The 144,179-nt window shown below is 41.3% G+C and overlaps 1 protein-coding gene across 2 annotated transcripts; it reads left to right on the top strand.

Moving 5' to 3' along the window:
• The first annotated feature begins 34,838 nt into the window (after positions 1 to 34,838).
• On the top strand, positions 34,839 to 86,956 carry epha4l (eph receptor A4, like). Of its 2 annotated transcripts, none has more exons than XM_040130519.1 (17): positions 34,839 to 35,071; positions 36,827 to 36,894; positions 39,428 to 40,091; positions 58,749 to 58,904; positions 65,494 to 65,829; positions 71,784 to 71,908; positions 72,051 to 72,210; positions 73,726 to 73,837; positions 76,362 to 76,420; positions 76,911 to 77,024; positions 77,636 to 77,821; positions 81,249 to 81,310; positions 82,030 to 82,239; positions 82,335 to 82,484; positions 82,890 to 83,086; positions 85,328 to 85,486; positions 86,776 to 86,956. In XM_040130519.1, exons 1-17 carry the CDS (start codon positions 34,978 to 34,980, stop codon positions 86,888 to 86,890), a joined length of 2,967 nt encoding a protein of 988 aa, XP_039986453.1. In that variant the 5' UTR covers positions 34,839 to 34,977; the 3' UTR covers positions 86,891 to 86,956. The 2 variants fall into 2 exon arrangements, with proteins under 2 accessions (XP_039986453.1, XP_039986454.1); XM_040130520.1 differs by having other exon boundaries at positions 76,365 to 76,420.
• The last annotated feature ends 57,223 nt before the right edge of the window (positions 86,957 to 144,179 follow it).

Below are 144,179 nucleotides of genomic sequence, written 5' to 3' on the forward strand. Positions count from 1 at the left end.
GCTCTCCTTGAAGAGAAGAGGGCATGGAGGGAACAGTAGTGCCACCTGAACTGTTTCAGAGGAGGCATCCAGAAGCTTAATGTTATCATGCTTTAATGAGGACATTTGCGCCCATGGTCAACATTATTTTGTTTAGACCTTAAGAAGAAAGATCGCTGCAGGCGCTTTTATGATTTTAATCTTTCTAATTGGCCCTATAGTTCATGAGCTAATGCAATGAAGATGGATGGGGTGCCTTAATCAACTACAGGAATTGTGGGTAAACCAGTGGGCAGTGTGGGTGCCTGGCATGGTAGGACTCTCACCCCCTGCCACACTATTTCATCTGCAACCCACTGATCACTTAACCAAATGAACAGGCTGCTCACATGTCATCACGGTGATATTTCACACGTTTTTACCAGCATTATAAATATTACAGCCAATACCCCCACTCTTCCTCATTGTGCTTTGCTAATTATTTATTTAGAAACATTAAGCTTAAGCAGTGTTTTACAGTATTTTTTTTTTTAGACCAGTTCATACCCAGTCTTGCCAAGAATGACGTGAATCACCCACTGCTGGATGTAAAAGAGAGCCTATAAAAAGTTAGATTTACCCATACATCAAGGGGAATTAGGAAAAAAAATCTGGATTCGGTGCTATCTCGGTATCAAGCTGTTTCTATTGATTAGTAATTCATCATTCACTCCAGGGCAATAGGCTAACGCAAGCGGAAGAAAAGTTGTCTCAGGCCTCAGATGATGACTCGCACATAATCAATGGCTGATAATACAGAGGCCGCCCTAAATATCGACGACCAGAGCAATGCTCCCCTCTGCCTCCTTATTCATTCACAGAAGGGTCAATTAAGTAGCCGCCTCGGTCTCATTTGGTTGCTGTCCAGTTGGTTAAAGCAAGCTGAAGTCCCATGGGAGACAGAGGTGAAAGGGTGACAGACCTTGGGATTTAGGGCCTAAAGGCACAGTGGCACACAGTTGGTCTTTCTAACCAAGGAGGGATAAGATGTAGAAAAAGTTTACTTATCAGCTAGCTCATCAGCCAACAGCCGCAGGATCACAGGTGCAGTTTGCCGTGAGATGGGCTTACAGCAAAATCACAAAATCACCAGCAACTTCAGGATAGGTTACAGTCTCCTGCTCTTTTTCATTCTCTTTTTTTTCAGTCTTTGCAGAAGGTTTGAGTGTCAATATGAGTGTGTGTGAACCCTCTTTAAACTGCAGAATGTTTAGTGGCTTGTGGTTAGGAAACATTTTCCATTATTGTGCACTTGGTGCGCTGACAAAAGTCTTTCATCGCAAGCATTCCAGACATTTCTCTGTGTCGCTTGTGAAAAACAACTGGAACGTGGACTAGAAAAACACCAACACACAGTGTCAACTCGTTCTTTTTCTCCCTCCCACACACACCCAATGGGCCGGTAGGCAATGCTTGGTGGTAAGTCCAGAAATTAGGTCCGGTGAGAGATGGTGGTCAGACATCTCCTTCCACACCGCAACACTGAGACAAATGCAGCTTATAAAGCTGAGGGAAAATGAATTTTCCTAACGACAGCTACCCCCGTCCAATAGCGTCACGGCCACCTCTCACCTCTTCACCTCCGCTGACCCAGTCCTGTAGGTATCCCCTTTCTGCACCAGGTGACCCTTGATCCTTGAGTGCTGTCAGGTGATACCTTAATGGAATGGTGTTTCCAAACCACCGATATGAATACCAGTGTCAAAACATGAATGACTGCTCACAGACACAGATTTGACCTGGTAACCCCAGCAGTTACAGAAAGTGGACTGTCATTCCAGCTGCTCCTGCTTAGTCCCTATTTTAAGAAGACATACACCGATGAGCAGCAAAATTAAAACCAGCTACTAATTTTAAGGTTTTGGCTAATAAAACCCTAAAACCTGATTTTGTTTGTGTATATATATACACCATTTAGCCGCCACATTAAAACCGGTAACTGGTTTTAATGTTGTGGCTGCATTTATTTAATTATATGTTCTGAAAATAATGGAAATGAGTGCAATTTTTAAAATTTTGAATTCTAAATTTAAATTCTAAATTTATTAGATGTTCTGACTATTGCTTGTGACAAATGTAACTCATCTTAAAAGATAATTCCAATTTGAAAGTGAGCCAAAAGTTTTGGTTTCAATCCCTCATAGCACAGAAAACAATGTGGTTTGTTGTGGCTCATGTGCTAGCAAACCATTTTATACATCATACAGAGACAACTCAACATTAGCATCATTAGCAATCATTCTTCTTGCTACTCTGGAGAAACATATCAGGCTCTTTTGTTGTTATGTTCACTACCTAGTTGCTAACTATGTCTGTCCGTGGTGAGGGGATGGACAGGTGGCATACAGTGGCCTGCAACTGTGCATTATAGGAGTAAAGATAAAATTTGTCATTTGTTATAAAGATGTACTTTTATATTACAGACAAATTTCATGGTACGTAACTATTAAAATTTTAGAAAATGTTTGTCTTTTTGTGCTCTTTTCTATTCTATCTGTAAAACTTCAGTTTGTATTATATTTTTTTAATTCCCAATATTACCTACAAGCTCTTGTATACTCTTTGATTTTTGCCCTACCCCCCATACACAATTTTACTCAATGAGGATCATGAATATTTGTAAAACATCAAACTAAAAATTAAGCAAATTAAACTGAATCTCATCTAATCTAATCTAATACAATTTTATCTAATTAAAAGGTGTCATAATTTACATTAACTGTATGTTTCCAGTGATTTGGTATGTGTTGAATTAGTGGATTATGTGGAATGGAATATGGAATTCAGCTTTCTGATGTGATGCATTTCAATTCCATTTCAGTGATTTACACCAACATGAGCTGTGATGTCACTTTTCTCATCCGACATGTCAAGCTCTAATTAACTCTCGGTGATAAGAAGTGCAAAGTGCAGACAGCATAGCTGCGATCAATCTTTCCTCTGTGGTCAGAAGTGTAAATGTTTAGATATACAGCAGTGTTACTTCCCATGTTAACACACATCCATTAGACAGAGCCAGCAGGTCTATCAAGACTAACTCTGACCCGTTGGGCCTTTATCAGTGAGAGACTCTGCACCTGGAAAAATGGTTGTTTGTGTCTGTGTAGGTGCATGTGGGAGTGGGTCAATGCACAAATATGAATGTGTGTGTGTGTTTACATGTGTATTAGTGTTTTTGAGAGAAATTATGTTGGTTTATGTGTCTCTGAGCATGAGTTTTTGAGTCTTCTTATGTCATAGGTCAGATTGGGAGAGACTGGAAGGTTGATGGGATCATGACATAACAAGCACAACAAGCCCCCCAACACACACACACACACACACACACACACACACACACACACACACACACACACACACACACACACACACACACACACACACACACACACACACACACACACACACACACACACACACACGCACTCTTTTCCCTCCCATAAGGAATGCTATTTTTCAACCCAAGCCTGACTTTCCTGTTTGAATTAGAGGTGCAAACATCAGCCGGCCTTGATAAATGGTGTTTATCCAGGGCCAAAGGATCAAGGCAACTGTAATGTAGTGTAAATTGATGAAGAAAAAAAGAGAGAGAGAACAAAGGGAGTGGAAAAAAAACGAAGAATTCAACACTATAGTCACTGTGTGTGTTTTGTGTGTGGGGGAGAGGCTGAATGTGAAGCAGAAATAAAGGGACAGATAGATTCTAAGTTGAGGTTAAAAAAGAGCAAAGCAGGGGGGCATCAAGAATGTCTGGAGGCCAGTCTTATCTCTCTGAAAGAAAGGAATGTGCACACACAAACAGAGCAGCTAAATAAGATGTGCAGTGAAGGAGAAGCAAGAACAAATCAATGGATAGTTTAAAACCCAGCTTGTAGGGGATATAAAGATACCTTTCGCGTAGGACACAAGCGTGTGTGCATGTGGCTCTTTGTGTACATGTGCATGAGGGGATTCCAAAGAATTGTGCTATGTACTTTTAGCTGCAGGGGACTTGGGTGGGAACATACCCCCATGCACAACCTCAATCAACACCCCCTTCCTCCTTACACACCTGCACCCCAGCAGGCCCGTCAACCCAACTGCCTGGAACCTCTTTTAGTGGGGTGAAAAGAGAAAAGAGACTGTGGATGTGTTGGGGGGTATTTAATGACCGAGTGGCAGGGTGTCTCTAAGCCATCCGTGGGTGTACCTGAAAGAACACCACCCCCGTGAATGAGGCTTGAACTGTGGCGGCTCTGTCATTAGCTTAGGCGTGGTGTGCTAAGGGGTGGGGAGAATTAGTTTATGTGTTGTTTTTGTGTGGCACAATTGCTGTACCAACCTTCATTCAACATTCTGTGAGTTTAAGACTGCCTTATTATATTCCACCGCCTGCTTATCGGTAGGCTAAATGTATATGATGTGAGATAACTGTCACATATCATAATATTAAAACTAGGATGTGAAAGGTTGAAAGTAAGTGTTAACTTTGGTTTTACAACTGCAAAATGGATTCAAACACTTGGAAATACAATTTGAATATCTGAAAGAATTGCTAACTCTCTTGCAATGTTTGCAGTGTAATGTCTGTGCCTTCAAAGTTTAATATTGCCCTTTTAAGACAGAATATGTAACATTGCTGGCTTTATGTGTTCAAGTAATGGCCTCTCTGGAAATCATACATGTCTTTTATGACAGGACATGCGACATAAAAGAGTTGGAAAGTTAAAATAGGAGGGAAGAGAAGTGTTTCCTTTTCTATCACCGACAACATCATAGTTGAAGCTTAAATTAATGACCATCATAAGCATGAGGGAATACTGGCTCCCACTTTTCCAGTGAGTCCACTAATAAATTTAAACCTCATCAATTTAATCATTTCTTAGACAGTGAATTCTACTATTTGATAATGTCAAAATGTTGAGGTGGGACTCTTATTTAGTTCCTACTGGTTTACATGCTGTATGTGAAGCATGAATTTTCAGATCATTTTAGGGGGAAATAAATGGTGGGGCAACCGGCAAATTACACAATTTTACAGTTTGACATAAAGTGCTATTTTACATTTTCTACACTGTTTAATACAGGTGATAATTCGACTGAGGACGTACTTGATCTCCTCAATTTGCTGGTTATGCTGCTTTACTGAACAAGCCCAGTTTCACCATGTGGTCTTGATGACTCCTGCTGCTTTCATGTTTGGTTATCCTCTCAGAAAGAGAGATCCTAAAAGCTTTGACCAAGTACCATCCCCTATGAAAAACACATGTTGGGAAGCAAAAAGGTACCTTATTTGACAAGCTAGCAGTTAGCCATTTTTCTTGGAGAACCATTCCACGTTAAATCTGTGATTATTTTTACCAGCAGTTTGTTTCATAACGATATCTAATGGCTGGTGGACACAGAGGCGTTTAATCTCAAATTTTTCTTCAAAAGACAGACTTTGAAATTTGTGCTGTAGAGGATAATCCACTTCATTCATGGTGACCACAGTTGCTCTCTTCTTTAAAAGAAAAACTGTCTTCAGCCAGCAGTGAGCAAATGATAACAAAAGTGCTTGGCAAATAGCCATTCAAATAGCAGTGGGGCAACAGCAGCGTTACAGTAATGGCTTTGGGCATATGTATTGCTGTTTTGCCAAACTCTGGGAACTTGACATTGTGAGTTTGGGGCTATACCCACATAGTGGCCTCTCAAGCCAGGCACAATTTAAACACTTTTAAAAACTATTCTATCCAGCCACTGAACTTAAATTGTAGAATCATGATAAATAACAGCAGCATCTGAGGATTTTTAATATAATGCATTAATCCAGAATTATATTAATTTAAGTTGCTCCGTATTACAAAAACCACACTCTGCCACCAGAGAACTGGCTCATTGGTTGTGTTTTATGGTTTACTAATCTGATGTCATTTTCTTTGTGTGTAGGAGATGATGATAATTTGATGCATTTATTACTGTACTCTTAGAAGGTGAAAATATGGTCTTTTAATATTTCTCTGTATGTATTTATCCTTGTGCTGCAGCAGCTTTTACATGAATCTGATGGCATTCACTAGAGACTTGTGCCGTGTTGACAATATTAGAGAAATTTCACTCGGCCCTAGTAAGATTGCTGTCATGCTCTTACTTTAATGTGACTCATCAGTTATTCAGACATGAGACCAACATGTTGAATTGCCATCACATTTTTGTTATGAGGTGTATGTTTGCAGGGGGTTTATAGAGGGTAAAACTATTCACAAAAGATAACTTACCAAGTAGTACTATGTTGAAATACAATGTAAATTTTAAGGATTACATTACTTACCACTGTTTATTTTGTTGGCGGATGATGGTACAAATAACACTAAAAATCTGAATTCCCTCTGGATAAGAAGTACATGGCATCCATGCCAAAATAACAAGTCAATCCCAATGATATAAGTCTTAAATGGTGTGCCATCCAGGTATGTACCTTTGCCAATAATTATGATTCAAAGGGATGTGGGAAACGGAAGAGAATTGTACACTGTAAGAGAGAACATCTACAAGGGAACAGAGGAGAAAAATTAACAGGTAACAAGGAAATTAAAGTAATAGCGCCATTCCTCACTTATCATTGACAGAGTAACATTATTTGGAAGTACTGTAAAACACCTAATAGAGTCACATCTGTGACTGTATTCATACAATATTTCTTCATTCGTGTATTTCTGACAGTTGGATTATTTTTAAATTTCAACATTTTCCACATTTTTTTCAAGATCATTAATGTTTTCGTTTCCAACATCTAAGAGGCCAGATTTCAAAGTCAAATGATTTCTTGAACATTTCATTCTTTTTTTTCATCAAAAAGCTGTGGTTTTCCGAGACAAATGAAAAGTCATATTTTATCATAAATTTTAATTAGGTCAGCAGAAGTCACGAGTCCCTGACATTTAGGAAGGCGACTGAACAGAACATCTTTTATTGAGTTGAGGAATTACACATGAACATGGAACACAGTGTACTTTGGAAGAAATTAGTTGATAAATAGGAAAAGAACCACTTTCCTGCCTCTTTCTTTGTTTCCTTTTCCCTTCTCTCATTCCCTCAGACACTCACACACACACCCTGGGTGACCCCGGCATTTTGTCATCATCCATTAGAAATTAGAAGCTGTTTCCTGAGTGTGTATCCAGAGGCTTGCTTAATAAAGGCTGTGGAGGAAATGATAATAAATAATAATCAGACCAAACCAATTAAGACTGATTACCCTCTGCATGATGTTGGCTGCTACACACTGCTCAGCACACACACACATGCTGCATTTACAGGTTTGTGCTGTTATGTGAACAGCCCCACTTGCTATATACACACACATGCTGCTGGGTTTCTTCCTAAATAAAGCCAAACCCATGTGCTATTTTCTTACTTGCAGTAATTGGGAATCCCCCAAACATTCGAGTCCTCACAGGGGCTGAGTCTAATTTCAAGAGACCACGTCTTTGCCTCTCAGGAAGGCTCTAAACCCCTTTAAGCCTCAGTCTTAGCAGAAGACAAAAGCTATGTGGCTTGGGGAGGATTAGTAATACGGGTGGAGAGGGTTGACATCCCAAAACGTGATTAAGTGTTTGGTAAGTGACTGAGGAGGACTCGTGAGACTTACAGTAACGCACTGATGATGCCAGGTCCTTTCTGATGTTAAATAAGGCTGGGAGATGCAGCTCAGTGGGGGAAGTAGGGTGACAGCAGGGAGGGAGACGCAGAAGATGTCAATAAGGAACGCTTGTCTTCTGACAAGGAAGATGCGGCTGCTTTTGTTTCTCTATTGTCCTGAGGGTGGACCAGAAGGAGCTGTGATCACATACACATGTCCTTCCAAATTTTGCACACACACTTTCTCCAGCCTGTGAGATGAATACATCCATTATTGATCAGAAAATGAGACAGTTCTCTCTGACCAAAGCAACCCGTTATGTTGGCCTAGAACATTTACAAAGACCCTTTACAGAGCTGGAAAAATTAATTTGTCTGTCTGTGAGATACTACATATCCCATTACTCTAACCAAAGAAACCACAAGGAACTCTTATTTTCTTTATGTATAAACAAACTCGCACTGTCTTTTTTTATATACCAAAATACACACATTATCGTAACAAAACTGAAGATTCATAGGCTACTGCTAACACCTCTCTCTCCCTCTTCCTGCCTCTGTTAGTGGGTTTCAATGGCGTGTAATTGTCATCTGTCAGTAGGCCGTGGGCCCATCCCCAATGACTGGTTTGTGACTGACACCCACAGCCACTGTTCTAAGAAGTGCCATATGGCTACTGTTAACACTGACATATAGGACTGTAACACAGCCTCATGGGAAGAGAGTGACAGGACTAGTGGATACAGTGTAACGTGTGTGTGAAAGTGAGTGAGAGTAAACACACAGTAACAGATTGATTTTAGTGATATCACTATCTGCATTACTTGATTAGGGGAGTCACTCTGATTTGTCAAGATGAAACTCTTGTAAATAAGAATGAAGAAGCCAGAGTTGTTTTATGTATTCTGGTGATACTTTAATAATCTGTGTTAGTGGAGTGTGGTTGAATGTAATAATGCTCTGATAACTCAGCAGGAACCAGTAGAAATAATGTGTTGTTGATGAAGAAATAATCAGTAGTGTGATAGATGAAAAAAGCTGGAAAATTCTCTGATATCAGCAAACAAAAACAAAAAAAACCCACCACGGATCTCGGACTCAAACAAGAAGCTAGTCGGTAAAGCTTACGGTGGGCCCTAAAGACAAAGCACAAACAAGAGTGAGAAGCACAAACATGACGGGAAATGCGCTCCAGGGGGAGTGATGGACTTTATTTGGATAAACAGCAATGTACAGATATTTTCATCTGCTAATCAGACTTTATGTACATAACCAAACCTAACCCTCAATTAAGTTTTGATATTTTTTTTAAGCCAAGAAAGTAACCATTCAGAGTCCTATCTCAGTGATTCCTTTGTTAATTTGTTGCTCTGTTGTCTGTTGTCCAAAATTGGAGCTAAGCCATTAATAATGTTAATAATGTTATTATGTCAGCAAAAAATAAAAGATTTGTTCCTTAAAAATCACCTTATTTAAAAATTAGTTTATTAAAAAACAAAAACAAAACAAAAGACGCTACCATTGCTAATGTTAGCTTAACTTTAAATAAAATACTGTAAAGACATCCAAATAAATTGCCTATAATAAAATACATATTCTTTACTTGATTAGGATGATTTTCTCATATTTGTAAAACCTGTTAGCACTGAACTTTAAGTCTGCTTCTGGTGCAGACTGCTGTTACTCTTTCATCATTAAAACTAGTCACTATAGTGTCAGCCATTCCCTGTTTTACATTTTACAAGTGCTACTCCTGCCATCACCGATCATGTACTGGAAGTGTGTATGTATGTGTGAGAGAGTGTTCTGGCCTGAGTCATTTACCATTGGCTTAGTGTGATAAATATGACCTGTCTCTACTACTCTGGGTTATGTGCCATTGAGGGATGGCGGCTGTGTTTTGTTACTGAGGAATGAGGCTAGAAAACAGGCCTAGTAAATGACTTTAACCCTGGGAGAGAGTTGCCTCATTAATAGAGGCACAACACCGTTGCGCTGCTGTCAGAGCTCTAACCTGTGACACAAACGTGACAAGGACATGAGATGTTGCGCTACAGCTTTGACCTTGTGTCGTTTCGGAGGGGGTGCATGGTCGGCGGCTCAGCTGCTTGGTTGGCTGATTTTCTTATTTTTGTACTTTTTAGATTTATGTAGCATACATGTCCATGAGTTTCAGGATGTCCATGACTGTGAGTGCAAGTACACATGCTGACACACACATGCACACAGACACTCATACGTTTTGTCAGTGTTTAGTTTGTCTTCTTAGATTTTATTTCAGCCCTATTCTTAGCCAACAATCCTTCACAAAGCTGCTTTCACGTCACATCAGAGAATTGTTTCTATAAGCATTTGCCGAAGCATAAACCTTGTTTGGTGCCATGAAAACCCTTTTAGAGAATGGTTCCTTATACACTGATGTTCAAATGGTTCACAACATCCCTTTATTGTTGCCTAAAACCTAAAATCTGCACCTGGTTCATTTTAGCACTGGCTAAAAAGGTCAGAGAAAAGGGGGAAACTTTGGTCTGTTGGTTGGTTGGCTCACTTGTTCCAGACTAAAATATCTCAACAACTATTGGATGAACTGCCATAAATTTGTTGCAGATACTCATGTCACCTGCTTGATTAATTGCAATAACTTTGGTGATCACTTGACTATTCATCCAGTTCCATAATTAGGCCAAATGTTTAAATTCCTGACGTTAATGACATTCCCATCGGCCACAGCTGTACATTGTGTTTAGTGCAAATTGGCTAATGTTAGCATGCTAACATACAATTTTAAGATGGTGACCGAGATAAACATTATTCCTGCTTAACATCAGCGTGTTTCAGCTTCATATCTGTGACCATGTTAGCATGATAAAGTTAGCATTTGATAAAAGCACCACTCTCCCGAGTGCAGCGCTATAGAGCCACTGGTATGGTTGTAGAGTCTTAGTCTTGTTAAAACAAATTATACATTTCTTTGTTAAAGAACTCTTCATTAAAGAAGTGCTATGGAACCTTCCTTTTTGTGTGTTAAAACCTCTGTCATCCCAGCTGTCTTCCTTTTCCTCACATTGCTGTCTCTCCGTCCCCTTTTTCCAATCAGTTTGTCAGTCCATCAATTTCTCAGTAGGCTAAGGCAGTGCAGCATTGTTGTTGATTTCATACATGTCATACGACACAATTACGTTCATGACTCCATGAATGGATTTTACAAAGAGTCGTGGGATATATTTGGGAGGCAGTTTAGAGAAACAAAGAGGCTGTCATCTCTGTTTGGCCATCAGCTCCAAAGCTCTTATTAGCACATGAGAGAGTTGACAGTCCTGCTACAAATGAAGAGATGATTTCTTTATAATGAACACATAAGACAATAGTTGAAAAATTGGTCTTTCTGTTTTCTTTTCTTTCTGTGTTTCTTTCATTTTTCTTCCTTTCTTTCCTTCGTTCTTTCACCTGATAAAATGTCAGTTTGTATACACCTAACGCATACTCTCTCTGGCAAACAAAGGCATCTAGCCAGAAGAAAATACACACTCCGACTGCTGGTTTTGGGTCTAGTTGGTCTTATAAGACGTTGCTACTGTTGAGGCTCACCTTTTGCTTTCGTACTGCTGCTCTTCCTTCACTCCAATCATCTTAGCAATCATCAGTGCTGCTGCTAAATTAACATTTAAATCAGCCTCGCCTCCACTCCAGCTTCCACCCGTATGGTCTGATTTTAGTCCTTCGAGGGGGAAGATTGTTATTGTTACTCTCCAAGTTTCCTCAGTGCAAATTTAAGGGTATGCTGCAGGGGGTGACAGAGCCAGAGCATGGTGCCAAACATGTAACTGTACTGATAATGTGGGGTTGTGAAACCAGCTGCTTGTGGATGCTGTTTAACAGCTTGACTATACTGAGTGTGCAGACTGCTTATATTTGATAGTCATTACTTTCAGTAGATTAGGAGTAAGGGGTTAGCACAGATCAGTGATATCAAAGAAAAATACAAGATACAGCATTAATGTGTATCTACAGTTATTGGCCATCACCAAATTTGGGGAACAAGCGATCTACTGATGCAGGAAGTATTCAGATCCTTCACATAAGTAAAAGTAAACCACACAAGGAAAAGTCCTGCATTAAAAATGTTACTTACGTAAAAGTATGTGATAATAATCAGCAAAATATACTTCAAGTATCAAAAGTAAAAGTACTCAAGAAAAATTACTTCACGATGCTTGATTTGTCAAACTAATAGTCTAACCTTGGAAATTATCACAATTAAATAAAAAAAAATTTAAAACTATTGCTATATACTTTTTTATACCATTACGTAGTCTCATCTATAAAAAAATCTCATATTTTATAATCTCTTCAGGTGAATGCAAAAATCTTGATGTGAGATAATCAGTAGCTATGGCTGTCAGATACTGTAATGTAGTGGAGTAAAAAGTAAAATATTTCCCGCTTAAATGTAGTGGAATAGAAGTAGAAAGTAGCATGAAAAGAAACCATTTAAAGTAAAAAAAAACTCAATTTTTTACTAAAGTACAATACTTAAGTAAATGTACTTAGTTACTTAGTTTACTTAGTTACAACTGCTACTACACTATTTTTATTTAGGGATAAAGGGTGGTATTGGAAACATGAGGGAATGTTTCAAAGAAAGTTTGTATCATGTAGAAATTATGTCCTGCTGTTATTTCTTTACATGAATGTAAAAATATCAAATGTCAGTTGCATGCAATGTAAAGTCAGTCAAGAAAGTCTTTGTACACAGGAGGCGTAGAGTGAGCAGCGTTAGCAGAGCTCCCATGGCTGCTCCATGTACGTCTATGCTGGAGGCGTTCAGGCATAGTAATGAGGTGTAGTTCACCTGTGCTTTAAAAGCGCCCAGAGCCCAACACGCAAGCGTAAAAATATGCTTTGGGTAATTTTTCTGGGTGTGAAAAACGCAAGTAGAACGCGACCCGTTATGCAGCCCTTGTAGGCAGCTGGATTGATTAAAACAGGAGCATATCTGTTCCATTAGAGGTGCGTGAGACCGAAAAACTGACTGTGTAGACACACTGTTAGTTTTAGCTGTTTTGACAACTTTACAAAACATCAGGCTATAATTGTGCTACTCATGATGCTTGGAAGGAAAAAAGCATAGATCTGCTTTTTTGTTCAAAATCAGGGTTATGTACTCCAAAACCAAGTCAAATGAATTTGCAGTAATGAGCTAATAAAACAGCTCTGCCAAAATCACTCATAGCTATTAATGAATGTATTATAAACAGCAGGAGTTCCCTTCACCAAAATGTTTTGAAGGAATGCCTAACTTGTTTCCAACCTTACTTCAACATTTACAGTATCATTGGGAGGCATAAATATAACATTCAAAATATTTGGATCAGTTTTAGTTTTGCATCCACTCACATCATGTTCTGATGTCATGATGTAAGAACTACTGGGGGAGTTTTGGCCGAGATCGGTTTTATTTTCTTCTGTCTGCCTGGAGGCGTCACTACAGATCAGTCTGCTATTAGAGCTAAGAACTGCATTTCTAATCAACTCTCCAATAAACATGCACAGTCAACAGAAGTGATTGCTGTACATTAACATAAGATGTAATCAGAGTCAAAGCAGCACTGAGTTAATGCAACGAAGACAGAGGCAGAGACTCACTGTGCTGCTGCCTGACTAGCGGCCACCACAGCGGCGGCCCTGCTAGTCAGGGGGTTGCAGACAGGCAGCCTGGAGTGTTTGGACTTTCACTGCCCACCATGCCAACCAAAACGGAGTCACGGTGCTGCAGGGAGTTTCACACTGGACCGTTAGTTTTTGTTGGACACTGTTGCTGACGCCAGTGCACAGGAACTTCTGGTGTGAGCAACAGTGCAGAACTTGAAACTACATTTTCAAAGATAAAGAAACAACCTCTGCCAACAGGAAGAGGGCAGCTCACTTACGTAACTTAATGCTATTACTCTCCCTCATTCATTCACTATTTCCCAAATGATAAGCACTCAACAAATTACAGGGAGTTGAAAGTTAATTGTTGTCCTTTTTTGTCACCCCTGTTTGGTTTATAGGGTATGAGGACCACATCTGAACTGGAACATATACGATAGGAATTCAATGGAAAACATGCTTTCTGATTTTGCTTATTGATTTGTGAAAGCAAAAGACCTACGGGATATAGTGTTTATTTTCATTTTCAAAGAATGCGAATAGGTACTGCAGGCAGTGGAACTTCTCTCTTACTGCTTAAGTGGTCATTAAAGTGGTTATAGATTTAATGTATTATATAGACTATTCATAGAGGCATCTACATAATTAGCAACAAATGATCCTTTAATGGCTCTGAGCCTGAAGTTATGTGTTAAAAGTTCTTTTTCTTCTGTTCTCTCGCTTCTTCAGTGAGCACTGCATAGTCAAATCTCTAGTGTCACTGATGTATATACCAACATCTCCACCACTTCTTCAGTTACCACTATACATCATGCAACAAAGCTGTAGCAAACTGATATGTAAAAGGACAGCATGTTCTAGAGAGAAACCACAACATGAATATAACTGAATTTAGTTGTTTGTTAATACTGATCCCACATTGAAGGCTATGCTCATATACTTTCATATTTACCAATATTTAACATGTAGAAATATGTGTATCATTAACACGGTAACATCAAATTTCTTATGTAATGAACATGGTGCATTTAAAAAAAATGATATCTTTTGCAGAGTTAGAGTTAAATTGTCATTATATTTAACTTAAAACTGCTATAATCAGTGTTTTTATATTAATAATGGACCACATGACTTTGTGTATGTGAAAGGAATCACTCATAGTGATGAACCCATGGAATTATCACCTCACTTTGCAGTTCCCCTGGGCTTTAGTGAGCTTTATAGCATCTTTCAGCTCTTTGTTTTGGTTTTCTGGCCCACTGCTTTAATGTTTTGGTTCCCTCTCACTGCTCTCATTGGCGTTGCTCTCCATATCAGAAGGGAAGGTTTCAGGAAAAAAAAAACCCTAGAAAAACACACTATACACTACATGCTCAGCACCACGGTGCAGACAGAAAAAGTTATTAACTACCTGGTTAAAATAGTGGAACATTTAGCAAGGGTTGATGGAGACCAAAACAGAGCTCAAAGGAGAATGATACTGGATTTACATTCACCAGGTAAATAGAAACATGAAATGAATGGTAATGTAACTACATATTAATTAACTTGCTAGCATGTTCACTGTACTAAGTTAAAAGTTCAGTGTAATGATATTTAGTAGACAAATTAACATAGACTATTATCCAAAAATAGGAAAAAAACCTCCAACAAAGTACTAGTTAGTATTAGTACTATTTTGTGTCCATGTATACAATCACTGTGAGTGAAAATATAATATTACATACATAATGTTACATATAATGTAGCGTAATAAATTACCTCTACAAAGTAATAAACAAATTGTAGAGTAGCTTTTACACACTAAAATCTGTTTCCTCTGGGACCAATATAGCGTGTGTATTTGAAAACCATTCTTTTCTATTAAAAAAGCATGTCATGTTTGATAACCAGAAATGTTGTGAGGTACTATTTTATTCACAATTACTATCAAAAAGAGTGATGATCACTTTGACAAACACACCCAAGAATGACTATGAGTCTCAAAAACCAAGTTGTATTAAATGGAGAGAGAGAAAGATAAAATAAATAAATAAAACAAACACAGAGGGAGGAAGACTTTGTGAGTGCGCTATGTGTGTGTGCTGTGCTGTACTGGCCGAAGGGGGGGTTAGATGAAATGCTTGCCTCTTTGGTGACCCTTCTCTCATCCGTCATGGTAGGTAAACAGCCCTCTGGCACCCGCTGACACTCCACCAGGACCCTGATTGGCCCAATGTGCCAAGTTATGGGTGGGCTTCTGTGGATAGGGAGATCAGGGACACACACACACACACATACAGACACACACATACACTCAAACACAGGGCTAACCGGTGTTAATATCTTTTATCTGTTCTCTTACTATTCTGGTTTCTGTCTCTTTAACAAATGGAGATTCAGGTAGCACAATAAAACAAACCCTTAATTCTCTCTACTACACACACACACACACACACACACACACACACACACACACACACACACACACACACACACACACACACACACACACACACACACACACACACACACACACACACACACACACACGCACACACACATATACATACACACAAGAAGATATCAACAAACACATTTCCTTCTCATTGTGGGGTCGGTGTGGGGTGATAGGTGCCTGACAGTTTGTTGTCACATTCATGACAACAGCGATGGGGTCTTCCACCACCTGGTTTAGATTAGCACCCGATGCCAGATGTATCTTTTATGCCGCACACACACCAAGTCAGAGATAGCCAAAGAGAGTTAATGTTACAGAATGAGGGGTGGCAGTAGAGAGTTTGAGCGCAGCAGCCAGAGAGCGGTCTGGGGCGTGACATGCATGATTGAATAAGTGAAGCATCTGCTCTGATCTCCGGGCTCCTGCAATAACAAAGCCTGATTTGAAAGTCTGCTGCCTAAGGCCCTGGTTCATGCCTCATATGTGGCTTGAGGAGCCCTTTACCTTGTCCATGCTTCCAGTGCTCGCCTGAAAACTTAAACACATCAGTGATAATTGTAGGGAAACTGAACTTGGCACTTAGAGAGGGAAAAATCCTTTGAAGGGTTTATTTATTTAAAACATTTATGTAACATGACGATGTAGAACAAATGCAAAACCTTTTTCAAGACCGTTGACAAAACAATCGCATGTCAAGGTCCATTAAGTAGATGTTCTGGGGCTTTCAATCATATCACATGATCTTCGACAGATGCTCAGTTGTCATGGAAATGGAAATGTTATAATTACTTTGTTTTCTGAGCATGTAAGGACCTCTTCTCCAAAGCTTCTTGTTCACGTTGTGTAAAAAAAAAAAAAAAAAAAACTATCTGCTGATGAAAATATGACTGAAAGCTCCAGAACAGCATCTAAAAGATCCTTGAGGATAGACTGTTTTGTCAACTGCTGCTTCCAAGGTTAAAAATAAACTTTAACATTGCTTTTCAAATACCATTTTTACAGCAGCAGTATTGAAATACAGTGCTAAAGAAAAACTTTTTGGTGCTCAGAACTATGTTTTAGTGTTTGCAATACTATTATGAAGGACAAAGGGGTAGAATAAAAGCCCTCGAACCACAGTTGATGTAAAAGCTGCTTGGGAAAAATGTGGAAGAGGTCACTTGCATCTAAATCTACATATATAAACCTCAAGAACTCCAGGAAGCTGATTTAATAGGTTTCTTTAAAGTTTTTTTGCCCAGGGACAGTAACCTCTGAGTCTCCACTCTTTGCCTGGCAACAGATCCTGGCCAAGAAATAGTCTGGCACATAACCCCTCTGTAAAATGGGTAATTGTCTTTTTTACAGTTTTGGTTTTTCTATGGATTAAATAAATCTGCAGATTTATTAAATAAATGATAACTAACATGTTAATTAATGAGCTTTAGAGGAGGTGGTAGGCAGACTTTGGCACCTTTGGACAGCGCCAGGCTGGCTGTTTCTATTATGCTGAGCTAAGCTAACCAGCTGCAGGTTCCAGCCACAAACACTGATTTTCATATTTACTATGCAGACATCGGAGTGGTATTGACTTTCTCAACTAACTTGCTCTCATCAAGAATGTAAATTGTTGAAGCATGGAGTGCACTGGTAGCCAAATGGTTAAAGTGTATGTCACACAATCACAATCTCCCTGATTTGATTGCTGCTGAGGACCTTTGTTGCATCTCATAACCTCTTGTCTCCTCTTTGTTTCCTGTCTGCCTCTTGTCTACGGATTGTTCAATGAAGATGGAAGTGCACTCAAAAAATCTTACTACTAAACAAAGTAGAGCTATTCCTTTAAAGGTTTATACAATATATGTGATAAATATATAGCATTCTTGTTTTGTCATTGTCAGTTTTTCAGTGGAACATATTTCTGCATATTTAAAGCAGTGTGTCACACACAGACCAAACAAAGGGAAATCATGTTTTGTCAACGTTTGCATGTGTTCTTGACTGAGGTCAAATAGTCAAATGAACAAAGTAAGAAACAAAGATACTATCAGCCTCTGCGAGTGCGTGTGTGTGTGTTTACGTGTGTGTGTGTCTTCAACCCTCATCTTGCCGTCTCTCAGCCAGCCGGCATATGTGTGTCGACACCAGAGTGAGGACCCCATATTCAAATGATTGGCTCTCACCTGACAAACACATGAATAAACAGAAAGGCAATGAGAGAAGGAAGTGCAATGGTGGTGAGAGGAAACACAACAAATTCAACACACTGTGGAACAAAGGTTCTTTTGGGACTTAGGTTACTCTATGTATTTCCTCATTTCAAAGTAACGACAAATGGCAACAATGTCATGCTGCTGAATATTTTCATAGTGGAAGCTTAAAAATAAACAACCAATACCTCATATGTAACAGTAACTTGGCTTCACATAATTCAGAATTAAAAAATCAATTCATACTCTAATCTCCATAGAAAAGATAGTGTAATCTCATGTATTTTATTTGGAAATTAACAAGCTATATATTATGCTTTCAAAGCAACTTTTCCAACAGTTAAAATGAGATAAAACTTTAATGACCCCTCTGGGGAAACTGGGTCATTGAAGCAACAAAGACAAGGTTATATTTTCACCCAGAAGAGAACAAATACATGTACATGTTTCCATTGTTCCTATAATACTTTGGTTGGGCATAACACTCTTTTAGTGAGATTCTAAGTATATTATGAATTGTGTTTTTACAGGAGTGCTGACTCTGTTTTTACCCCTGTCCGTGGTGCATCTTCTCAGGAGAGGGTGGTACCAGGCTCACATCAGGCCAACTTTACCCCAGAAACAGTCTCACATCAACTGGGTACTCAGTGAACAAAATGCCTCCCCACCTCTGCTCTCACACCAGCTCCAAGACTTGACTCGTTATCAAGCATTTAGTCGTCACTGATCTTCAGGAGCTTCTGTGTAAACCCACCCCCACCTCCATCCACTCTCCAATAAACACTGAAGGCAACTGCCAGTCTTACCCAGGATCAGGTCAGCTTTACTTTTAGTAGTGTTGCATTGCAGCAAAAGTTGAGCCTGGTGCCAAGCAACTCTATGTTGTTTTGCCAGAGACCCCTGCATTGGCAGCTTCACTATGCTGATGGAGTTAAAACAGACTATAATAATGTTCAGATCAAATCGGCAAAGTGATGTTTCCATTAATGATTCAACAAAGTTGAGAAGTAAGAGCTGCTCTCAGGTCAGTTTAATAACCTGATTTCCCTCAATAAACATCTTTCAATTAGTCAAGTGTAGTTGTTTGGCTCGTAACCTTGGGAGATGCTAATTAGAGCCCATGTGTAGCACAGGATAAGAATGAAGCAGGTAACACTGCCTCTCTCAAGTGAGAATCACTGTCAAAGAGAGTGAAAAGTAGCACGATGGACAGACAGGCTCGCTCTCACCTAGACACCACCACACAAACACACTACACTGCCGTCGTTATCAGCAAATGAAGAGGGTATGGGGAGGTCTGGGAAAAGGAGAAGAGGGTGATAAAGCACTGAGATCTTGTTGACAAGTAGTTGTCCATTGGGCCAGACTCTGTCTGACAGACCTGCCAGAGAAATCATGTTGACGTTTCTTGTTCTTTGAGGAGACAGCTGGGTTCCTGTGTCATGGTCGTTGTTGTAGGAAGTAAATGAGCATCTTTTACAATGCCGCGGATATGTTACAGGAAGCTCTTGACATGTTGTGATGTATCACATTGTTTTCTTTTGGACTGATTCAGCAACACTGCACTCAGAGTGGGGGAAATAACATGTCATGTAATTTCCCAATTGTCAAAACTGGAAAAACTTGGGATAAATGTCAAAGGAAAACACAGCCATATGGAGCTCAGACTCTGATCTCTGATGCAAGCTCCAAACATCTGCTGTGAAGCCTTTGGTGCTGTAATAATTCAAATCAGTGACGAGACAACTTTTACATTAGAATTAACATATGTGCTAAAACCTCAAGTGCCTGTGTCTTAACATGCTTTTTAATGGGATTATTTCAGGGGCCTTCAGAGTTGCCACTTCACAAAAACATTGCTCTATGATTTAGGTATTTATGCACACAGTTTCACATTTTTAAAAACGCACTGACTTGCTTTTCCGTTGTGTCTCAGCACAGAGCGACCTTGAGTGTATCGTTGGTTGGTTTCTACAATGGCGATGACGGTTGGAGGTGCACTGTGGGTTGCGGCACTGAAACTCAATAGAGGCTCCATATTAGTGGGCACTGAGTGAAGCAGTCAACAGCAGTGTTTCATGGAAGCAGTGGAGCCTTAACACCTACTGTAACGGCCCGTCCCGCTTCCTGCTCTGGATTACATCTAGGCTTACAGTGTACAAGACACACACAGAAACACACACACACACACACACAAATGCTGAGACTTTTTCTCAGTTTTTTTCACCTTTCCCACCCACTCGTATTCACATAGGGGTTATTCAAACTGCTGTATTGCACCTACTCATGCTCACATATGTGCACACACACGCATGCAATGACATCCAAGCTATTTCCTAACCCACTTAATACGTACTTGTTATAATCTGTTTGTAAGTGTTATGCTAATGGACAAACAGCAAAACACCTAATGCACAGAGCATTAGTGATACGAAACCCACCATTCAGAACAGCTATGATAGGCTTTCACACACACACACACACACACACACACACACACACACACACACACACACACACACACACACACACACACACACACACACACACACACACACACACACACACACACACACATGGACACACACACACACACACATACACATGCACACACATGCACACACATGCGCTCACATCACATGTACCCTTGTGTTACATATTAGGATACTGGTAATGGAAAGCCCCCTCCTACGAGTGCTGGCCTCATTTTAGTAATTACAGTGTGGAAGGTGTAATGGAAGCCTACCCACTTGAGCAGCTCAAAATGACACAGACACACACACACACACACCTATACACACATTCAAGCTCCTGTCAATATACATTCACATTTGAGCACATTCTGCATTTCCCACTGTTAATCCTCACTGTTGGTAAAAGTCTTCCTCTAGCTGCTCTGTCTGTCAAACATGTACACACACACACACACACACACACACACACACACACACACACACACACACACACACGCAGACACACACACGCCCACACACACACACACACACACACACACACACACACACACACACACACACACACACACACACACACACACACACACACACACACACACCATCTGTCAAATGGCCAGTCCTATCTGTTATCAGCATGTCTTGGCCTGTCATACCTGCCTGTCGTCTGCAGCCTGTGTCCCAGAATGCTGACAGATAAGCCTGAGCGTATGTGTGTGTGTGTGTGTGTGTGTGTGTGTGTGTACGCCAGTCAAGCATCTGTAGATACTTTTTGGATCTCACACTCATTCACTTTTAAGGGGTTCCCACGATCTACTGGGTTAATCTCAGCCCCACTAACTCTGATTCGGATAACTAGTCAGTCAGTAGACCAGTTAGAATAGTCTGTGAGAGGCTCTGACACATGCACAAACACACACAGACGTCCATAGGACTATCATATGATGCTGTAAACATTGTTACTGATAGATGGATGTGAACGTGACACATTTTTAAACACAAGCACAATGACACATTGGAAGATGTCACACTGTAGAAATAGTCGTAGTAGTGAGACAAAATGCTCACTATAACATGACATCAGTGCAGTGTTTGATGGGATAACAGAGCATGAAATAAGGTCCGACAATTGAGACAGCTACTTGTTATAGGGCACGAGAAAGACTGATTTTTTGCAGCGTGCTGTTTGATGCTGGGTATCTGTCACTAAAATACAGAAATTAGTGAGTTATAAACAAGGTACAAGTGTGCAAGGTCATAAGTTATACACTGTTACTGAGGTCAATAATATGTCCCTCACGCATTGTCCTAGGAACTCATGAGCCCAAGGAACTCAACTCAGGAACTGAAAGTGTTTGCTTTGCTTTGTTGGGGACAATTTTTGCATGAGATGAGACAACAACACAGAGTCACTATGTTCTTTTTGCAAATGTGTGATATTCAAGTTAATGTGAAAAAGAAAAGGTGCAGAGGTGGAAAGGGAGATTGAAGATACTGTCTCCAAAGTAGAGATTTCTGGTTATTTTTCTGTTTTAGTGAGTAACTGCATCAGCAAAAAAATTTAGATTTCAATTTTATCTCTCATGTTCACTCTCTCATGAGCTGATTCCTTATCTTTATCTTGCTCTTTTTTATCTGTTGGGATGTCTGGCCACATTGTTTAAACTTCAATAACATTACAAGAAATTTCTGTTCCAAGTCCTTATATTTTTAGTTCTGAGAGTCAGTGCTTGCCTGAAGTCTGAATGAGTGCTTTTGGGGGCAGGTACTATGGTCAAGGAACCAAAACTAGACATAGTTCCTGGTGTGAAAATTGGGAAAAGTTACGGAGTCCTTCAACAGGTTCTTTGGTTCCTAAGAAAGTTCCTGCCAAGAAAAAGGCCACGAACAGTGGGTAAATGGTGACCTTTCCAATCTGAAGTCTGAAGTCATCGACTACATTAGCCTGTTTCCAATACAGGAATTTTTGAAGGAGCCCAGGCACAACTGTAGGAAATCATGAATGTTTAGTTTCACTGCTATAGTTCCTGGTACCAAACTAGGCCCTGGTCCCAATGGCTCAGGAACTGTTGGGTTAGGGTTTGCAATGCAGAATGTTGCTGACTGGTCAGTCACAAGCCTTGCATTTGCTAGAACTTATGTAAAGAATTCATTCAAACATCATTTACTTTGCACATCAGAGTTACACCACAGTAAATACTAAGAACAACCCAGTGACTGTCTGTGTTGTTTTCTTTTACATGGATTTCCCAATACAATGACTAGAGTGAATTACTTAATGTGCAGCCAAGGTTGTATTTTCAGTAGATTTCATGTTGTATCAATCGATGGATATCAGATCTGTGTAAACCAAGCTAAAAATCATTCTTTTCTCTCTCTAGAGCTAACAGTAATACATACAAGCACACACACATACACACACTCACAAGGAGAGCAAACAGGAGGGGACTGGAAGACATAGTGCTTGGAGGTGGGTGGCACTCCTCAGCGACTCTCAGTAATAAAAGTCGAGCACGATTTGAAAAGGCCCTATTGTGGCTTCATTCTGTTTTTCCACGAGGGTAGCATTCCATCCAAATTGGACAAAAGAATTTTAATGGGGCAGCTAATGGACTGTGATTAGATAGGAGGAGAGGGAGAGAGAGAGAGAGAAAGTGAGAGAGAAATAGGTGGGCCTTGTTGGGAATGGGCAGGATGGGGGTCTAAAAGTTGCCATGGGGGGTTTTAGTTTCATCCATCCAGAGAGAGGGGGCCATGGGCCAGGAGATTACGCCATTTACCTGCAACCTTTGGGGGGGAAATGGAGGGGAGGACAGGGGGTTTATTGCGTAGGTTAGGTTGCGAGGGGGACACAGGGGACTCCACTCCAAAGGTATAGCGGTGGAATGGATAGAAGCCCACTTACTTTTAGCTGTAAGTGGATTCAGTGTGGTTGAAGTAGCTTAATGCAGGGCTTACTCACTGCAGGGTTGTGCAGTGGCCTTTACATAGGCGAAAATGCTAAAAATAGAACTGGGGGATATCCCTTTTTTTCAAAATATGGGTGTAGATTTTAGAATGATGCACAGATAGTCAGGACTTAACAGAAAATAATTTTAATATATATAATATATAATAACATCTTTATTGTAGAATGCTGCTACTTCCACCTTCGCACAACCATGTGCTTTCTCAAATTAGAGTGTCTGTTATTGCTGTTAATGTGTTAAGTTAAAACTATACTGTGCAGTGCAAGTTGGATTTTTGCTTTTGTAAAAAAACTTCCAATATTTTTATAACAGTGCCCAATGTTGATTAACTGTCATCTGTAAGTTTAGGTGACATGGGCTTTAGTCACAAAACTAAGGCTCAAGCCAGACTCAAGTCATGAATCTGATGATTTTAGACTTGTCAAAATCAGAAAAGACTTAAGCCTGACTTGTAACTTGCAAAACAATAACTGTGTCCTACCTCTGCAACTACCTATTCATGTAATAAACCAACAACGTAACGCAGATTTGCATATATTGGTCTGATTTCAAATTTGCCCAGTATTATAGCATTAGCAAAAACACTTTCATGCAACCTATTACCTTAATATAGTTATTAAATTATTATTTTTTATCTTAGCCCAATGTTAATTTTACTTTAATGCTACAATGACAAATCTTGAGCACAATCCCTCTGTCTTAATCAATGTGAGATTTCAGGATTTTATTTGTTGAAAACACAAAAACAGTCCATTTTCATGTTTATGTAGAACTAAGTGACTATCTGACAAATTAAACGTCGTTATGAAAATGTGTTTGGGTCACTCGGTGATATCACCAGTCAAATTATTTGTTAATGCAGTACACTGTGGCTGTGGTCACATGAGAATGGTTGCTGGGTCATAGATGAGGTGAAGGGAGGCCAGTGGTATCTCTTTATCATCCATCCGTCTGAGCTTAGACAAACAGGACTCTGTCAATGATTGGCTGGCTACTATATATATATATATATCTATATATCTATATATATATATAAATGAAATTATGGGCTGATTGGTGTATATCATACCGGTGTTTTTTGTCGCATATGATATTTACCTGATGAAGTTTTGAGGACTTTAATGTTGTAAATAAAGTGAGTACAAATGCTTGTCAGTGTGGGGGATTTTGTTTTGGTGCTTTCACATATCAGTAGCTTTAACATTTTTCTTTGTTGGAGATCATCTTGAAATAAAACAGCCATTTCTACCTGATAGTGTGAGAAGCACCTTTTCAAAAATGGATTCTTTTTTCAACAACAAAACCCAGTTCTATTCTAAATGTCCGGCTCTGTCTTCCATGATCTCCCTCATCACGTCTCTCTCTTTCTGCCCCTACGAATTTCACTAGACTGAAATGTATTCTGTCTTCACACATGTGCACACACAAACACACACTCTACTCTTACCTTCATCCCTATGCAAATAAAACTGGCACACAAACACACACATACATACAGTCATTCTTTTCCAAATTGGATAGAGACACTGCTATGCGATATTTACATAAGTAATAACAGACAGCTGCTCTGGGGCCAACAGCTCCTATCTCACAGTACAGGATGGGTAATTGCTATTTTGGCACTGAGGTGCTACCTGTGTGTTTAAGTGTGACTGTATGTATGTGTACAAGGTGGGATAATCTGAATAAGACTCAGAATAAGAGTGGTTAATTTATAAGGGATCAGTGTGTAAAATTCTGTAAGTGTACATGTTTGGTTCCTGATAGAATAAACCTTTTCTTCTTCCCTTTTTTTGCAGCACATGTCTGGATGACTGTTTGTGTTAGTTTAGGTCCGGTGGGAGACAGCAGGTTGCGTCTGTAGGCCACAGCTTCTCAGCTTGATATTTAGTGTTGGGCTGGCACAGTTTGTTATCAGCACATATTGTCCCATGCTGCAAGTGGGCTATTGTGTGTTTTAGATGGTTGGTGTGACTGAATCTCAGTGTCTTTCTCCCCATTTGTGTGTGTGTGTTTGAATATGCTTATTTCAGATAAATATGTGGGCAGCTGTCAGTTGCTCTGGATGACTTGGTTTTCTGGTCAATATGTTTATTTTGAATGCGTTTGTTTTTGTGTTTGCATGTGTTTTTGACAATGGACTGTGTGTGTGCTTGTCTATTTTTCTACTATTAGTGTGCCCATGTGAAGACTGTGAGTTAGTTTAAGATTACATTTAGGCATGGGTTGAGATGAAAAGTCATGTTACTTCAGCTAAAAGAAGGTCTTCACATGTATCATTCGTCAAACTGTGTTGTGTGTATGTGTCTCTCTCTCTGTGTGTGTGTGTGTGTGTGTGTGTGTGTGTGTGTGTGTGTGTGTGTGTGTGAATGTGTATAATCCTCACTGCGCTCAACAGCTTGATAGCTCTCTCCTTCTCTGTGCAAATGAATAAGCTCTTGTTGCTGTCAATGTGCAGCAGCGGGACGCCATAGCAACCAGTCCACATTTAGTTGATTACCATGCTCAGCCCTACCTCACCTACCTCCTCCAATCAACACCTACAGTGCAATACAGCCCGCCCTCAGGAAGAGGAGGCGGAGGTGGGGGTGAGAAAGAGAGGAAGACAATAGCTGGTCTGAACAAAATATTTTACTTCAGCATCTCTTTAACTCTGGACAAGATTAGATCCTGCTCCTGCATTGCGGTTTTTTTTTTTCAGATATCTCACCTGATTGTCAGACTGTAGGGAGAATAGGGAAAGTAAATGATGTTGAGCTGTATATGCTTTGGAGCCTCTCTGAGCCTGCAGTGTACACAAATCACATTGGAGTCAACCAACAGGGAAAGTTAAATTGGCTTACCTTGGTAAATTACCAAAGAGAGGTTGTTATATTGACTCACACTGTGTTTTTGCAGATGATGAAGATGAGTTACAGGATGCATACATAGCTGATAATAAATACATTCTAATCGTATGACCCTGTTGTAAAGAGGAGTTATTAAAGGCGGGCTGTAGGGAGGTACCTTACAGTGAAAAACATAGCGTATTAATACTCTATGTCGAATATGAGCCCAGATGTAGCTTTTTTAATGAACTATGTATCGTTGATTGTGAAACGCTCTAGTTATGACAAAATGCCGTTATATGCCTCAAACAAAGTGTCTGTTCATCTAACAGCATAAGAGACCACCTTCTGTTGGCAGAATCGGTGGGTTCTTCATCTAACCATTTTTGTGACTTTCCAAAACTAACAATCATACCCGCTTTACACAGCAGCTGACCAGGTGTGCAGTGGAGTAAAAGTAGGTATGGTTTAAACTTCTCTTTAACGTTCTCTTTTTTTATTGTCACACAGTGTACTCCATCCGTTTTTGCGTTTACAACTGAGTGTGACACGATGAATTACTTTGAAGAGCGACCGTACAAATGATCTCCATTTGTACTATTCATCAAACCTTGAATCTGTGGCAGCAGGCTTTTTTTTGGTCACCTTCGAGTGTGACCGTTCAAACAAAGAATAAACATTTTTGCCTTTAGACTTTGTTGGACGACCTGTTGTGCGAACTAGTTCATCTGATGCATGCTGAGAACTATGTCAAATCAAGTTTATAGGTATACCAATGTCCTGTATAACATACATTGTAAGTTCTCTAAGATGACAAAGAAAAACTCAAAAAACCCTTATATTACATCTAAGATTGTGGAATAAAAATTACACCATCACTGTTAAAAACAGACTGAGTTTGTCAAGATACAAGAGATGCACCAATCCAACCTCTTCTCTCCTGATAGTGATTCTGACAGCTCAACTCAGGGTATCTACTGATGCCACATCCTAAATCTGTATACTCACCGCATGAAACTCATTGGGCTTATTTTGAAGTAAGGTAACATAAGACCAGCATTGCTGAAAAACCGAGTAAGCGGCCCAACATGACTGAATGAATATAACGGATAGAGGAAACACAGATTTTTATGAATACATTGATCACACTGTCTGAAACCCAATCAGCTAAATAAAGTCAATATTAGCACCAATACCGATCACATTGTTGCATTCCTTACAGGGACTGAGCTATCAAATACGACAGCCTTTCACTGTGGAAAACTATCCAGGTAGCATTCCACTCTGTGACACTCTCTACAGCAGCACAGCTTGGAAGATTCCCCAGCAAGTGATGTGTGATACTTTTTGGCTCATGCTTGATTTTGTTGCATTAAAATACAGACATAGTGTGAAATACATCTTATGTGTGCTGGCTCTGTTTTGAATATTCTTTACTGAATAACCAGGACAGGCGCCGACCAACAAAGCCAATCAAAGATTATCTATGTGTGTGTTCTCTGTGCACACATTTGCGTTTGTAAGATTCTCCATCACACAGATGGATATGGATATATGGATATATTACGGATTTATTACATTACAGATTTACAGTTACAGTTAACACATCAGATGCAAATACTAAACTCATCTTTATGTCCTTTTTTTGGGGTCATTTTACAGTTTGTTTAAAACAAAGTGGTACACTAAAACCAAATACAGCTGCTAGGCACAAATCAGAAAGGAATGAGCGAGATAAATCATTTGCAATTATGACTTTGTTGAAGGTGAAGATATAAACTCAGAAAATTCTCAAACCAAACAGCACAACCAGGCAAAGAGAGGCTTTTTTCATATAACTGAAAAAAACTGAATCATTCGGTCGAACCATATCAGTCCTATAATGTTGCATTTACTGTAACTATCCTATCACCATTAGTGAATGAGGAGAAACTTTCTACTCCGCACGTGTCCATCATTTGTATTTATTTATTTATTGTTTCCATCATTGGTATCAATATATGTAATGAATATGCAGATTAATTAATTCAGTCAATTAAAGACAGCACAATGGGGTCTTAGTTTTCTAAACCACTTTTTAACATCATTATGACCACTGGAATGAATTAAAGGCTGCTAACTGACCATGATTTGAGTTGTTTACAGTAATGATATTAAGACACCATAGTTCTTCACACAACCTTTCATTCGTACCAGTTTGTCTAAGATTAGCAGCTGACGGGCCAAATGCGCAGTGTGTGCCTATGCACTCCCACTACCTTCTGTGCCTTCTCCTGGTTCTCAAGAAATTAGGAGATGAGATCAATTGGAACACGATCTCCATCACCAAATCCCAAGTTTCAGTTTGTGTGTTACTGTGACGTCTACATCTGCACTCTGAGTCATAAACTCAGATGTAGGCATGTTTAAGTGCATAAATAATCCGTGTGCACATTCACAAATGTGTATTTGTATACATGCACACAAACAGTTACTAATATGCCAGGGCTTAGGGTAATGTCCCTCATGGAGGCATGCGTGCCCTCCATATCTTCCACATACATACACTCACTGTCATTGCTCCACCTCCCTGTCCCCTCCCTTTCTCTAAGGTGCTCCGAAGTTCCTTACACGGTGCCATAAAATAACTTAGAGACACCTTAAATCGTCTCCCCTGGACTGCTTATTCCCTTTGGCGGCTGCCAAATGTCTTCTGTGTGTAATCCTTTACATAAAAATTCTAAAGCTGCCTAGAGTTGGACCTGATTTGTAGCTTGTGTGGATGCTTTAAGCGTTGGGTGACTGTGCCGCCAAAGACATCTAAATGCATCTAACGGTAGCAGCTTAATCTGGCAGCCAGATGAGAATTGCTGGATCGTTACCCAGCCCACTAACAACCAAAAATGATGCTTCTACAACAAAACAGTGGGATAAATGGGTTTTCATGGGTTACAGTTACAAAAAGTAATTTGTGACTTCGATACAACTTTCTACCTTTACGCCTCATAAAACCAGACACAGCAACTTGTAAATTGCACACCTTAGTCACAGCCTAAGAAATAAAGGTTTCTTAAAATGTGCATTTCTGTTGCACTTTCTATTTATTTCTATCAGACTTGCCAGAGAGAGGCATGTAACCTCGATATGTCTTAATCAGAGAAGTTATACTACAGTGTGGCATTAGAGAAACACTCTGTGTGAGCACATACCTCCTGCTGTCAACTCTCAAACCAGTGGCATTTCCAAAAACAACAACTCAGGTCTGGAAAAAAAAGAGTGGCAAACAACAGGGTAGACACAATAACGGTCCGCTTTGAAAACCCTCAGGTAATTCTGAAATGACACAAAGGGTCTCTTGCCGCTCTGTTGCTTTTCCACAACCACAGAGAAAGCTTGCGCCTGCTGGGCTCGACTGCCGGACCTGCCGTGATGCTTATCGACCGACTCACTGCCACCGGGGGGTTAAGAGCTGGGTGGCAGGGGCACGAATAGGTCAGATAACAGCCAGCGACATGGCGTAGGGCATGGGCATGGATGCTGCATGGCGGACGGCCTGTGGAGGGTTGCAGAATTAACATGGCAATGCAGAAGAATTCTTTTCTTTGTGAGAGGTGATGATCTTTTTACATTTTATTCAGTTGTATGCCACTAGACCTGTCTTCATGTAAAACCTTTGCATCTGCGAATGGGTACATTGTTCAGAGTGGTTATCCAGTCATAGTGTCAAGCTTTGAATTTCTCCACATGCCACATGTGGTGTGCATAGGGCTCTAATAAGAATGATTCTTTATATAAGAGCTCGGAATTTGAAAAAACAAAAACAAAAAAAACCCTAAGTGCAAACATGTAAGGAATGGATTAAACAGTTTGTTTATCTGCTCAAACATAAGCTACAAATGTTAGCATGTCCAGCTAACTAGTTTAGCTAGCTACCTAAAGGAAAAACCTAGAATTGCTGCAAAAGAAAAATTGAGACTTATTTTTTATCTCTTTAGTACAAACAGAGAATATAAGGAGAGCAGTATACCTGATTGCCACCAACAGTTGAACTGACGGTGTTGTCTTAATCATAAATACTAAGCAGGTTTGTATATCGCTCTACATGACGGCCGCCGCTGAATGATTTACATTTGAATGGAAATGTAAACAGAAAAGGAAAGTGACTGGTCAAGCAGCGGCTTGGAAGATAAACACAGACGCGAGTCAAACCTTATGTTTCGTAAAAATTTCCGAAGGCTGTCCTGAGGAGAGAAAGAATAAACAGTGGGCAGGAGGAGACAATAAAGGACGTAGAAAGACATGCAATTAATAGACTTCTGGAGATAATCTAATAATCCTGATGACAGATTTACAAGTTTGAAATCATCAGTGATTCACATTATCATACAGTATATGGACTTAAAACGAGCTGGAAAAATTAATAGGAGATGCATGTGACTGAAAAATGGCCTCAGGAGATTTGGATGATTACTGGCAAGTCCCGCCGCGTTGGAATAACATGAAGCAAGTGTGTAAATATAACTCGTGTGCACGTGTGTATCCGTGTGTTTTTGTGAGCAATATTTCCGGTCCAGTGGATTTTATCTCGTATCTGACATTCTGGTTCAGAGCTGCTCTCCTGCTGCTCCTTTGATCTCCTTCCCATTCTGCTCTGGTCTCCTCTGACTCCCACTCACTCTGACCTCCGGGGACTGTCTTCCTGACTGCGGGCCTGATGAACACTGTGTGAAGCTGGGGATCCGAAGGCGGTGGGCAGAGCCCGTAGCCTGGAGGGTCACAGGCCAGCAGGAGGGATTTTAAGGGCTTTAGTCGAAACAATGGCCTAAACTGTACTCACAGAGGTGAGAAAAGATGACAAAGGGAGAGAGGGGTTGGAGGTTTTTGCTTTGTTGACAATAAATGTGTGGTCCACTTCCTGAAGAGATGTGAATGATTGAGCAAGGTTGCTGTGTATTGGATTTGTCTGAAGGGTTTTTGACGGCTGGTAGCCAATCATTTGTGTTGATTTTCAATCGATAACTTTAATCTTCCTGGCGCTATTGCTGGCTATAGTAAAAACACACGTCAAAAGTCTCTTCCCTGATCGGTTCACATAGCCTATTTTAAATTTCTCAGTAAAGGTCGGAAACATTTGTTTACATTTATCAGAATGTCCAATGGCCTGACACCGCTTCAACCGATAATGGATTAAAATGATGAAGTTTGGCATAAAGTTACTCAGTGTCATCTAGTTCAATCACAGAAGCTTGATGTATCATTCAGGCACGATTATGCATGCTGTTAAGTTATGTGCATGTTCAATGTAGGTGCAAAGCAACTGGAAATAAGCACTGATGAAGACAGTAACATCTGCACACCCCAAACCACAAAATTATCTCTGTTGATCCCAGTTGGATCTTTGTTAGCTCAAAATGTTTAAAAATGGATTCCACACCCATTTATAGTATATACAAATAAGCTGGTAGGCTATGCGATGGCAGGTGTGGTTAACCTGCCGAGGGTTATTAATATCTCAAAATAATAACAATTCCACAAGTGAAATTACATTAATCAAAAAAATGTATATGTACAGAGACAGTAATGCATCATATACTGTATATCAAAAAATCTTAAATGGCTACATAATTATATATGTCAGGAAACAATATATTGTATATTATGAAAAGCATGGGAAACATATTCAAACAGAAAAAGTCCACTCATATACATATATTTTCTCTTAATATATATTTACATAATGTGTAAAGTCAGAAAATCTGAGTTTATTTCATATTACTGGATTAGTCCTCTTGGTGGTATCCTCTGAAGTATAAAGATGTAAAAACATTTTCCCTTTGGAGAAGAAGAGTATGTCACCTCCTCTTCTTGGTGTGCAGGAGAACTGATGGTGGAGTTCTGATTGTAGATTGTAGAGCAGAGTTCTTCCTCGTTGCAGGGAAACATAAGGAGTGCATTTTGATTTTATTAGTTCAATCTGTCACTAACAACGTTTTCTTAATTGAGATGGAAAAGGCTTTGAAAAAAGGCATTTTCATCTATAATTTCAAAGACCGACACCCTGACTTCACTGATATCCAGTATATAACAGAGCCGATATCGGTATATAACACAAGTTTGTGGGAGTTTGTTTGAGTGAGCTTGTGTGTGCCTGTGTGTCTGCTCAAGCAAAGGATTTGGAGTCGGTGTGCATGATTGGCACACAATGCAGATGTGTGGGCAGCAGATGCCATCTGGAGAAAGGGGAGTGGGCTGGTAGAGGGAGGGGATGGGGGGGGGGGTGCTCTGCCACTTCCCCCCCCAAAAAAAGGCTGCTGGTTTGACAGGAGGATAAAGAAAATGATGGGAGCGTAATCAATCAAAAACAATGTGACACAAATCAAGAAGAGAAGAGACACAACCCGCCCACTCTAACCCCAACCACCATCACGGTCCGTCATTGTTGGTCCACGAAACTTTGTCTCCATTGGTTGAAAAAGATCAAAAGCGTCCCTCCAGGTCCCTCTCGGGCCTTTTAAGGTTGCCAGGCTTGTCGTCAGGGGAAAGTGCCTTTCATCTGGGGATGGAGTTTTGGACAATCGATTTTTGGGGCTAAATTGGCCAATTTTGGCAGAGTACCAGATGCTTTGTTTGCTTCAACATGCCAGTTATGATGCTTTGCAGGAGAGACTAAAGCCCTGCAGTGGCACAGTATTGTGTCTCAGGAGACCTTCACAAACCCACACACACCTCTTCATCCCTTCCAAATCAGCCTCATTCTCTGATTTCCTTGAGCAATCTAAAATCAGGGCTCCACTGCAGCCCTCTCAGACCAGTTATACATAAAAACACCACACTGTCTCTTTCTTTGAGCCGCATCTACGGAAAACAAAGCCACATTATGTCTGTTGAAGCATTTGAAACAAAGGCAGGTCTATTTGCAATGAGATCACCCCTATGAGAAAACTCTTAGATATTTCCTTGTATGGGCAGAAATAAATATCTTGTAGCCAAGTCTTGGAAGCCTGAGGTTGGTGTGACAGTTACAAGAAGGCATGGGAACTGGGGCGCTTGGGTTCTGCCAGACGGGGATGCTAGAGGGTACAGACTATATTTCAACACAAGGATACATTCATGTATGTACGATGCTGTAACGACATGAGAGAAAGTGGCATTCGGACACCTGCTGAGAGTGAAGAAAACCTCTTATAACCGCCTCACCATCACAAACAGGTTTTAAGCCAAATGAAGTTGCCTAAAATCAAAATGCATGCAGCTTCGTTTAAAGATAGCAGGTTTCGCATAACATCATTGAAACACTTTTCTGATCCGTGTGATGGAATTCTGTTTTGACTTTCCAACCCCGGTAAGGATCAGCAGTCCTACAGTGGATAAGGATCCAATGACTTGGCCAAGGGCACTTTGGCATGGTGCATGTTTTCCAGCTGAATCACTGTCTCTGTAATCTGTAAAAGGCCACATTCCACTCTAAAGGAGACACAGAATTATAAAGATGCTGGTTGTGGATGTGGAAACCTATCTGTTGTCAATGGCTGCAGTGTATGGAGGTGCAGAACACCCTGACCTGCCCATACAGTGACAATCTCCTCTGCAGATCACTGAAAGGTTGCCCTGCGGGCCACTGCGATGAGCACATCTCATGGGAGCAATTGAAGACCTGTGTAGGAGGACAAAAATGAGTGAGAGCACCCTGGGCAAAAGCCCGACCCTGGACACAGCTGGCTTTTCTCAACATAAGCAATGCAGCCTTTGTTTGAAGAAAAACTGCAATAGTAACATCAATTCCTGTGCATCATTCACCTTTGGAGCTCCAAAGCACCAGATCTGCTCTACTCTGCACTTATGGATGTATCCGTGTGCAGATTCCATCATAAATACCCATAAAGCCTTGATAATATTAGAAAAATAGCAAGTGAGTAATCCAATAGAGACTCAGCGCTGATCACAAAACAGCATTGTCAATTTCACAAAGTGCAATACCATGTTAGGGAGGTCATGCTCATGCTTGTTCTTCAATCCAATTTTGGAGGCAGAACAGGCATCAATATCTCCGCTAGGTGGCGACCTTGGTCTGATGCGGCTCACCTTGGACAGCGCTGCGCTTGACTGGAGCCAGACTACATGCAGGATCGGCACAGTGTGACGGCTGAGGAACACAGAGGACAGAAACTGACGCATTGCATTTCGTGCATATGAATATAGGTTTGAGAAGTAATTTCTATGTTTCATGCAAATTTAAGTAAGCAGTGATTGAAACAGACATCATTACCCAAACAGAGAGTTCACACACACACACACACACACACACACACACACACACACACACACACACACACACAATTTCCCATTCGTTTTCACTATTGACTAACAGCACATTTCCACCCTCAGTTTATTCTTGTAATGTCAGTCGGTGACTCTGACTCAGTGAGTTTTACATCTCCTTTGTACCAAATGTCCTGGAGAAATGCCACCGCACACAATCATCATCTCCTAATGTTCACTGGTAAATACAAAAGTGAGTTGTTAGGGGTGTGCAGGGGGTAGTTAATGATTATTCCCCCCCCTTTTTTTCTCTCCCCCTTTTCACTGTGTTTCCTATATGGATTGACGGAGTCCGCGTCAGAGCGCACAGACTAGACCCGCCTCCCGGCTGTGGTGCGCTCGGTGCGTCTCTCTTCGCCTGTCCGCTTCAACCCCATATTCCACTGGGAAAGAGAGAGAGAGGGAGAGAGAGGGAGTGAGTGTGAGAGAGAGAGAGAGAGAGAGTGAGAGAGAACCTGGGATAAGAGCAACGAAAGAAAAAGAGGAGAGAAAAACGGAACAACGACACAAATGGCACTCATGGCAGGGATTTTGTTCACGGCCACCTTTGTTTTTGGGATATCTACATTTGTTTCGCCGGCACGGATATACCCCCCAAATGAAGGTAAGGGTTACTGGGAGAAAATAACTGCCGCGGACTTCTGACTTCATCCCCGCTCCGTGTGTGCGTGTCTGCGCAGCGGAGCCTCACTTCGTGGCCCCTAGTTGCAAGTGCGTGGAGCCGCGATGAGTTTAATGATGGAAAACACAGGCGGTCACCTTTGCGCAGCGACTTTTGCGGGTTTTATGTGAACGAAGCTGGAAGGAGAAGTGGCTGTCCAAAATCCGCGTCGGCTTTTTTGCTCTCGGCTCGGGCTTGGATCATATGCCAGCTGCCGAAAGGCTGGGAGCAGGAATACTTGTAGCCCCGATGCGTGTTGCTCTGTCTGTTAAAAGAGAAGGTCAAGGCGATCTCTGCCCAGCAAGCGGCTTAATGTTGCGTAGCATCCACCGAAACGGACCTGTAGAACAGAATCGGGGAGAATTTACGAGTCAGTGGCAGACTCGCAAATTCGGCACCCGTCCGACTGACCAAGCAGCTCTTTATTTAGCAGTTTCAGAATTGCTCACATTGATCGCTCCTGCTGTCACATTGTGTTAAGGTGGAAAAGGGTTACGGGGAATAAAGGAAATCGGTTATAAAAGTTCGGTTGCGCTGCGTGGTGCATCAGATTCACTCCGAGTTAAAGAATAGTTTCCAGCGCTTCTTACATGATCTCTAGGCTTCGTTTACAAAAAGCGAGCAAACATTGAACTGCAAGATGTTTAAACTGAGCATGGTGTGTCCTACTCAAGACAAGATCTCGGAAGCTTTCGGGACTAGAGTTGCCTGCTCGGGGTCCCAGGGCGCAGTGTAACTAGTTTCAAAGCGCTGGGCCCAGTAGAGATTACAGTCTGCTTGTTAATGTAAACGCACATAAATGAAAGACTTTATTTTATTCGAAAGGGCCTCATCTGGTGCACGAAGTCTGTGCTCCGCAGAAGTGCGTCTTCTGTTTCCGTCCTGTTAGGCAGAGTAAGCCGTTTGACACAACAAGTCCACAATGGTGCATCGCGGGCTCAGTTTGTTTAACTGTGAAACAAAGGGTTCAAAATTAAAATGGATCAATCTGTAATGTACCTTATAAACCTAATGTATACAGTGGAATTACATAGCGGCCTTTTTTAAAATTGATTTGTGATGATCAGTTGATTAAGCATTTTACCCAAAGCGAATTGAAAACAACCTTAAAAATAAATATAGGTATACGCTTTGTCGTTTAATTCAGTTGAAAAAAATGTTTTGATCGATGCTTCGCAGGTTAAATGTTTTACCTTTATTGTGTAAAGCAGCTTGTCCGTCCGTCAGGGGCATTTTAAATGCGTTTTGTTCTCCAACGGCCAAGTTTATGCGCACGGCTCCCTAATTGATTCCGATCACATCAAACATGCTTAAAGCTGCTGCTGAGCAAACTGAAAAATCACTCGTTTAAATGCATTTGGCATTTGTAGAAAATCTTTTTCTTAACGAAAATCCACCGAAAGCCCAGCAGGGAATTACGCATAAAAAACATTTACAAGTTTATCATTTATGATACTAATTGGCCGACAGTTTTCTATTCAGTCCTTGTACTGACAATCACAACGAGGATATTTTTATAATTGAAAAATTCTTTAACGATTATTTCTCTTCGTTAAGCCTTAAAAAAAACAAAAAAAAAACAGCAACCCATTTTTCTTCGTCAGTGTGTGAGACCGAACTGGATTATACGTGCCACTGCTGATTGTTGTATGGACGGACTGAGACTGCATGCTCACATCTCCCATTCTTGTTTTCCAGTCACGTTACTGGACTCCAGAGCTGTACAGGGGGAGCTGGGATGGGTCGCCAACCCGACAGAAGGAGGGGTAAGTACTGCAAAGAAGTGTCCCCTTGTTAGGACGCACGATCCCCTATTGAGCAGAAATGGAGAGATAATATCCATTATTGGCAGGAGCTCTAGACTGGATCGCCAAAAGATACACAGTCTTCTTTGATACGATTTTGTCCTGGTGAGCCCTTTATAGGAATATCTTTGTCTATGATTTATTGTGCAGCTGCCTGAACTATAGGGACATTAGGCCCAGGGCGAGATCAAGGCATAATTTCCAGTATCTTACACTAATATATGGATGAATCAGAATTTGCCATTTTGTTGTGTAAAGAGGCCCTCTGGAACACCCTCCAGGGCCCCATGGGGTCCCCGGAATTCACTTTGAGAAACCATTGGATCTATAGGCACCCCCCTCACCCCCTTCTCCCCTTTCTCCTCGCTCCCCTTCTCTCTAACCACCCTGTAATGGTCAGATGCAGGGGCTGATACTGCAGCAGGCGTCAGGTTTCCTGAATAGATGGTGGATTGAATCGGCCTTTGTGGAGAAACTTTATATCCCTTTCCTCCATTGAGTCGAAGAGAGGGAGAGAGAGAGAGTGGGGAGAGAGAGGAACTTGGCAGTTGAGAGAGGGTCCTCTGGAATGGATGAATAAGGGGGAAAGTGCAGTGGGGTTCAGCTCTTGCCGCAGGATGACTGGATCGGGCTATAAAGCAATGGGGAACAGGGTCGACCAAATGCGTGATCTCTCAGTCTAATTGGGATAACTACACTGGCCCTGAGTAGGGAAAATAGGAGCCGCAGTTGGGCCCACAGTGGCCCCAATGCGCCAACAGCATTGGTCTGTTAGGGAAAGGTGAGGCACATTCCAAGTCTTAACCAAGTCTAAGTTTGATCACATAGCAAATGCCCAAAATGTATTTGAATGCCATACCTTCAGAAGTCAGTGATGACCTAAATTAATAATTGTTCATAATAAACAACAGTTGGTCAGCAATGAGTCACTCCTCCATTTGTTCAACTTACAGAAATGTGATGAACACAAGCAGGCCTTTTAATGTTTTATGATGAGCAATACAAATTAGCAACAATAATGTCAACTAATTAATATGAACCCAGGGGAACAGAATTTCACCTTGTGTAAATGTTCCAGGCTCTGCCGGCAAGCTTTTCTCAATAATCTTGGCTGCTGCTGCACCCAGGTCCTCTCCTCAGGTTCTCCCCGTGGCCATTTTGTCACAAACAAGTGATTGACAGGGTCCTGGCAGCCCCGTCAAGCCTGCATTCACCCTCTCATTACAACCAATTGGCCTTATTCTTCCTCTTCCCTGCTATCAGGGAAAGGTGCGGCCTTATCTCAGGACTGCTTGATTTCCACAACAAAGGGGGGGGGGCTAAAGGAAGAGAGCAGAGTGGAATGGAACAGCAGGGAATGATAGACATTTGCTCAAATCATACAGCCCCAGCTATGTTTAGCATTATGCCACCCTCCTCCAGGGAAATAGGGCTTTAAACCAGATTGTTTATGATAAGGCATCAAATCAAATCTGGCAGCATAACCCATATCTTCCACTGCCCCATTATGACTTTTTTGTACAGCCTGTCTACTCTTGTTTACAGCCAAGCTAGTCAAAGACTCTATTTAGAACACACAGTGAAAAACTTAAGGGAACACACTGCTTTGAGCCTCTTAAGAAAGGCTTGTATTTGCTCAACAGTTCTTAGTCGAGAGGGTAACTTTATCATAAGTAAAACAAACATTCCCTCTCGGCAAAAAGAAGCCAGGTCGCGCTGGATAACGAAATCCATGCGCCACATGTCAGCGTCTCCCTCTTTCTCCTGAGTTCATTCTAACAACAGCGGTGAACATTTGTGCTGTCTCCCAGTCCCCATCGTGTATGCAGATGCAAAGCAGACACACATTAGATCATTAGAACTGATTCACAGACCTTTACTTTTTGCATTCACATAATCCCGTTTTCATTCTTTCCTTTTCTTCTTCTCCTGATACCCTGAGCCATCCAGGTCTCTCAGTGTATGTGTGTGTGAGTGTGTGTGTGTATGTATGTGTGTGTGTGAGAAGAGGATTTTGTATACCACTCCCCAAGTAATTGAACTGTAGGCATTACTGAGACATAGAACTAATTACATATTTCCTTTCCAGCAGTTGAGACGAAGCCATGAATATTAATATCTTTATGATTCTATATTAGGACCTAACAAGTCTACTAGGTGCCATTCATAAAATATGCATTAAGTTTAGCCATCAATTAATTGCACTCCTGAGACTCAGATATTGACTAATTTTTCTTGCATGCTCTTAGCTTTATATCTCATTCATGGCAGAGACTGGCTCTAAGTCATGTGTGATACTTGCTTAGTCCCTTTTAATTGGGAGAGCATTTAGTTATGATATTTTTTTGATGTTCTTAACCTTTAACAATACTGCTATAACACGTTTATAGCATTTCCCTACTGTTTTGATAATCTAATTTAGCTATGGTTAACTATGGTTTAAGAGGTTTAAGAATATCCTTGTAACATTTTTAATGTTGTGACCTTTCCCCAGTGGGAGGAAGTGAGTATTATGGATGAAAAGAACATTCCCATTCGGACGTACCAGGTGTGTAATGTCATGGAACCCAACCAGAACAACTGGCTCCGCACTGACTGGATCCCCCGCGGTGGTGCCCAGCGTGTCTACATTGAGATCAAGTTCACCCTCCGAGACTGCAACAGCCTTCCTGGGGTCATGGGAACCTGCAAGGAAACCTTCAACCTTTACTACTATGAGTCCAACAATGACAAAGAGCGGTACATCCGTGAAAACCAGTTTGGCAAGATTGACACCATCGCCGCAGATGAGAGCTTCACTCAGGTGGACATCGGCGATCGCATCATGAAGCTGAACACAGAGGTGCGAGATGTGGGTGCCCTGACCCGGAAGGGTTTCTATTTGGCCTTCCAGGATGTTGGAGCATGCATTGCACTTGTGTCTGTCAGGGTCTTCTACAAGAAATGTCCTTTAGCAGTGCGTAACTTGGCCCAGTTTCCCGATACCATCACTGGAGCTGATACCTCCTCACTTGTGGAAGTTCGTGGCTCATGCGTGGATAATTCAGAAGAGAAGGAGGTTCCCAAGATGTACTGCGGGGCTGACGGAGAGTGGTTGGTGCCCATTGGGAACTGCCTGTGCAACCCTGGATATGATGAGCGCAATGCAGAATGTCAAGGTAAAGAAGTGACATTTATCTATTGTTTTTTGGGCTGACTGGCTGTTTTTGCCTTTATTGCTATTTATAGAGCACTCTCTCTTTTCTGATGCTGCCTTTCTGTACTGTATCCTACATTTTTTTTCATTCCTCCTTCCTGTTGCTCTGTCTCTTTGTCTTTATGCTTGTTTAATTCTTTGTCCTTCAATCTCCTCCCTCCCTTGATTCACCTACCTTGTACTCTGTTGCATATTTTTTTCTCCTTGCTCTCCCTTTTCTACAGTCTTCTTCCCAGTGTCTGGTGGTTGATATAAGCAATGATGTTTGTAAATGGAGTAATTAGTGGGCCCACTGGGAGGTGTTGAGCTATGGCGTGCATCCCAGGAGAATTGGTGACAGTGTGGTTGTGGTGGGGGGGCGCAGAGCTCTAACTTGTTCGCACTGCCGCTTTGTCTTTCAACCCCACCTGCTCTGTCTCTTATTCCCAATGGAGTCTGACACTGGGAAAAAGAGATAGGCAGCTTTAGAGGAAGGAAAGGAGAGAAAAAGACTTTATCATTCCAAGCAGGTATGAGAGGAGTGAAAATACACAGCTGTGAGATGGAGTTGAAATAGTGCTATTTGGTAGGGGGGAATAGCCCTTCGTGGACGATTATTCTAGTTTCAGCTCACTGTGATCTTATACTAGGCTGTTTGATGAGGTTTTAAGGTCATTGCAGAGTGCCTCTTTCCAGATTTTTAAATCAGGAGCATGATAGAGGCTTCAGCATGTTGGTGAATTCAAAACATAGCCTAGCAATACCCACAAAGAAACCTGCCAATAGATCTCTCCAAATTTCTGCTTTTAGAGGTTTCAAGCTTAGGCTCTTACGATGAGTGACATTTTTGATCGACTATCCCCTAATTTAACTTGCTTGTTTCATTGCGCACAGTAGATTGCAGTTGATAATATGCAGCACTGTATTATGGATAACATCCAGTGGTATTCAGCAGCTGCTTAGTGGATCACATGCAGCATTTTGCAAAGCCAAGGACTAGTTGTCAACTGGCCAGATGAGCAGATGCTAATTCTGCCACGATGGTTTATTGGTATACACCACCCTTCACACACAAAAAGCAGTGGGCCACAGCAGTAAGGGGTCAGAGGCTGGGCACGGGTGATTAACAGGGGGATGGACCACTACACCTCTCCTAATTTACAACGGAGCCTTTATCTTGGAGGACTAATTGCATGACAAACAGGTCTGGTGATTTAAGGGTACTACTGGCTACTTGGGGGTGGGGTAGGCAAAGGGGTACAAGTGGTCACAGATGGGTTTGTGTGTGTACTTGTGTGTGTATTTGTTCCAAAACGTATCATTTGAGCTTTAAGAACTCTCTTGGAATATTGCCCATCTTCCCCGTTGCTGGGCTCAGGTGGCTGCGGCCAGGTTTATGTCCCCAGGGTTGGCCTCAAAGAAGCACAGAGAATTGGAGGGTTGAGTGAAGGAGACCAGGAGGTTGTTAGTCACAGACTTTAGGTAAATCTCCCCTGGACTGGGTTTCTATCATGCAGTTTACTATAATAACCTCTCATTTCAACCCCAATCTTGTACTGTGTATCATAACTTTAATTTGTCTGAAACCATTAAAGTACACTCCAATTCCTCTTTAATTCCAGTTAAGATAAATAGCTGTTACCCTCCAAAGAAGGTGGTAAAGGACTTGGATTTTATGTGACTAATGCAGCCTCGTGGTATCTGCCAGCTGCCAGAATACTGGCAGTATTGCTTTTCAATCCAATATATCCATTTAGTTCACATATCACTGCATCTGCTTTGCCTTGTTTAAGTTTACAGTGCCAATGCATCCACTCCATTCACTTTAAGCTCCAATTACACTGTTTAAAAAGTTAAACATTTCACTTCCAGTTGGACGCTGGGAAACATGCATTGGTTCTGACGCCGCATGGCAGCCCAAGGCATTGGTGTGAGTCAGCTCCAGTGGCTCAATGGTTAAAAGGTGCTGGCCACTGTCACTTTTCAAGTGCACTGATGAGCTGGTTAATATTCCTCCATGTGACAGGCTCTATTGGAGAGGGGCTCCACTCCTATGTGACTGTGTAGACCAAGGGACTTAAACAGGAGCTAGATTTGGGGGGAGGGAGGTTGAATATCACGGGAGAGTCGTGGGCTTAGTTGTGTGTATTAATATATTTTTTCTGATATATTAAAAAGTTTTAATACATGTATGAGAGCGTGACAGCCTATGCTCACTCTAAATGGCCATTAAACACCAAAGTAACTGGTTTTAATGTTGTGGCTGATCGATGTAAGCCCAATCGTGTGTATGTGAGAGTGTGTGTTTGCATACTTGTGTGTCTGTGCTTGTCTTGTGTGCGTGCGGGGTTACAAGGGCACCTTGTGCCCCTGGTTCCCAGCCCAGGATGAATGGGCTCTCCTCCATCATTGTTTAGGGCAGCAGCGGAGCCGACTGAGCCTGGTGATGTTTGGGGGGAAAAATTGGGAGAGTGGGGGTTGATGGGGCACGTAGGAGTTGCATTCTCCACCCCTGGCAGAGGTCACGGGTCATCCCCTGCTGCATCCATCTTACTGCTGCGTCTGACAAGGTCGTGGATCCAGGACTGATTAAGATGTCAGGGTTTTGACAGTTGTGGTGGGGGTGTGTGTATGTGCGTCTGTGCGTGAGGTGGGCCAAGGGTGGCTAGGGTGTACACTCTGGGCCAAGACGAGAGGGGCAACTAGGGCACTGAGGGCCAAGGGGCCCCCTGGTTTAAGTAGAGGGGACTCTACTTAAACCAGGGACCCGAATGCAAACTGTCTGTTTGCATTCGGGATCCCTTTACCCATTAACCACCTCCCCCACAAGTGTGGTGAGGAAGGGTGGGGGTCAGGGTGTCCCCTCGCTTCTCTTCTGGTGAGGGGGTCCCTACTGTTGGAGGGGAGTTGATGAGGCTTCGGGAGGGAGAGATTACTGGGAACTACGGATGTCGTTATTGGGAATTGCTAATTACCCTAACTGTTTTTTTTTTGCCGAGTGAGAGAAACTTTTGAATAGTGGTGTGATCTGGCAGCAGTTTTGCATCTGCAGAGCAATGATCTGTGTTTTCAGGAAAATAAGCAGATTTAATTTGAAGTTGTGTTTCTGTGCGTCAGTGTTTTGCCCTCAAGCTGTATTTGTTGGTGTGTGTTTGTTGAGGATATGACTGGGCTGAGGTGTGAAGGAGACAGACGCTTTTGACACTGCAGAATGTTAGTACATGGGTGAGCTGTGAACCCTCATCACTAATCCACACACACACACACACACACACACACACACACACACACACACACACACACACACACACACACACACACACACACACACACACACACACACACACACACACACACACACACACACACATTAATGGCAGCTAACATTGCCTCAAAAAAAAAGAATTACGTTAACACTAAAGATAACATTTGGAATGCTCTAACATTTACATTTTTATTCACTTTTGAAATTTAAATGAATATCCTATTGACTTTTGCACATTTTATCTTTCCCTTTATTTCTGCCTCTATGTATGTTATACCAAATTTATCAGAAACAATTCACTTTTAACTTCCTTCAACTTAATCTTCATTTCCACTACTTAGTGTATTCCCTCAAAACCTGTTTATATGTGTGTGGGTAACGTCTTAGGACCCGATTGTGATATCAGTGTGTGATCACTGCATTTTCTTACCTGAGACCCCCTTTCTATTCCCAGCAGTTTTTGCTGAGCTTTAAACTCTTATTGGTATTAGATTAAGAGGTTTTAGGGATGAAGTTTCTCTCCTGTGCTCCACTCATTGTGTGTGTATGTGTATGTGTGTGTATCTAGGTCTCCCATTCTCTCTCCCTCTGTTGACAATGTTAAATATGCGCTGGGGAGCATCATTCTAAATTCACCACATAATTCTATTTAGCCCGCCGGTCCCTGATGGCTTAAAATACACAAACTCAGTCCCTCACTCCCCCCAATGTTTTCCTCCTTCCTCTCGCCTGCATACACACAAATTAAGCATTTGCATCTTTAAATCAATAAAAATCTGGACGCATGCAGAGAAGGATATCTTAGGCGACTTGAACCAATATGTGCATGTACACTCACACATGTACAGCCACGCATGCTCATGCATACAAACAAACTGACACAAAAGTCCAGGCACGCACATGAGAAAAAGGACATGTTAAGTAACGGACTCAAGTACACAGACAGGGTCATAAATATGTAGAGCAGATGTAAACACACACAAGGTTTAATATGCATTAGCACACAAAGACACACACTCAGAGCTGGGCAGAGCACCGCAGAATAAAGGTGAATGTACTCATCACTCTCCCTGCCACCAGAGAGGCTCATTTTGTGCTGCTGAATAGAGACGAGGAAGCTATTACCAATGGAGAGTAGGAAAGAACAACAGATACAGAAAGAAAGGACAAAATGTCTCATGAGCAATCCTCCGCTACTGTCCCCTTCCTGCTGAAATAATTACTTAAAGCATTTTTTATATTCTGTTCTTGTCATGCTCTTTGATGAAAAAAAAAAAAGTCCTCTCAACACTTCCCCTGACTGGATGGAGGCGGGAGGAGGGGGAGAACTGCTGGTGGTAATTCAGCTGTCATTAGCTGAGGTGCTGAAATGCTTTTCCTGCTTGGGCTGCTGTCCTGCCTCAGTGTTTGTTCCCTTTGCAGTTCTCAACACTCATCACCTCTCTGTCTTTTTCGTTGTGGTGCCCTATTTAGGGCAGGAAGCCACCGGTGATCGAGCATGACCCGGGCTGATGGCCGTAGTGCTCCCGCAGCGCCAGCTACACCACAGTGTGTATGAATACGCTGCCATGAATATCCATCTTTAAGTAATTTATCGCCTATTTGGTTTTAAAAAAGCTAATTTTTTCTTATGAAAATAAACTTCCTTTTTACCGGAGCGATGTGCTTTATTTTACCTGCTTCAAGAAACTGACACTGGTTTTAAAGGAAGTGCTAGAAGCATGTCAAACTACATTTGAAATAAGTAGAATTATTGCAGCCTCAAATCTCCTGTGGAAAATAAGGAGAAATAGCATGTTAAGCTGCAAAGATTTTATAATTGGCCCACAAAAATGCTAGCGTATTCTGTGTACAGCAAATAGGACACTGTATGCTTCATAGCATGGGGTTCCAGCAAATATGCTCTCCTTTGTATTATATTTTGTTTAGTGTGTTTAATAGTGAGGAAAAAAGTCATTGGGTTGAGATTATTTCAATAGTTTCACGTGGTTAAACAGCAACAGGTGTCATTTAAATGCCTGAAACTGGCTGATTTACAGTGTGAATTTTCTCAAACTGAATCGGCAGATTAAAATTTGGCTTTTATTTTTCAAAATGAGAATAAGAATCATGCTGTGCCCCAGCCCCATTTCAAATAGCAGCTTTTGATTTTGATGGTGGTTTATTCACATTGGAAAAAATGACAAAATGAAGCAGGCATACCAAAAGATGCCAGTATGCATATTAAATTTGTGAAATTTCAGAGATTGCTGTTGATGGACACTATTGTTCTACAGTGCAATACACAATGGAAATACTGTTGCTCCCCTATGAAAACCAAATATAATATAAAAGGGTGACATATTCAGCTTTCAATTTATTAAAAAAAACACTTTGTTTTTCAGTTCATCTTAAAAATTCAAATTCACAAAAACTTGCAATGATACACCACTTGCTAAATAGCATACTTTACAGATTAGTACAAAGTGTAGATTTATTGCCTACTATTAGTAGGTAATTTTGGACTAAGGATAGTTTACATGGTGGGTTGAGATGGCTGTTCTTACAGTGTAGCTCACATGGTTGTCAGCTGGCATCAGCAACATATATGCTCTGGAAGTGTCAAACGGCGGTTTAAAAGGACGATAGTATTTCTCCTCATCCTCTCCTCTCTTCTTCTCCCCTTTCCTCTCCTCTCCCTCATCTTTCTGAAAAACATTCTCTCTTTGAAGCCTGCGATGGGAAGAGGGAGCGATTAAAGCAGTCAGCAAGCAAATTAGCATGTCAAAAGGCCCTGAATCAATACCCCAGCTCTCTACCAACACAACCCTACAGTCCTTTCACCCCCTCTTCCCTCTCCCTCTATCCATCCCTGCCGTTCCCCCATTTCTCCGGCTGTTTCCCTCCTTCTCCCTCCATTTTCTCCTGAACTCCTGCACACTCTCCCTCTTGCTCTCTTGCCCCTCTCTTTCTCTTTCAATCACTTTAAATTTTTCTTCCCCTCTTCCTTCAAAACCCCCGTTTTCTCCTTCAGCTGACATACGGAGAGAAGAGGCAGGCTTTGTAAAGAGAGATGGACGGATGTATAGGCAGAGAAAGACGGAGAGGGAGAGAGAAGTGGACAGTGATCAAGTGGGCATGGGTGGACTGTTTCAGAGAGAGAGGTTATGAAGGAGAAGGAGGGTCTCTGCCACCTTCTTTGTCCTGAAAGAGAGGGAGAAGAGACCTCTATCGCCAAGAAGAGTGGAGGAGAGGGAGATGAGGAGGCAGGGAGGGAGGTAGAGAGAGAAAAAGAGACAAAAACACAGGGGGGAAGTGAAGTGGAAAGAGATTTAGTTCCAGTCTGGCAACCGTGCTTTTTCTACACTTCATCCATCGGTTCACCATTGCACGGAAATCCCTTTGATCTGGGTCAATGTGTTACTGATCGCGAGGACGGGGTGTGTGTATAAGTGTGTGCGTGTGTGTGGACAGACAGAGAGTTTGTGTGCGTCTGAACCATTATCTGTCCTATATTTATTCTGTGCATCTGTTGCGGCAGACATATCGCATGTTGTATCATAAACTTCTATTAACGTTCCAATCGCGTTGTGCAATCTGAGCCTGGAGACAAAGCATCCCAGCAGCTTTCCAGATGGACGGCCAACTCTCGCTCACGATCTGACAATGGGAGGCTGATTGCAAACACCTTGAAAATGTTTTATCTCTACCTCTCTCTTTCTCCTGCTGATTTCTATCTTAAGCTCCATCCATCCTGTCTGGCCGATAGTAGGTGGTCTTTTCTTCTCTTTTGTCGTCTTCCGTTTTCTCAGGGGGTGCAGAGTTCAGTGGCCAAATCAAAGGCTGCTCCGTTGCAATCAGTTAGGGGTTATGACAAAAAGCCTTGCAATAAAGGGCTGCTCTGTAATCTGATTGGCCCTGAGACTGGATGCAGTGTCCATTTTAATGAGCTGAGATCCCCCTTTTCTAATCACGGTGGTGGAGGAAATGGCACACTGGTTCATTCTCCCTGGAAAACGCACGCACACACACACACACACACACAAATTCTGTGTGTGTGAAGAGAATGAGGAATACATGCAGGATGTTGCAAGGAAACACAGTTTTGTGGATATCTATCACTGCAATTGAGCTACAAATGGGGAGGAGGTATTTAGGGCACCCAGGGTTCTAGAAGGAAAGTATAGGTGAGTTTGGGGCATTTCCAAGGCGTTCCAACTTGCCAGGCTAATTCAGTGCCACAAAGGATAAAAAACTGCATTACAAAATAGTTGGTTTGGAGAGGAAGGAGAGAAGTCAAGTATGACTTCCAAGGTGCATTTACGTAAGAACCATTTGATCACAGAGCTTAAACTTTTGCTACGTGTGCTGCTGATGGAGAGCTGGACCTTAAGTTTATTATTTGTAGAAACCTGAAAATATATTCAGCAGCTTAAACTTCTTCACTTTTAGTTACTGGGTCAATTTTGAATGAATTTTGCAACTCCAGCGCAGTTTTTGTTCTTATTCAGAACAGGGAAATGTTCCAAATTTGCTGCTCCTCTGAATGGCTTCTTTTCTGTAGCAACAATGGCTGAGGCTCATGGGTATTGTAGTATTTAGACCTATCCACAATGCTGAAATTTAAGCCATACCATAAACCTATTGTGTTGTTCAATTATCAAGGGGGTCTCTATGATATTATTATATTATGTCTATCTGTTTACAGTACTGTGTTACTCCAGGGAGTCATTGCTCCCAGCTGAGAAGTTGTCTGGCACATAAACATCCGTAAAACGCCCTGTAGCTCTTCCCCATTTCCAGTCTTTATGCTAATCTAAGATAATTGCCTGATACTTGTAGCTTCATATCAAGCATACAGATATGAGAGTGATATTGATCCTCTCAGCAAGAAAGCCTCTTTCTCAAAATATCAAAATCTTCCTTGAAATGAAAACTCTGAAATAGGTTTGTACATTGGAAATCATTCAGCAGCTCTCCTTGTATCTATTCTTGGATTCAGCCCAGAACTTTGAGATCAGGTTGCTGACCTCTTGCTGCGACTACATGTGTATGTGCGCCGACATGTAAACTACACATGTATCAAACACACCGTGGGGTTGCCTGCGAGGTATAACCTCTCTGCAGGAGAGCTGAAATATAATTTGGGGATGTGGAGGTCTCGAGCACCGGGGAATCTGAAGCATCAGATCTCCAGCCAAAGGCAGAGGTGTGTCCTTGCTAGGGCACGTCTTTGGGATTAGAAACCTTGATCCTCCCTGATCCGCAGTGAGCTGTCAAATACTGCTGGGAGAGGAGGAAGGAAAAAAAAAAAATATCATGGTCCCTTGAAGGCTCACAGCACGGAACGGAGGAATGCGAGGGGAAGAAGAAAGAGAAGATAGAAAACAGAGAAAGACAGATAGGCTAGAGATAGAGAGAAAAAGAAGTGATTGAAATAAAATGGAGGCCTGGATGTGTGTCCATGAAAGAGGGACTGTGTTTAGAGTAAAGGAGAGAGAAAGATGAATTGACTCCTGTCTAGTGGCCCTGATAAACGGCTGGAGATGTGAAAGGTGAAGTAGGGGGTTGTGGGTACAGACGGTGATCGCTCTTTGAGCAAGCCTTGTGTGGTTGTGTCACGATCTCTGGCAGCTGCGGTTGATATTACTGTCAATATCACTACCTGTGTGTATCGTAGAGCAGGTTCACCTCACGTTGAACTGGTTCATTAGAACTACTTTCTCCTGAAGAGAAAGGAAACGTCCCCTTTGAAAAACTGTTGATACCACATTCTGTAGATTATCCAGACAAATTGGTGATCAACAGAATATACCTTTCAAGCAATTTAAATGGCAAAAGAACCATGTGTTGGTGCGATATAGATCCTTTGTGTTTGGTGTGTAAAGATACAATATTGGCAGTGTTAAGCCAGAGAATAAAGGCAGTTCTGCAGGGAATCTGTGCTGCTCAAATCGCTGACAAAGCTGCCAAGTGTAGAGCATCAACTTAAGTGGCGAAAGAAACCATAAAGATAAGGAGAGATAACAGAAAAGGCAGGAAGAGAGCAGTACACATACTTGAAGCTGGGGAGTCCAAGAAATACAAATCATAACGCAGAAACTTGATTCTGGCCCACTTCCAGTGGTGCCCACACACTCACTTGAAAGCTTGCTGTGCATTTGAATCTCTCTCTCTTGTTTGCCTCTTCCCATCATCACCGTGCCTGTGTGTCTGTCCTCACATCAAAGCTAAAGGCTAAAACGTTACACATTAGCAGAGTAACCCAAGTCTAACCAACAGCCATTAACCCCAGGGTCCTGTTACACACCCCATGCCCCCCCCTGCAAGGCCAGGTTCAACTAGCCTGGGGTTAGGGAGGGCAACGCATACACCCTGCAACAAAGTCTGTGGACACGCGCATGCTGCTAACTTAGGAACGCACACTCACATCATGCAAAGCCATACCACGCGGGGGTATCACTTCCACGACTACAGTGACCTCGATCCTGTTTTGAGAGAGAGAAAGAGAAGGGGAAAGCGAGTGAGGCTAGTTCAAAGGTTAAAGCAGTGACAGCCACAGTGGAGACATTCAGACCGTCATTGGGCTGACATGAGCTGTTGAAGAGCTAGTGACCCAGGAACGTTTTTATGTACCCTGCCAGAGTTCACACACACACACTCACACGCACACACATGCACACAGTGCATACGTATAACTGCATTTAGACACAGACAATGCAGAGACACAATGGTGTGCACGGTTTTCTCAGGGCCACACACCCTCATGCACTCACACGCACAATAGAAGGTGTTTTGAGGCCCCAGACAGGCTGTCGTCTGGGAGCTACAAGTAGATTACCTAAACAAACAACCTAAAAATACCTTACTTTTCACTCGTAAATTGACGCTTGCCACCCCCACCTCATAACTGACCAAGCCTCCTCTGAGAAACAAGGCTGATGTTAAACTTGCCTCTGAGACCACAGACAACTGGGTAATTAAAGTTTTGTATTTGTGTTTTTGCACACGTATTCTATCTGATTTACTTCAGGGGTGTAGTAGGGCCACCTTGACTCTTTCTTTAGGTTGGTGCCAATATGTTTTTGTGGTGAATTCACCATTATGGCATCATATTTAATCATGTCCATGGGGCCACATAATACATATTCATATTGAGATATTTGGGTTGTTTGTTTTTTGAAAATCCTCCACTGCATGGGGCTGGATTCCCATTTTGTTTCCATATTTATCTGGATGCCAGTCTACAAGATATGGATGTAAAGGTTTATTTTGTCTTAAAGATGTATCTGATATGGCTCTGTGGTAATGACATCAGACTCTAACTGTCTTCCAGTACAGTTGTAGCCACCTGAGGTTACACACCTGTGGATGGAAATATTGAAACTGCTAAGAACAGCTCAAAAGACCCATTGGCTTTTACTACTCATACGGTAATAAAGTTAGCCAGCATAAGAAGAAAAAAGCACTGAGGCATAAAAGTAAGAGAGTAAGATAAGTAAGAAACGATTAATTGAAAAAGTGATACACAAAAAAAATAATCAACTATTTTGTTCATCGATTAATTGTTTGCCATTTTTTTTTAAGTAAAAATGCCAAATATTCTCCAGTAACAGTCTCTTAATTGTACTGCTTTTCTTTATCTTTGTATTTGGTAGTAAACAGAATATTTTTACATTTTTGCGTTTATTTGGGTGAAACAAGCGATTTGATGACATCAAATAGGATGTTATGAAGGGAAATTTTCACTATCTTCTAACATTTTATAGACTAAGTGAAAAATACATAAGTCAAAACAATAATAGAGAAATAAATCAATAATATAAATGAGGTTAGTTGCAGCCCTAATCTACATATAGATTTAAAGTCATATCATCCAGCCATACTTTAGCTTCATGCTTTGTTGGTCCTTGCAGGTTAAATGCCAGTGTGATATATTTGATATTTACAGGCATAATGATTAATCTTTCATCAGTTTATCCTTTATTTAACTATTTGTCACAGGTACTTTTTCTCTTTTTTATGAAAGTCTTAACACACATTTTATAAATGGAATGCAGAATATTTTTATTTTTTTTATTCCTGATTTTCAATTCAGAAACAGTTTTTAGATAAAATAAACAAATGGGAATTAACCCTGGGTGAAATTAACAATATAATGTAGAATTCTGTTTTATTTTTTCATTTTATTGAACTACGGAATTCAAATAAGCTCAAAACATTCTACCACTTGTAATGCGGACATAAAAACCTGGAAAGGAGAGAATTAATGTTACAGTATACATATTGCAAAAACCAAATCCCACACAATGCATGTTAGGTAAGAATGATTAAAAGTTCAGTCACCTGCTAATAAGTTAACCAAAATGTGCACTGTGAATGTTGCATTGTGGTTGATTCCAGTAATTTGTTATGTATTTGTGCTACAGCGCGACATGTGGTTTATACTTGTTTACAGAATTGCATGAGGCCCCATTGAGACGCCTCCATATCGCTTCCTTTTCCTCTTCACCTATTCTTAGTGTGTGCTTGTGTGCTTTCTCCTCACACATCCTCTCTTTTCCTGCCCCATTCTCCTTGACTCAGTATGGGTGGAATGGTTTAGTTCTCCCAATTGTTTAGCGGTGTGTGCCAATGTGATTGTCCCCTAGCACAACATTAGCATACTCCCCCACCTCTCTCCCACTTTTTTTCATGATTGAATTGAAATGCACCTCTTTTCATTGTAAACAATGTCAGGAAAGCATGCTAGATTCACTGCCTGCTAACACTCATATATGCAGACACACACACACGTCCAACATGAGACTTGAGCCACTGGAGACTCTGGGTAAATTGGACAAAGACAATACCTTGAGTGACTTTGTTTACCTCCCATTGTCCCTGCTGTGCTCCTGTCCCCAAAGCCAAAGCCACGAAGCCTGTTTGGTGGACGTGCGATGTGTCTTTGTCTGTGTTTGCATGCATGCATGGTATTGCAACGCGCACCTGTGTAGTCCAAAGGGTCTTTGAAGGTCTTTGTGTGAATACCTGACAGTGCAGGGGTTTTTAAGCCTCTGTTTGTGTATATATGTATTTCTTGTTTGCCTTGAATTATAGTCCATTACCCACCTGCTGTGTGAAGCTTAGGTCAAAAAGGTCCTTAGTGAGTTGGCGCTATGCCCGGCTTTGGGTGGTGCCTCCCTTGCGGATCTGGCATGGGGTGCAAAAATTGAATCTGAGTGGCGCCCACTCAACGTAGCCATTCAAACAGTGTTTCATAAAACTAAGATGGATCTGTTTGCTGTCTGTACCTCTCCCTGTTCTCTTCATCTCTGTGCTCTTCCCTGTCCATTTTGAAGTCCCAATTATGTCTCCTCTCTGTGCACTTTGCCCTCAGTGCTCCTTCTCCCTTTAGTTTTCCTTTCTTTCTTTTCCTCAAAGTCAACTTCAGTAACCCATGCCTCAAGTGGCTGTGGGTGGAATACTTTAGATTTTTGCGATATAACCATTGTACTAATATTCCTTTTTAAAGCCAGGCTAGAGGAATTAAGGAGGAAGGTTAGGCCTACGTGTCAACAGGAACGCAGGGACCTTGGTCTGCAGGAAGTCTTCAGAAAAATATTTCAATTTTTTCACGTAATGCAATTCAAAGAGTAACAATACAGGTGGCACTCATAACAAAAAAATGGGTCTATATTGGAGCGGGAAATGGTTTGTTTGGCCTGTACATTAACAAAACCATTATTATTATGCGAAAAAACTCGCACTATATGTAGATACTGCAAGAAATCAGTTATGGACATGTTAAATAGTGCAAATTTGCACATTTTTGGTTTCACTCCGGTGTTGAATTTGGATCAAAAGACCAAGAAAGAAGCATAAAGGAACAGTTGGTAGTATTTGACGGCTGTTATCAAATATAACCATTTTATGCTTCCAGGGTCTATTTTGTTTTGTTGTAATTTTTAAAACATGTTTTGCTCATCTGGTTCTTTGGCTGGAGCTGGTAGAGACATTTTAATTAGGGCAGCGTCCTGGGTGGCTCTTGTGTGATGGATTGGTGCTGCTAAAAATACAGTTATAAATCATCAGCATTTGACAGACAAACTGCTGGCAACTCTTGCACTCCCTGGAACTGGCCCCTGTTGCAAAGCTGCAGTGATCGTCAGCAAGGTTAGCTTGTGTGTTGTTAACATTTTTAGCCTCGCTGGCTTTTGTTCTTAGCCTTCATTAACACTGGTAAGGACATCAACCCAGATTTCACTACCCGACTTTTTTGGTTTTGCATTTAAAGGATGGTACCACTAGTATGGGACATTTTCCCCCGCCAGCTCAAGGTCAAGATGTGTGTCGAGTGTATGTCATCAATCATGGTGATCGGTTTCGGTGGCCGTGTGTCCCTCATCCATCACGCTGGTGGGCTTCGCTGGCCGTGTGGCTGTGTGTCGCTGTCAGGGCAGGAGGTAATTAATAACCCCCAGTGACGGAATTAATGAGTTAACCTGCTCCACTCTCCTGCTGTTCCAGTGACAGATGTTAACGGTCAGCAGCTAGTTATCCCTGCTAATATGCCAGTGGCTCAGGTGTATTGATGTGTATGGTCTTTTATTATCTATATACATGTCTATGTGGAAATAGACAGTATATACATCCAAGACTTTTATTGTTTTTTTTAAAAATCCAGCTTGGGAATGCAGCCACAAAACACCGTTGGAATAGCAAACCTTTCTAGCAGGAGTCTAACTTAAGCAACGTACTGCTTTCCACAGGGAGAGATAGCGAAAAAAGAGATAGAAGAGACACAAAGGCAGCGGATTCTGACAGAAAGGCAAGCCGAATAGAGATCACTGGCTCCTCAAGGTGCAGAAGAAGGAGAAACTCCTTGCCCTCAGGTCCTGAAAGCCGATCGCTTCGCCCTTTGAAAGTGCGGCTTTGTGATGACGCCTCTGAATGCTCTTCTGAAGAGCTCTTACTGTCTGTTATGACTAAAAAAGAGTGACCGAGTTTTCATCACCCAAATAAGATAAAGCACAGCCTTGAAAGGAGAGGGAATGCTATAGTTTGAACTTAATTCTCTTTTTTGATTACAAGACAGACAATTGTTCTGGCTGGGCAGGCCTAGTTATTGTGTGCCATGTGCTGGGTGTTATATTCCTGGGGTTTTTGGATGGCTATTGTAACGCAAGTTTGCTCTCATGCTTTCAGTCCCCAGTGTATTGGATACTCTGTTGTGTAGGCTGCAGAATAGCTTGCCTATCAGGCTTTCTATGCAGGTCACTCAAGGTGGGCTGCAGTGGGTGTGTGTGTGGGTAGATGTGGTTTTATTTGGCAGCAGTGTGGGGAGCATCCATGGCTGTTCAAAGCCTGGTGTGTAGGTTGTGTACCACTCAGAAGAAAACTTAGCTGGGTTTTCGTTGGCTCGCGTGTGGGTAGCTATCATTGTATCATTAGCTATTGTGCACTCCTACTTTTTGCAGAAGCTGTGTTGAACAGAAATTCCTGATTTCCCCTCCCCTCACGCAGTGCAACCAATTCAGCCAGCAAAATCTCCACCATACGGACAAAACTACTCATTAAATCCCACAACCCTCTCTCTCCACCCTTGTTGCCCCCTTCCCTCCAAACGTGCTTTAGCTTCGAGACAACTGGGATGTGGATGGGGCGGGGGAAAGACTGACAAAAGGGAAAAAGGACTAAAGCCAGGGAGGAGGATTGAAAGAGTGAAAGAGCTGCCGGGGGAGAAAAGGGGGAAGAATGCACTGTCCCAGTCTATGAGGGATTCCATTTTTGCCTTTCCAGAATAGAACAGTAAGTCACCAGTCTCTTTGTCTGCCTTTGATCTCTCGGCTCAGGGATTTGGCACCTGACAAACCCCTCTCTGTCTGAAAGGAGGCCTGCCGAGAGAAAGCCTCGGCAAGTGGGAGACAGAGATACAGGGTGAAGGAGACTGAGAAAAAATGATACAGGAGAGCTAGAGGCGACGGGGTGAAAAAGGACACAGTTTAAAAAAGATGGTGTGGTAAAATAGGGTTAGACTTTTGAGAGCTGTATGAGGGGATAGGATGAGGGCTTCTCAGCTCAGATCCCATAAAAACTAAATACATGTGTGTTCATGTGTGTCTGTATTTGTGTCTGCGTGTGGGTTTGCCACGGCTGGCCCGGACAGTGATAAATTCAGCAAGTCTTAAGGGCGATTTCTCTCCGAAGCCATGGTTTCTTGGACCACCCACTACTGCGGTCTCTTCCCTCACACACACACACACTCACAATCCTAATAGGAAGCAAATTCCCCAGCTTTACTTGGATATCGACCTCTCTTTTCCCCCGACTTTTCCTTTCTGCAGGGCAGTCACTGCTATAAACAAGCCATCATATGTTTTCAAACACAATTTCTGAAATGCAGAGTTACAAACTGCAGATCAAGATGCCAAAGCCTGTCTATGGCAAACAAGGATTTGGAGTTGTGCAAAGAATTGTGGGACAGCCGGTGGGCACTCTGGGGTCAGCCTGGGACAGCTTAATAATTGACGAGCGAAAAACTCATCAACCGTGCACAGTTTGAGGTAGCCAGTTCTTAGACTGTGTCTCTTTAAAGAGGCTCTGGCTCAAAGGCTGTGAAGCATGGGACTCAATTAACTCTCCCTACAGCTTTTAGCAAGGGGGCATCATCTCATACATCTGGTTGACCCCACTCTCAACTCTGGACCCTTTCCTGGTCAGCGCACATGTACAAACCCTCACAGCCACTTTGTGTTTTGTCACCTAAAGCGGTCACAACCTCTTAAACAATACCCAAATATCTCACTGTCCTTCTATCTCTACTCATGAGACTGGTCGTTGAAAGACTGATTGAAAGATAGAGAGATAACACAAAGTGCCTCCCTACTAATCTCTCCTTTTTTTTGCAACTTTGAAGAAAAGGAACGGAGGCTTCACACACCCCTGCAGGCTACAATCAAAGAGGCCCTTAGCTTAGCCTTAGCGAGTGAAGCGGCAGGGATTTAGCCCTGATTGACTGAGTGGGAACATTCAAAGAATGGCTCAGCAGGTAGCAGCTAGCCCAGCTCGGTTAATGCCACGCTACGCTAATCCAGCTGCTGGAGAGGCGCGGCTGCGGAGCAAAGAGCCTGACTTTATTACGCCTCCAAGAGAGGGATTTCCCGGTATTTTAGGGGGTTTGTGGATTTCCTCTGCTGTTTGTATGTGTGGGCATGTCGCATGATTGGTGGAATGTGTGTTTTTTTTGGAGGATGGACTTCCTCTTCAATGTGGTGTATGTGGATAGGCACTGATTTGATTTCTAGTGTGGTGAACACATGTGGGAGTTTGTTTATGTGACTGTTCTTTTGTATGTAAGATCCCCTGATGTAATTATGACTGTGGCATTGAAATCCATGTCTTTGAAATGCACTTTTAGAACTGGGTTATGAATGAGCTTGTGAGTACAGCCAGCCTATGTGTGTGTGCATGTAAGGATGGATCGCTTTACCCATAATTAGTATTAGGGTATAATTATCTGATTTATATAGGGTATGAACTTACCCATTTGTCTCCAGTGGGTCTTTTTAAATCATAACAAAATAGATAGACAAACACACACCCACACACACACATTCACACATATCGCCCACTCTACCAAAACCCAAACCACCGACCCTCCGGCCTCAATGACATTTTCTGCCCGGTGCCAAGCACACGGCAGATTCACTGATTGGCAGGTTATTTGGTCCAATCAGTGTCGCGACTGTCTGCGCTGCACCTCTCACAGAATTGTTCTTTTGTCCTCCTCTTCTGGTTCAGCACTCAGGGGGTGAAATATAACTCCGTTAGGCTTCCCTGGCAATTATAGAAATGGATAGATGAGGGAGAAACTCCCTGAAAGACGAGCCCTCCAATCAAACTGTCACTCAAAAGAAAGACGAGCACTGTCGCCAAAAGTAGGAAAAGTTTCACTTAGGTTACCATTTCAGATTGAGGTGTGTGTGTGTAGGTGTGTTTGTGAATGTAAGGCCTTGTGAGAGTGACAGAGCTCCTGGTGTGCCAAGTGTGGTGGCACTTGTTTCTTAAATGGTCTGAAATGCCAACAGCTCCGGTTTCATTGTGGCTCCGAGTCTTGCCAATAGAGCATAGCTTGAATTTGTGAGAAAGACATGCAGTAGCTATTTGATCTTCTGTTTTTGTCAGAGGAAATCGCACCCTTTACTCCTGTTCTGTTGTTTTTGATAATAGAACGCAGGTTCGTGAGAAAGGAGAAAGGGGAGAAAGCATTAAAGATGAAAAAATGAAGAGAAAAGCAGGAATAATTGGGGAGAGAAGAAGAAGCTTTTGGGCAACATTTTGTTTTCCTGTTGCTAATTGGGAGAAAATGGGCGAGATGCCCGTGTTCTTTTTTCTTCTCCTCCATTGGCAAACCATTATTTGAAGTCAAGTGCAATGCTATAGTACAATCCCCGTATTAACAAAACCTTAGACAGCCACTTATATCAAATTCATTTGCGATACTTATTCTGGTTGTACTGTAGATTCCATATTTATTTGCAGGAATTTTCATTAGAGATGGCGATGTCATTCTGTTGGTCAGTCAACCACTTTGGTTAAATCTCAATTAACTATCAATTAATTAACTACTAATTAATTATCCAGACATTCATGGTCCTCAGATGATGATTCCTAATGTGTCACCTTATTTGGTGACTTTTGACCTGACTTCTAGCGACATCAACAGGTCTGGACAAGTTTCACACATCCAGTGAAATATCTCAACATCTACAAGATGGCCTGGCACCAAATTTTGTACAGACATTCATTGTTCCTAAGCAATGTATTGTAGTAAGCAAGCAATGTGTTGTAGCCCACTTTTTCTCCTGTGGTTGATGTTTGCAGTTTTGAGTGAAACGTTTTCACAACTATTTGGCAGATTGCCAAGACATTTGGTAAAGATGGTCATGCACCCCCACAGTATGACTTGTAATAACGTTTGTGATCCCCTGACTTTTCATCTAGCGCCATTGGTTCAAATTCTGATTTGCCCGCTACTTTTGTTAATGACTAAATACCTGCAAAACTGATTTGATTCCCATAAGTCTCAGCTTTTATTAGCAAATGTTAGCACGCAATCTCTCTAGACTAAGATAGTAAAACTGTTAACATCACTTGTGCTAAACATCAGCATTGTCTGCGTGAGCACGTTAGCATGCTGACATTAGTATTTAGCTGAAAGCACAGCTGCACCTAAGTATGTGCTTGGCTGCATGGCTGTAGACTCAGTGTTTTCTCTAGAAATTTTCTCTCTACTATAAACGTGCTTTACATGATAGACTTGTATTTCAGGTGAAAGCAATACTTGGCCGATGTTGCATGTCAACGTCACATCTAATCAAACCTACCCTCCTCTGTGTCCTTGTTCTCTTTCAGCCTGTAAGATTGGTTACTACCGCGCTCTGGCCACTGATGGCTCCTGTTCCAAGTGTCCGCTCCACAGTTACTCCGTCAGGGAGGGATCCACCTCCTGCGTCTGCGACAAGGGATACTTCCGCTCGGAAACCGACCCAGCATCCATGCCCTGTACCCGTAAGTACAGGAATACATGACATTAAACTGTTTTAAGGATTTGTAAACAGCTTAATGTATCTTGCTATGCATGCTACTGTATACTCTATTTGTAACACACACACACACACACACACACACACACACACACACACACACACACACACACACACACACACACACACACACACACACACACACACAGAGTGATTGCCTTCACCTTAACATAGTCACAGATTCTGTCTCTCTCTCTCTCTCTATCATGCAATGTCAACCTGAATTATCCCCTCACACACACAGAGACAGTCTTTCTGCACACATATAAAGCACGCAGCTGCTGGTTTAATAGGTGTCTTTTGATTCCAGGTGGTACTTGGTGATCAGTCACGGTGACAGAGAACTAATAAGGGTATTACACCGCTGCATCTCAGATTCAGTCTTCCACAGAGAGACTGCAAAACAGCAGAGAAGGGCGAAAACAATGGAGAAAGACAAATAGAGATAAAATGTTAGCAGAGACACTGGGAGGTGAGGAAAAAATTGGAAAAACAAGGGCAGATGGAAAGCTGGAGATGAATACAGAGAATGAATAAGATGTCGTTAGAGAAAGAGGGTTAAGGTGCCAAGGAGAGAGAAAAAGGAACCAATTAAAGGAATGCATCAAGCTGAAGGAACACTTTCAGTGTTATATTTCTCAGTGTGTGTCTTCACTTTCCTCTGTCTGGCTGTTTGAGTCAACCTCTGGTGAATCTGGATTTCCAATCCTGCCCCCGACTCACCATGACTATGATAACAAATACTGTTAACAATCTTGCCACATAAGGATACTTCTTCTTTGTTAGGCCTCATTCCTTCTCTGAGTCATGGAACAGGGAGTTTGTACTGGTAGAAATATACACAAACAGAGAGACACCACACAGTCCTAAATTTCCCAGGAAAATAACAGCATTCATTCTTTCATATGTGTCATGAAGCAATTTTAACAACCAAAACAACTGTTAAATTGCTTAGCTCATAGTTGGCTCGCCACTTGGCCTGAATGATCTGTCAAGTTCCTCACTCACTCAGCAGAACAGTTTATTGAATTTGAAGAGCACCCCTGAAATTCCCCCCCCCACACACACACACACACACACACTCTTCACTGTCAAAGCAGAAACAAAACTGATTATTAGCCTGTTGCACAGTATCTACGCAAGACAATAAACAACGCTCTATTGTAGAATATTTTCATGATCAAGAATATGAGTCGGTGTTGTACTTGAGTTTTGTGGTAATCTGTCAAACCCTTGATTGAATTTTGGCTAAATTCTGGTAGTGCTGAGATATTTTTACACTGTTTTTCCTTTATTTCTGCTTTCATGAATGTGCAAAATGTATAGGTTTTTAATGTATTAATGTCAGAGGAACATGAGAGAGCAGCAGCAATTTTCAGTGTTCCGCAATGATTTGTTGATTAATCGATTAGTCCGACATAAAATTAATTGATCACTATTTTGATAATTGATTAATCATGTATGCCAAATATTTAAAGAATAACTTGACACTACATGTACTTTTCAGAGCTAGCCAATTACATATAGTCACTTCATTACATTATCTATTGATCCCTGTCCCATTTTATAGTGTCCATATCAACAGACATTATTTTCCTTTTTATAGACCACTTGACCCCAAAACGTCTGTGAAACGTTTATGACGTACCTTAAGTTGTTATTTGATGAGTTTTTCAAATCCAAGAATTTGCTGCCTTAACTTGTCTCACATTTAAGTAAGGTGAATTCTTTGGGTTTTAGACTGTTGTTCCAGACATTTGATGAAATGACCTTGGGCTTTAGGAAACTGTGATGGCTATGTTTCACAGTTTTCTGAAATAGTAGCTGCAGCCCTGCAATGTCTTGCTCTAGGGCATGTAAGCAATGTGGGAGTTTATAGTTTTCTTAAACACTAAAAAGGCCTCATTATTTTCATTATTAAGCAGCTTTTACTGCAAACACACTTATTTTAAAAGGGATCAGACCAGTGTGAAAGTGACTGGAAAAAAGATTTTTGTTTTCCTGCTGCAAAAAGACACTTTTCAGCATGTAATATTATTTTCAGCAAACACTACCCTCCTGTAACAGAAATTAGAGAGGAAAAATTTATATTTTCAAACCCTAATTTTAACATTGGTTTTTGTATTGTTTATTCTTTAATACAAGTTTCAACTGTTTATAATTCTTGTTTAGTTTTAATAAAATTGATACATCCTCAGATAATTAAAAAAAACAAAAAAAACATAAGGCCTACTACTAACTCACCCTCCCATCCACTTATTACTTTGCCACATAATTCATATATTGAGTTACATCCCTTTTAATGGATGGGATTGGAGCTCATCCACATTGTCCTGTTAGTCAGTATGGCATCTGAGCATAGCTGCTACAAGCAACAGCTGTCAAAGCTCATTACTTGGCTGATTTTATAGGACCCTGCTATGCCATTTCTACTATGTTCCTAACTCCATGGTAAGGGACTGAACATTAGCCGGACTCTCTCACCGACCTTTGCCCCGCCTTGTCATCTGGTGAACATTTGATCTTTGAACTCTCACCCTGTCTGTCGTCTGCTGTTTTCCTTTCGTTGTGCATTTTTTTTTTTTTTTTTTTTTACTTCCCACCCCCATGTTAGAGCAATGTAATTACAGCTGTCACTCATACATCCCTCTTCATCCGCATTTTGTTTTCGGTCTCTCTCTCAAAACCCACTCAGAATCATGAACAGAGCAGATGAAGAAAAAAAAACCTTCTTAAAGTCATTTCCCAGTTTGACTTACTGAAGGTCAGGCTGGGAAAGAGCCAGCATCTCTGGTAATTGGGGAGCATGTCTGTGTGTGTGTGTGTGTGTGTGTGTATGAGTGTGTGCGTACAGGTAATTGAAAACGCTTTTCCCCTCTCTTAGCTCGGGGTCTAGCGATGCAAGATGATGATTAAAACTGGATGCTGTGTAGTTCTGTCTGTGTGACTGTGTGCAGGCCCGTTCCTCCTGCTATATTCTGTCTGTCAGTGCCTCTCTTGCATCTTTGCTCATTTGCAGTGATTGTTCCTTTGATTGGCGATTAATGTGTGCTGTATTTGACAACACTTGCTTTATAGATTAAGAACAAGAGAAAATCCAATTGTTTGCCTCCCACACTTTGGATCAACCTGCCTAAGGAACCTGGCAGGATAAATGAGTTATATCACTTTTTAAAAACAGATTTTTGGAAATTTTCTTTGATGTTACAACCTTTTGACCGCTTTTTTATGGTTTATTTTTAATGTTTCCTTCCTGCTTTTGTGTTTCTTGGCTTGCCTCTGTTGTTCTTGCTGCCTATTTCATCTTACATGTGTTGTTAATTTTATACTTCCTTGTAAATCACTTTTGTAGCGATGCTTTTCCTTCATTTTTAATTTTTGTCAAGATACGCCTCCTAAGACCCATAGACAACTGTAAAAAAAAACCCCATTAAGTTTTAGTGTATAGTTATAGTAAACTTTATAGGCAAATATTTATATTTCAATTAACCTTCAATATTTTTTGAGAATTTCAAAAGGTATAAGACATCTCATAAAAACAATAAGGCTACAGTTTAGTATACAGAATTAAAATATGTTCAGGGCAAAATCATCAATACACATGAATACATGTGGGTGAGTATCAACACACACACACCACAGGGCAGAAATGAGGACCAGGGACAGACACCCGTGGGAGCTGGTTGCTCCACCGTGTTCAAGTCATAAGGAAGGGGTGTTCTCCATTTTGGGGTTTCTTTTGGCTCCTGATGTATTTCTCAGATTTTCCCCAGTTTTCTTAGTGGTGGTTTGATGGAGGAAGAGGGAGGGACGGAGTGAGGAATGAACGCAGAGTGGGAAGGACTCGAGGGGACCATTGATTGAATCCCAGCCGGATGGTAATAGCAGGGTTGGTGCTCCGGCCAATTTTGCCTGCTAACTACCTCGGCCCTGCGCAGCGCTCGGCTAACAATCACTGATAGAAAGAGACAGAAAGAGAGAGGGATGAAAGGAGGAGAAAAGGGGAGAGGAGGAGAGGGTGGGAGCATGCAGAGAGGAAATATAGAAAATGGGAGTGGAGGAAAAATGAGAAAGACAGATTAAAGAAGGAGGACATTGAAGTGAAGGCGTGACAGGAAAGAAAGATATAAGGCTCTGAGCAAATTACAAGGCCATAAATGAACAGAAAAGGAGAGAGGGGAAAAACAAATCACCAACCGTCCAAGAGAAACTTTCTAAGTCTCCCCCTGGATTCCACCCATAAGGAGTGTTTGAATTATAAGGCCATGTTGGGCTAACATTGTATGAAGGTTGTCTGAGCGTTGCACTGCCGTCTCCCCCCGCCCTTCTCTCCCCCAGGATTAATTACGGGGTGTCAGTCACAGTCAACAGCTCTCCCACGCTCCCTTGTTCCCACCGGTGCATTCTGGGAGAGTGCGACAGGTACAGCCAAAGGTAGTTTGTGTGTGCGTGTGTGTGGAATGTAGGGAGAAGCACTGACGTGGTGGAATATGTTTAAGACTTTATACAGTCATAAAGTTATATAGCGCTGTTGCAACTCTTGTCATAGCAACAAACAAACAAACCCACCAACACAGACACACTCAAATATCTTGGTATATTTTTAAGGATATTACTGTCACAAGGAATAGTTCTTAATATAGAATAGGAATAGTTACACGAGAGGATTGATAACATTCTCATATCTGTATGTTAAATATGAAGCTCGAGCCAGGACATGATCAGTTTACTTAGGATAAAGAAACACACATTCTCAGTCATTGACCAGAAACATTAATATCACCTTTGTTCTTTTTGGTTTAAGCTGCCTTAAGTCCAGATAACAGCTGAATTATAGCCTTATAGCATGTTTCAGACAGCACACTATCGAGTATTAAAAGGTAGTAGAGGTTAGTTGAACCTAGCTCACTGACAAAGGCACCATTACAATGATGAGTGAGTGTATGCACCTTAATTTAGAAACCCCATCTGTAACTTGTTCCCATCGTCTGAGAAGCGGACGGGGAGAATGAGGTGGAAGAGCGAGGGCGGAAAGTGGTTGAGGAGGAGAAAAAGCAGCGGGGGGGGGGTCATTGACAGTGCTTTATCACAATTTTTAATGAGAATTTATTAATAGGTTTTCATCGAAGGCTTCGGTTAGTAGGCGAAGCTGAGCGATGCTAATATTAACACAGTGTATTCTGCATCCTTTCATCTCATTGCCTGTGTCTTGTGCAGTCAGCGACCCTTTAGGTCATTTTCAGTTAGAGACCCTTCTCCTCACCTGCCATCATCTATTTCTGTCCCCTTCCTGCCTCCATCCATCCATCCATCCATCCAGACCTGCTTCTTCCTTACTAATCAGTGGCTTTCTGCTTCCTGGATGAACAGACGGTGTTTGCCTTTTCCCTCTTTTCTCCTCCTCTCAGCCTCACCAAAATCTGCCATGCTAATGCTGGCATCCTATGTAGCTCAAGTCCACACATATACAGTATGAGTGTCCTGTGAAGACGCATGCATCACAGGTGAAGTCGTAGTACCACGTCTCCATTAATATAGCAATGCTCATGCATAAAACCGCACTTATTCCTCCCTGGGTGACAATGTGCACACACTCCTACACACTGTCCCCTCTGCTGTTCTCTGTGTCTCTGTGAAATCACTCATTGCCACTCTGCTCCTCCAAAAATAACACTTATAATTAATTTCCGTTGTGAAATGATTCGTCTGTGGACTGACTAGCTTTCATATTTCACCAAGCATCGATCCCCCCAGCCCGCTCGCTTGCGCTTCATTAGTCAGAGCGAGAGTGAGCTAGAGAGGGAAAACAGAGACAGAGAGAGAAAGAGAGAGGGAGAGTTAAGTCAATTACCGCCGCTTATGTTTGAAAACAACGCAAAAAACACATTCATTACAATAGAGCTGACATGTAAATTGGGATTGACGAGCAGGGGAGTTTGTGTCCCATATCTGTGGAGTTGCTCACATATAGAACTACAGAGGGTAGGTTGTACATCAAAGCAGAAACCTAATAACAGGGTCCAAAGCAAACTTTGTCTAAAGCTATTGAGTGGGTGCCATAAAGCCCCGCTGTTAGCAGCGGGCTTGGGGTCTCTGCCACCTCCAGCTGATTTGGCATATGAATGGGAAAGAAATCTGCTGGCCTATTGGATTTCAGTTAACTTGCTGAATTAACTGAAGTGAAATTGGATCATCCCTCACTGTAATGGACAGGACATTAAAAGGGAATTCAAGAAGCCTCAGCTCCAAATCAATGGGCAACCCAGTCAATTAAATGTTTACATCTTTGTTATATGTATATATGGAACAAATTAATTACAAAAGCCATTGGAGACATTACCAAAGGCTTACTATTAATATTATGATCAGCAATTTTTTGTATTCTTTTTTAAAACCTGTTCCAGGTGATCACAGAAATAATGCCTCACTTTCTACTTCATTTTTCAACAGTAACCACAGTAAATACTAGTATAACTCTGTACCTGATTAGCATTTGGCTTCTAACTACTACTGGTAATAACATCGTCTCTTCCCTCGTTCTTCCTCCTCCGTAGGTCCTCCATCAGCACCTGTCCACCTCATCTCCAATGTAAACGAGACTTCTGTAAACCTGGAGTGGAGCCCGCCACGGAGCTCAGGAGGACGCCAGGACTTGACATACAATGTGGTGTGTAAGCGCTGCGGGCCCGATGGCCGGCGTTGTCAACCCTGTGGTAACGGCATCCACTTCAGCCCCCAGCAACTGAGCCTGAAGGGAACCAGGGTGTCCATCAATGAGCTGCAGGCCCACACCAACTACACCTTTGAGGTGTGGGCGGTGAACGGAGTCTCGCCTCAGAGCCCCGGGCCAGAACAGGCTGTGTCGGTGACCGTCACCACCAACCAGGCTGGTAAGATAATCAGACATGGTTTGAGTGAGTTGGTGGCAAAAAAATGCTGTAAACAGGGACAAGGGGAAGTATTTATTTCCAACAGCTGAATTAATGGAAGTCATCTTCATAACAGATAATGTGACAATCTGCCAGATAATGGACATCTTTGCCCTGAAGTGCAGCTGTAGTTAGCTAATATTTTGTGCGAGAATTCAATATTCTTTCAAAGTGCAATATCAGTGGAGGTTAAAGGCTTCCCATTTATGACCATTGTAGCACAGATTAATTCAACAATAAATAAGTGTCATGCTGATCTGACTAGGTCAACACTTATTTCTGATACATCAACATACCAATATATTTCTTAACCCTGTTAATTATGAAATGGTGGATCCCAATGAGACCGCAAAATACATGGTTTTACGCAAGATATATGGATTTGGCTTTGCGAGGATCCTCATCCCAACGCAAGAATTATTGAATGGTAAGAATTATAGAGAAGAGAAAACTAATGGGAAAACTAATGGGAATAACTAAACATAACTGTCCCTTTATATCATGGCCATAGAAAATAGGCATTTCTGATTGGCTAGAAGGCATCTGTAAAATTATTTATTACAATACATCGAGTACTGTCTTTTAAATTATACTTAACCATGCTGCTTATGATTATCTATAGCTATAGTTGCTAGACCTAACTATTAATTAAATTCAAGATTAAAAGTTAATTTTTTACCCTGGAAGAGGCAGCCACTGAGTGGATCTTGTGACTGTTTTTGTCAAGCAGTGGATTAACCTGATTAAAAGCAAACTTTACAAAACTTAATTATTTAAAATACAGATTTTTTGCTAGTTTAGGACATCTCATGTGGTTTGCTTTCTAATCCAAGTAAGTTTCTTGACTTGTCTGTGCACATGAAGGACAGAGTGTATGTTGCAGTGGCTTTGTAGATGTGTGTGCAGACTTATGTTTGATGCAGAGCACAGGTTTGTTGCACAGAGCACTTGAAGTACTTTTTGGGGGGGCAATCTGCATGTCAAAACATGTTTATTAAAGCTGTGAATAAATTGGGCAAAGGCTGGGTGATTACTGAGGAGGATGATAGATTCTCTGCAGTGGGAAATTATTTTCTCCAATATTTCACTTGAGTTTTGCATAATTAGGCAAGAGAAGCCTGGGCTGAAGATAGGGGTAACATGCTATATTTAGCTCTCAAGCTAATGAATTAGATGAGTTGTATTGATCTGTGGAGGCTTCATTACAAATGCTGCTGGATTGTGTGTGTGTGTTTGTGTGCGTAATTATTCTAGTCGAATACACTCATGAATACAGCCTGTCCTCCAGAACTGGAGAAGAGCCCTCTAGCCTGGGGTTGCGCTCAAAGCTTCCTGTTGTTTTGTCATTTAGCCATTTTGTAACTGGTTGTTGTGCAAATGGATTTTATGACCCTGGCCCTTTCTCTTCATCCCTCCCTTCTCTCCTCCACTTATAGCCAATCATTACCTTGGTCTTCTTTACTGCTCTGCTCTTGGGTGGTAAGCTAAGTGCCCTTTTGAGTTGTTTTTATCACTAATTTCCGTCCCTGGGAAAAGTGAATATCTTGTGTAGGGTTTGGACTGGCAATTTAAGGACACGGTGGCTTGATTTATCAGCTGGGGTCAGGAAGATAGAGATGAATGGATGCGCTGCCTGTGGGAGAGCTGCGAGTCCTGCCAGACCAGCATGTGTGGGAGCTGTAATGGAGCACACCCTTGAGTCCAGGCTGAGGGTTCGTAATAGCACGTCAGTATGGTCATACTGATGCGCAGTTGTGCACATGGATTCATACAAAGACATAGTAACACACACACACACACACACACACAGTGATGTTCCCCTGAGGTTGCTCGAGGCTAATCTGCAGACTTCAAATTGTAGATTAAGATATAGATTATGTTGCCTTTGGCACATCACTGTTGCATGTTTCACAACTGTTCCCCAGGATTAGTTATATGAAGCTTGCAGCTGGAAGCACCAGTAGTGTGTGTGTGTGTGTGTGTGTGTGTGTGGTAGTGTGTGTGTGTGTGTGTGTGTGTGTGTGTGTGTGTGTGTGTGTGTGTGTGTGTGTGTGTGTGTGTGTGTGTGTGCGTGCTTGCCTACGAGTGAGAAAATGTGTTAGGCAGAATGTTTGTATGCTCATTGATGGAGACAATCTACATTTCCCCCCTCAAACAATGTCTTCTATGTGTCTCTATTTGTGCATGTCTCTTCTAATTTGTGTGCGTGTGTGTGTGTGTGTGTGTTAAAGAGAATAGCTCCAGACTGATTGGATTTCTTCCTGCTAATGCTCGGTAGGGGCTTTGGGAGATCTGGTTTCAGCCGCTGGTAATCCAGCCAGTCATCTGTGGCTGTCCCTCTCTCTGTATTGCCTCCCCTCATCCAGACACCGTGGATTACACATTTATTATGATAGATTTATTAGGATTTATAAGCGCTGTGGAAAAGACACCCTCGCCACTGCCTTTCCATTTAAGTTCAAATTTCGGCTACAAAGCAAGAAGTGAAGTAGGCAAGTTGGAAAGAAGGAACGTTCATGGAGCTTTGCGTGAGAGGAAAATGGATGAAGGTAGCGGATAAATGCTAGGAGACAAAAATTAAGACATAAGTGTTGTTGATTGCATGTGTATGAATCTGTGACTAGGCGTGCATTTGTGTGTGTCTCTATACAAGGAGGTCAAATTCCACATTTTGCCATGAACAATTCCACTGTCATAAATCAGCCGGGTTGTAACCCTTTCACCCATACTGCATGTTGAAAGGGAGGGGAGAGAGAGAGGCGGGATGTCCAAGCTTTGAACTGACCCCTGGCTGTAAATGGATGTTTTTCTCCCTTTACGGGATCAAGCACTTTGTGTGTGTGTGTATGTGTGAGAAAGAGGGAAAGAGAGAGTCAGAGTGAAAGGTGTTTATGTCTCGATACAAAATACTTGGCAGGCTTAGGTGACTTAGTGAATTAGTTCATGCGAGAGTGTGTGTGTGGGCACGGCTGTCAGCACGTGTGTGAGTTTCCATTTCTCTGGAAAACCGGACAAACGGACATGTGGAAATGTGTTTGAGGAGATGGAAGCATGCTTTATGGGGGGGGGGGGGATCTTGTACGCAGGAGCCATTTTCTCGACACCCTGAAAAACGGCTCCCTCCTTGGCTATTTTTCCTCAACGGCAGCAAAATTGAGTGACTCCAATCTGGCAACCAGGCTCCAATCTGGCAACCACATGTGTACCGCGGCCCCTGTCTCTTTTAATGTCAAACTGTAATTGACCGCATATTCGTTCAACTGCTCCCGCAGACCACAGCTTCTACTCGCTGCGCAAATATTTTGTGATGAACATGCTCACAAAGACAAATTCGCCCGCTCAACAAACTGTGTTCCATGCACAAACAAAACCTCACAAGTGTCTACAAAAAATGCCTCACGAACTCCACTACTCTATTGGGAGGGTGATTTTTCAAAACAAACCAAACCAATCTCTGAACTCTATGTACCTCTGCCAGGTTTTTACTCATTATAATGTATGCATAGGTAGTATGATTGAGGTGTTTGCTGTCTGTGTGAGATAATGGGACTAGGTGTATTTTTTTCTATGTGAATTTCTATCTTTCTGTTTGCATAATGAGGTCCTTCGTGTTCCTGGGTGTGTGTGTGTGTGTGTATCGCATGTGTGTGTGTACAAGTGATGCAGGCTGTGAAGAGTTTTTTTGTAGCACACAATTCTGGGATGAGATCTGAATATTCATTGCATTTAACACTTATTATTCCACCAGCGTTTTTAGCCCACACATTGAGGAGGCAGAAAGAAATTACAGATCTGTCCCACATTTTTAAATTCATCTACAGAGGTGCCAGCAAGTCTAGCATGGGTTGCCTAAATCGCAGCCGCAGGTTAAACTTTTCTCTCTTCGGGATAGACATGTCAGGTTTATTTTTGCATCAGCTTTTTACACTGATAGTTTGACAATATTTTAAATTTGTAAATGTGTATCCGTTTGCTTTTTAGTTATTCCTCAGACTCATTTATCTGTAACAAGTTATAAATCTTGTCCTTGATGGATTACTTATTTTGTGTCTGGGCTGCCATCTCACGTAGTGAACCTCAGAAGGGACCACTCAGAAGATAACTCATCTTTATCCTCACATCAGTCGAGGGAAAAATAAAAACGCAACAAGAGGAGGGGAACACGATTAAAACGCCATATCTGTCATCTTTGGAGGAAAGATGAATGGGTGGATCACCTTGAGGGAACGAAGGCCTGTGACCCCTCAGGGGTTTTCTTTCTGAGCTGGAACGTTCTCTGTCAGCCCCAGGAGGGCCTTCAGATTGGCCCTCGCTGCTGGGTGAGATTGATCGGAGGAATACAAATGGCCGGCATCTAATTGTTTAACGGAGACACAACACATTAGGCCAACGGGATGACACAACCTTGGGTTAATCTATTTACCGAGAGACGTCTGCAATCCCATCCCTCTCTATCTCCATCTCACCTCCCACCAGTCACAAACCCTCCACCCCCTCCTGCCGCTTCTTTGCCCCACTGAAACTCTATCCATGGCTGTTGCTTGAATTCCAAGCCTGTTTGAACTCAATCTCCAGCTAAAAGCAGGGTTTTGTTAGCATTAGCCTGAAGGCTAGGCTCCCTGGAGCCCCTGGTCAAAGTGATGAGAATGCATATACTGTCATAGATAATCCAATCATAATCAGTGGACCGCGAACCCCTCATTAATCATCCAACTGTAATTTTTTAAAAGGCAGATGGTCTGAAACGAGTAAGGTTACAGTATCACTGAGTACCAGAGGTCAAAGATTCACTCCTTGTGAACTTGTAATAGCAGATGCCACATTGAAATGCTACCTGGGCATGACTGGAAATGTTTTTTCTGTGTGCTCTGTTCTGGCTCTGTGGAGATGAGTGAGGTTGTTTGGTTGTTGAGGCTACTTGTGCACTTGAGTGAATGTGATTGGAGTCTAAGCTCTCACGGGGACTTTCTGTTTTTGTCCTTTCGTTTTGTACCTGGCTTGTATGTTCATCCATGTAACCTTTTGTTGTTGGTCTACAATTCCACCTGTCCCCATATATCTTTTTGACTGTTCAAAACTCAATCTGTACATGAGTGTTTCTCTGTTTACAACACTATCTCTCCTACACCTATGGATTTCTCTCGGTAGCATGGAGTGTGTATGATCCAATTTTAGTGTTGTCACAATCGCCGAAGATATAGGTTTGATTTGTGCAGCAGTGGCACACTGGAGGGAGGAGATGAGTGTAAGCCATTATCTGTGCTTTAACCTTCATATGTTAAAGGCGTCTGAGTGCAGATAGCACGGTTGCTTGAAATATGGCCTCATTATCAACTGCAGCAGAAGAGTCTTGAGATAAGATCGCCCACTGGAGCTTTAATGAAAACCAATTGATTTGCTCTCTTGAAGAAAAAAAAAATGCAGTGAGCTCATTTTGAGCTTTTTGAGGCAAACTTTGTAGCAATGTAAGGTTTCCCAGGGTGACCTGGGAATCTTCAGAAAATTAAGTTAGACATTATTTTGCCAGCTTGTAGGAAAAGTGGCTGAGATGCTAGCATCAGCCAAGAGGAAATTGGATCAGTATTATGGATACTAACCATTAGTTTGGAAATATTAGTACATTAGTATTGCTGTACACTCTAGCTTTGGCTAGCTCAGCTGTGTGGCCTTACACATCTCTGCAACGCCTCAGCTTTTGAATGGAAGCCAAGTTCAAAGATAAATGGAAGTGATTGCCTTGAGGCCTGGCCCACTGTTTGAGTTTCTCAGTAGGAGCAAAGATTGGGGGATTTAGGAGAGGAACACAAAACAGACTCTGTCTCAGAGGCTGAAGACAACATGGAGGACAGGGATACAAAAGTGGGATAAAATTATATTCTCCTCTTTTTTTTCTCTTTCTTTGATTATCTCACTAGCTCCCTCTCCAGTGACTTCCATCCAGGCGAAAGATATCACAAGACACACCATCTCACTGGCCTGGCAGCCACCGGATAGAGCCAATGGGGTCATCTTAGAGTATGAAGTCAAGTACTATGAGAAGGTGAGGGGTCCCATAGGAGATGTAGTCTCCGGTGATGAAATAGTTCTGAGCAAAACATTTCAACAGACAGCAAGAAACCACAGCTGATTGTTTTTCCTTTGTTTTTGTTTTTCTCTTTTCTTTATCTATCTGTCTTCCTCAGGACCAAAATGAAAGAAGCTACCGAATCATAAAAACATCATCAAGGAACACTGACATCAAGGGCCTCAGCCCCCTCACTTCCTACGTGTTCCACGTGCGTGCTCGCACAGCAGCAGGCTACGGGGAATTCAGTGGCCCATTTGAGTTCATGACCAACTCTGGTGAGTTCAGCCACGATGCCTCTACTCTACCTGCTTTAATGACATCAGTGCACTGCAGAGCCAGAGAGAGAGACTCAATGCCAGCTCTATCACGCCCGTTTCTGCAAAATCCTGCAATGATAGCATCTTTTACGAGTTTTTCTATTTCATTGTAGAGTCATTAATCAACATAGCTGTCATCTATAAAAGATAAATGATATTGTGCTCCACCACCTGACTGGCAACTTGAGTAGCTTCCATTATTCAAGTTGCAATGAGTCTCAGTGGATGAGCCAGCTAAGGTTCAACTTATATGGGTTTTTGAAGAATGAGACCATTTCAGACATTTTTACTTGGAAGCTGCTGATAGCTACTTTTTGCTTCTTGTCCATGGCCTTAAATGTGTGTATTTTAAAGCCAAAAAATTAGTATTCATTGTTTCCAGCAGACTCTGAAACTCTATAAAACCCTAAGATAACAACATTAAGAGCACCTACGTGGTTGGACTCTGATCACAATTTCAAATTAGCCCCTTAAACCCCACTGTCCTGCTAGTGGGTCAGTCATTACAGAATCATGAAGTGCCGCCAAAAATTTTCAAAACCCACAGAGCTTTATTTTAAATTCTAGTCTAGATCCTAAAGTTTCCAAAGATTTCCCTTCAATGAAATGGAGCATAATCTTGGTACAAGCTGATACAAAATATATTTAATACTGTTAGACAGAATGGAAAACCTGATTTTAACAACCGTAAAGCTACTTTAAGGTTCTCATCAATCGTTAACAATGATAGGGGAAGCAACTAATAAAAAAAGAACCAAGTTGCATTTGAATGAAATACAGATTAACAAGATAGCATCAGCAAACTCTTCTTTGTTTTCAAATCAGATTCATTCAACTTAATTTTACACATATTAATCTCAAGGTCATCCCTGCCCCACCGGCAGTTACTCAATGACCCCCAAGTGGGGCCTGTCCCCCAGATTGAGAACCACTGGCTTTACTGCGTACTTTTTATTAACATCTCTGATTTATCTCAATAAGTCTTATTCCACATAATGTTCACTGTTACTGAAAGATTATTACATAGAGGGTTACAGAGATGCACTGTAAACCCAGATGTTCCCTTTGTAATGTAGATAGAGATAATGCCGCATGGTAACGATATGGTAAAGTTCATATCCTAACGGGCCATCATTGTCTCCCGATGACGCATGCAAAACAGTAGAATTTACAGAGGGAATTGTAAAATGGAGGAATTACGAAGCAAACAACTGTGTGTGTGTGTGTGTGTGTGTGTGTGTAGGTGTGTGTGTGTGTGTGTGTGTGGGTGTGTGTGTGTGTGTGTGTTTGGTGGGGGGGGGTCAATGACTATGACAAACACAGAATGTACACTGGCTCTTTCATGTGCAGCGACTCAGTTGAGCGCAATAATATTGACTTTGCTCTTTGTCCACCCTTCCTCCCTTGTCCTTTCTCTTCCTCAATGTCTTCCTCTCCTTCTTTCCCCACCATCTTTCCTTCCTTTTCCCACAGTCCCGGCTCCCATTATTGGTGATGGGGCCAACTCCACAGTGTTACTGGTGTCAGTGGTGGGCAGCGTGGTCCTCCTCATCATCCTCATCAGCGCTTTTGTCATCAGCCGAAGGTGAGATTCACCCCTCACTCCCTCTGTCTCTTCTGCTTTCTGTCTCTCCCTCTTTCCTCCCAGGTGAGGGATGTCTTGCTTAGCCACGGGAAAAGTAGCTGTCAGGAGATGGACGTCACTCAAAAACACACACACACACACACACACACACACAGCCAGCAAGTGCAACTTGCTCACGTCGGATGAGTGATGACTCGCCCCACACCGGAGATGTGATTGACAGCTCCGACAGCTGAAGAGATGCAATCAGTGACCCTTTGCTCCCTGTCCTCTGCATCCATTCCTGCTCCTCACATCCCTCCATCCTGCTCCATCTATCTGTTCGCTAGTGGCTGTAATCCCGGCCGCTAGTTATTTTCTCCCGCTGAGCCTTGCTGACTGCCGTGAAGAGAATGAGAGAGAAAAAAAGAGAAAGAGGGAGAGGGATAGGAGGGTGGGCAATGAGATAAGCGGGCAATGAAAAGCAGGAGATAGAATACGGAGGGATAGACAGAGAGGCATCAGGTGGATTTGCAGTGACCCAATCTCAGGGTGTTAACCAGCGAGCAGGACAAAGCACCGTCACAGAGATGGGATTACATGCAGATGGGGCTACCTCACCGCTGGGTGTTAACCACACTCCCCCTGTGTGTGTGTGTGTGTGTCTGTATGTGTTGGAGGTGTAAAGTATTGTTTTCATGTGTGTGGTGGCAGTAGGGGCAGGGGAGTCTTAATGGCTTGTGTGTTGATTCCTGCATGTGTGCGTATGTGCCTTTGATGAGCATTCGTTGATCCCTTTATGTGTGTGAGTTTGCCTCTTCATATGGAAAGCAAATCACCGTTTTAATGAGTGGATTGGTGCTGAGACTGATGGGGGATGAAGGGGGTTGTTTCTTGTGTGTTTGTTCTTGTGTGAGTCCCCTCTGTTTTCCGTGTGATTGTCTCTCTCCCCAGCCAAGCAGGTGGTTGTCTCTGCCTTTTTTATATGCATGTGACGGCCACTGTCATTGTGCTTCTCCAGCCATGCTGTGATTGTGGGGAGGGACTGTAATCACGTAGCCGTTTACCATCATTACACAACATAGAGGAAGACAATGTCTCGCACATCTGGTCATTTCCACCACTGACCCAACACATCAATATAAGCACAGGTGCCAGGCTGCCTGAGGGATTCAGAGGGATTTAAGTGCATCTTGTCTGGGATTGATTTAAAGCTGTTATACCTGCCGGCTTCTTTACTGCATGTTGTTGCTGTATGCTCAATGCCCTTCAGAAACCATCAGTGCTAAAAAATATTTGATTTGAAGTAGAAAGACCACAATGTAAAGGCAATCTTATTACAAATAAAACAAATAAATCATATCCTACATTAAAAACGTATTTCAGTAAAAGTGCACAAGTATTAGCAGCAAAATAGCTTAAGTAGGAAAATAACTTCATAATAATAACTTAAGTTATTCAGAATGTCCCATTCATACTGTTATACTAACATATATTATATCATTTGATTAGTAAAACTGATGCATTACCATTTAAGCAACATTCTAATGTTGAACTTAATTATAACTACTTTACAGTTGGGGGGAACAATGAAAACAGTCAATCAAACTCATCTCAACTCTAATCTGCAAAGTAACTACTAACTGTAACTGTTAATCAGATATAATTAAATTATAATATATATATATAAACTATAATTTCTCCTGAAATGTAGTGTAATTTAAGTATAAAGGACTATAACATGGAAATACTCCATACAAACAACCACAAAATTGCACTTACATACAGTACTTTAGTAAACGTACTTTCAACAACTGGAAAACTTGAGAATTTTTTTTGATTTTTTTTGGCATCTCAAAGTATTCTTTCTTAGAAAATCTTAAACTTTTGTCAAAAAAAAAAATTAAGAATGCAAAGGTATCATGGAAAAAATTTTCAAAACCAGTCATTATACAATAAGTTGATCTTTCTTTTTGGTGTGGTTGACTCAATGATTCCATGTTTTAACTAAGTATACTTACATTAAATATATGCTTAAATATTGCTTTTTACACTGGCTTTTATTCAGATTAAACAAACAAGATATAATGTTTTAATTTATGACGTTTAGATTTGATGGTGGTATCAATCTTCTCATGTAAAACTTGGTGAGATAGTGAATAAGTGTGTTTCCCAAAACAATTTCTTTAAAGCTTTTATCTGCATAACTAAGAGCAAATATCAAGAAGTGTCATAAAATGTATAAAAAAATCTGATTATGTTTAAAATTTAAAAGCAGTTTCAGTCTTTGTAAGGAGCTCTCCAATAAATAATTATATTAAGCAAGGACATCAGCGCTTCATCAGTAATCAGTGATTGTGTAAGCTCTTCACATCATTTAATTGATGCATGAGTGGGTTTAGGAGTTTTGGTTTAAGTTTTAATTTGGGATTACTGAAATGACACTTGTCTTCCATTATTATTGTCATTTTTTTGTTGAGATGCAGATGCTATGCTTTTTGTTCTGACACATACTCCCTGACCGTCCTGCTGTTTTTGCCCCCAGAAGGAGTAAGTACAGCAAGGCCAAGCAGGACTCTGACGAAGAAAAGCACTTACATCAAGGTAACTCATAGTTAACACTCCACCTACACACTCTCTAATTGAAAAACATTAGTGCTGTCAGGTGTGCTCATGTGCATGCACTTTAAACTGTAAAATGAAGCCCATAAAAGGGGGGAAAAAACAAACTATTTTAAAGTTAATGTTCTTGCATCCTAATTTGATCCAAACACCTCATTATCAAGTCATCAGCATTGTTAGTTGCATCCCACAAAAATTTCAAGTTAATGAGCTCCATCAAATTGAAGTCAGCCACAGTGACATGAAAAGCAATGGAGTTGGACTGTGAAGCATGGCATAGAGAGAAGAAAGGATGAGGAGGAGGAGGAGGAGGAGGAGAAGAGGCTCCACAGAGGAAGGCAGTGTAGCCTGCAGCATGATGGAAATAAAGAACAGATGGAGTTTAGTTGTCGGAATGAATTAACCTTCATTTTTCACTCCCTTCTTTCTTTTTTATTTCCTTCCTTTCTTTCTTGCCGACTTCTTTCCTCAGGAGTGAGGATATATGTTGACCCCTTCACCTACGAGGACCCAAACCAAGCTGTCCGAGAGTTCGCCAAAGAGATTGACGCCTCCTGTATCAAGATTGAGAAAGTCATTGGCATTGGTGAGGACCTACATTTTGTTTTCAATCCAGCAATTTCAGTTCACTTAACCCTTTCTTCACCAAATATTGTGAATACAGTGTTATGGGCAGCTTTTACAGTAAAGCATAGTCTAACATACTTTGGCATCCACCTAATGGGATAATAGCATATTTGGTATTTGTTTCACGCTAATATTCTTCTGCCAGCATACCTTTGTCAGCGATTCATGTTTTCTGTGTGGCTGTGTAAGCTCTCATGTGCACTCCGAGAACAAAAACCAGCATTTCCCCAGACAATAACATTTGGTCTGCCTCTAGGCAGGTCAACGAGTAAATAAAAAACAAAAAAACCCCCAAAATATCAGAGGAGGCTATTCCTGTGGCCAGAGAAAAGTCATCCAATGACAAAATAATAAAGAGAAAGAATCAATATCCATTTCCCCTCTCTCTCTCTGCACCAGTGGGTGAGGGGAGGAGGGGGAGAGAGGGATTAGAGACCCTGATCAATGTTTAAAGTGGACCCTTTCTAACCTGCACACACATACACACACAACCACAAACCCTCACCTACTCCCTTCTTGATGTGATTTATAGAACTGTAGCATCAGAGTGCTTGTGTATTGTGTTTTCAGGGGAGTTCGGCGAGGTCTGCAGCGGCCGCCTGAAGATGCCGGGCAAGAGAGAGATCTGTGTGGCTATCAAGACTCTGAAGGCCGGCTACACTGACAAGCAGAGAAGGGACTTCCTGTCTGAGGCCAGCATCATGGGCCAGTTTGACCATCCAAACATCATTCACCTAGAGGGCGTGGTCACCAAATGTATGTCAAGGATGTTGTTTCTTTACTTTTTTTGGAGGAGAAAGGTGTAGGGTGAAAAAATTTTTTTGGTTACTGAATGAGGGAAAGAACATGATTTGGTGCTTAATTTGCTATTTGAGAAACTATTTTGGGGACTTGAATTTGCTACAGGAAATTGCAATAATGCTCACCTCACACACAGACACATTTACACACACAATGACTATTATATTACAGAAACACAGAGGAAATCATTTCTGCTGTCCCAGTTATCCCTTAAAAAAAACATAACATTAAATCATTACCAACTACGTCCGTGGTTTGGGGTGACTTTGGAGAAGGGTGAGCCAAAGGTGTGTGTTTGTGTGCTGTTGTGTGTTTTAATGCTTGCATTTACCTAAAGATATACGACAACTCATGTTGCATATGTTCTAGGATATGTTCGTACTTGTATTTGTGCACGTGTGTACATGTCTGTATGTCCCATCCAGGGTATCCCCAGGTGGGCTTTGTCCAGATGGAAGGGGTCCAGCAATGGTGGGGAGGGGGAGGTGGAGTTAGAGGTAGCTGGGCAGTTGGGAGGGGGTCTAATGGGTCCAGGAAAAGGCCCTGTAGCGCACCACTAGGCTCATTAATCATGGTGTCAGCCGTAAATGTGTTTGGGGTTAGGGAGTGATACCCTATCCCTCCTCTATCTGCTGCTGCATGGCCACAAAACACCGGCCAAATCTCCCTCCCTCTGCCCTTGGCACTCTCTCCTTTCTGTCTCTCTATTTCTCTCTACCTCTTACACCTTCCCCCGATGCTATTTGTTAGGCTAGAGGTGCATGTGTCTGTATGTGTATGTGCACGTGCGAATGTCTTGTCAGCACATGTCGGTGCCTGCGCGTCTTTGATTGCATGTGTGCGTGAGTGTCGGCAAAGCTGCCGGCCAGCCTTGGCTCAGGTTGGATGGATGAAGTGCCGTAATGTGTCGTGACACAACAGCCTGGCCCTATCTGTGCTGGATAACACTGTCTGTCTCACTCTTGTACACTCTGTACACACACACAGATAGATCCACACATACACACTTAGCCCAGCAGGAGCTGAAAGTGAACAGCAGCCCAGGCAGAATTGCTTATCACCTATCACACCTCGCCCCGTGAATAGTGACCTCTCAGACCTCGCGGAGACTGAGTGAGAAAGACAGAGAAAAGGCCGACAGATGGACAGGAGGAAGTAAAAAAAATCTGACATAACTGGCAGCCAGGGAAGGTGCAAATAGAGACGCGGAGAGAAAGAGACAGGGAGACGGCTAGGAGCTGATGGATTAGAGGAAAGACAGGGAACAACAGCGGGAATGACAGAGAGGGAAAAGCGGAGGGTGGTAGAACTACTGAACCGGAGGCTGGAAAAGAAAGAGACGGAGCGAGACAGGGAGAGAGATGAAGGAGAAGCAGATGATCTACGCAGCAGTGACACGAGCCGACATGAAAGGATGGTGAGCCAAAGCAAGAAGGGCATCCAATAACTTCCTTTCCACCTCCTTCCACTCTTACTTTTGGTAGCTTGACACAAGGTTTGGGCAAATTAGTCCTTCACACTTGAGTGTGTCAGTGGAATCTATTAAAAATCCATTATTTGAATTGCACTCCCCTCTCCATTACAATCAAGTTAAAAGGAATTCTCAATCTGGCCTCAGTTTGCTGGCATGTCCAACGGAGCCAATTAAGCCTTATTAATTATGGAGGAACTCCAAATAGGCACTAAAATACATAAATGTGAAAAAATCTCTCCCTGAGTACTGCTGGCTGTTGTCCACCATCTTGAAGCCTGTTCATACTAAATGTTTCTATCATGCTAGTGTGTAATTATAATCTAACCTCCATCAGAGCTCAAAATCAGACGTAATATATTTAACAGCTGATTTACATGGAGTAAGAATGGGCTAATTTAGAAAAGATCTGCTTTTAACAGCCAGATCTTTGTTCACTGCAAACGTCAAGGATTCCAGAGAGCTTTTGCCCAGTGTTCCCTTAATATTGTCCCCCCTTGTGTTTTTCCCCATCCCTGGTTTTGTTGGCAGGTGATAACCGTCCCACTGGCGGGGCTCTTGCCCAGAGTTCATTGCCAAAGGCGGCAGGGCGTATTCAGTAAACAAGAAATTAGCATGCAAATGGTATGGGAGGAAGAGGGCGGGGCTGGGAAGGCGATAGTTTAAGGTCGCAGGTCAGATGCTCCTCAGACTTGATTGGGGAGCTGTCAATCACCGGCAGCCCCGGGGCAGAGACGCGCAACAAAGGAAACAAAGATGGCTGACAAAGAGGGCCCCCGGTCTCCCCCAACTTTAACTTCACTTCCTCTTTTTGGGGCATCGCCGGAGTGCCCTATAATTAATGGAATGCCAATCACTCGGCGGGTTAGGCAGTGACTGACGGCCTCTTGGAATAGCGAGTGGCCTGCTGTGGAGTGGAGGAACTTCACCTTCAAGACTTCAGCCGCCAACCACTCGGCTGGCTCTCTGATGCTCTAGGCATTCTGCTGGAGCACACGGGAGATTTTACACAACTTCCCCTCAAGTCAGCTTCCCCTCAGGTTTAAGTCAGCGCTTCTCCTCAGCACAATAAGCTTTTAAGTCCACGTTAACTGTGCCACTTGAAATGGAACGCAAAGAGCTTCGCAGTCTTAGGAGGAATTTGTGGCAGCACTTTTCGGCATGTGTTGTTGCCATGGCTGGTTAGGCACCAGCTTGCTGCCGTTTTGGGACAAAAACAAGCCACCCTCCCTTCCTTTCCCTTTCCTTTTCTCCGCTCTCTCTTTCTCTCTCTTCCTCTCCACATGCCCGCTTTCCCCCCTCATCCTAAGAGACAAAGACAGACACAGACCCACCAGGGAACGTCCACCCTCCCCACCGCCTGCCCCGGCTCAGATAAAGACACAGACGCTCCCCCAAGAGAGACGGAGAGGGGAAGACAGAGGGATGGGGTGAAAAAGGCCAGAGAGGAGGGGCGGGGATTGAGGAGAAAAGAGAGTGAGAGAGCGTAGGAGCGGGGGAGGGAACTAGCAGGAGAGTGACAGATGCGCCCAAAGTTGGCAAAGGAGAAAGATGGCAAAGGGACAGTGACTGACGTAAATAGCGAGTAAGAGCAACTCTGAGTGGGTGACAGTGATGAGACTTTGGATAATGCGTCCAACATCAGTTCATATTTGCATAAACACAAGATGGTGTGTGTATGTGTGTGTGTGTGTGTTTCGCTGGAGATGCCTTTGCATGTGCAGGGAAGGAAGAGGGACGTCAGGGCAACCGTAACTCTGAACTAATTAAATCACTATGGGACAGAGATGGATGGCCTAACACACACGTTCCCTCGAGAACCCCCCCTGCTGTGTCGGGCTGCGATGTGCATCGTTTACCTCTATAATCATCTGCCTTTTATTCTCTCACTCTTTCACTCTCTCTCTCTAGGTAAGCCAGTGATGATTATCACAGAGTACATGGAAAACGGATCGCTGGATGCATTCCTGAGGGTCAGTCATGCGTTTCTGTCTGCACACACGTGTGCATGTGTGTGAGTGTGCGATACGACTGCAGCCAGCTGATCCCCCTCTTATCTTTATAATGTCATCCTCCAAAATTACAAGCGTTTGTGCGCAAACATTTACCCTAATCTTGATCAACTTACTCTTTCACCTCAGTGTTCTCCAGGATTCACTACACTTTTTGGCTGTAGATGATTACCTGTACTGTGTTATAAGTGTTTATACACTGCTCATTAATGCTAAAATGGGCTTTTAAAAATAATAAAGTTAAAATCATATTTAATGAAATGTTTTCATAATTTGTATATGCCTATAAACAGTTTATAAATGCTTTATAGCACACTGTAAGAATTTGTTCATGTTTAATCATACAAGAGAACTAATTAGTGACAAATAGAATAATACACATTTAAGTAACAAAATTTTATGACAAAGTAAAGAAGTTTACAAGTTTACCTTACATTTTTTTTACAACTGTGTTTATATAATTAGAAATGCCAAATAAGAGAGTTTAAGATAAAGTTTTACAGATTTTTTAAATCTGATGTGGGGCATTTCCAGATCATTTAAACCAAAACAGAACTGACTCATTTAAGACTGAGTGAAAAGTTGAGAAGTGAAAAGTGGCAGTTGAATGTTGAACACAACCCAAAACATTTAAGATGCAAGGAAGATCATATGGTCAAATGTTGTCATCTTTTCTGCAGAAGAACGATGGCCGCTTCACAGTCATCCAGCTGGTCGGCATCCTGCGTGGCATCGCGTCGGGCATGAAATACCTGTCAGACATGAGCTACGTTCACCGCGACCTCGCGGCACGCAACATCCTGGTCAACAGCAACCTGGTGTGCAAGGTGTCTGACTTTGGCATGTCCCGAGTGCTGGAGGACGACCCCGAGGCTGCATACACCACTAGGGTGAGTGTGTCTTTAGGCAAGCATGTGTCAGTGGTGTGTCACCTTACTTGTCGGCTTTGTCATGTTTCATTAATCAGCCCCTCTTTCAATTATAGGGAGGGAAGATCCCCATCCGCTGGACGGCCCCAGAGGCCATTGCTTACAGGAAGTTCACCTCGGCCAGCGATGTGTGGAGCTACGGCATCGTCATGTGGGAGGTGATGTCATACGGCGAGCGACCATACTGGGACATGAGTAATCAAGATGTAAGTCTGGAGAAATCATATGCAGACAATCATAAATAATATACAGCTTGAATTAGTGGGTGATATTAGAGAACAAACAATAATTCCCAGTTTCATGTGTCAAACATTTTTAAAAGACACTTCATCATTTTAACCTCGTTATATAATCAAATTAACTGCAGGGGTGATAAAATACCAGCAGTGTATTCCCTTTTCTCATTACACACTGAATGCACATTTGTAGTGCCACTAATGATGATAAAGAATTTAATTTATGCATAAACAAATGTCTTGTGTAGGTGGCTAAAGTAAGGTGATTAAAAATTAGCTGTCATCAAACTGCATACAGTTTTTATCGCAGTTTGAGTCTCATCAGAAAAAAATCAGAAACAAAGTGACTTACAGCAGCACTTATCTGCCATTTAGGTAATCAAGGCTATTGATGAGGGCTATCGGCTGCCACCGCCCATGGACTGCCCCGTGGCACTCCATCAGCTCATGCTGGACTGCTGGCAGCGAGAGAGGGCCGACCGGCCAAAGTTTGGACAGATCGTCAACATGCTGGACAAGCTGATCCGCAACCCCAACACTCTGAAGAGGACCGGGGGAGAGACCACTGTCAGGTGGGAGGGCAGAGACACACGCAAAGCAGATATGCTTTTAACATGACTTGTAATTCAAATGATTTCTAGTCTCGCCCGCTGACGTATGCTTATCCCTCCACGCACATATGAGCATACATATGCACCTGAACACACAAACAGACACACAAAAGAGGTGATGCTGGTCATAGAATCACAGATTTTAGGAAGTACATTCTAGGTCAGTGGTTCCCAAACAAGGGGTTGAGCCACCCACAAGGAAGTATGAGGGGGTCGCAAGATTATTAACCAGTAACCAATAACCAGAAAAAAAATGTTCTTTCTGCTACTCAAATAATATTTACTTAACGAGGTTTTGCTTTAGTCACAAGCAAAAAGGTTTTGGACAACTGTTCTAGATGGAAGAAGTTTGGAAATTTTATCCATTTTTCAAAGAGTATCAATAATTTCATTTGGTAATATAATAATAGCTTTACTTTGTATATTCTTTGATTTTATCCTGACTGTATTACAAACCAATCTAAAAATAACACTAAAATAATAAAACCAGAAAGGAGCAATATGGCTTCCATCCAGAAATGGTCCAACTCTCTTGAAAATTATAGAAAAGATGTGGAATTTCTCATTAAGCTCACACTGGCAACCAACAAAAATATGGTGTGTTAAAAAGCTAATGTGCATAAACACACATTGACTCATCTGCTAAACTCACAAGCCCGCACTATGCAGCCTAGATACTGGAAAATGTATTACATACGCAATATTATGCCTCTCACACCGACTCACACACACACACACACACACACACACACACACACACACACACACACACACACACACGCACACATGCATGCACACTCTCCTATTCTCTCGCTGGTATTTACATTCACCATTAAACGTTATCTACCAGCAACGTGTGGCTTTTTCAGCACAAACACCTTCCATAATGGATTTCTCTGCAAACCAGCTTTAATGGTGCTGTACACACAGGCATGTAGCTGCTCTAACAGTGAGGGAGAATTACGATGTAACGCTGAGTAAAAAACAAACATGACCCTACAGCTCCAACACCATTTCTCTCGAGTGGCTAAACGTGTTAAGAATGACCTATGTGTGTTTACAGACTCGACGCAGGCCAGTGGGAGTCTGTTTGAGTTTAATGAGTGTGTAAGCGCACGCAAATGTGGCTGCACGCACACACACTCACCTAATGGGACACAGTGAGAGCAAGAGGGGAGCCCTTGTGGAGTAATTAGTAGAACTGAATCCTGTAAATGCAGCTTTTACAGTTACAAGAGTGAAGGGGAAAGTAGAGTGTGTGTGTGTGTGTGTGTGTGTGTGTGTGTGTGTGTGTGTGTGTGTGTGTGTGTGTGTGTGTGTGTGTGTGTGTGTGTGTGTGTGTTTGTGTGTGAAAAGGGATAGCTATGCATAAGCCTTTCCACCTACTGAGTAGAGATCATTTTTTAAAGAGTCTGACATCCTGCTCTCACAGTTCAAGTCAACATCTTTCAAAAAAAAAAAGAGAGAATGCTACAGAGTGATAGTATGTGCAAGTGAGAGAGTCACAAGAGCGGTACGAGACCACAACCGACTCAGGCTCACTCCCCCTGTAAATGTTTCATGGCCCCACAGAAAGGAAAGATGTGAAAAAAAGAGGGTTGGAAATCTGCTGATGAATATCTGATTGTGATGAGGGGACTCCACTGAGTGGTAAAACCCACCAAAGTGTGACCGGGTTGTGTGTTTTCTGTAAAAGAGGGTTTAACTAACTGTTTCCGGTCACACCCAGGAGGTACTGTGTTTGACTTGGCTTGGTTTCTGGTAGGACTCAGTAAACAGGGACACAAAACAGAGCTGAACCTGATAGACCTGCTGAAAAGGCAGAGAGAGATGTAGCATGATGCATTTCACAGCCTGTGGGTAGCTCTCTGTCATCACACAAGGTGTATGTGTCATGCACATGCAGTAGTCGGGAATTAGGAAACTAATTGCTGTAATGCTGCCGTTGCTGTAGTTGTCATGAATCTGCGGTGTTCCAGACTATGTAAGGAAGCAGATCATTACATTTCAAGTCAAAAGCACTTAAACAGAATTGAACTTTTATTGTCTATTTGCACAGACAGTTGCGCACATCATGGTTTTGGGCTAGTGCAGCAGCTTCAGAAACTGACAGAACCAAACTGAAAGTTGAGACAATGTCTGTACAACAAGTTCATGATATAATCCTCCATTAAACTTTTTTCTCTCCTCCATCCACAATAGGCCCAACACCACCCTACTGGAGCCAGGGAGCCCCGAGGCGTCCTCGGCCATGGGAACAGTGGAGGACTGGCTGCAGGCCATTGGCATGGAGAGATACAGCGACAACTTCACCGCCGCCGGCTACACCACTCCAGAGGCTGTGGTCCACATGACACAAGAGTGAGTTGGAAGGGGAGACTGTGAGAAAGAAGGAAAGGAGGAAATAGAAGAAGGTTCAAGCTAGTCAACAAAAAAAATGTTCCTATAGCGGGGGAATTCTGTGAATGGAGAATAACTGAATTCTCACTTAATACTTTTAGAAATGTCAGGATAAGGCTGCAAGAAGCAGATCATTGCACCAGTTTTGAGAAAAATGACTAGACAATACCAGAAAATTAAGGAATATACCTAAAATTAATGTATGTCACAATTTATGGCCTGAATATTTCACTTATTTTAAAAAGAATAAGACTCAATATTTCTACAAGTTTTACCAGCGGTAAAGGAGGAATTACAAGACAACGCTCTGGTTTCTCCCTTAAAAAACACCCCAAATTTTACTTACTTACAGTAATTCAAATGATTTATGTTCAGTACGTGATTTGAAGAGTTGTTGAAGACTTGGATTATTCTTTTGATGATGTTATTTTTTTAAATAAATTAAAAAATATAATTTTCTCCTCAAACAAAGCTAAACTCATTAAACAAATAGTTTGACATTTTGGGAAATTTGCTCATTCGCTTTCTTGCCGAGAGACGTCGATCCCACTCTCTCATATCTGCGTCTGTCAATGTAAACAGCTAGCCTGGCTTTGACCAAAGGTAAAAGATCTGCCTAGCAACAGCTCTAAGTTTACTATTAAACACAAACAGGGATGTAAAAATGACAGGTTGTGTTTTTTACGGGGCGTTAGGTACTTTGAACAGTTCCAGCATGTAGCTAGGCTTTCACCCCTGCTTCAAGACTTTACGCCACGCTAAGCTATTCACCTACAATAATTCCAGTATGTAGCGAGCTGTTTCTCCCCGCTTCAAATCTTTAGCTAAGCTAAGCTAAGATATTCGTCAGTTGGCTGTAGCTTCATATTCGGCCCACAGATATAAGAGTGGTATCGATCTTCTCATCTAATTCTCAGCAGGAGAGCCTAGGCATAATAAGCGTCTTTCCCAAAATTTCAAACTGTTCTTCTATGATTAGACCAGTATCAATCCGAGCCATATTTTGAAAAGGTTTACGTGTTAAATTTTCCTCAGTCTCTGTCACTTGTGTGTAATATTTTCATTTTTCACTTGTTAAGATTACAGGATTAGGAATGTTGCATTGGCAAGTAAAATTCCTTATACAGCAGTTAAACTGTCAGGCCAGTTTCCACTCGAAGGTTGTAAAATTCATTATGTGTATCAGGCCTTCATGTGTTTGTTATTGTTTTCCTTGGTCCTAAAAGGCCTCTTTTCCCCATCTTTTTCAGCGACATGGCTCGCATAGGTATATCCTCAGCAGCACACCAGAACAAGATCCTGACCAGCGTCCAGGGAATGCTGTCCCAAATGCAACAGATGCAAGGCAGAATGGTTCCCGTCTGAGAGATTTAAACACAGAAAAAGGAAAAGGAAGCAAAGCGACTTCGTTTCTTATTAAAAAAAAAAAAATAATAACAAAAAAGATTAAATATAAAAAAAGAGACAAACACACTATGAAGAAATAGTTTACCTCATCCATGCACTTTAAATTGGATCTAAATGAAAAGAAGACGTTGATGAAGAAGAAAAAAGTGGTGAAATGGCACTTTTAAAAAAAAAAAATCAGACCTTTACCTTGCCCTTTTTTGTTGTTTTGGAGAATGGGGCACCTCTGTCTGAAGCATTTATGGATAGATGAAGGGATGGCTGGAAAAGTGCTTCCAGGAGGCCAATCTGGAGTGCCTTTAATGGTTTGGAAGGAGAGGCGAGGAAGAGGGGAATCATACCTTTCTTCCTCCTCTCGGGCAGAGTGTTGTTTCTGGAACTTTTTTCCTGGAATAATCAGCAGAGCAGATTTTTTTGATTTCCTGTGACTGTGTTTATTGTACATGAATTGTTTCTGTGGGACTCGCAGGCTGCCCCAGCCACCATTGTTCTCTCCCTCAGCTGGATCCGTTTGGTATCTCACAGACAAAATGGAGGATCCTACCTATAAACAGATATGAACAGTGAATCTCTGAGAGGTTGAGGCTTGGATTCCGAGGGGAGATGGCGGCGCAGGGGGGGCGTATTTTGAGGCGCTTCTTGTTTTCTTTTTTTTTTTTGCTCTGTTCTGGCCTTGTTTTTCTCCCAGGACGCTGTATTTTGTTGCCCTCAGGACGCTGCTGAGAATGTCTTTGATCTTCCAGAGGAGCCTTCCCACTCCCCTGTCTTCCCCAAAATGCTCTCCCACAGATAAACATACAATTTGGATTCTTCCATTCATTTCCTCATCTGAATCAAAGCTCCCAACCCCCCGCTACTGCAGGACCCACCGACTCTTCCTCGTCACCTTTGATGGACAGCTGTTTGCCTTTATAAATTGGATGTGAGAATGAAGGAATTTATTGGCAGGATTTATTCAGACAAAAGGATGCAACAAAGACAATATGGATGCAGAGTCATCATGATCATCGGCATAATCATCGCCGGGAAAATACACTCAAATTTACTCAAACCATCATCAAGGTGAGGATTAATAGTATCTTTTGTTACCTAGACTCATTGCAGAAAGCCCTATTAAAACAAAACAAATAAAGTTATTGGATTATAGCTCCCTTCATTACTGTAGTATGCTCCTAATATCAAGCATGTCTAGCCACAAAGAGCCTATAAGAATCATTACGACCCCCCCCCCAATGGCCCCTTACCTCTAGAAACTGTAATTACCAAGCAAGTTGTGCCACTGCAGGCAGCCAGAGCAGATCAATAGCCACTGGTCTGTGATCAGTCTGCGGTCCTGATACCGCTGGCATCTTAATGAGAAGAATTAATCAGCCGCTGACTCCGAGTCAGCCAATCGGAGCCCACCAGAGCTCAGAAACACTTTCCAGGAAAGAAGAGAAGGTGCATTTGGGTGTGTGTGGGATGGTACCAGGAGGGCTTTAACGGAGGGCCTTGATTAGTTTACTGTTGATCATTATTGCAACTAACAGCTATTCACATTAATCTGCCTTATTAACTATTTTCTTAATTAATGGTTTAATCAATAAAATGTCAGAAAATAGGGAAAAATGCATTATAATTTCCCAGAGCCCAAGGTAATTATCTATATCTATATAAATAGATATAGATATTTAATTTTCTATCCTATATGCATCAAACATCAAATCCTGACACTTAAGAAGCTAAAACCTGGAAATGTTTGGCCTTTTTAGGATGATAAATGTCTGACACTATTAACTGATTATAAAAATAGTTGCTGAATAAATTTCTGTCAAATGATTGATGATAACCGTTGATTAATTGACTAATTGTTTTAGCACTACTGTTGAATTGTATTTAATTATACTGTGAGCCGTTTCAAATATTTTGTCTACCTTATTTTTATCAATGTGGGTAGGCTAAGTATTTAAAAAACAGCACTAAAGCAGTATAATGCATTTATATTTTGCAGTATAACAGAATTTAATTTATGTACAAAAATACAAAAAAAGGTATGTACAAGGCTCGTCTGAAAATGAAAGAATACCTATAATAATTATTGAAGTTAATGGGCTGTAATTTATTACTCTTCCTGCTTGAGCAATTCTGAAGACTTTACAAAGGATTTATTTCACTTGGCATTAGAAAAAAGCATGAAGCGGTTGCACTGGCTGCCGAATCTATACAGAGAGTAATCATCTAATACACACGCTCATTTAATGTCTATTGCCGTGCTTTTGATGTGTGCCAGTAAGTCAAGGGCATGTTTCATATATTATGCACACACAACAGCATGTGGTGCACACGAGTTAATACATTGTTGCCATGAAATCCATATTTTCCCCCTGTAGGGCAGCCGCTCGCACTCTCTGGATGCCCTGGCTTTGGCACACGATTTCGTTGCGCGGATGAGTCAAATGTTCCATCGAGCTTGAGCTGGAGAGCAGTATTGTTGGTCAGGAATGGATGCCAAGCTAAAATTGTTTATATTTAAAACCACCATGACTGATGTATCCTCTCTTTTCCTCCCCCTTTTCTTTCTCCCCAGCTGCTGCCTTCCATCATAAACAGGATCCCGGCCTCGCTCGCTACAACCAGAATTCTTCCTCTTCTTCCTCTTTGTCTTCCTCCTCCAGCTTCACCCTCCTCTCCTTGGAGCCTCCTACATCGAGATGACAAATCCATCCCCAAGTGTCTGGGACATCCACCGTCACAACACGTCAACTTGACAAACTAGCCACCGTCTGCCTGTGGCCATCCAACAATGTACTGGAATTACTATGAATCATTTAACAGCATAAAAAAAGAGACAATAAGAAGAATGTAATATAATCGAGAAGCCCTGCTCCAGCGGATAATGTACTTTTGTTTTGAAAGTTTCATTTTATTTTGTGATTTATTTGTTTGTTTTTTATTGCTTAGTTCTGTTTGCATGTAAAGTAACAAGCATTTGATTTGAGCGTGCGAATGTGATGACGTGTGTGCACGTGTGTGTGTGTGTGTGTGTGTGTGTCTAGCTGTATGAGTGAAAAGTCTTTGAAGTACTATCGGTAATTGTGACTGTTTTCATGCCACTGTGGAGGAGGAAGACATACCAGAGTTGTATTGTTTTTGATATAAAATAGAAAAAACCTGGACTTTTTTGCTTTTGTGTCGTCTAAGAAAATGATGTAAGGTGTGATGCTCTCGTCGTGCAAACTCTCCGCAGCAACAACATTAATTAAACAGCTTTTTCAAATGCAACCCATTTCTGCTTTGGCAGTTACGGCGGCTTGCAAATGGACACACGGAGAACCAGACAAGAGTGACTGTAAACCTCCTGTGCATAGACACACGTCCAACGTAGACTAGAGTTTGGACTGTCCGAGCTCATGACAAGTCAAGGAGGAAATGTCGGCGCCATCTCTCTGATGAATTGGGAGCAGTTTAAATTGATGCACCTGTACACAACGAAGGATCAGAGAAGTGAGGAAAAAGGTGTTTAAGAAGGGAAAACTGTTGGTTATTTTTATTTTTTCCAGAGCACATCATACAGCTACAGGCTTAACCCAATGGACTATATTCATTTTGTTCCTTTATCTCTTTAAAGTATACTTATGTGAATGTTTTGAACTCATAAGTGACGTGTCATATAATTCAAAAAACACCTCCGCCCTTAATACAGTTCTACAGCTATTTCCTGTTTTGGCAATGCGTTTCTTTTTGGGTTTTATCTATCGAGAAAGGACCTGTTTGGAAATATGCAAGACATGTTGGGAAGGAGAAAGAAACCAGAATGTACTGTAAAATACTTTTTTCCTTTACTTAAATGTGGGAAGATTTGAAAAAACAAAAGATAAAAAAAAATTAACAAAATGCCAGAGTTATTGTTTGTTATTGTATGCCTTCCGATGCCATATGATCTAGCCATGTAGATCTAACATTCTGTCAATGTTTTTTTGTAAGTTTTTCTTTTTTTGACATGACATTTTTTTGGCCTTGTTTTTGTTTTTGTCAAGGAGCTCTAGGTACATGTAACTTATGTCATTTATTTATGTCCTTTTATATCTAGTTTGTAAAATAATAGCCTAAAGTGAAGAAAATAAAGGGGTGCCAAAGTGCATTCTTATTAAAGTAGAAACCATATGACAATCTCCCTGCCTCTCATTGATACACACACATACACTGCGGCATCCAATGCAAAGGCCATCAGCAGTTATTGCATGTCATTACGTCTGCAGAGGAGAGCTGATTACCTAACTATGCATTGATTACTGCATTATATGATAGCATATAATGGAGAGGTTATGTAACAGAGGGAAGAGGCCAAGGAAGATCATCAAGCAGTTTCTTGGCCTCGTCTTTGCTTTTTATTTTTTACTGTCACACTCTGTAACGCAAACACACGCGCAGACTAAAAAAAGGGCAGTCTGTTGGCAGTTTGTCCCCTCTGCAGCACATGTTCAGCAGATATCATGACTAGGGTCTTCAGGACTTGGCCCTCAGCTCCTATCAGGCCTTGAGGCAGCAGCAAGCGCCACTCACTTGGCTAAATGCATATGTGTGTGGATGCATGTGTGTTTAATCAGAATAACATCTGCTTCCTGCACTCATTTCCAGCAGCGATAAACCGCTGATTGTCCTGGGTCCTTGATAAGGACCCGGCAGAGTCGGGGAAAGAAAGGACAGTTTTAGAAACGGAGCTCAGGCAAACATTGAGCCAAACGGCATTTTACACATTTCCTGAGAAATCACCAGCACAAGGCATGCATACATTAAAAGCTCTGAAGTTTGCGGTGGGAGATGTTTATCGGTCTCGGTGGGAAAGTTTGCTTCCTTCTCAGATTGTTGGCCAGTTTAGAAGGGAAGATGTAAGAAGATTAGTGAGGCAGAGTTTGACAAAATTCCCTAAACTGATGTTTGTTTTTTGATTTTTGACAACTTGCTATAGTATATGCATTTTAAAAAGATATAATTAATTAAAAATAATAGACGTATAAGGCATGCAGTTATATACAAGGATTACTTTGACCATGCATATTCATTCTTACCTTGGAAACAGTAGTTTGAAAAACAAATCTTGACTGAGTACATGAATGTCTGTACAAAGTATTGTGCCAGTCCATCTTGTAGATGTTGTGGTATTTCACTGAATATGTAAAAAACTTGTACCTGCTGGTGGCACTAGAGAAAAAGTCAGAGGATCACCAAAGTCATAAACTATTCTCAAGTGACCTTGAATATCTGTAGCAAATGTCATGGTAATCCATCTAATATTTGTCAAGATATTTCACTCAGGATCACCAAAGGCAGGAGGATTCATCCTATGGGGAACATGAATGTCTGTACAGAGTTTAATAGTAATCAATGTAATAGTTGTTAAGATATTTCAGTCAGGACCAAAGGGGTGGACTGAGCGACCTCCTGACATTGCCATCCCTAGAACCACACTGCTAGCATGGCTAAAAAGAAGAGGAGGGTGTTGTTGAAGGAATCAGACGGGGAGAATAAAGACAAAGAAAGGTGCTAAATGCAGCCATGAGTGCAAGCAAAAAAGAAACAGAGAGAGAAAAAACCCAGACAGGGCGAGTTTGAGAGTGCAGGTCAGATGGAAAGGAAAAACTTGCTGTCTGCTAGACTAGGCTAACCGAAGTAAGTCATGCTGAAAGTTCAGGTAATGGCCATGATTCAGCTGGAATGTTGCTGCTCTCTTCAATGCTAGAATGAAATCAGCTCAATCCGAGCAGTCAGTGAAGGCTATCTTTTTACCTCAGTTTCTCAAGGAGACGGCCCAAGAAAATGGTCTTCCAGGTATTCCAGCCTGTGATCTATTTCATGGGGAAGAACTATAACACAGATGGTTGAGTTATTTGGATAATTGTTGAATGCATCTACCACTGACTTGAAACTTCAGATCTACAATAAATTCCAAAGAAATATTTTTAATGTGTCTTATGCTAGCCTAGTATTCTAGGAGTTCCATCCAAGACAATAGAAGAGGTACAAGTTGAACAATTTTGCAGCTCACGTTTAACTTCCACTACCAACATTCAGGGTCAATGCTGAAAGTAGTGTACTCCATCTGGGTGTTGGGGTGTGGATAGGTGTGTAGAGCATCTGAGTTTCATGCAGGAGACCAGAGTTTGCATCTTGTCACAGACCTTCACCTTTTCATTATCTGGAGACATGATCTTTAAATAATCTATCTGCATATGTTTAACTATTAGCAGGTTTTAAAGTAGAAGTTATCCAGAACAGGGTTCTGGCACCTTTGATTATTAAGTAAATAAATGTGATCGTCAGTTTTATACATAGTAATGTGGGATAGTGGACTGTCAAATATCCATAAAGTTTTTACTGGCCCTCTTTGTGTGCCTGTCATTGGGGGTGTGCATAAGAACGTGCTCCGTGTGGACTGCGCTCACTGGCATAGATCCATGTAATCAAACCCCCGCCCCGTGCATCTATCAATCAATCTACCTACAGTCAATGTACAGTATAGTGTATATCTATTTTTACTGTGTGTATTGACCATCTTTGGCATAAAAGTGTATTTTGAGATTTCAGGATGATTTTCAGACTGTGGCTTGAGTTAGAATTGGTACTGGTATTACAAAGGATACAATACTCGAGTTTTTATTGCAAGATACCCTACCTTAAAGGACTCCAATCGGGCTCAAGGCCAAAAAAACTTGATTGGGACCAACAATACTTCAACCATACCATGGTTTATTTGCCATAACCATTGCCATTAATCATTTCATAGTTGCCATGTGCAGATATTGTAGAAAGCATGAATTTGAAAAACACTGGAACTGCACATAATCCAGAGTCATCCAATATTGATGTTCTTGCCTGTCAGTAGGGTTGCTTTATGAACATTGTTCATAGAAAAAAAACAAAAACTTTGGGGTTTGTCTGCATCTTTAGTCGTCTTGCCTCAGCTGTGACAACTCAAGCAAGTCTCAATTCAGTGAACCCTCTCACTCTTATAGTAGCCGAACAAAGGAGGTAAAATGAAGACCAAGTCAAGAGATAACAATTGCACCACTTCAGATCCTCTCTTACACACACACACACACACACACACACACACACACACACACACACACACACACACACACACACACACACACACACACACACACACACACACACACAGCACTAGAAGCCTCAATGCTTTTGTCAACCAATCTAATTAAGAAACCTTTAGGTGAAGTGCCAGCCCTTCAAACTGGCTTAACCCCTGCAGCTCCACACTGTCACTGCAACCCTTTTCATCAGGTCACTTTGTTTCATAATTCAATTTCCTGATTCGAAAGATAAAACCCTCCTGGCCTGTCCTCTAAGCCAATCACAATGGGGCGCCACCCTTCACACTGACATTATGATTACTCTGTCCTTTGTGTTGTCGTTCTTAAGTATGTACTTAGGTCCACACAATAATATAATCCATAATCCAAACGCTTCAACGTTAATCCCCAGTTGCTTCAACCAATTTGGAGTCAAGAAGTTTTCTTAACCCTCCAGGTGATTGGTTGGCATTTTTGTTGTAGTGAAGGACGATGACATACTGGGAAATATCTGATGGGGCGGGGGAGAAAACAACAAGAGCTGAAAGCTTCAGAGGGAAAATAGTTGGGCAGAACCTCTCAAAGGTCTGAGTATATTGATCGAGAGGCTTCCAGCATAGAGTTGACCTTGTGTCTGGTCTTTGAGGTGTTTCTGAAGACTTTTGATGGACAACGCATACGCTGCAATACCCATGAAGAGCAGAAAAAATGTCTGTCAGAACAAAACAGGAAGAAATTCTGGCAGCCTGACAGGATGTGTTTTAATTTAGCTGCGTCTGAAATCTCTCAGTTCATAGTCAAATGCTGTCTGTGTAACCTTCAATTGCAGCTTTGGTTCAGCAGACACCCGAGGCAGAAACTATCGCAGACAAACACACAACAACATGAAAAAGCACTTATGGGAGAAACACCCTCTCTTGGTTGCAACCCGGCCTTAAGGCAACTTTTTTTTAATGAAATGAATGGGACAGCAGTGAGAACCCAGGAACAGAACAAATAGAGAAAACAGAGTTCTGAGTCAGTGTGACAAAGAAAGGGACAAAAGGGAGATGAAGGGAAGAGGCAAGTAAGTGAAGATTGATGGTGACGAATTTAGAGACTTAGCTGAAATCGTCTTTGAGTTGAGAATCTTACAAGTAATTGGCAGCGGATCTGAGTACATTTACTCGAGAATGGTTGAAAATAAAAAAATATATATATCTAGCAGATGTCTACATGTGAATCATCAGTGAATCTTTTTCAAAAAAAGCAGACGAGATTTCTGCCTTGTTTTGCAAGGGCAACGAAGAGAAATTAAAGACAGCAGCAAAAATGTGCCCCAAGATTTTCTTGTATTTCTACGTTCAGGTTTTTCTCAATTTCTTGTCTCTCTACAAATTTTTGTCATGATAGCGACATGGCCCTATGGATGGTCTGATGTTCAGTCAGTCAAGCCAACACTTTTGTCCAGACCGAAATTCCCCCCAAAGCAAAGTGCATAAAGGTATATCTATATATATATATATATATATATATATACACACACATACACACACACATATATGTATATATGTATATATGTATATATGTATATATAAACACAGAGCGTGTAGTGATTTGTGTTGTACTTGCACTAAATGCCCATAAACGCAGCCAGAAATTTTTTATTTGATTTTTGAACTTCAAGTCTATTTTCCTGTGTTTTACTTGTGTAACTACACTGACTGTCTATTGGGCTCTGAGCACTTCAAAAAATGCAGGTGACATACATATTAGTACTGTACCTGAATGCCTCCTGTTTAGACACACACGGCGCACTGGAGCTGCTTCTCCTGCTCTGCTAATGTGCTGCTCATGCTACGGCATCTGTGTAGACACAGCAATAGTCCTGTTCTGTAATGGCTGGGAGTCCAGACTGGGAGTTTAGTGCTGCAGGACACAGACAGATGATAAAGGGATTGTGGGGGAAATCTGGAGGAAGAGTCAGAGAGTTTGTTTATGAATTCACTATTCAGCACCTCATGAAACATGGCTATTTTCAAATATGTCATGGCTCTGAACATTTGTCTAAAGGTTAGGAGGACAAAGCTGAAAGACACATTTGTGCCAAACTATTCAACCAGCACATAGTTTGGTCAGGGAATACTGCTGTTGCTTCTCTGGGAAAACAAAATCCATTGTTTGACAGCAACGACTGCAGCAAACCTAAATTGGTATGTTATCGCTGAAGGCTACAGACACCAAACCAACAACAGAAGAGCCTTTAAGTAAGCGGCCTTGCATCTCTCCCCACCTGCTTTGTGTGGAAAACCGTCTCACTCCAGGAGCATAATCCTCAGTGATTGTTGGTCTGTTGGGAGAGCGTGGCGCTTTATCAGACCTCCAGACTAATCTCACCTCCAGGCCAAAGTGCGCCAGCGGGTGCCCTGTTCCCAAATGGAGGCAAAGGGAGGTCACCTACTTGACCACTCAGTTGCTCTTTATCTAGATCCACTGGCCACACTGCTGGCTCCACCTGATAGCATGACCTTTGAACTTACTGACCACACACATGCACATACAGCGAAATCCACACACACAAAAATTCTTATCTCTAGAGCAAACCACTTTCTCTAGCCACCAAGTCTCTTGTTGTGGACTCCTCTGTCCACAAGCTGGAAGATTAGGGGGAGAAAGTGCACATGCAAGTGGGTGATGTGGATTTGGCTTCCATCTCTGGCGGCAAGATGGTGGTTAATCAAGTCAACCCCTGCCCTCCTCTACCTCCTCCCCCCGCTGAAGGTCCAGCAGGCTATCAGCTCAAGCAGAAACCTGGTTATCACAGTGAAAGCAATGTACAAAATCCCCTTGATAACTGCCTGATAGACTGAGATGGACAGACAGCTATGCATATATAGAAACACAGAGGGAGAAAATTGGGAAAGAGAAAAGAAAAGAGAACCCGTAGATGAAAGGAGAAGTTGGGAGACAGCCAAGGTGATTCAATTCAGACTCTCTGCAATTGCCCCCCTTTTTTAACCTTATGTTATTTAAAAACTTGGAAGAAAAAAGTAAAAAGACTGAATGACAGAATAAAAGAAAGAAAGAAAGAAAAGGCACCTTGTGACAGAACAGCCATCCATCATCTGCTGGTTTGAGCCCATTGCTGCGAAAAAGGAGTCTAGATTAAAGGACAGAGAGCTGGGTAATGCTGCAGCGCGTCGGGCTCTGGGATTTTCTCTCTTCAGTACAGCTTTGGCCTTTGGACCGTTGACAGCAATACGATTCCTATCACTGCTCACATGTGGGCTACAACACATGCAAGCCAGCATTAAACACACACACAACGCTAAACATGTGGACATATACACGTACATACACACACGACCCACACAGTCTTAATCCTCAATTTTCAGCAGATTGAGAATGGAATTAAAATAGCACCCATGCCAGGGGACTGCGGTTCAACATTTTGTGATAAGATCATGAACAGAGAAATACAGTATGAGCGTGTCTGTATGTAAGATTTCTTTAAAGTCTGGCAGGTTTTTGTTAACAAGGGATTTGTTTGTTTTTTATGATAGAAGGTAATATGGTTTTGTAATACAACAACCATAATACTGCTACACTAAGACTACTATTAGTTTGGTTTTGCTATATTATGTCATAAAACAATATACACAAAACACACTTTCTAAAATGTTTACAATAAATAAAACAAAAAACACAAATAACCTGAAGGAAAAAAAAGGAATCATAAAGCATGGGAAATGGATACATGAAAACAAAAAATGAAATGAAATAAAATAATAATAATAATAGTAGTACACATGAATAATTAGGTGCAGGATAGTCCTTTAGACTTAGAATATTCAAACAAAATTGACTGTACATTGAATACATACTTAAGAACATTTACTACTATGTATATACAAATGTTTTTCTAGAGTATGTGAAAGGTGCAATAGAAGAGAGAATATTGGAAAGATTACCGGCGGATGGATTTCTATTATAACAGATGCACTAAATGAATGTAATAAATAAATGCACAAGTTCAGGTGAGCGACATGTCCTATAAAATGGGAAACCTTGAGACTTCACTACCAGAGAAGTGCCCTGTCCGAACGCAGAGGGAAGGAATGTGACATAAAGTCACAGTGACATAAAGTTGACGAACCGACCACACTACACCAATCTCTGCTCCGGCCTCCTGTGCATGATGAAATACTATAAAATACTGGGACTTGTCTCTATACTGTATACAGTAGCCAAATGATTAGGAACAACAATACATGACTGATTCTCCTTACTTATATGAACCCTCTCAGCCTCAGCAGCATGCTAACAGTTTCCATGCAATGAATATTAAACATGAAGAAGCAGCATTCAGCTAATATACTACACAGAGCTAGACACATCTCCCAGCAGACGTTTTTGGAGCTTGACCCATACTAGGAACTAAAAGTCAGGATATCTCTGACTCGCCGGAGTGCCCCTTTAAGGCCTACAGATATTAACAGCAGTTTAAGAAACTTTGTGTTCTCCATTGCTTTTAACAGAATCGTAACATTACGTATAGAGCTTTGAACGTGTTATACCCTTATATACACTAAATAAACTTGCCTTTCCTTTCCATACCAGGTTTAGACTTTCCACATGTTAATTTGGCGCCATATTCAGATCAGTCTTTTAGCTCCTCATATGAAATGATGCTCAGTATAAGGCACAACTCCTGGTTGCTCTTAAGCAAAACATTTTGCTTGAGAGAGATGTCCAAAGTCTATCCTTTAACAGAGCTCGGATTTCAGTGTGTGGGTACTTCTCCATTTAGCTGAAGTTTGGAGTCCTCCTGGGTTTCCCAATCCAAAAACATCCTGGTCAGATGGTACAGTATGACCTATCAAGGGTGTTTTCATTCCTACCGGCTGATGCATGCTGGGATACACTCCAGCTCCTTAAAAGCTCCTTAAAAATTCTAAATCAGCACCAAAAAATTATTGAAAATTCATGACTTAATAAAATGGAATTTCCTGCCATGTTTTCTCCTTTTCTACTAATTAGAAATAAACAAAAGCGACTGGACTAGAGATCACACAGAGTGCTATAATCCGATATGAAGCAGGAATGTGTTTTTCAGAAATAACAAAGCTCAGCGTGCATTCTTTGGACAGTGAAAATTGAGTACTCAATAAAGCTGTGTAATAAGCAGGACTGGTAGCAGGCTGGTATTTGCCTGCATATTTATATGCAGTTCTTTCATCCAGCCTCGCTCAGCTTGGCTCCTTACATCCTATTTGAGGCATCATTCAGTCTCTGAACTCCAGCTCCCAACATTCCAGCTCCCTCACCCCCCTCGGAGTGAGGGATTCTGGGGTTGGGCCAGGTTCTTCACCTCCACACGACCCCATCGACTGAGCTGCTCTCCACTGGCTAAATGATTGATACTAGCCTTAGCTAACTAGACTCCTGAGTCCAAAAACCACTGAGGCTAACTGGCCAGTTGGCTGCAGCGTGTATGAGTGTGTGTGTGTGTGTGTGTGTGTGTGTGTGTGTGTGTGTGTGTGTGTGAGTGCATAAATAAACAGCCCAGGAGACCCAGTAAAAACGTGTGCAGGAATGAGGCAGAGTGTGTTTGTGTATGTTTGTGAGAAAATGTGCTTGTGGGTATAAAAGTTTAAAATAGCCAGCCTTTGGAGTAGTTAAGGTGTATATACTGCGGGAGTGTGTGTTTGTGTATTTCTTGTGAGCATGTGTTTGTGTAAAGCTTAGCACAGCATTGCTTTTTCAGCTTCATGTTTGCCCTCAAATCCGGAAAAGTCCATGTACATTACATGAGCTCTGTGGTGTGGGAATATGTGTGTGTGTGTTTATACATTTGACTGGTTGACTTAAATTCAATGAGACCACACAGCATGCATTGATGGAGACAAGTCATGGTCATAATAAGGTTACAGTTTGGCTAATTGAATGAAGTGCTTCATGCTTTGGTTCATCAGTTAGCCTTTTTGAACCCCTGACACTAGTCGTATAGTCCATTAAGTAGCTATAAAGGGCCAACAGCAAACATAGTGTGGGTCCCATGATGAGAAATGTAAAAAAGAGCTCTACCTGGAAATACAAAATGCACAAATAACTCCAAGTGACATTGATATGAAACACCATGAAATCTGCCATTCAATGAAGATTTAAAATTTGGTTATTAAGAAGGTAACCTTTATTTTCAGCTCAGTTTTGTATTCACCCTGAGGCTCCGTACCTATTAATAACTATTACTGCCATATCTTTATCGTCATTACTGCAGGTCAGTGGACTTATCTAAGGAAACTTATGGCTGGACTGTCACCATGGAAACCAAAGCCTTGCCTGTCATTAATTGGCAATCAAACTGGGTCAAGAAAACCTTCCTTAACAAAATGTGGAGGTCTAATGACTTAAATCCTCTTCTCGTCCAATGGCCATGCTCGGCCACATGGGTGTTTGTCTTATTACTAAAAGCACAGGAGAATCAATGACAGCTCTGCAGTGAAATGTGAAGACAACGTTTGGATTTCAGTGAGCGTTGAAAAACTTGAGGAAGGATGCAAAGGAGGAAGGAAAGAGCACAAAGTACCAATTAGTATTTTTCTCAATCACGCTCTTCTCTCTCTCTCTCTCTCTCTCACACACACACACACACACACACATATATGTATATATGTATATATATATACATACACATATATAAATACACACAGTATCTCAGCTATGTGTGTGTGATCCTTCATTACAGAAGAGAAATTAACTACAGGATGCGGCTAATTAATGGAATTCAAAAACAGCATCATACTAGACTGGAGAACCTTCACACAGTCTGATACATAAGAGGCAGAGGAACACACACACACACACAACTAGTTGTAAATTCAACTGTAGCTTAGTTAGCAAAAACTGGTTTCACCATACACGTTGGTTGCAACGTAAGGTTAAGATATAACTTAAAATCTAAATCCTCCCTGTGCCATTGTAAGGACTTCCTGTAGTCAGGGTGGAAGGTTTATAATGGCAAAAGAGACTAATCCTAGAAGAGCCAGATAAAACTTTTCATATTAACACAAGGATCTATGCTGCATTCACCTGATATGGGATTTGCCTCTCCATCCAGGATCTCACTAAAGATCACATACAAAACAACTGGCGTTCTTGCGGGATTTGTAGGGTTACCTACCACCAGTTGTTACTGACAAGTTGTTCATTCTAGTTTAATCAGTCACTCCTATGGTTTATGCTTCTTCCCGACTGTCAAAGATTAAAAGGTCTGTGTTAAGTTGATGGAATCAGTCTTTATCTATGGTTTGTTCCAGTCTTTGTAGGTGTCAGCTACATTAATCTTCAGCTGTGTTCGAAGCTTAATAAAAAGCTCGAAGTGCAGCAAAAACAATAAATGATTGTTGAATAATGAATGAGGTAATGGACAAATGGCATACATGTTAGCAGGTTCACAGATACATTAGTTTCTTCTTTTAAGTAACAGTTTACTGTAACTAATCATAACTTCTGTCACTAGTTAGTAGCTGTTTTCTCTTTAATTTTATCCACATTATGCACTTGGTGAAATGTCACTTTCTGCGACAAAGTCTGTATTAATGTCAACTCAGTTAAATTAGAGCCTAGGTAGAAATGGTGCAACTGAATAATGTGGCGAGTTCAGTGGGTAAGTAGGCAGTTGCAACATTTGAACAAGATTCGCAGCTTAATTTTCTTAATAACTGAGTTTGTATGAATAGTTGGATCTAAAACAGGATGAGTTCATTGTTTATTTCTGTTGTCATGTGAAAACCTTGTAACTAAGGCTCTGGTGAATTTCAGGTTTTCACTTCATTTGAAGGACTACGTGGTCCCTCTTTGGGTCAAGAACAGTCTATGACCCTCGAGCTGATGAAACACTTTCACAATTCAAGTTGGATACACTTGACTAAGACAAGCATGCTTTTCTTACGTTGTTGACAAGTTGAAATTTGAACATTTTCCATCCAGGAAAACACTTAGACATCCATTGATTCGTTAGTGTGATGACTTTAAGGCTAAACTTTACTCTTTTTTCAGTGCCTTGTATTTTTTCCTCACCCATAATCCTCTCCTCTCTCCAACCTCTGCTTATTCTCTCTCTCTTTCTCTAGTCTAAATAAAGTGTCTGCAGGAGTAACTCAGTCCCTGAAACAGAGGAGATTAACGTCTCCACTGGGGACAACAGTGAGTAGAGGGAGAAGGAGAGAAGAAGAAAGTGTGCTCGCTGTGTGGAATTCAGTTCACTTAAAAATAGATCCCTGGCTTTTTCTTTCAGCAGGTTTAGTTTAGGTGCAGAACAGCCCTGTGATGAAAGAACAACTGCATTTTCACTATGAAACTGTCAATTACTGATGTTTGTTCTAATATTCTGGTGATTTTGTCTATATATTGGCAGTCTGAGAAATGCCTATTCCCCATTTCTCCATAGCCTAAGATGACGTCCTTAAATTGCTTGTTTTGTCTGACAAACCCAAAACACCAGAAACTATCAGATGCTTATATTTAAGAAGCTGGAACCAACCAAAGCTTGGCATTTTTGCTTGATAAATTACTTTAACAAATCAAATTGTTGTTGATGGCTTTTCTGTCAATCAACTAATTGATTTATCAACATTTTGTTAACTTTTTAAGATAACTTTTGTTTTTCAAGTTCTTAACTTTGTAGCCAATTCGTAGGAGAGGTCCTAAAAGTGCTACAGAATAAATCATAACAGCTACTGAGTTTGGATATCAACAGCTCCATCCACGTGATAGGCGAAAAAACTGAAGACCTTGTGGTATGGTTGAAAGCTATGAAAAAAGCTGGTATGTACTGTAGACCTAGTTGGGATTGGTTACACCAGCAAAGTTTTTATTGATTTTACAGTGAATGTGTTTTCAGCAAGTTCATGATATTATAGTTAATATGGCACTTTCCCCAGGCCAGGTTTGGGGAAAGTTGATTGAGTAACTTCAGTAGGAGGTGAGGGAGAGGTAGTTACCTCCAAGCCACACACCTTCAGCCATCCGAGGAAATCAGACAGGAGACGTGACAGACAATCCTCCAATTTATTTGGCTTACAGAATGCTACCGGCAGAAGGCAAAGAAAAAAAGGAACTCAGTAACTGAACTTTAATGTAATATGGCGCCAATGGCTCACCAAAGAAAGCCTCTGGAGAAGTGGCTGCTGTGTGACTCTGTATATGTGTATGTGTGTGAGAACGTGTGTGTTTGATGAGTTATGACCAGCCCCCTTGTCGCCATTTGGGAATTTGAGAGCCAAAGCCGGGTGGATTAGGACAACTTGCCTCTGTGAGAAGGCTCCAAGTGGGTTTCAGAAAGCATGTGTGTGTGTGAGAGAGAAAGAGAGAGTGTGTGTGTGTGTAAGAGAAAGAAATACATAACACGCATAACACGAACGCATTAAACAAAAGAAAGCCAAATAAAGAAGGCAAACCACTATCACAACTAGGAAAATTACACATGTAAAAAATAAAATGTGACTCAGTCATACTAACAAATCTAACCCAGAAAAACAAAACGCAGGCTGCCGTGGGAAGAGGGTTGGTTTGAGGCACTAAACTCACAGATACACACTTCCTCTCCCCCTTCACTTGCAGGTCACAACCTTTTTAACCTCCAAAACAGGTGTGTCAGCAAGCCCTTATGGAGTCCTTTTGTGTGCTGGCAACAAATGATACTTGTAAACACTCTTTCAGTCTCAAAAAATGGGACAGGAGTCTAGGTTTCCTGTGACTGAGCTCGTAGGAAGAAAGACTGACCTGAGAGCATTCTAGGAGGAAAACACATTCAGAAAAAAAACGAGGAGGATTACTTTCAGAATTAAATGCATTGATGGTTACTTAATGTAATCCCATGAAATATATGTAGAATTGCTAAGTGAACATTTACTGTTGCCTCCATAATGTAAAAAATATGCATAAAAATTGTGTTTTTGCTGCAAACATGTCTGAGAAATCCAACAATATCCATTTAAATTTCAACCAGCCCTTTGTACATTACCTTATCTTATATCCAGCAACTGAATATGTGCATTAGTATGAAAACAAAGTCCTTGCTTATTGACCAAACAGTAAAAAGGTCAAAGATCAAAGCAACAGCACATTAAAAGTGGCAATTCTAATAAAGGAATACAGAAGGCAGTTATAAGTATATAACCAAGAACTGCATCCTAACGCATCTGGCAGCATAATTACAACGTACTAAAGATGGCATGATGCTTAAGCAAAATGTAGCATTTATACAGTTTTGCAAGGCAACCTTAAAGCCACTATTTCTGGAATATGAAAATTTTGAACTTTCTGCCACAAGGTATAGAAAAGTAGTAGCATGAAAAAAGACACCGAAAACAGACACAGAGAATGAAAATAATAATTACAATATACTAGTTGAGAGACTGAAGGGCTGATAGAAACACATAGATTGTATTAAGTGTCACTAATATTATCAGTAAACCTAACCACAACTAATACAGTTTAAAAAGGGGTGGACAAAATAATAGAAAGACCTTTGTGTCTAACGCAATTCAGTTCAGCAGGACTACACACTGCAGCCTCCACAATGGCCATACATTACACCTCTCTAATATAGCTTCAATTAAAACTCAGCATTTGAACTGTTGTATTAGACTGCATTAGAATTCTACACATTGTTTTAAATGTTATAAGAAAAATAGACTATATTCTTATTCTATAATTTCCCTATTTTTAACAAATGCCACTAAACAAACTGATCCCACTAACAAGTATCATCTTTGTGGACACGAGCTGATACAGTTCACTGTCCATTATTGTCAAAAAATACTAACTTAACTATTAATTAATAAAAATATTTTATAAACTTTTTCGAGAAATTATAACGTGTTTTGATTTAATCCTGAGCTTGTACGGTTGTTACATGCCGTTACATCAGTTTCTCTCCTAACAAAAGAGACTCCACTGTCATTGAAAAAGAAAGAAAAAAAGAGCTCCAGTCAAAGCTTGTTCCCTTCTTCTCCTTTCAGGCAATGAATAGAATTTACTTATTCATCTGTTTCTCCGTTCCAAGCGACACATGAATACATTCATCAAAGCTACCCTAATCCTGTGTTTTGCTCACATGTGTTTTTGTAAGTGCGAGTGATGTTGCATTGGTAAACATTATTATCCAGGGACGAGGTGTAAAATGACAGCGAGACACATAGAGATGGAGGGAGAGAGAGAGGGAGATGAGGAAGCTGCTTAGGCGAGATATCATTTGTGTCAGTTGACGTGAACACCTATCGATTTACATCCAGCGCTCCTCTGCGCGCCACAATGAGACCTCATGTATAATTCACGCAGGACCTATGAAAGAGCCATGAATACAGTCACGCCGCTCTTCAGCATCGCACACTCTCAGCACTTATGGTCACCCAACGCGTCTAGTTAGCAGAGGAAGTGGAGAGATACAGGGATGAGGAGGAAGAGAAGATGCACTTGAAGCAGAGATTAGGATGATATAATGGTCTCAAGTTCAGCGCAGATTCATGCTAGTGCAGCATATGTGAGTGTCATCTTCCCTTTAATAAAGGTGTTCCTGGTTCGGGGGGGGGGTTGTGGCGTGGAGTTGTACCCCAGAGTTGTGGAGGCCTTCTTCAGCCCCTGCTTCGACGACGTGGAGGATTTACATCAGCCGCTTGCCTTTTGTTCCTTCCACCCAGCCTGTACGATCTGGAGTGGAAACGTTGCCTGAGTTATGGGCTTTGTTTGGGACAGAGGAAAAATAAAAATGCTATACTGCCGTAACATGTCAGAGTTGTCAAGGAGGATTTTCTGCCTCGCATGTGTGGAGAATTTAGAGGCGGCTGACCAGGAGATGAGGTGGTCATATGCGCAAGTGTGTGTATTTGCAGTGGATGCTGTTGCACGTGTGTACTTTTCATCAAGCCCTCATTACATCCAATTAGGCCAATGAATAAATCAAGCAAATACAACACATGCATATGACTCTGAATCGAATATTTGAGCTGAGAGGGAAAAACATAGGGTTGGACTTATTGAAACTGAAGGGAGGGTGTTTGTACACTTTCAGAAAAGAGCAAAGTTTAAACCAAGGACTCCTTTCAACACAATACACACTCTGTTTGCCTCTGCACTGGTGAAACGCTTGCTGTCTAATGACTTGAAATACACACCGCTCCATTTGTCAAAAAAGCGCATTGCCATTATACACCACACTAAATCTCCACACTACTGAGGTCATCACCTCACAACGGCCATCCCTCTCTCATCATCTATCTGCTCAAGCCCTGCGACTCCCTCCCTCCCCAAAGTGCACTTTCTCACACAAACACACACACAAAGTAGAACAAACCTTCATTTCAGCCCGGCTCCCCTCCACTGTAAAGCACCAAACGACTGCTCTGTCCTTGAACGTAAAGGTATTAGGGAGACAGACGAGGTGTAGGAGGAGGAGAAGGAGGGGCAGAGAGAAAGCACAAGAAGGAAAACAAGGTAAAAGAAAGGGCTTTTTCATAATGACAGTCAGTTTAATGAAAAAGTAGTTAGGGCTTGTATATCTGCTGGCCCCGAGGTTCAGCCTACTTCTCTCCCCCCCAGTAAGAGCAGCTGGGTTGAGACAAGGTGGGCCAGGCGGAGGAGGGTCAGGTTCGACTGAGGAGAGCCAAGCCCGGGTGGTGGGATTGAACCAGGGCCGGGGAGGGTCGGGTCATTCTGGGTTAATGAGTGCTTAGCCTGGGTAAGGGAGTGTCAGGGAGGGGCTGGGGTGAGCAGTGTCGGCCTTGAGTGTGGTGCAGTCGGGCCCATCAATCCCCACCGGCAGACGGGAAGGACGGGACATCAGTCACCGGAGCTGCAAACCGCAGAATGCAGCACACCAAACACACACTTACACACTTCGAGGAGCTCGTATACACAAGCATAGTCATGCACACTAATATTCCCTTCCTCTTTTTCTTTCTTCCTCTGCAGCTTCAGATCTCTGCCAATTCTACTCCCCCTAACACTCAGCTCTTCCAGGAACTGATGCACTGCAGGGTAAAACACATAACGACTAATTAGCAGCTGACGAATACATCAACAAAATCACGAATCAAGGCAGTCACTTACTGTTATAAACCTTTTCGTTCCATCCTACTACAGGCGGATCTAAGAGTCTGGAAAACTGTTGTTTTTTCCTGCTTCCGAGTGGATAATATACCCAGTAATGTTCAACAGCACGTGAAACAGCTTACATGGCAGCCATATTGGCGGTCATGAGATGAGCAGCGGATGAACTGGGCCAAGGGTATCTGCTACAGTCAGATGAAAAGCCATCCAGTACACAAGGGAGCCTCTATCCACTGAGGAGCAAATTCATTTCTAGGGCAAGAAAGTTATTGGTGTGTGCAATGGAAACTGAGACAGAGAAAGCTTTAGCGTGCAAGCCACAAGACATAAGGTAAGGAGTTTAAATCAATAAAGTAGAAGTTCGTGTGAGGCCGGGAAGGTCTCAATGTGTGCTGTGAGGGGTAATTAGCTCATGCAAAGGCCAGTCAAAAAAAAAACAATGAAGCATATCTGAATGGACAATACTTCTCTTTGGCCTTCAAACTCCAAGGCATGAATCAGTTAGATCAATGCAGAAAAGCTCAACAGTATTTCAACTCAGAAAAGACAAGGCTGTGCTCAACCGACTGGTCAAAGAGCTTGGATGCATCCGTTAATCATTAAGGTCAATAAAAAATGCTGAGGCCGAAGCGAAGGGGGGAATGAATAGGGAATGAATACTGCTCTATATGGAAAGCATTCCATTTGCGGGCAGCAATAAAGAGAAACTGAGTGGATGGTAGCAGACAGGTATGTCTGGAATGCTCTGGGAAATTATCTTTCTGTAAACTCTCTCTTTCTCTTTCACTCTCAACATCTCACATTCTAACTCTTTCTTTTCCTTTCAATTTAGGGTCAGTGTCGCCAAATTATTTATTATTTCTCACTTACCTCTAATGGAATCTACTCATGATAATACTTTTGGATTTATTACCCAGCTTGTGATGCATTCCATTTCTGAAATATTTACCTTTATTTGTGGTGCTTAACGAATTGAAAAATGATATTCAAAAAGTCTCAGCAACGTCTCTTTCTTCAGCTCAGGCTCAGGCCTTTTTATTTTATAGTGCTTTGGTTTCTTGCCTACTACGGGTTTTGTCATTTTCAAATTAAGAAATTTTTTCTCTCTCTCTGTGTAACTGTGCCAATCGTCTACATACATGATTTTCATGTGTTGCAAGTTGATAAGGTCGATAAGGAACAGGCGAGTCAAGACAGAGCACGGGCAGTGTACTGTAAGCTGCAGGGGTCAGTAGTGGATGAAGTAAATCAAATATATGGCCTCTGTTTCAGGTTGGGTTTGTTTCTCAAATTTGGCAGTATCTTTGGAGATACTGGTCTGAGTCCATTTGTGGTCAAAACATTGTCATGTCAATGAGTGTGTTTACATACCATAAGTATCCTAGTTATGATTGGGGTTTTTAGAGTATCCTGTTTATGTGCATGTAAACAATCATATCCTGGCTTTGAGAAACCTGGACGTGCTATGATCGCTCAAACAGAAACTATGATACTGTGGCCTGTAAACACCTTTTCCAGGTTTCTGAACATTCTCTGTTGGAACAGAACATAGCGGCTGTGATGTTGAGGAATCAAGACCCAAATATCAGAAACCTGGATGCTGTTAGAATCACGTATACAGAGAGATGAATAACCAGGTTTAAAACACTAGTGTGTATGTAAACACACTCAAAACACAATTGTTTCCCAACCTTAACCAAATAGTTATTTTAATCCAAACAATGATTCCAATATGTTTTTTGTGCCTAAACCTTTCCAAACATTAACCATAGCGATGTCAGATCAAAAATCATGTACAATAGGGGCGTCAGATTAGAGAACACTTCTATTTGTCATTCTGCAGGGGAATTACAAACTGAGCATTTTGTTATTTAATTTGGAGGACTTGATGAATACTATTCAGGGTCAACCGAGGTGGGTCTAAATGACAGGCTGGGTTTGGGTCTCAGTTTTACACCTGTGCAGAATTCTAGTCCCTGTTACTCTGGATAATCCACAGAACGATCCTGCCAACATTTTCCAAAGGGGCTATTTCTTTGGCAGTCAGTAGTTCCACTGAAACACGCCTAAACAATTCCCTTCATCCACACTGTATAGGGGTGGAGCCAGATTTTTCTGGGACAGGGAGGAAAAAAATCTGATCTGCATGGCTACATTCCACTAATGGAAAGTGACAATATGTTTTTCTCTTTTTTCATAATTAGTTTGAAAAGACCCTTTTAATTTTTTACTACTATCTGCTTCTTTCTCTCTGCTCTGCCTCCTTACTTCTGTTTATGTACCGAGAGTGTCAGCATTGAGTTTTCCATGCAAACTCCTGCATAGCAGCCTATTTAATAAACACAGAATTTCAGCCCAGGCCTTTGCCCCGTATGTGAGCTATGAAAACGTAGGAGTGTAATCATATGTAAGTGCACAATAATAAACTTTGAGTACATGTCTGGGTTTATGCTCAGCTACTGACCCTGAAACCTGGATGTGTGATAAGACGTAATGAATTTCTCTGGCCTGACATAAAACATAGCATTAAGTCAGTGTTTACCCTGCAGTGGAATGCCAGATACACAGAGCCGCTCTCTCCCTGAGGTTGCATTGCTGCTTATATCAGATGACCGCCATCCCACACACATACACACACACACACACACACACACACACACACACCAAAAAGAGCTTTTAAATTCATCGCATTTTACTTATAATCTCTACAAGGCTGTTAAACCGAGGACCGGTGGCTGGGTGTGTGTGTATACTGTATATATGCGTGTGTTGTATATACAAAATATGCCTATGACTTTGCTTCCTTCTATATTTGCCTGGAAATATTTTTTTTTATTCTCAACCTTTGTCTTTATCTCTCTGTCTTTGTCTCTGTCTGTATGCTATTGTCTCTAAATCAATTCGCCTGTGAGCCGACCTTCAGAACTAACTATGTACTTTTTCCCTGGTGCCAGGACTGATAACTGGATTATGGGCTCAATAATAAGTACACAATGGCCTTCTTTGATAAGAGGAGCACAGTCAGAACGGGAGGCTGAGAGAGGAAACTGTGCCTCATAGAAACCACTGAGGATTACTAAATAAAAAAGCCACAAAACACAGCCCTTTGGCTCTAGCACAGGAAAGCTTATGCTAACATGCAGCGGTAATGATTTTAATATCTGCGTTTAGAGCAAGAGACCACACACTGTAAATTTCAAATGCACCTAATGCTGTGAGATACCTCCCTCCACCCTTTCCATGATTCCCTTGTCTCTGTCTGCCTCGCTTTGGCTTCCATCATCTCCCTTCTGGGTCTTTTTCTTCACTTTTTGAGGGAGCAATATGCAGAATCAGCCTCTGTTTCTCTTTATTTACACAGGCGCATATGATCTTTTTATTATTTATTTTTTCTAATTTTTGGAGCAAAATAAGGATTTCTTCATAGCCATACAGTAAGGGAAATCTCACCTTTTCTTCATTTGGCCAGTTTTAAAAACATCAGTTGTGTAAAGACTTCAAATTAAATTAAGTTCCTGTATTCACGTCTCCAATGAGACTTCCTTTCCCTTGTTCTCTGATCTGGAGCAAGCCTGGGAAAATGAATCTATTTAGTTCTTGAACACACAAGAAGAACAGATCTTATCAAATCTTTGAAATGATGGGAACACTTTGGAGACTGGTCAGGCATCTGGCAAGTCACATCAAACCCACCTCAAGTGGTCTAAATGTTTTGTTCCAAGCCGTATTCTATTAGCCCACAATTTTGCCAGAATATGATAAGAAGTGAAATAACGAATGCTTGAACAGTGCCTCTGCTCTCTGCCCTCCATCTTCTGTCTCTACATCTGTTCACTGTTAGGCCGATAATGATTTCAGTACCCCTCCTCTGCTTTACGCTGAAATCTGTAGCCAATGTTGTTCCTGTCCAACAGTCCAGGAAATTTGAAGAACATTTTTTTTGTGTGTGGTTCTACTGGCAGGTTTTATGTAAATAAATAGAACCAAAGAACACATTCACATAAAAATATCAATTATCAGTTAACACTGAAAAAATATTACATTCTCAGGAGATGTTGGCCCCAGTTCATGATTTATAAATACCCACACATTATCAGAATGATAACTCAAACTCAACTTTCACTCATTGTGTTTGTTTTTCTATACTTTATCTTGCTTTATTTTATTTTGTGTCATGTCTTGCATTGCCTTGTGTTTTTCCATTGATTCTTCATATTTTTTCTGATGTTGTAATGTTATCGCATTCGGAATAAAAAAATAAAGATTAAAAAATATTTTGCTGTAACGCCTTCAATAGCAATAAAATTTGTCTCAAGTTGTGTTTGACATATCTCATTTTTCAACATACAGCACTCCATTTACTGATGAAGATAGTTAGACGAAGTTGAAAAATGTGGCCAGGGGACATTGAATTAAGACTTTTGTGTGAAACAGTTTTAAACACAGGTCCATGATTGCAACAAGGTTTCTGGCCTAGTTGGTGCATTTAAACATTTTGAAGCTGAGCACTGATTTTCAATCTTTCTTCTTTGGCTCCAAAACAGTTGGAAAATTTGGAAGATCTAATCACTGAATCACTGAAACATTTTAGCCCAAATATGCTTTTCTAATTCAGTATAATCAGTGAAAATGCATGTGCTTATGAAGACTGAAATATGGTTGAAAGCACTGGTCAAAAGCTAGTAAGTAGACCTTGAGTATTATTTTCAAGATCAGGAATGAACTTCCCTATCGACGGTAGATCATAAGTTGGGCACGTCTTTTCCTTTAACTCCTCCTTCCTTAATTATATTTGATCATACTGTTGCTGTACAAGTCTCCATTTTCCCTCCGCTCTCGCTTTCCATTGATACATCCACACACTCACATGTGCAAACTCACTTACCCACGTTCAGAGTGATGCAAACACACATCATCACACACACACACAGCACTGCCGTCCTCTGGCTGGATCGGTCTGTAGCAGTTTATAGAGGGAGCCGGGCACGTCGGTAGCGGACAGCTGCTGCTGCAGCACCACCACCTCCTTCCATACCTTTTCTTCCTCCATCTCTGCATCCTCTCCCCCTCTGAGCTGCCCTTACCCTGAACCTTTCCTGAGGTGGGAGACGGAGAGTGAGGGAGGGTTCGGAAAGAAGAGAAGAGAAGAGAGGAGAGGAGGGGGGAAAGAGCCAGAAGTCTACATGGTGAGATCATTTCGCCTGTATCTGCTTGAGAGAGGGAGCGTGTGTGAGTGTGTGGAGGGACATTTGCTTTTTTTTAAAAATCTGTGTGGATGAAAGTCCATTAAGGTATCATGAGAAAAGTGTGTGTCCATTTAAATGAATCAAACTGGGTCTCGTCACCAGGCTGTCAATTCTTTCAAACCTGTTAATCCTCTGTCATGCGGAGGACACGCACACACACACACACAAGAAGGAAAGAACATAGACAGAATCTGTCTTGCAGACAAAAATAATAAACATGAACTTTCTGATATCTGATATGAAATATTATATCAGCCGAGTATCGTGTTTTCAGCTACATCCATCTGACAAAACACTTATCTGTCCCATCTTGCGTATCTTTTTCACCACTGGAATAAATCCAAGCTGTTCTGCTCTGAGAGCCTCTCACTGAAATCCTCCACTGAAGAGCCGGCATCAATCCTAGCTCCTCTTTCAAGTCTAATCGACTTTTGCAAGACCCGTCCCTCATTGGCTTACTTTTAAAACTGTTGCTCCTGATTGGCCGGATGAATCAGTGTCACCAAGTGGCACAAGTGCAAAACATTACTCCCCTAACAGAACCATTTAAAAACAGGTGTGTCAGTGGCCCAGGCAGGCAAGGTGACTTTCTGAGAGGGGAGCATGTGGTTTCTGATGCAGGAGAATTGTTGCATGACTCAACACACGGGGGGGGGGGGGGTTGTGAAGTGAACTGACTTGTTTTAATAAGTTCTGCTTATTTTCGTTTTACAAAGCAAGGTTGGGTGGACGCCAGTTTAATTACAACAGTAACTTCTGCTCCCATCCAAATGTGGTGGTGTGAGCCTGATTCAGTCAGTCTGCCCTTACTGCAGATCAACATCATGCATGAGGAATTAAAGGTCACTGATCACTAATATCAATCATTAGCATTTCAAATCTGCTTTTTTCTTCAGTTTGTACAAACCTTTGTAGCTTTCAACTGATGTGTCTAAAGCCCTTTTCAGACATGGAAACATAACTTTGCTGGCTTCATGTAGCTGTTAAAATGATGGCTTTTTGTCATTCAGACATACAGTACGTGATTTTTAAGACTAATGGTCCCTATGGCTACAGAGCTGCTTGCTTTTGCAATATTTGGCACAGGGAGAGAGAGTGGTGACTGAAAAATGTTATGATAGAAAGGAAGAGGACTGTTGTTCTTCTCAGGCTGCATCATTAATGGATTTTAAAATGTATTTTACCATTGAAGCTTTAATTAATGACCAATGTGAACACTCGAAGAACACTCACACCTTACCCTCACAGTCATCTAATACATTTGTTTCTTTTTCATTATTTAACTTTATTAGAGAGCGAATTTTGCTGCCCAACCGTGCACAAGCACTGAATGACAGGTCATTAAATTTGGGCTCTTGTTTAATTCCTATATGCTCTCATGTTGAATATAAAGTGTTTTGCTGGATATTATGCTATTCCTCCATGCAGTTGGCATGAATTAGCAATGAAAATGCAGGGTGAGACTGTTGGTAAGACTATTACTGTGCTTGTACAAGCCCTGGTCACACTGTGAGAGGAAAAATTGTTTTTAATATACTGATCTGATCTACAAAGAATCTCCTCCACAACTTAAAGGTGATATATGCAAGCTTTTGCTATTGCTACATAGCCAACGTTAACATTAACAGCTGTTTACTTACCAGTCTAGAAGAAATGTCGTGAGTTCATCATAAAAAAACTTAATTCCTTTATTCGCCAAGAGCGTCTCCAGTGGTGAAAAGCAATACCAATTTTAACCCTTGTTTTGCTTCTATTTCTATCACCTCTTTTCTTCTACTGAAGTTAGCATGCTAACCACCTAGCCACAGCGCGTCCCATCGAATAATACTGCTTTGCGATAGTGAGTCACTGTGGTGTCCAGACCGCCTTCAGTTCAGCATCAGAAGATGAAGAAGTAGTGCTGTTCAGAGGGTATATTCTAACCTCTATTCTAACACAACAATGACTGAAGCTCTCGGTAAGGAAACAGCTGTTAATGCTAATGTTGGCTATGTAGCGATAGCAAAAACTTTCATATAGCACCTTTAAAACTGGCTCTTTTGCAGCGTTTTGTCATTTATCTTATATTTAATTAATTTAATTATCTAATGATTTTTATTTAAGTAATTTTATTATCTCATGATTAAAAGTCCAATTTTATTTTCTTCCAGAGATCTTAGAATGCAGTCCAAGATGCTCTCTCTGCATGTTTTACTTTGCCCTGCTGCATCCTTTACATTAATCTGATGGCACACAATTCAGACTTGTACTGTACTGAAAGTAACACAGAAATGTTACTTGGTCTGACCTAGTCAGATTGCAGTTGTGACTGAGTGTCTGAAAGGGGCTTAATGTAATACATCTTTTTCACAGCGGACATTTTGACTGGTTGTAGCAGGAAAATCACAGGCTTAACTAATGACGTCAATGATGGCACCATCCCAGAAACTAATGCAGAGCAATGCAGCAATTAATATTATTAGTTACTGCTGTGAAAAAGTACTAGTGGAAAATTTTGAAGACCAAGGTGTTTCCAGTACATTTTGGTTAAAAACATTTTTTTTTTTTGTCTTTCTAATGGTTTGTGATATTCAAAAATGTTAATAGAAAGCAATGTTAACTTTGGCAACAAGTTAGCTACCTACCTGAGCTCTTGCACTAATAAGAAGCATTTTGCATTTAGTAATGTTAGGTTTGTGCTAGGAATGTTACCTATTTTCCAGTACTCTTTGGTGCAATTTATGCTGTCATTGATGACAGGAAAATGACGGGAAATGTGGGCAAGAGAGATGCGAAACAACATGCAACAAAAGTCCAAAGCTGGACATCAGCTAGGATTGTTGTGATTCTCCAATGTTAGCCGTTTAGAAGAAAAACGGCACATTAGACGAAAAGTGACAACAAATTTATGGACTAAATGAATGTGCAAACCCACTGCAAATGGTTTTCCTATTAGCTTATCTTGCAATATACAAGGCCACCTCCATAAAAACATTAAAATGAGACTAGAAGGAACAATGATACACTAATTAAAAAGTGACAAAACTAAATCATTCTATTTCTGCTGCATAAGTGCATAAGTCCAACCTCTGCTTTGATGTAGTCGTCAACTGGCTTTGTTGATTATGATATAATGCTTCTGCTGTTGTCGGTCTTAGTACACCTATGAACCTGCATTATCATTTAATTTGTTCTGCATCCATTAAGGCTACAGTGTGTGCATAAGGCAATTTGTGTTACTGATGATTTGAATTATGGACTCCTGCTGCCTGTTTTTAAATTGCAGTTGCCGATACATCAGCATTAAACTGTAGAAGACTCAAATTTAAGCGATGGGTTTCTCTTACCGTCCGGCATGAATTATAAGGTCCTTTTCATTAGTCTTCTTTACTCTTTTTTTTTTTTTTTTTACATTATTAGCCATATATCAGTTTTTATAAAACAGGTAGAAGCCACAGGGTTCACTCACCACCCGCCAAATACAAAAAATATATTACATTGTGACTTTTTAGCTATTACAAGATAAGAGTCGGAGTCGTTAAAGAATCCCATCTTAATATTTGCCTTGTAAACAACTGAGACTTGGATATGCTCATGCACTTAACTTACATACTTAACTTTCCTAGAAAATGAACAGTGGAGTATCTTAATTTTTTAGGATCCCACTGTTGTTTCTGTAACAAGTAATTCCCTCCTTCATGCTCCGTATATGATATATTGTCTGTAAACAAGTCAGCAAGAGAATTCTCCGTGGGGATTTAATGTGAATAAGATGAAGACATCAACTAAACCCCTGACATGGTGAAAACTCCAGCCTGTAAGTTAGTACCACACGCAAAGATTTGGATCTGTGAGCAGCTCGTGGAACAGAGATATGTCACAAGCCAAATATGCAGTTTCTTAATAGCCAGTACTTCAAACTAGCACTTTTTTTTGTCCAGTCTGGAAAATTAGGTGTGATAGCCAAATTGTGGCAGTAAGCTGTCAGAAAAAAAGTAAAACATAATCCTTTCCGCACTCAGAGCCTGGAACAGGACATTTACTGTCAAAGAATGGAAAAACAGTTTATTTTGGTTTTGGACTCCAGATGTAAATACACTCAAAGTGCTCCCAAAATCTCATCAACAAAATCAGCTGTTGAAGACAACATTGACACATTCACTGACATGTAAATGGAAATAGGTTTGTCATGTGAATCCTATCAAGTGATGAGCAGTTTAGTAGGTAAAAAATCTTAGTCAGTAATAGATAGTTGGGAAAACAAAAGAGTCAAGACAAGGTGTTTACTGGCACTTTTACAATATGTAAATACTACGAGAGGGAGAGACATAAACAGCAATCTGTGTTTGGCAGAAAGAAGGAAAAATCCAATTGGACTACGTTGGAAGCAGATTTTAATGTCAAGTGAAAATGTAATTCAGCTTAACTAGACACTATCCAGATACACTACAAGATGCGTGTTCATGCCAGACAGAGAGGGGGGCAATTCTCAGGCAGGAACCTAAAGTGTTCTGAGTCAGGAGCAAGTGTTCAGTTAATACAGACATGTAAAAGCAATATATTACAGTTTGAGATCCACGATACACACCCACCACAATGTAGAATTCTATAAGCAATGGCATAATTTCCACTCTCCCCTTCCCTTTTTGTTCCTCTTTAGTTGTAGTTTGATATACTCACTAACATTTCTGTAACAGCGTCTTCCTACTGTCCTGCAGCTATAAAACCTTCACTTGACTTGACTTCAGAGGAATATTTGCAGACATTGACTAGGCCCTAAAAAGTTTTTCAGTGTAAAAAAAATCTCAATTTTAATTTACCTTTGACAGTGTGTTACTATAATATTCAAATACAATCAAAACAGTAAGGGACAGTGCTCTTTTTAGTCAAGATGTAAATACAATAAGGCCCTTGCCCTGTCTTGTTGACCCTCACAACCTTCCATTTATACAGAAAAAATTTTAATTCTTACATACTGTAATGATTCAACACCTTAAAACCATAACGACTGGACATAGTTATGGTCTTTTCCTGCTGATAGTGAGTGAATTTGAGGGCAGTGTCAGGTATATAGGGTTAGCCAGTCTAAAGCCAACACACAGAATCCACACAGTCTTGACCGTTGCAGAATTAGGTTAGATTTGGAAAGTTTTTAAATCAAGAGTCATAGGAAACAGGAGAAAATGGAACATAGCCACACAGATATATTGCATTTCATATGTTTAGTACTTTCTATGCAAAGGTAGAATGCAGAAAAGTTTATGGTCACCTCTACTTCACAACTAAAAGCAACTACAAATACTAAATGTTTATATAAAGACACAAAGGACTCCATGTATGTTATAATACAACCTTTCTAAAGCTTATATTGCTTAATTTCACCTATAAATGTTCTACAGAAATCAGATTTCTCTCTGGTTTTTATAATCATATTGCACATAATAGTGTTGCTTTGAGGCTACAAAAATATATATATATATGGATGGGGGTTAGGAGTTATATTTTTTTTTGACTGACACATTATCAGAAGTTCCCAATCCAATCCAAAACTAAAAAAAAAAGGTTGAATATTTTTCTCCACAAAAAACCTCTACTGATCATAATTCATGCAGTAGTGGGTTCAGTAAAGTTTGTGCCATTTGAATGGCATTTCACAGCAACCATTTTTGTGGAAAGCATGACAACCAATTTAATTGTACTATGTTATTTATTAGACCGATATAAATGCTTTTAAACACAGAAGACAGCATGCACATTTTTGCATCTAAAAAAAAAAATTATTACTTTTTAAAAAATGATCAAACCTATAGGTCCCCCACCTACACCTTTGTCTTGAAGTCAAAGTGGGTCATGCGAGTGACGCTGATTCCTAGGAAAGTCGAACTCGACCATTACTTAATTAGTTAGGAATGATACAGTTATTTATATAGCATATGTTAAATTGTTTTTCTGCTTCAGTCTTTCAATAAAACTTGCGTAGAATCAAACCAACAACGGAGTGACTCATTCGCTGACTAAGGCCTGCAGCTGTGTGAAGCATAAGCGGTTTTACAAGACTGATTGATTCCAGTTCCTTCACCCCGATCTGACTGGCTTTTATCTTTAAGGTTTTTCAGCAGATTCTTACAGCAGTGAATGATGTGAAAATGAAAGCTACAGATGAGTGTGTGTGTGTGTGTGTGTTTGTGTGTGCTGCTGTTTGCAAGGCCAGAGGAGAGCAGTATGCTTTACACAAAGCCCAAGCCAGAAACTTGTATAAACAGAGCAGTGGCCAAAATGGCTCCCCTGCCAAACGCTGGGTTTCTCATCAACCTCAACTAACCACACACAAACACAGAAACAAACATGCAGGGATAGGGAGACAATGTGAGAAAGTAATGCAAACATGCACATAAATGCATAAATATTCAGGGCTAAAAAATACACACACAAAAAAAGAAATATGCACAGTATTAAAAAGAAAAACGAACACATAAGTACATGCACATGCGCTAACAAACTGACCTTGTGGCTCACATCCCATTACATTACAACAATGTGAGATGTAGCAGAAGCCGAGCAAATCACTGTCAGAGTGGATCCAAACTAAACATGAAACCACATCTCCCTCTGACATTGTGGAGAACCATCCGAAAAAAACACACACAAATATATACTAATTCAAATGTCAAAATGATATAATCTCTTCTTCATTTTGCACACATTGATTTAGAGAAAATGGACCACAAACACCACAAAGCTAACATGAGAGAGCAGGTCCTACAGAGATGAGGGTTCTGAGTGAGAGATGGAGGGATTTCCCATATGTGAGAAGTGAAATACGAGATGGAGTCAGGGGGGTAGAGAGAGGGAGGATGAGGAAGTTGTTTGGGGGCTGATTTCCATCCAGAAAGTTCCTGGGATAGGAAAGAGGAGCAGAGAGGTGGAGGTTGGCCGTCCTCCACCGTAACATTCATTCAACTACATCCTGGATTGGAGATCGGAGTAAAAGGTAAGGTTGGAGACCTGCAGGCAAGGACTCAGGCCTGGGAGTTTCCTGAGTAAGTGTGGACAATGTCGGCTGTTTCCCTCCGGGCCTGAAAACTGGGAACAGTGGAGTGTCTGGAGATGGAGGTGGAGGTGGAGGTGAGGTGACGATAGTTCGGGGAGAGTCCATGTCCTGCACTGTTAACTTTTACTCTCTGGGGAGGGAGAACGGTTGGCAAAGTGCATATTTATACATGTGTGTGAGTGTGAGCGTGTGTGTATGAATAAATTGTGTCTGCACTTGTGTTTGGATACTTTTCCAGCAAAAGTTTTGATGTCCTATAAATATAGTGCCAAAATGACAAATCTGCCTTTATCACAACTCAGGTCTTAATTTTGTAGTTTTGGAAGTCATTCTGTATAATGTGATGGATTCATACAGTGGCAGTGTTGGAGAGTAGCAACACTACATGTTGCAATGCAATGTTTAACTACATTTTCCAGTAGCTTTTGAGTGCTATAGCTATTTTCAAAATCATGTGTTGTTTCGAGCCCTAAACTATAAGTACCACAGTAGCTTCATCGCTAAATTCCTTTTTTTCCTCAAGGAGAAAAAAAGGCTCAGAAACAACTGAAATGTTGCACCTCCCATGCAGGTCCTGCACCTACACATCCCTGTCTTCTGATTCAGGAGTGAATGAATCAAGTGAGTTGATTTTACTGTACATGGCTCTGACAGGGAGGGGGCACCTGTCCCAAATGAACCCAGCTCTGGAGAGCTGGTCAGTGGAGTAGGAGCTGATGTGGTGAAATCCAAAAAGCCACAAAATAGCAACACTGCATGGTCTTGGTCGGCACCTCAAACTCCGAGGCCACCAGGTCTCCCCAACTCTAGAGTTTTTACCTCCGCCAAGGAGGTGCCTCCTTTTGCGGCAGATCCAGGTCATTTACTATGAATTTGGAATTTTTTTTTCTGAAGTCTGGTGTACGTTTTTTGACATTGGCCTTGATCTGCACTCTACCAAGTGCCATTCTGCTTCTTGATGGGATCAGCATGTAAGCGATTTGTATCTGATTAGTTTGTCGTGTGGGTTGTTACATTTGACAAAACTGTGTTCCTGTAGCTTAACTACCTCCAGTGAGGAGTAGCTGGCAGCTTCACTTCTGAAAAATTTTCTCAGTGCTGTGCAACGGACAGTTTGGGTAATAATTTTACCGTAAGCCTTCATTTTATCTTCCAAATTAGTTTGACTAACCTGGGGGAATTGTTTACAACCTGTGTGGCCATATAACTGCTCATGTTTTTGTTCCACAGGTCTTCAGTCTATCTCACTGTATTCCTAATTCTCAGGAATAATTTCTATGAGTGCAATGTTATTATTAAAGATGATGGAAATGGAAATGATGTAAACTATATCCAGTTAATGGTACATTTTAAAATTGTAATACAGTAACTGGATTGTCTGTATGTGTCTGCAGATGCTGTCACACCTTCTGATGGTCGTAGCGTTTGGCTACTATGTGCTTGCAAAAACTTGCGGGGTTGTGATGAAAAATGGAAAACTTTCCAGTTATCTTCTCCCCTTCTCTCTTCCTTCCTCTGGCATGCGCTGCTCTCTCTCTCTCTTTCTGTCTGTCTCCCCGTCTTTCTCTCTGACTTTGAGCAGTCGCAGGCTGCTTTCAAAGGAAGTGATGAAGCCCATCTGGGGTGGTCGTTAACATACTCAGTGGAGAGCGAGCGTTTGGCAGGGGACACATGAAAACATCTTACGCGTTGAATCCACAGCAGAACCCAGGGGTGCGTTATAATGGGGAAAATCATTTTGGGGGAAAATGTCTGGAAAGACAACAAAGCTGTGGGAAATGTTTCTGAGACAACCACACGACCATTTTATTTCTTTCTGGTTAGTTTCAGCAATCCGAGTTGGAATTGTTCGGGGGGAAAATCAAATCATTCATAAAGTATCATTTCTCAAATGTCTCTACTTTGTCTGTGAAAATAAGTGGCTTAGATGTTTAGTTGTCTCTCGTTTGCTGCCAGTCCCCTCGATCCACTTCAACTCTGCACAGATGCACTCCGCTTGAATTTTTGGTACAGTAGCACTACGTCACTGGCCTGCAATAAAATTCCTGCAGTCTTTTAACACCGTCCCAAGGTACCATTCAAGATCAAATGAAATAATGTTGACCATTTTACAATGACAGTTACAGACGCACACATAATGTCATTCAGCTGACTACATCCAGTCAGACGCTCCTGGAAAGGTGATGTATGATGAGATCATACAGGTTAAAGTTTCCTTGAACTCATATGCAGATTTATGCTTATCAAGTTAATGGTTTACCTACATAATGAGCTCAGCGGTGTGTCACCCAGTCTGTCATAAATCTACTGCCCGTCGTCTGCTACTAACCACTGTGCCGCTGTTGCTCTCAGGGAGAGGTGGTGATCTAAATCTGGGGCTCCAGTTTTTCAGTCCCACCACCATATTAAAATACATACACATAAATGTAAAAACAGTACATAGGAATGCAGTTTGTAAAGAATAGTATTTTGGGAAATACATGTATTGCAGAGAGTAAGATGAGATGATTGATACCATATCTGTATGGTAAATATTTGGCTAGAGCCAACAGCCAGTTAGCTTAGCTTAACATAAGGACTGGAAACAAGAGGAGACAGCGATCCTGACTGTCTAAAACTGTCAGTCCCACCAATACCCACGTTTGCAGTATTTGCAAGTAGTCAAGTTTTGCACTTCTGTGACATATTTCCGATAACTGCCACAATGCCCAGGTGCCTGATAAGTTCACAAGTGTACGCAAGTTCTTCAAACCTCGGTGGGACACAATTATTAAATGAGTACATTTTGTGGCTCTCACAAGTACAAATAAGTGTTGAATGATGTTTTGATGGTTTACTGATTACTGAAGCGTACTGATTAACATATAATTTCTTGTTTGTTAAAGCCATACAATAACAAAAGTCTATAATCCACAGTTCACCATTTTACAGAGGGTTATATGCAGTATTTCTTGGGCGAGACCAGCTGCCAGAAAACCATTGGATGTTCCCGGAAGTTATTGGTCCAGGTCCTATTGAACTATTCCTAAAATGTTATTAAAGTTTCTATCAACTTTGTATAAATATTTTTATCTGTTATTATGTATCTTTCATATTTTCTTTCCTTTTATCTCTTTTATTCTTTTCTCCTGTGATATCTGTGAAATAAAGTGTGAGATTTCCACATAGCCATTTACCCTGATGAGTCATTGAGCTAAAAAGATGCTTGATCCTCAATTCTTTACATCCTATATAGGGGGATAAGGGCTTATGTGCTTTTATACTAGTGTATGGTAGGTAAAAGAAGGTTAATCGATGCATAATAAAATGTAAAACAGGCTAGAGTATCTATTTAATGGGCTATAGCAGTTGTAACTGGTAGCTAAGTGATTTAATTCAATACCTGCATGGGAACAGCACTTTTAGCCCAGTAGTGTGCAGTAAATGTAACATAAGCAAGTGTATACACACGTCCGCATCAAAACACACACACACACACACACACATGCACACACACACACACACACACACACACACACACACACACACACACACACACACACACACACACACACTTTCTCATTTCACAGAAGACGCATTTGGAGTTGTACAAATTAACCTCAAACTATCATTAGTCACAGAGAGCACATTTGCACCGTGCTACATAGAGCACTTGCTGATTAATTTGTTCCTTGTGTCAGAGTAAAATATATAGGTAAACACTAAAGAGTGAGTCTGCAGGCGGCAGAGCTGGTAGAACAAGAAGAATCATTCTCCATATTGTGCACTCCCTGAGGAACCTAGTGGAGGCTAACGTTAATGGGCCAAGTTATCAGTGTCTACTCAAGGCTAACACTGCTACTACTGAGGATGTTAGGATCCATGCAATAACTTCCACTCACATACACACTAACAATATACCAATGGCACACTTCTGTGGCAGAGGAGCATTGAGTTTTGATTTGGGCTGGAACACGATTGGTTCAAATCTCTGGACAACGTGCAGGGGATTAGGTTGAGCTGTGGGCCCCCATTGACATTCATATGTCTATAATGACATCTGGTCACGGGGACTTCCATTTACACCTGGTGTTATTAAGCTTTCTTTTTTCAATTCTGTCTACAATGTCGTTGGATCTCAGTATGCCAATTTGGAAGGCAAAGCAAGCAGATTCATCAATAAACATGGTGTCTCACGTCTAGGCAGGCAATGCTGCTGTATGGGCTCTTCTTACTTGTCATCCGCAGGTTTTTCCTGGCTTGCTTGAGATAGCAGGAAGAGGTGCTTTCAACTTGCTGGTCAGATGTTATTTTCCTTCAGGAGAGGTTCACAATGTTTTCAAGTCTGCCTTAAAACAATATATACCCTGACCCATATGTACATTGACAGGGTTATTGGTAGCTATAGGTTTTCCTCTTCTTTATGGGTGTGATGATGTGATGGGTGGACAAAATTTACATTCCTTGTTTTGTGTAAAGATGAATTATTAATTTCAGCTGAAGCAAATCTGGTGTGTGTCTTACAAAGTTACCTTCTTAGTGCTTCCACGGACATGTTCCTTTGCTTAGCTGCAGTGGAGTGCCAGTCACACAATGCAAAAATTTGGTAGTAACTGTGGAAGATACACACTTAATTTTTTTCTTACTCCAATTGCAAAAGCCTCATATTACCTTCAGCTGCACTTTAGAATTCATTTTTGCAAAGAATGAGGACTATTGATTCTGGTCTTTATAACTGACATTGAAATCGCTTCAACAAGGGACCTCTGTGCAGCCATTATGGGCAGGGTAAACAATTTCTGTGACCAGTAATCCTTTCAAGCAATTTATGGTCATATGGGTATTGTATTGAGATAGACTTGAAAAAGATGTGACCGTTTCCTTTAAGGATGTGGCCAAACTGTACAGATTGAATTTTCACCAGGTTTAGATCCAATCACAATTTGCATTAACATGTAATTTTTCTTAACCGGATGAAACATCCAGGCACAGATTTCATGGAATGCTATGCCATATTTAAACTGGGTCTCTCTATACTGTGTGTCCTCTTGTTTGCACTCATCAGATACAATACAAAGACTACATTTGGGTTATTTCACATCGGAGCACCTCTCACTGGTTTAAAGTTGGTAGAAATGAGTTTCACAAAGGTACATACTTCAGTGCTACAATCATGATCTGGCAATATTTGAATTAGAAATTCATGACAGTTGTGAGGTGGTTGCTTATTTTGCCAGGCTTATTTTGTCATTTGAAATCAAACGTGTGACGGAGAAATTCTTACATTTTGAAACCAAGTTTTCAGGGGCTTAAGAGTCTTATGCTTGTGTATTGTGTTTTATTGATGTATATTAGCTAAGAAACGTGTGATTATTCAGATTTCCACAATTCTACAGAAAAAACAGACTAATTGCCACTTGGTGAAAACTCCGGGCCCTGATGGTCTCTAAAGCCATTTGCCTGGTTTTCTTTGTTGGCCTTGACCAGGTGGGATAGAACAGATTGGTAGGTGGACAAACACATGTACGAAACGAACCCTCTCACATCCACACAGCATGCCTACAAAGTTTTTCAGCCAGGACAAAAAACCCTGGAGGAGAAAATCCTCCTCTCCTCTCTTGCTTTGTGCTGTTCTGTACAGTTTTCTTTTTGATTTTTCCCCCCTCAACATCAGGCCGAACATTTACATGCAACACATAAGTAAAGGAGAGGAAAAGTATCAACCTTAATTTGCCACTTAGACTGTGTCACGTATCCTCAGCCAAATCCTCAACTTTTTCCACCTGCACCAGCATCCACTCCCAGCTGCCTCCCCAAACGGCTCGGTATCATTTAGTAAATCTATATTAAAGTTAGAATTAGAATGTCTCCGTTTCAAGCAGGAACATGACAATTTGAATTAAATCATCGCTGAGCCTCCTCCCATTCTCACTCACTTTCCCCAAAAGTCTTTGTTGGGTTTTTTCTCTGTGTTTATTAGTTTCCGCACAAAACCCCCGCCCCCACTGGCGTCACCGCGGGTTCGATAATCTGCTTAAAAACCTCTGGACTGTGCTTTCTTTGCAGTGCGGCCAGCCATGGCCAAATGCACCGAGACAAGGGAGAAGAGGGCGAGGAGAGACTAACTGGGGTGTCTGAAATGAATCTGGATTTGTGCTGGGAGCGGAGAGCAGATAGATTTCCATTTAAATACGTCTCACTCACAGGATTTGGCAGGTTGTTCCCATGGCAACAGGGCCCCATCTTCAGATTGTGTGTGTGTGTATGTCTTATTGTATGTGTGTATGAGTCGTGACCTCTTAGCTTGACACCTTTAGCCGGTTAGTTTCGCTGCAGAGGCCAGGGCCAACCAGTCACTCTCATTTCAGAGGAGATTTTGCTGTTGCTGTCTTCCCTGACATTAAACATTACTTCTACTCTGCTGAGCGCTGAGGTCTTCTCTGAAATACCTACTACACCTCAGTTAGAGCAAGTACTTACTGCTCTCAGTTTTGACTATACCTGTCAAATACCTAGGATTAAAAGGTACGATCTGGTATTAATTCATGGATTAAACCTGACAAGCATGACCAAAAACTGGATGGATAGATAGTGAACAAAGATACTGTATGTATTCCATACATGGTAAATTACATGGATGCATGGAAGGCCTGATGGATGGAGGAATGGACAGATGGATGATAAATGCAAAGAAAGGACATTTTTTTACCTGTTTACTGACAAGTATCACCTATACGAACTCCATACACATGATAAAAATTTTAAAGAATGTAATTTTCAGATGGACCGCAGCAGCAAGGCCAGCATTAGAAACGCAAATGTCTGTGACTGACTGAGTGAGTGAAATTACACCATTGGTCAGCCGGCCGAGTGTTGGCGTTTCCCAGTTGGCTGTTTCTCTTTCTAAACAAATTGGCAGTTTCTATCGTGTCATCAGGGGGGCGTTTGTAACTTTTCTTCACAAAAGCACCCAGTGACAAACCTAGCGACTTCTTGGACAATCCATAGCTACTTTCTCTAAAAGAGCATCACCAATATTGTTGCCTCATGAGCGCGAGGTCAGGCTTTCCCTCCACAGGCACACCTTTCTATGTGTCTCATTCAATTGCCTGCACAGCAGCTGATACAGACGTGAATGAGCTTCTAACTTTCTCTCTGAGTGATCATTTTAAAAGTCAATATAGCCACACAGGAAAGCTGTTGTCTTTAACTTATGTGTGTGGTGATTTTGTCAGACGACGTCGCGGTTATAAAATCGGGATTTTAGCAGAGCAGAGCAGCAGCTTGGAAATGGCTTGGAAGTGACTGCTGGGTAACATGTCGTCTTAATGGCCTACGAATCAGTCGCTATTTCATACTTGTTCCATTGTCTGACAACAGAAACAGAAAAACATGTAGAAGAGAACAGCTTTATTGGGAATTCAGCTGTATTAAGATATTGTATTTGTGAACTCAGAGAGAAGGAGAGAAGCAAACAGATAAAGGGCTGACACTAGGCAGAATTCAAATGCAACAACATGATGGTATGAATATGCTAATTAGAATATTATGTCATCTACTGACATTTAGCAACTTTTCCAGCAGGCTTTAGCTTCTTTCCATTGAAAGTAGTTGTTTAGAGCCGTTCCACAACAGTTTTCAACTACATCCTCAATTTCACAAATCGTCCACACGCAGTCCAGCCATATACTAGGTTTTGTCCTAGTCTTGTTAATATGTGTGACAATGTTGAGATATTGCAAATTTGTTTTAATTTCCAAAGCAAAAATATTAATAAAAACATGTAATTTGTTGAGATTTAAGGAAAAACACGCATGTTATTTGTTTGTGCCACACAGGAGCATATCACTGCTCCTGCAAACAATTCAACTGGTTCTTCTGATTTTTCTCGAAACAAAGCAAAAAAGATAAATTCATCACTTGCTGAGCAACAGAAGATTATTTTATCCCAGGAAAACCAAACGGACACCAAGCATTTTAGCAGAAAATGTAAAAGCTTTTATGAACTAGCTATTCCTCTCTGTGTCATTGCATTCATTGGAGATTGAAAGCAGCAGAATTGGGAGTTATGTATTTAGATAGTATCCTCACCAAAAAATGGCAAAGTTCTGTCCTTGACCTCAACCAAATACTTTTTGTGCACAAAATTGACCTAAACCTTAACTATAGTTGTGGCAGATGAGATAACACTGGTATGAGTCATTTTGGTGAAGATCATATGCATTTCAGAAGGTGATGTCATCCTGCTGATAGGGACAGTAGAAAAGAAAACCCTCATATGCTTTGTTTAAAAAGGCAATGACAAACGCCTATTTTGTTGATTGGAAAACTTACTGTGTATTTAAGATTTCCCGGTTATTAATCTGATGAAAAAAAATGAAGGAAATATATGTCTAAAAAGAAACATAAAGATGTCTGTGAAAAGAGACATTTAGGGTTAAAGGCAAATGAAAAATCTGCACTTTGATCATGCTACAACAATCCCTTATTTGAATATCACATTTGAAGCAGATTATACACATTCCAGAAATAACAACCCAATCCAGGAGATGTTGGAGCACGTAACAGAAATTGACCCGGCTTATTCACGGCCCTGACTGAAAAGACTAAACCAGCCATGCGCTGATCAGTTCAGCCATGGCGTCTCTTAAACCCACGGCTGCAAAATCATGAGACACTGCAACAAGGGCAGACAGGCAGGAGGGAGGGAAGGAGGGCGGGAGGGAGGGGGGCGGGAGGGAGGGCGGGCGGGAGGGACACTGTGATAAAGGCACCAAAATGGAAGCCGCGTGCACAAGCTAAATGGATTACTTCCCCTCAAATTGAGAGATCATTGTGTGTCAGGAAACTGGGACCCCATGCTGGCTTTCGGGCCAGGAGGTGCATTGAAGGCTTGGGGTGCTGGTGAGGGGTTGGGTTCACTCATTTTCAGATGGAGCAGGGAGACAGACGGAGCAGGATCTGACAGGCTGCAGGAAGGCAGAGCTGGGAGGGAGCAGCCCGACAGAGTATCTCAAACAGAGTAGAAGCTCATAGAGCCGGCGCTGATTGAAAAATACACAGAGCCCCCGCTACCCTGCTGTGCAGGTGCAGCTGTGCTGGTGCATGTTAAAAGACTGGCAAAGAATTGGGGTGAGTTTAGGTGTCAAAGGAAATGTGAGACGGATATGTGTGTGTGTGTGTGTGTGTGTGTGTGTGTGTGTGTGTGTGTGTGTGTGTGTGTGTGTGTGTGTGTGTGTGTGTGTGTGTGTGCGTGTGTGACTGCCTGCATGAGCTCACAGCACCAATGCTCTGTGGTAACGGACTTAGTATGGCATTGCAGTACTATCACTACTTTCTCCACTAAAAAGAAGTAGTGCAGCAGATGATTATTTCAATTTCAGTAATTATGTTAGTTTCACATGTGAAAAATAGTTTTAAACTATGGTTATCATTGCCATTGCCATTGTTTTGGGTCATTTAGCTGGAGCTAAATGATCCAAAACTATATCCTTTCCTTCCCCTCTTTAAGTCTTTTCCTCATCCTCTCTCATTATGTTTAGATGAGTTTACTCTCTTGGGGTGGAAAGATTTAACTATTTTAACTCTAATAAGCAAAAGGATGGAAAACAAGGATCCGTCGCAGAAAAAAACTAGGTTCTACCAGAGGTACCAAAACAAAAAAGTAATGTATTGCCCTAATGAGCAACATACCCACCACTGTATGAATTTTTAATGTAAATGTCATCATTTCTTTCCACCTTAAGAGTGATAATGGTATTTTAATCAGTGGTTTACACTCTTTAGGCTCTTTAACTTTCAATCAAAGATGACAACATTGGTCCGATCTTGCTTAGCAAGACACACCCTTCCTCCCTTACTGATAAAGTTTTACATGCCTTCATTAGCTCTCATTTGGATTGCTGGTATCTCTTTTTGCGTGTGACCCAGTCTGCTTTGGACAAGTTACAGCTTGTTCAAAAACGAAAGCTTGGCTGTTAAATGGTTTTCTCACATCACTGTTGTTTTGGTCTTCTTACAATGAATCCCAGCATGTTGGAAGTGCTTTTAAGCTACTTTTAATTTCTCTCAAAGCACTACATGGCAGTGCCCCAACAGAACAGACCTCTCATGTTTTATTTACTGTACATGAAGGTGTCTCTGGCCAAAAGGTCCGGGATAAATTAAAATAAATCAAAGGGTAGTCTTGGAGATTGCTACTGTGTATGTGAAAAAAGATGTAGGCTCTAAAGTCTTTTGTGAATTCTTATAAACTGCCTCAATTGATGTCACTTGAGTCAGTGTCCTGAGTCAGAAGTGAACCTACCAGACTCTGTAACCCACTTTTCATATCTGCTTGAGGCTAGAAGCTTGAGGATAACATTAGCCGCTACTAGCATAACATACCCAAACCTCCGACCAAACTGTTGGCAGGTCAGTTGTATTGTGGGTTGTGTAAGCTACAGGTTGTGAGAAAGAAGAAGAAGGCGTGGAATAAAAAAGCCAATACCCCTGGTTTGTGAGTCTGACAATGTTGTAGAAGGGCAAAGCTAAATCAGGGGAGTATACCTTCTTTATATAGAATGTATGTAATTGTCTAGTTGAAATTTAGTGTTGGGCTAGATGTTTAAAAATAAATTAATAATAAAATCAAATCAATTACTCAGGTAGTACTTCTTGTTTACAAAGTAATAACATTACAGTTTGGAGGAATTTAAGAGCATCAACAGCTAGCTTAATGTTAGTCTGGATGAGATGCAGCCCTTCAGAAGTCCTTACAGTCAAGCAGCAGGGTTCACACACCCAACAACTCTGAACAACATCTAATTAGCCAGTAAGCGAACTAACAACACACAACATGTTAATTAAACAACTTTGGTGTTACCAGCAGGTCATCAACCCTCCATGAAAAGAAACATCACAGGGTTAGTACCTGTAATATTTCTTACAATATTTCTAATATTGTTATCCCTTACACTATTCGTTATAGAAAAGAGTAATCACATTATTGTAACTCCCTAGTAAGAAATACATTACTGCCCAACACTAAATAGAGGCCTCTCTGTACTTATAATTCTACTATTGAATAAACACAGTGTACAATGTGATACAAGGTCATTGTTCATCTTCCTTTCCAATATTACATCATCTGAACTGACAGCAGCCCCTGTTATTCAATCCACCTCTAGTCCACCTTAGGTGATTGACAGTTTTGGGCATCACGGGAAACAACGGGGCTCCAGATAAACTGTGTATGTCCTCAGAGGTCACAGAGTCAGATCGAGGGGCCACCTGTGTGGGCTGGGTGTGCCATTTTAGTGCTCGCCCCGACACACACGTGCACACGCAGCGGCGCTGAATGACATGGTTCTCTTCCTCCCTGGAATGGCAGCAGACAGCGGTAAATTAAAAAGCTCTTTTCCTAATAATTAGCCCCTCGGCGGGGGCGACCTTTGTGCCTCCCACAGCAGGAGAAGCACACAGGTAATTAATGCCCCCAACCCCATCCTCTTCCACTCATCGTGACACACACACATACCCTGCCCTGTGGGGCGAGGGATACACGGGCCAATGGGTCCCCTCTGAAAACGATACATTGTCCACTGTGCTCCCTTCAGGGCATCCCATGGGCATCCATGGGCAATGGCAAGGAAACAGTGTGTGTGTGTGTGCATGCGTGTGTGTGTGTGTGTGCATGCGTGTGTACTTAGTGTTGTGTTTGTGTGAGGAAAATGCAAAGATTACTTGCATGAAGGGGTTTCTGTAAAAATGACTGGTCTGGAAAAGAGAACAGGGGGTCTGCTATTACTGAGTGTGTTTTTGTGAGAGTGTGTGTGTGTGCGCGTGTATTTATTGTATTTATTTATACTTGTATGGCTACACGTTGTGAGGACCAGTTTGAGTTTTAAACCACTGAAGTGAGGACATTTTGGGTAAGTGAGGACATTTTGGCCAGTCCTCACTTTCTGACACACCTTTAAAGGGCTGTTTGAGGGTTAAGACTTGGTTTTAGGGTTAGGGTTAGAATCAGGTTTAGGTTAGGGCTAAGGTAAGGGGCTAGGGAATGCAATATGTTGATGAGTGTCCTCACAAACATAGAAATACAAACGTGTGTGTGTGAGAGCATTTGTGTCAGTTCATGCAATCATCCATATGGGCTATGTATGCGTATAGAATCTGTCTTTGTGCATGCTCAAGGAAATCTATTCAAGCATGCATCCATTTGTGCTGTGTGTGAGTGTGTGTGTGAGCATGTGTAATGGTGGGTTTTAGGCTGTCAGAATAGCTGTGTAATGGTGCGTGGTCCCTTTTGATAAGTCTTACAGTTGTGACCGCGGCCCCGTCCTCTTATCTCCAGAGGACAATGTTGCACTCAGAGCAGCTGCACCCACAAGCACAACACACACCACCTCACACACTCCTGCTGCTTCACAGGCTCTCATTCTCATTCATCTCTGCACACTCAACTTCACACAGACATGCAGAGACACACACACACACACACACGCACGCACACACACACGCACGCACACACACACACACACACACACACACACACACACACACACACACACACACACACACACACACACACACACACACAGATTTATACTGAAAAAGTACACACATATTCAAGTAGCTCCAATGCCACATACATACACTCACACACATGCTTTCTATCGTAGAACACACACCATCTTTACAGTCTAAACAACTTATTTCTTATCTCTCCAACTCTCTCTGACTTCAAATTACTGTCATTATCTGGCACTCACCTCCTTAAACGGTAATAATTGATAAAATGAAATTGATTAAGCATGCTATTAGTGCAGGATAATTGGCTTGATAATGAGCAGATTGCCTGCTAATTGCTGAACAGATAATAAGCCTCAAATTTGCCTCAGGCGAAAACAGTGAAATAGCAGATAATGCTATGTGAAAACTATCAAACTACAGGAAAATGGGGCCAGATATTTGCTATAGATTACCCCTCTGCCTTCCAACCACCCAGCTCACAATGGACATATACTGGTGTGGTACTTGTCACAGCTTAACCAGAGTGAGTCACAATTTTATACATTACAAGGAAGAGCAAAGAGCAAGAATGAAAAGATATCTGTACCAAAGTTTTTCATGGCTGATTCACATCAGAGGCTATTTTGCGTTAGCTCACAATTTTACTGACTGTACCCTGGCAAGCCTCAGTATGCATTTGCCTGGGGAAGGTAATGTTTCAAGTTTGCTATATGGAAGAAAACTGGCAGGTTTCCCTCTCTGAGATGTGAACATGACCCCCCCTACAGTACACCTGATTATATAAACATGGAACATGGAACTGGGTTGGCACTAGTCTTTGCTTCACATGTTGCCAAGTTGCTCAAAGTAGAAAAACCTGGGAGCAGCTTTGAGAATGTTGTCAAATTTTTTAACTATCCATCCACAGCAGTGTCAGAACTTATGTTCGTGTTCAGACATTAGCACTACCTCAAAAACTGCATTCATTTCAATGAAGCCCCTTGCTGATGAAGAAGGCTCTGACAGATGAATGCAGCGTTATTCGGAAAAAAGGGTTCAACTTGGCTTAATTTTTTGCTGCAACGCAATGTGACATCACCTGGAAAGGCACTGTTGCGGCCAATAAAATATACGAAGCTCAAATTCCTGGGTAGATTACTTTGTAATGTTGTTAATGTCTATTTTTTACCTCAAAATCGTCACAAAGAAAGGGTAAGTTTCAGGACAGCAATTTTCAAGCACAAACACACTTCAGGCTCTAACATTCAAATCAGACGGTTCCAGCGTTCAGCATTCAGAGTCCTACAGTCCTTTCATATGTTCATGCATGGGTCCCAAGTTTATTTTTGATTAATTAAACTTATCAAAATGAGCATGAGAAAAATTTATCTCATGCTTGCTTGTTGGAATTTGAATTCCAGGCCCCAGAGTTGTAAAATCCTGTCTCATTGTATTATAAACTGCTGTGCAGTGTTTTAGTGCCTTTAAACCCATGTATCTGTTACTCAAACTGGCCCTCACCAATGCAGCCCTTGCACTTTTTTAATTCAGGGCTGTTAACAGCGTCAACACCAGGTAAGGCTGCATTCAGACATTAGCACTACATAAAAAAAAAAAATAGGATACTGGTGCAACTTTTACTGGTAACTTCACATTTATCAGGACCATTGAAAATCTTGCCTGTGGTATATACCAGTGTGTCGTGCTAACAGCATCTTATGAGCATTTAAACTCCTGGATGCGTCACTCAAAACTGATTTTCTGGTTTGTGCTGTATGTATTTAATATTCTCACCAATACTTGTAGCAACAAGTCGACACCAGCGAGGCCCTGCGTGGCCTAACCCATCCTCAGAATAAATTTGATGAGAGAAGTTTCATGCTTTATTCTAGACCTAACAAACTAAATGTATGTTGTATTTCAAACAAATTAGGAGTTCAGAAGGGGGGCACCATTTAAACTCCTCCTCATACTTTGCTGATTGGTTGGCTTGCAGCTTCTGGGCTCAATCTGTTTTCAATGGATGTTTGTTTTTTCCAGACTAATATCTTGTAGGAAACTGAGCTTGGGAGGTTTAGGCTGTCTTTACAAGGCTAAATTTAGCACTAAGGTTCCCCCTAAACTTATCACTTTGTTCCTAGAATCTTGGTCTTATGTAAATATGTTCAGATGTTTTGGGGGCATCAAAATAGCTCAGGGTTTCGTGAATTTATGCCCATGCAGCTCATCTTTTTTCCCATTTCCTTTCTCTTCCTCCTTTTTTTTCTTCTCATCCATTGGAGGTGTCATTCAGCATCCCTGTCAATATGCTGGCCATCAATGGCCCACTGTCCTCCTGCCTGGGCCTCTGTTTGCCTTAGGGCTTCCCCCTCGCTCCGAGCAGCCTTCCTTTGTGTGGGCTATGATTGGGGGGGGGGGCAGAGTGAGAGTTTTGGTAAACAGAAGCCTGTCACAGCTCAGTGGGAGGTGCTATAGCCACTGCCCCCTCCACTGCCACCAGGGGCTTTTTTAATCGCCAGGGCGTCTTAAAGAGCCAATTAGACAAAGGAGGATTGTTTTGTGTCGTCTCTGCAGAGCGGACTGGACTTTGACAAACAACTGTGTGAGAACTAAGGGGTGTTTGGGGTGGCTGAGACAGGGTCTGTTACGGTCAAGAGCTGTCTGATTAATGCCTGCTTGTATACTGTACTGACAGATGGGCTGGGTAGTCATTCCCTGGTTAGAATGTTTGGGTAGGAGTCACCTATAGAAAAAGAATGAATATTTCAGCCCTGAGGGCATGTCATGCTCTGTTTTGGTATCAGGTGAGCAGCAGGAGAAGGTATGTGAACTCACACAGCCTTCATCTAGCTTTATCAACCATGACATTTCTCACTCGCTAAGAAAATAGGGCATTTAAAAGCATTTGTTCCAGGTTAATCTGACTTATAACAGGATAATGTGAGGTTGGAGTTGCTCAGAGCTCATATGTGCATACAGTAAGAGGAAGAGGATGTCAGACACCAGGCCACTGTGGCCAACTCAAGTCTCTGCTGTCATTAACCTACATCGCTCTAAATTACATCGTATTCCCAATGAGGGGAGAAAGAGAAGTGTGGGGGTGCAGAAGAATGAAAGAAAGAAAGAAGAAAACAGAGGACAAAGGAAAAGAGGTAGAAGAAGTAACGTTGGCGTGAAATTCAGGTGGTTCAGGCAGGAGAAAGGAGCCCAGGATAGATGAGGACAGTGATGGAACGTGACAAGGAAGGAAAAAAAGGAATGAATGAGCAAGGTAAGGCCTAAACCATTAGGAAATGAAAACCCAGCATAAAACTTTGTCATATTTTGTCACCAGATCCTGCATTAAAAGTGAAAAGTGTGATTTATTAGTGTTGTGTTTTCAGCATGAAAATGTAATTCATCGGATTGCAAATGCTGAGGCTGCCCGTGTGTCATTTTCACGACATTTGGGAGTTCTGCCTTTTAATTAAAATGCTGGAGAGGGAGATAGAGACAGTTTGTCCTTGTATGTGTTTCCATTCGTATGCGACTGTACTGCACGTGTGCATATTTTCATGAAAAGTGTGTGTGTGTGTGTGTTTTTGGACGCTCTTCGTCATTTTTTTATCAAGTGTCATTAATGTGGTGTTCTATTGGCTACCATGCTCACGCTGTCCACAGTTTCGCAACTATGGTCACACAAAACACACACAATGCAAAGAGAGAATGAGAAACAGAAAGAGTTGACCAGACGCAGAGAAAAACACACTCACACACTCCACTGCCTCAATTATCAAGCAGAAAAGAACGAAAAATGATTATTGAATTCCAAGACAATTGCAACTGAGGCAAATAGCAATAAGTAATGGGCATGTTGTAAAAATTGATTATCGGGGAGAAATGGCCATGAAATTGAAAAACAACAGTAATCAGAGAACAAAAAAAAAAAGCTGAAACAAAAGGGGGCCTGTTAAAAGGCAAAGAAAGGAGAGGAAAGGTATAGACAGTCGAGGGGCCGAGCGAGTGATTGGCAGCTATTGACACTCTGATTGGCTGCTAATGAATGGCCCCATACACCTGATGCCTCTGGGCAAGTGGGTGGGGGCAAGAGCATCTCAGGTGACGCTGTGAAGTGGAAGAGAAAGATTCCAACTATGATATAAGTCACTCAGATAATGACCACACATGAGGGGTCACAAATGCTCACACACTCCAGTCCACTCATGCATGTTGCAGGTCGATTTGACCCATTTCCTCCTTTGAGTAGTCTGAAATACTGGTTACCTTCTTTTCTCCTCCCTTTAACTTGCCCTTATTTAGGGTCATGACCACACTGATGTGTTGTGGAATGTCCATACTGAATCGGTAATGTAATTGGATAAAAGTTTTCATGCATGCACTGTACATGGTTGCATAGATGCAATTAAAAATGTGTGTTTGATTGGTGTGTTTTATTCTGTTGACTAGTTTTGATTGGCCTGTCAGGATAAAAATGAGCTTTCCTACACTTTATAGTGCTGCAACAGATTTTACCAAAGAGACAGGGGGTAAAAGAAAGGACCACCAAATGCTGGAGACTCTCTGTCTAAAAAATGCACCTCTCGACAGGAGTGGGATCAGTTTTCTCGCTGACTCGTTACAGAGATTTGGGAGATGTGTGTGTCACTCATAAAAAGTATATATAAGACTACTGACTGACAAAGTCATAATAAATGAGTCATAATAAAGTCATAATAAATAATTGATGACCCATAACAAAATAAATATTTTTTTTGCATCATAATAGAAAAGTTAAGTCTTTCTGAGTCTAAACATTTTTTATATCATTGTTAATTGAGTATCTTTGGGTTTTAGCCTGCGAGCAATTTTAAGATGTCACCATATAGTCTGAGAAAATGTGATTGGGATTTTTCATAATTTTCTGTTATTTTATTCACAAAATTCTGAACTGATTAATTGAGGAAATAATTGGCACAAAAAATTCATTGCAGTTACCTTGTTTTTTCCTCTGATATGACAAAGATGTTTTATGAGCAGTGTGAACGGTAAAAAAAAAGTTGTTGGGACTTTAGTACTTTGGATTTTTTCTTTTTTTTTTCTTTTCTTTTTTTTTCGAACAATGGAAGAATGCCAAGTAGATTAGCTCAATTTCAAAGGCTCGTACCACATTTGAAATATGTTGGCAACAAGCAGAAGTAATAGTTTAAGAACAGATGTGACAACTTTTTTTACTGTTGCTCTTTTGCACTGCCAGTTTGCAATGAAATGGGATATGAGTTACAACCAAATGGATATAAACAGTTATCAGAATCTGATATGAGCAGCGTGTGGAAATGAACATGAAGGCCTGCAGTGTGAACAAAGCCTCAGTGCGTATCTCAAAACACATGGGAAGGATTCGTCGACAGAATGCATCAAGACAAAACACACATTTGCACGTGTAAATAGCAAATCAGACACAGTTTCGAAACTTTATATTCAAACAAATCTTGGCATTTTTATGTAAGCAACCCATTCTCCATCTCTCCCCACCTGCTGTCGTTTGGGATTCTGTGCATGCTGTTGGACATGTATCAACGTACAGCTAAATGTGCCATGAAGCACATGTTTCTCAGCGCTTCAAGAGCCTGGGATGCCTCAAAGATAGCAAACATCCCCCTGGAGGATAACCCCATATCCTTACATCTCTTTCCCTCCAAACAACATCCTTGAAAACAAGCCTTCATCCTTAGCCTTCCCTTCTGCCAATTCCTTTTCCGTCCTCTCTCTCACCTTGTACTTCACTCAAGGATGCAAATGAAAAACAGTTCTAACCCTGACGCCAGTTCTAACGTTACACTGAAGTTCTTTCAACCTCCCCTGCTGGCGTTTTGTTCCCAGCTAAGCAAGGGAACTCAGCAGGACAACTTTTCTTGCTAATGGTCAGTAGTTAGCTCATGCTGAGGGATTGGGGGAAAACTAATTTGTGTTTTGCTTAGTGTAGTGGGCAAGATTTGCGTTTGTGCATGGTTCAAACTGAGGTAGAGACGCAAAGACAAACAAGAAAATACCGAGGAAGGCTGATTTCAAAATGGCATCTATGTGCACACACACACAAAAGTCATTTCAGAATTTATGTTTGACTGCCTCCCCTAATCAGCTTCACGGAGTCATAACAAAGAACAGGCAGCTATGCTCTCAGCTGTATATAAGAAAACAGGCGCCTGTGTCCAGTTATTACTCATATATCACACAGCATATGTGCATAAGATGGCCAGCACCCTGGTGAACAAAAATAAGAACTTTACAACAAGGTTGACGGGAATTTTTCAAACAGGGCAACACACAAAAAAGCCCAAGCGTCCTGAATCAGTCACATAAATGAATTTGTAAGATTTGGCAAGCAGGTGGAGGTATATGTGTAGGTGGTGTATAACAAGCTGTATTTGGACTGTTCTTTGAAAAGGGTGTCATTGGAGTTGACAGTTGGGGTCTGTAAAAAGTCCATAAGGAAATGAAGAGCTGGGAGGAGGGATTTCTTCTTGGTAGGTGACTGTTAGGTTAACATACCTGCTGTAAAAGCACTCATAAATCATGGCTATGGGGGGGACACCTTGACAGCAAACTGTACACACTATACAGCCACAATGCGACTCACCTGTGCTAAAGTATAGGGTGATGTAGACAAGTCTTACGGGAGAGACAGGGAGGGAAAGATAAAAGAAACACATGAGAATAGATAAAAGGAAGATCAGGACAAGGGAGGGCAGACAGAAACATGAAAATGTTTATAGGGATATCAGCGTTAGAGGGCAAACAGGGAGAAGAGACAACTACTAAAAAATAACAGAGAGCTAGTTTGAGGAATGGGGTAGAAGCAGGGTGAAAGAGAATTAAAGGAGTGAGGGGACAGCAAAGGGAGGAAGGGGAGGGAGTGACTGATGAAAACCCTGAGTTACAGGCCCGTGGAGGAGGACAGGACGCCTCACTTCATCACAATCACACACATGGACATACAGGTTTTTGTTGATGCTAAACTCCTGACAACATCCTTGACACGCTTTGATCCCACACACACCCCAAAAATCAGTCATCGGTCAGCCAGAGACATCCATGTCCATACATTTCTATTCACTGACTGACCCCGGAATAACATCTGTCCTCACATACAGAGGTTACATAGCATCCGACTCAGGAGACTGAGGTAGAGTCAAAACAAATTTCGGTCACGATAGCATCATGCCATACTAAAATTGCTTTCTTATGGTGTCTAACTTCACCCCAATATCCACTGTCTTTGGTGAAAACGAAAAAAATCATTCTATAGCATCAAGTACCTACCACATCTAGTTCAGTAATAAAGATTTCATTATAAAGTTAAAATTATGAATTATGAAACAAGCATGACAAAGAAAGGAGCACCTGTGAGCTCTTTTCAAAAATATTAAACAAAAATATATGTAGGCAGTCTCCGAGTTAAACTTTCATCCCAGGTATATACATGGTTCACTGAGAAAAATTTGCAACAAAGTGCATTTTATTATGACTGTTAAGGTATCAAACATGAAAGCTCATTACAGAACAATAACATGACTATCCAGTGTAGTCTGTAGGGTTTGTGGTGAGACTGACAGCAAGTATGAGCTTACAATGGCCTCATAACTAATAAATAACACAGGCGAAAATTCATAAATGGCAACAAGATTTACTCAGAATAACTTAGAGAATAGAATAGCTCTTTATTGTCCACCAGGGTAGAAATACGGCTCACAAAAAAAACAACCCAAAAAAACAAAGCACATGACGCATTACACAATTCTAACAAAACAAAGATAGCAGAGCAGTCAGGGCTATCAAACATGCCGTAAAAACAATGTTACATTACACGTCTCTGGCTTCAATCACATCTGTCACTTTGCATACTTAAGAATATTGATGGCCCTTGGGATAAATGACGATGATTAAATACATTTTTAGTTGCCAAAGGCAGCTCCGGCGCCTCCGGGAGCTCAAGAGTCTCTGTGAGCATTTCTTGAATATACTTTGTGTTTCCAGGGAAGCTCTCCTGTAAGTCAAGACCTGTATCAAGATATTTAAAGCCTTCCACAGTTTCAATATAGGTGAGGGCGTCTTGCCGGCCTGCCCAGCAATTGTTTCCAGGTGTGAATGCCGTGAGGCAAAAAAAGCGTCCATAACAGTGTGAGATTTAATGTAGTAACAAAGTGCATGGCGCAGTAAGACTTCAGATCATTCTCAACAATCACACTGTGGTGGACACAGGGTCGGCAGTGGAGCCACACCCCCAGAAGTCAGAGAATATCAATGCTCAGGTTTTACTAAAATCAAACCATGTCACTAACCGCTCTGACTTGAAAAAGGATTCACAGATATTCTGCCTTTTTTCTTATAACATGGACACACAAATGAACCTTGGATTTAGATATAAAACTGATACACCTTGACATGTAGGAACAGTAAATCCTGGCTTTTGCCAGTGTTAGTACTGTTTATGCGTGTTTAACCTCTAATTCAATTATTTCTATAGGGCAGCTAAAGGCAATATTAAATTGTTAGGTTGACTGACACAGTTTAAGCATAATACGGTAAGTCTGCTGCCATGCACTATGTTAAAAATTCAGAATGTCCTGAAGCAAAACTGGCAGAGAGTAGAGAGATGGATTCATCACAGGTGATAAATTCAAAAGCCTACCTACCGCACACACACAATTGGAGCCGGCTGACCAGTCTAATGCAAGATCAAACAGCATCAGACATCTGTATCTTTTAAATTTGGTGTAGATTGCCCACAGGTCAACTGATACACAGGGAAAGACGGTAAAGATATAACATAAAATCACCCTAAAATATATGCCAAGATGGATCAGCTGACCAAGTACAGCATGTTACATTACAAAGACACACTTAAAGTATATAGGTGCAATGATAGACTGGAAAATCCACTTGCAGTTGTGACTCGTGAATTGATTTGCCTATTAAACAGTAACAATGTGTATAGACGCAATCTCGCAGAGACGTACACTATTTGCTGATGTTTCACATCAAACGGCGTCCGCAGACAGGTAATACATGTGCAAAATAAACTAAAAAAGGAGAGCGAGAGCATGAAGGAGAGAAAGCACTGGAGGTAAACAGTATGCGGGCTTTGATGTCGTTTGATGTCTGATGCATATTGTGCCATTCTCTTTATTAGAGGAGAGAGGGATGGAGGCCGAGACAGGGAGGGAGATAAAGAGACAGACAACATGAAAGCATCATTAGACAGCGGTGGATTTAACCTCTCACAAAAGGCATATTCACCAGCACAAATCAATGGCAGCAGAATGCCAGTGAATGCCACGCACAGTTGTACCTTCGTTAATCAAAACGATGTCGCCGTTATCTGCTTGTGAGCCGTCTCGTCCCGTAACCCTGAAACAACAATCCAGACGTGAAAATTTGGTAAACTCATATGTATGGTGCTTAAACTGGGTTTAAAATCTAACCAGCTGCAATAGCTATGGAGCAAATCATAGTATGGATATATCTTAACAGCAAATTAGCAGAACTCAGAACTGTGAAGCTGCTGAAGTGGATTTATTATATTGAGTATTTTTTCTAACCTTCACCCAGAAATCGGTTACAGAACATTTGGTAAACGCAACTGGACACCGCCCTCCTCACACACACTTCCCTTCCTACATGAACACACAGTCACACACAAACACACACACACAAGCCTATACACACACGCACACACGCACACAGTGACCCTTTGATCCCTGCGTCAATCCATCTGTTAACAGACCCAGTTGACCTCCACCTGACTGTTGATGCATACACAAGCCCAGAGATTCTGAAGCCACTAACTGTGCCCCCCCCCCCACACACACACACAAACACATACACACACACAAACACACACACACACACACACACACACACACACACACACACACACACACACACACACACATACACACACGCACAAAGAAACACACATATGCACACATATGGTATATTGGTACACTGTAGGATTAGAGGGATATTAGTGATGTAGAACATTCCTGGCCTCTATTCTAAAATAAGGGACCGCTGGGCTGGACCATAATCCTCTGTAGGGTTTCTACTTGGGCCTTCTGAGCCTTAAGATCACCGAGGTTTTGGCTAAACTGTCTGTATTGTACCGTATGGGAATCTGGTGGTGTTTATGGGAAGTATTATGGTAATCCAAGTTCCATACTGATTATGAAACCATGGCCAAGACCACAATTAGAATAGGGGTGAGTGTGGGCACACAATCATTGTATACGCAAACACACATACAGATACACACACACACACACACACACACACACACACACACACACACACACACACACACACACACACACACACACACACACACACACACACACAGAAAAAACTTGAACATTTATGCACAAATGTATGGTAGCAAATGCTGACCATAAAGCCACTGATCACCACTTAATTCTAATTCTTAATGTTGAGATTAAGTGTTAATACCACTGAATTTGTATAACTGGACTACTTGGATGTCCTTATTTATTTATTTATTTATTTGAGATATAAAGTATCTGCCGGGTCTGATTGGACACTAATATTTACTTTAATGTTGATTCAATATGAATCTGACACAGTACATTTTATACTACAGATGTAGCATATTATATTTAACTCACCTTATGATCACCTTAAGTTGATCATCTTAAATTTCTGATATAAATGAATGAACGTTTAACAGGGAGAACGCAGCTCCTAAAATTGATGTGAGATCAGCTAGAGAGAAGATGGGTCACTCTGCTGCCTGAATGTTTTTTTTACACTGCTTTTGGTTTTTGAGAAAGAGAGAGAGTTGGTGTCTGAGTTTAGAATCCATGGATTTTGCCAACTCAAGTCAATTTGATTTATATAGCACCAAATCATACAGAAGTTACCTCGGGGCACTTTTCACATAGAATAGGTCTAGACCGTATTCTTAACTATATTAAACTTAGAATTCTGAGTCAGTCCTCCACATACATTTACATTCACACAGTCTAATTTTTGAAATTACATGCAAATGAAATGCACTGGCTGGCTGATAACAAGGAAAGAGACTAAAACACTAGCAGGCTGAGGTGGACAGAACACAGTAGAGTATAGTAAGGGAAATAGGATTTTAATCAGGTTTATTTTAGCTGATACTGACACATTAAAATATGCCCTGATCAGCCATCGATCTTTAGGATCTGAAACATCACTATGCAAACATTTTAGGCACTTTAGATGTTTAGATTCCATCACACAAGACCATCAGGAAGGCATCTGATTGATCCCAAATTCATTCTGCAGCATGACGATGACCCACCAACATACAGCCAGTGTCATTAAGAACTATCTTCAGAGACAAAAGAGCAAGAAGTCCTGCAACAGATGGTCTTGCCGCCATAGAACCCTGATCTCAACATTATGGAGCCAGTCTGGGATTACATGATAAAACAGAAGACAGTGAGGCAGTCTAAATCCACAGAAGAACCGTGGCAAGATCTCCAAGATGCTTGGAACCACCTCCCTGCCAATCACCATGAAATACTGTGCAAGTGCACAGAGGAGAACTGTTGCTGTTTTAGAGGCAAAGGGTGGTCACACCGAATATGATTTTTTTTCAAGTCTTGAATTTTAGGAAATTAAATTTGATCAAGCTAATTTGAGCCTCCAGATTTTTTGAGTAGACTTGTGTTTTAGATCCAAATTGATCTTATTGAATCTGAGTATTTTGAACATAGTTTTTGAATATCATATACTCGAATTTTCTATCTGAAATTTTGAACCCTAGGAAAAAGGATGGAAGTTTTCGAAGGTGCACAACTCGACGTTGACAATTGAAATTTTCAAACACAGGGATTAGGACCGCATAAATTAAGAGAGATGGTTTTCAAAGTAAAATATTTCAGTTGCAAAGATTCCAAACTTTATGGCCATAATTTGGTTCCATAAAGATGTATAATTGTGCACACACACACCTCTTGGCAGCCTCCCTGAGGCCTGCAAACTTTTTCTCCTCCTCCTTATCAGCAGCCGATTATCAGCGCCTACTGTATTGTTGCAGATGGGCACCCCATTCCAGGCGTAACAGGCTGCCTAAGTGATTTTGTCTTTGTCCTTTTGTGTCCTTCCCTTTCACTCAACCCCACTGATTGCAATCTAGCCAACCAGGTGAGTGGATTCGTCAGGAGAGTGACAATTGGCTGCTGAGAAGGGGCAGATCCTTTATCTCAGTGGGACTTCCTGGATTAATTGAGACAGGTTAAGTGGAACAGCGGAGTGAAACATTGTGGGGAGTTGAAGACTGCAGAATTAGAGGATGATGCTGATAC

Source organism: Xiphias gladius, chromosome 7, assembly GCF_016859285.1.
Source record: "Xiphias gladius isolate SHS-SW01 ecotype Sanya breed wild chromosome 7, ASM1685928v1, whole genome shotgun sequence".
NCBI classification, from domain to species: domain Eukaryota; kingdom Metazoa; phylum Chordata; class Actinopteri; order Istiophoriformes; family Xiphiidae; genus Xiphias; species Xiphias gladius.

Coding starts and splice junctions, on each gene's coding strand:
- epha4l (XM_040130519.1), top strand. CDS start 34,978: ATGGCACTCATGGCAGGGATTTTGTTCACGGCCACCTTTGTTTTTGGG. Junction 77,822..81,248: donor AGAGGGCGTGGTCACCAAAT/GTATGTCAAGGA, acceptor CTCTCTCTCTAG/GTAAGCCAGTGATGATTATC. Junction 85,487..86,775: donor GTGGTCCACATGACACAAGA/GTGAGTTGGAAG, acceptor CATCTTTTTCAG/CGACATGGCTCGCATAGGTA.